Source organism: Cupressus sempervirens, chromosome 5 (genome assembly GCF_028749045.1).
Source record: "Cupressus sempervirens isolate cs-2001-9-10 chromosome 5, ASM2874904v1, whole genome shotgun sequence".
Lineage (NCBI taxonomy): Eukaryota > Viridiplantae > Streptophyta > Pinopsida > Cupressales > Cupressaceae > Cupressus > Cupressus sempervirens.
Genome location: NC_143122.1, coordinates 325,332,865 through 325,477,043, shown reverse-complemented (window position 1 = coordinate 325,477,043; position 144,179 = coordinate 325,332,865). Strand labels below are relative to the sequence as shown.

General features: G+C 32.9%; 1 pseudogene; it reads right to left on the bottom strand.

Moving 5' to 3' along the window:
* Window positions 1–54,064: 54,064 nt before the first annotated feature.
* LOC149555987 (ADP/ATP translocase 1, mitochondrial pseudogene) lies at window positions 54,065–105,339 on the bottom strand (annotated as a pseudogene).
* Window positions 105,340–144,179: the final 38,840 nt, after the last annotated feature.

The following is a 144,179-nucleotide window of genomic DNA, read 5'->3' as shown; positions in this document are numbered from 1 at the left end:
CGTGAATGTCATGTTCCCGCAAACATGCAAAATTAGAAAAAAAATAACATTTTTTTCTTTTTTTTTTTACTCTTTTGACTTCCATAATTGCAGGAGAATGATCTCCTACTATAAAATTAAAAAAATGTCAAAATGTGCTGCTCGGAGTAAGCTTTCCAATGATTATAATTGTAATACATATTTTAATCATTAAGACTTTCAAATATGAGTTTAACTCATTATAGATTCATTACCGATTGAACATCAACCGACTTTGACACCTTAGGAAAATTAGTAAATTAGGTGAATTTTTTTTTGAAAAATATGTAGGAACTAGCTTATTGAGATACCTTTTTATTAAAAAAAAAGGTTTATGATAAATTGACTTCAATTTATCTGTGTCAAATGGAACATATGTCTAAATTACCATTCATGTCACTTCAAAACTTCATAAACTATACAATATTCAACCAAAATAAATCAAACCAAATGCATCCTCTAGATATTGATGTTACAAATCTAATGCCAAAAGAATTACTTCATTATCATTTCTAGAAAAAAAGTTATGTGTGTCAAACAGATTGTCACTCTTTAAAATATTAAATTTTATTATGTACCACTTTTTGGAGGAGATAAAAAAATTTGACATAAATAATTTATTTTTTTAGATTAAAAAATATGATTACAAAGTAGGAACAAAGTGCTCAAAATCACTAGTTTATGTCATCTTGAAATTATTTATAGTTTTGGAGATATAGTCACTTGAACGTGATGTTTGTTGCAAAAATATTGATTTCAGTGTCAAAATTGGTCAAAAAGTGGAACCCATTGTTCTGGGATCACCCTTGTCTCATGTTGATTATTCTGATACTCTTTATCTTTGCCTTGTCATTCCTTCCCTTGTCTTCCTTGTTTCTATCTACTTTGTCTTTACTCCCCCTTTCACACTTTTCCATATAATTTTTATCTTCTCCTCAAAACTCAAAATTTAATTATCTCCATAATGTATTACCTCCCCCTTCTTGACACTTATGTCAAAGGGTTCTATTAATGAAATGAATACTTAGCCAAAAAAGATTTGTTTACCTCCACAATGACTTTCAGAGCAACATCCCAATTGTATAATGCAATTTCCAATGCTTTAAGTTGGATGGTTGTCTCTATTGCAAGGTGGACTAGGCCTTCCAGTGTAGAAATATTGGGATCTTTCTTCAAGACATTCTCTACATAGGCCATTTATTTGTGCAAAACTTCCATGTGAGGGGTTATTGCAGATTGGATTTGTACTAGTTTGGCCTTGGTGTTTGCCTCATATATTGTGAGTGCAACTAATTCCTTTTGTGTGTGAATTGTTGTAGCAAAATGCCACTCACTTTGAGTTGGATCCTTTGGTAGTTACATGCTAGATGGTTTAAGATTCCTCTCCAAGCTTAGTATCCTCTAGTTGGTCTCTTGTGTGAAGTATGAGGAATCACACAGTTTGGAGTACAGTGAGAATATATTCTCAAGTACTAGTTTTACCTTCTCTATCTTTTTTGCTAGCTCTACTTGAGAAAGTGTTATCTCACCAGATATTTTCTTATTTACCTTCATCTAGAATTTCTTTTCAGACCTTTCAAATAATTTGGTATTTGTGTCTAGGTCTTCATTCTGTAGCTAGTCCACTATGTTTGATAATTTCTCCATTATGGGCTCTATCTCATCGGGTATTTGCAAGCTAAATGCATCGAGAAAGATGTCCTTAATTTCTATCAATGCTTGTCTTTGCTTATACTCATTTATCAGTATCTCTTATTTCTTTTTCTTTTCTTGTGCCTCTTGCACTTCATTAATCTGATCAATATTCATAGTTCTATAGTAATATCTTGGAATGACTATCTCCTCATCAAGTACAGGGTCCCCATAGTTAAGTACCCTTACTACCTTGGTAGAGCTCGAGGCTAGTGCTAATATTTGCAATGGTACTACATCAATGCTTGACTATTATGTTGTTCTAGTGGGAGTCCCTATAGTGGGAAATTTTATCAATGTTTGAATTGCCACTTGTTCTTTTTCCTTAGGGCTCTCTTCCTTGTCCTCTTTAGTTCTGCCTTGATCAATTATAGTGATTTGAGGGAGTGTACCTTGACTTTTTTTTGTAGGAAAAAAGATATCCTTCTATCCTATTTCCTCCTATACTTTCTCCTCGATAGTTGAAGTCACTGTGACTATGGTGTCAACCCTAGATGATGCATCTTGTGCTATTTTCTCTTTTGGTTGTCCACTTGTAGTTGTTGGAGTATGTGAAGGTGGTTCTTGTAGATTCATCTTCTCCTTTGTAATATCAACTACTACATTTGTATTTCTTCCACCCTCACCAAGATTGGATTAGAACATAGCTATGATTGCAAAGTAGTTTGGTGAAGGATCTTTCTAAGATCCTCTATAGTCAATGGGTTGATAATCTGACCAGAGGTGCCAAGAATATCTTGTACAATTACTATCTTTGTAGGTGTAGGTGTTACATGTGGAGGGCTAGGTGGTGGAAATTATGTGTCTTTCACACTCTATTCCTATTGCTACTCCTTAGTAGTTTCCATGTCAACCTTTTGTTTGTCATTCTCCACCATAACATCTTCCTTATCTCGTTCTTCCTCCTTGTCATTTTCCTCTTCCTCATCATTGTTTCTTCCCTCAAAGGGACCTTCTTTTCCTTCCTTTATAGTTGTAAGCCCATAAATTACTTTCCACATGAGAGTGGACTTCTTCACAACATCTTCAATTTTATTTTGAAAAATACTGAATGCTCTATATTTGGGTGCAAATTTTCTCCCATGCTTCTTACTTGCCTTACTTATTTGACCTTTTGTGAGTTCAAGCATCACATGAGCCAATGTTGACTCTCTTATTTCTTTTTCCATGTTTAGGCAATAATGCCATTTATTTTCTATAATGGAATTTAACTCCTTAGGCATAGTATTATCAAGTTCAAGTGGATTATTCTTGAAATTTTCCATCATAGTGTATACTAATTCTTCCACTATGTTTTGTTCTTCTCTTGTCAACTTATTGAAAATCAATGCCTTTAAGGCCTAACAAGTCCGCATTGTCCCTAATGTTATCAAAAATTTTTTCCAAATGAGATTTAATGGTGTGACTTACCACTCTAAACTATCCATTATCATCAGACTTTGTCCTTTCTTCATCTGACTCTAGAGGTACCACATATTTTCTCCTTTGCTTCTTCTCTGTTGGTCCTCCTTGCTCTATGTCTTTCTTCTTCTTCTTCTTTTTCCACCTTTGTTGTAGCCCTTGTATCTACCCTTGTGGTAGGTTTTTCTAGTCTTGGTTTTTCTTTCTTCTTGCCTTTGGGTTGAGTAGTTGGTTTTTTTTGTGCTTTCCTCTTCTTTGCCTCTGCTTTAGGTGCTTCCTTGGTTTTCTCCTCCTCAACACCTACTTCTTTAGGATCTTCACCCATGCATTGGGTTAGTGCAAGTGGCTCCTATCCCTATTTCTCTTTATCTTCACCTTCCTCCCTATCATCTTCTTCTTCCTCTGCTTTTTTTGTGCCTTCTCCAAATTTATCCTTGAGCTTTTTGACTAATTTGTCCTTTTCCTTGAGTGTAGAAGCAGTCTTCAATTCCATATCTACTTTATATCTTACTACATTATATGTACCAAAATTTTGGAAACATTTATCTACTTCTTCTACAAGTAGAGTTGTTGTTGCTACAAATGCTTCATTAATATTTATCTCATACCCAAGTGGTCTAAGCCATCTTACCCTTGGTATGGTTTCTTGGATGTAAGTATAGTCAATATCAACAAGAAATAAAATTTCATTTATATGTTGTTCCACAAGTGAGACTAGAATCCTAAGTCTTTGTTTCATTGATTTCTTTGAATCTTCAAAATAGCTAGTTATTAGTGTCTCAAAATTGGCTACCATTTGTTCAATGTATTCATTCACTTGGGCTACAATGAACCTATTTGTCTTCTAGCTAACCTTTCCAAAAGAGAGGAATTCATTATGTACATAGAAGAATATACATATCAAAATTGGTCTGAATTTACATTGAGCTCCCTTGGTTCTCCTTATAGCTCCCAAATTCTCATTGATCTATTGTAGTTGCAGTTCAGTTAGATCATAGGCATGATCCTTTTTAACAAGTTTATAACCAAAATCCATTGCAATACAAGGAACATTATTGAGTTTTCTAGATTGGTAGAATTTGTGGGATATGACTCTGATAGAAAAATCAACAAGATGATCCTTAATGGTGTCAATGGTCATGCCTCTCTTGTTCCACTTAGCTCCATTATTCTTCTCAATAGCTTCTTTGGAGTCACTCCTTAGGGTTTTAGGATGATCTAGGGTTGGATAACCTATTACCCTATGAATAATCCTTTTTGATATTTTGATTGTTCCATCTTATAACCTTAAGATACCATCATGTATCCTACTGAGTACAAGTCTAATCCATTTGGTCTTAAAAATAGTAGGGACATCTAGGTCATGGGTTAAGCCCTTCTTCTCAACAATTTGAAACTTTTCTTTCAAGACCTCATTCTTGCACAACTTTTCATATGCCTCCCTAATTATTATGTCTCCAATAGCACATATTTTGTAGTTATAGTCTCTCCTAACATATTTGACCATTACAACCTTTGGAAGAATTATGGACAAGGCTCTGACAGGGTCATTTTTATAGGAAACTTTAGGAATAAGTCAAAATTTGGGTTGCTTAACTTCATTTGACACTAACTAAACTTCAAATGACTCTTTTTCTTGGGGTTTTCCTGAACTAGAGGCCATTTGTGCAATCTAGGGTTTCAACACAAAGACATTTTGAAATTGTGTAGCTCGAAACAAGTATAAATACCTTGAATCATTAAAAATATGTTGAATCTTAGTTGAAATCTACTCAAATGGTTGATTCTCTACTTCAAAATCCTTTCTATGCTCTTCTTGTCTATGCTTTGTGTTCACGACAGTGAAAAAATGATTCAAAATGAGATCAAATACCCTTGTTTCATAGCATTTAATGCTTACTACATTTACAGCCATCCACTTGGCTCCTTATGCATTTTTTCTTTACTCAACTTCTATTGTCTTTCTAACACTTGGCATATACTAGAGTTTCCCTTACTTGGCTTCAATACAAATTTTCCTTCACTTGACATCCACTACTAACTCAATTGCAACTAATCACTCAACATATACTAGGATTTTACTTAGAATTTGAGGACATTTTTTCTTACTTGGCAATTCTTGTGAAAATTTGAAGTTTTAATTTTGCATATTATTTCATGCTAATAGTACTTACTTGTCTTGGAATTGATGTATGGCAGAGCTTTGTATATTAGTTCCACATACATTCTTTTGCTTAGTTTGATGAAGTGTTACTAGTTGACCTTTTCAGTGAAGTGATTCCTCCATTGGATGTGTTACCTCCATCTTTCTTCTTCCAAGTTTGATTCATTTCTCCTCTAATGTGTTCAACATCTACCTTTCCTTTTCCCTTGTTGAACTTTGAGTTGGGTGCTTTTGACCTTGTTGGAAAATCCTTGCTGATGTGACTAGTCTTCAAACAACTAAAGCATGTAGTTTGGCTCAACCATCTATTGTAGCTTCCTCTAAAATGTGTTCTTATGCAATTTTCAAGGATGTTTCCATACTCTTGACAATAGTGATAGCTATGCCTAGTGTTTTAGTCCCAATTGTAATGATGTCCATGATTATTTGACCTTGCTAGTTGGTTAGGTGTCCACATAGATTTTAATTTGCACTCAAAAGCTCTATGTCCATACTTCTTGCAATTTTTGTAGTGGCCTTCAAATCTTAGTGTCTTGATGGTTCTAGTCCTACACTCATGTGCCTGATGACCTTTCTTGTTGCACTTGTGGTAGTGACCCATATTTTTAGGTTTTTCATGTTGGTTGGCATTCTTGCTCCATGCACATTAGCAGTATGTCCCTTCTTACCACAAAAATGACAAGTGGGTTTTGTGTTCTTACTTTTGTTATTTCTTTCTTCTACTATATTGGATGACTCTCCTTCTTCAGTGCTAGTGTATCCTAGTCCTAAAGTGTCATTACTAGATCTTGGTGATTTTAGTTGTTGTTCAAAGTACTTGATGGCTTCATTAGGTTTGTTGAAGCTCTTTGCAATCTATTTCTCTCTTCTCAAATTATTTTGTAGTTGTTCATTTTGCATCTTCAGTGTGGAGATCTCAATGTCTTTGATATTCAACTCATGATGTGCATTCATCATCTAGCTTAGGGTGTCTAGCTAAATATTGGAAATTCTTGCAAGCTCAATTGACTTTTCCTCCAATCTGTTAGCAAGGTTTCTCTTTTCATCTTCTATCATAGCCTTATCTTCAATGGCTCTTTTCTTCTATTTAGTCACTTCACAAAGCATCATGGCTTGAGATTCTTGTTCAATCTTGAGAGTTCTGATTTTTTCTACTTGAGCTCTATTATTCTCCATTAGGTCTACTATTGCTGCATCAAACTCCTTGGAATCTCCATTTGAAAACACTTTTGAGGTGTTAATCTCATTGTACTATGTATCATTCTCATCTATGGAAACCTTGCTTCTTCTCTTTAAGGATTTCCTCAATTCTTCCCTTGCTTCTTTGACGTAGTGCAAGGTAGAAGAATCCCCAAAGGAGATGTCCTAGCCCACTACTATAAAACCATGTAGTGGAAACACAAAAAACAAGAAGCAACAATGCAAGGTATGATACCAAATCATAATAATATATTCATAAAATATAACTGATTGCATGCAATGTGCCATGTTGTAAGGCCTTCCTAGTTAAGGCCAAATACAAAGCAAGTAATAGTTCTACAAGATCCCGTAAGATCCAATCCCAAACCCTAGCTAGTCCAGATCCACACTCTGGTAGAAACCCACAAGGGAGATCTCAACTTGTTCTTGCAATCCCACCAAGCTATCTCCTTATTTCCAAGCCATAGCTACTAGATTTGCTCCAACTTCATCCAAGTGTAGCCTACCTCACATTTGGCGCTCTGTTCACAAACCCAGGAAAATTTGCTCTTCATTTACTTCCCACACCTACTCCTCTTCTGAGTGAAATGAATAATGACTAAAGACTTCCCCACAACCTTTACTTATACAAATCTAAGACACAAGTTGGCCCAAAATACAAATTAAATGTAAATACATAAATTAAATGCCAAAGTTGGCCTCTTACAATAATTAAATTCCCAAAATTGATGTCTTTGTAAAATTACAATATCTCCTAGTTCTAAATGAATTATAACTCAATATTCAAATTGTAGGTAGAAGTCTAGGCCCTCTTTAATATCTTGAAGTTTAATCATTTAACTCATTGCAAAAAATTAGTTATATAGCTTGAAACAGACAAAAAATTCTCAGACCATGCCAAGCAACCAAAGACCATGCCGAGTTCCCAAGACCATGTTGAGATGCATAGGCCACGCCAAGATCCCTAGAGCATGCCAAGCTCTATAGACCATACTGAGATCCCAAGACCATGTCGAGCTACATAGACCATGCCGAGCTCCCTAGACAATGTTGAGCTCCATAGACCATGTTGAGCTCCCTAGACCATGCCAAGCTCCAAAGACCCTCCAAAGCAACTACTGAGCCTCCTCCCATGAACTCCAAAGTAATCACCAAGTAAATCTGAGATACTTCTGCATCATTCTTTCCAGAGAATGTAGAATGAGTTGTATCTCAATTTCCTTATTCTTTATGATCTTCCCAAGTTTGCAGAATTCCAATTCTAGATCTTTTTCTCCAAGTTGTAAGGCTTCTCCTTGTGAGAACTGGCTTGTATACCAATTTTTGTAATTTACAAGTAGAAAAATTTACTTTTGAGAGGGGGGTGAATCAGAATTGACAAACTTTAACCCCTAAAACTTTTAACTGAAATCAATCATATACATGTAACACATCTAATTTATATGAAAGTAAAGAAAGGCATGAAAATAGATAACACAAGATTTGATCATGCAAATACCCTCCAAAATGAGAATGTAAAACTGGGGTGAGGATGACACCCACAACTTATCACTGGATCAATATGTAACTGGTTAAGGTAACAAAGTTTGATCATGATCAATGGTCTGCCCTGTGAAAGGCCTGCCCTATTAAAAGCTTCACACCCTATTAAAAGTGACCAATCTAAAGGATTTACAAACATTCAATTTGAATGTCATCCTGTTAAAAGATTTACAGCATGGTTGTTCAACCAACCTATCATCATAGGATTTTCATTCTCCTAATACAATGGCTAGAAAGTATAATAGAATGTATTGATCTGATGACTTATAATCTTCAATTTCTGATTCTAGATCCTTGTTCTATTCAATCTAATATGATCATTCGTGATTTGATATATCTCTTTTTGAATTGTTGATACTTTGCTCTTGACCAACTAATTTTTCAATGATGTTCTTCCTCTAAGTCTTCTCACCCCTTCCAAAACATTACTAGCATTGACTCATGCATTCCTACATGACCTCTTACTCTGTTGAATTATGGGGTTTCAATCTCCTTAAAAAGGTTTTGAGACTTAGGGTTAGGTATGAATCTATGATTGAGATTCATCCATCTTTTCTCGCTCAATTTTTTCTATATTTCCTGATTGGTTGCATGCTGTCTCCATGTTTTTGATTGGTTGCATGTCGATTACATAGGGAATGTAATAGATTCAGTCTTATCTTTTAGATCCTTCGAGATTCATCTTGAGTCAGCTAAAAAATGGTCTATATCTGAGTTTATGAGGGCACAAGCTATTATGTTGATTTTGTGTTACTCGACACTTATTGATTTTTGATGCTCGGCACATATAGGAATTTTGTCTTGCTCAACATTTATACTTTTCTCGACATCAATTTATCACTCGACACTTGAAACTTTCTCGACACTTGAATAACTGGACACCTATTGACTTTCTAGCTTGGAACATACTATAGCTCGACATCTATATTATACTCAGCATCAACTTTAGAAATTTATTAAGTGTGTTGACATTCAATTGTCAGAACCAATTTAAGACCAACATGTCCTACATGTTTTTAATTTTCTAGTTTCAGCCAAGTTGCAATGCCTTGCATTGTTGAGGTCTTAGTGGGTATTGAGAATTTAGTAGATGTCAATTTTCTTGGTTGATGTTAAGTTTATAGTTGTTCCTATGTGTGTTTTGTTGCCAAGTGTTTAGATTTTGATTCATCCTTCAGATGTCGAGTTCATGTAGTTGCCAAGTTCGATTAGATGCCAAGTTTGTATGGTTGTCAAGATTGTTTGGATGTTGAGTTCATGTGGTTGCTGAGTTCATTTAGATGCCAAGCATCAATATTTCATGGAGCCTTCATTTGTCAAGTTGTCTTTGCAAAGTTTTTTGAGGCCAACCTTTGCATGTAATTTAGTGTTAGATATCTATTGTGAGCTGACTTATGGCTTACCATAGCATTTAATATGGGGTTTTATTTAGTTGTATTTTTAATAGGTCAACTTGTGGATGTGCATGTATTTAAGTGACCTTGGTTAGAATCTTAAGAGGGGGGACATATAGAGAAGAAGCAGAATGTGAAATTGGGTCATCAAAGATAGTAATTGAAATTGATAGATGGCCATAACCTAGAAGGCCTTGCAGATGGGCATGTAATTGATTTTTGGATTAATATATGCATGAAATCTTTTACTTCCTCTATTGCCTGAGTTGTTTTTTATTTGTTTTTATTTCCAATATGTTGACTCTAATGGTATGATTTTTCATAATGCAAAGATGTTTTAAAAATATGTGTGCAAAAGTCATGTAATTCTTTTGTCTTGCAGATTGGGGTTTCTCTTTTATAATTTCTCAAAATTTTGTGTTACCCTAGTCACACCCTAATCCTTATACTATTTAAATTTTATTAAATTCCCAAGGTTTTTCATCAACATAGTCATTAAAATGCCCTAAGTGTGTTAAAACCCTAGGTTATCTTCAAATTTTTGGAAGGGTTCGCAAAATGCCTAAGTTCCTCCCTTTTACGGTCTTATGGTGTTTGGGCTTCCCGTAAGAGAAAAGTTCTTTTTTTTCTTCTATCTCTATGGACATGTTCTTCTGATTGGTGTATGGGCATACAAGAATTCATGGTTTATAGGTATACAGTTGTGTATCTCGTAATAGTAGAGCGGTGCACTTTGGGGTTTTCCAATGATATGATTGATCCTCAAGCTAAGAAGTGTAAAGGCTTTTCATACTTTGTAAGTTTGTCTTATGGTTATACAATGATGAGTTAAACCTCATTAGTGAAAGTAATTCATTCAATTATTTCTTGTCATACATTTCCTTTTGAGTGTATGAGCGTAATATTGTTTTAAAAAGTGACCATGTCTGTTTTTTTTAGGGATATAATTAATGAATTGAGCGGACGAGCAGAAGGGTGGATCACTTTGGTTCATGCACTTATGTTTCATTTAATGTCATAAGAGTGTAAAGGCCTATGATGGCATAAAGTATGTCTCATGAGAAGACATAAAGTGGTTTTTATGGTTCTATGTGTAAGGGAGACTCGTAAGAGCAAAATAAGTTTTGATTTCTTCTATGAACCTTCATTGTTCTGACTTTCAAGCAACCATAAAGTGATGTCATATAGAGGGATGTGTTGTGTGGGACCTGATGAAGTGCTACTTAGGCCCTGAGAAGAATGAATCAAATGATGACATGTCAAAGATGAAAGATGGGCCCAATCTGCATGGAGAATAACTTAAATCTTTCATTTTGCATGTGCTTAAATCAACGATGATTTTTTTTCTAATATTTAATTAGGGTTGTTGATTTTCTAAGGGAAATGTTTTCCATTACTCTCTTATGATTACAAGGATACTGTGTGGATGAAGAGTTACTTCATCTCTTTCTCCTTGGATACAAGATTAGCTTAAGCATATGAGCGTAAAAGGTAAAATGCAAGATGAAATGAGTTATTTAAGATGCCATGAAGGGGCTAAAATGGAAGATTGAGAGGTAGATTGTTAAGGCTTCTCAATTCTATGAGAATGAGGTAACCCATGTGGGCATAAAGAAATATAAAGAAAAAGAAAAGGGCATTACAATGCTATGGGGAAAGCTCCAAGCATATGACTGAAGGATGGATTTGTGAAGTATTACGATGCTTGAAAAATTGTGGCATGCATGGGAGTGTAAAAGGTCAAATGAAAGTGTAACAAATGCTTTATGCCAATACGAGATGTGTTAAAGCATAAGATCAGAGAAGCATGTTGAGAGGGCTTGAGATTTTACGGTAAAAGCGGTTGTGTAAGAATGTAAAAGGAATTGCAAAGCCATGCTTAAAGAACTCTAACAATTTTATGGTTGGAGTTTTCTAAAGCATCACCAGACAGATGTAAAGGTTTTCTAGTTGTATCTTTGGGGTTATGAAGATTGAAGGGTTTTGACTTAGTGTATAAGTAGAAGACCAAATTTGAAAAACAAAGCAGTTGAGGTGTCATGCCAGTTAAGAAGAAAGGAAAAATTCACAATGGCCAAGTAAAATAAAACACAAAAAAGTACTGCAAGATTGAATTACATGGTTGGTATTCTTTGTTGATAGCCTACAAAGGTGGTATTAAAACTCATGCATGTAGAATTTATTGAAGCTGGTAGATTTCATGATTAAAGTATAAAAATTTGATTGAACGATTAGAGTATTTGCCATTTCAAAGAGCTTGTGTTTCTATTCTAAATTTTCAAAGGTGTTAGTAGCTTTATGATTTTCTATGCTTTTGTTGCAAGAGTTGAGTTGAAAGCTTGCAAAAAAAATGGTTGATATGGAGGTTGAAGAGGTTCCTATGGAAGAAGTAGAAGTTGAAGATGAAGGTGATGATTTCATAGAGGTTACAGCCAAAGGAAAGAAGAAGGGTGCAATAAAAATAGAGAAGAAGTTAAGGGTCTAAAAGTCTAACAAGCACACAGAGGACTGGTTAAAGATACTTCCAAGGTCATCCAATGCAATTAAAATGAATGACCATGTTTTCAAAGACCCTTACTTCCTATATAGGAATGCAAAATGCCCTAAGGTTGATGGTTTTAATTTGTTTTTGTATTTCTATCAAAAAAGGAAAAAAAATGTGCTAGTGTGCAATGCGTGGAACAAGAATATGGAAAAATTGATATTCCTTGAGGTATTTGTTTATGTGGAACTATTGAAGGCTTTGATAAATTCTTATAATCCAATCACAAGGTCATTCCACAGGCATGAAAGGAGTATTCTATGCACACTTGATAGTACTTGTTTCATAGAAGCTTTTGGTTTGGAAGGGCAGATGGATGTGCCTATTGATATTAGTGATTTACAGGGTAAATTTGGGAGGAATAAAACTTAATATTTGAACAATGTGATGTTACCCAAAACATCCCTTACAATGTCAAAAAGGTGTGGTAGATTCCAAAGAAAGTAGAGGATCACTTTCCATTGAGAAGATTTAAAAACTACTTTAAGAATATAGTGTATGGATTACATAAAGTTTTGGGAAGTGATGGGGCAGAGGATTGTGTATATGGTTCATTGTTTCTAATAGCATGTGACATAAAAGATCCTTTCCACAAAAAATAATATGATTATGTGGGATTTATCATGGATAGCATGCATCATCAAATTGTCAATGCCAAGAAAGGAGAGATGAAGGACTTCAAATTTCATCATTACTCATTGTTGATGCACCTAATCTTGTATAAGAACATTGGTTACATGAACTAGGATTTCATTGATCAAACTCTTGATGAATTTGGTGAGTTGCCTATGAAATTATGGAATTGCATTTGGGATAATAATTTTTATTATCCCAATGCAAATGTGTTTTTCAATTTATTTAGTTCTTTTATCATGACAATTGAGGTGATATATTTTTGTTTAAAGAATGTATATTGATGAAAGTTTATGCATGCCCATAGCCTCCCCATATATTACCTAAATATCATCCTCCTAGGTTATCCATTATTGAATTCTTTTGGTAATTCTTATTGATGAACAAAGAGATTATTCCCCCTTCCTTACACAAACTACATATGTGTGTAGAAGTTTTAGAGTAGGAGATTTTGTAATTGGGAAAAATGCTTATGAGGAACTCACTGAGTACCGAGGCTAGTATAAATTTTCTACTAGAACATAATGAGCTAGAAAACTATATAACCAATGAGGTCAAAGCTATTAGGGGTTACATTCTAACTCCTAGCAAACCAATCCCTATAGAATATTTAATTGCTAATAAAGTAGCAATAGGGGAGGCTGATTAGTTGCTAGGAAAGTATTGTGAAATTAGGAAAGTGAAGGATGCCTTGAAGAGGACTAACCTAGAATTCAAGGGTTTTTACACTAATATCCCTTATCCCAGAAATTTGAGGAAAATGGTTGAAAATTTTGATCATATCATGGCCCAAATGCCAAATGAGCTAGAGAGAGGAGGCAATAGTGACTAGAGAATCCCTTGAGCCTGATGTTCAATTAGAAGTTGATATTGAAGAGAAGGAACAACCATCAACTTCCAAATGGGTGCCCAAAGGAAACAAGAAGTGGAAAACAATGCATATCATAGAGAGGGTAGTGATCAGAGCCCTACAATTTATGCAAGGAAATGATTAGTATTTTTCTTATATTAGACAAAACTACTTGCAAGAAAGGGCTATATAGGTAGGAAGAGCCTCAAATGATTTTCAGATTGCAACTTCTAGATTGGATGATAGACTCATCCAATCTAAGAAATTCATGGAGGATGATGATTTTATTAAATCATCTAAATTTAAAATCTTTTGATATAAAATTAAGAAAAATAAGCTCACATTGAGCCTCATGCTAGGAGACGATCCTTAGAAGAATAAGGAATTGGTGGATAAACTATTAGCATATGATCCAGATAGTGAAACTATGACCCTTACAGAAGCCATGGAGTTGGTTCATAGGAGTTGCATGATTTTAGTGCCAAGATGGGATATAGAAAGAGCCTTTGTTCTTGACCAAATGAGAAGGCAAGATAAGGCAATTAGCTATGAAGCTAGCAGTAGTGAAGGTTTGAAGAGAAGGACAAGATTTAGTATAAATACAAAGACCCTCGTAGTATGGAGTGTTTCCCCTGACATAAAGAAACCTAGAATGATGGATATAAAGGAGATTGCTCAAGGAAACATGATTGTCTGGACACTAGAAAAAACCACTAGCAAAGAGATATTTAGCCTAGTTAAACACTTTGCACTCAAGAATGATGCAAAGTTGGATCAAATTGATGACAGGCTTGCAGCTACATATACTGAGTGTCTAGATGTTAGAAGGTTGTATGAGGAAGAGCTCAAAATGAGTTATGTCTAGAAATAGAGGATAGAATAGTTGGAGGAAAAGGTCCAGAGCCTAGAAGTAGAAGTTGCATCTCTAAAAGACCAACTCAAGACTGCAGCAAAGGTAGAGCATGCACAATGAAATGTGGAGGAGGTGAGGCACACTATGGAAGTAGAAGCCCAAATAGAAGATATACCCATAGGGGTAATAGTACCAGTGCCTATGGTAAGTGTGGAAGTAGAGGTGTCTCAGTCTAATAATGCACCAAAAAGGGGTGTAATGTTGAATAAGCAAAGTCACAGAATAAGCATCTTGAAGAGGATATCTCAAGATGCATATAATGCATTCACCAATCTACAAGCTGCTTAACAAATATGTAAGGAAACTATAGGTTGGCTTGACCCTATTTTCTAGCAATGGGGACCTTATATGCAATCTTTTGATAGATTAATACCTCTATTAGCTAAGAAGCCAAACCTTCCTAATTAGGTCATTGCTATAAAGGAGGGTATGGAAAAAGTAAATTATTTGCAACAATTATTTATAGGCAAATTAACAATTATTTAGAATCAGATGAAAGTATTGGTCAATGGGTCTTATTCTTTAATTCTTTCAGTCCTTAATTCTAATGGCCAAGTGAAAGATTGGAATGAGTGGTCTAGTTCTTTTGTCCATGTTGTAAATTTTCCACAAGTGATATCCATTTTTGAAGGTGACACTGATGAATTTGTTTTTAATGAACTCATTGATACTTTTTTCAAACTTGAAAATGAAATGAATAAATTCATAAGAGAAGGGAAAGTAGTTACAGATGCTAGGTGGCAAGAGTCTGTTGGTAAGTTGAAAACAACCAAAGCATGTGAGTAGCCAACAACGAGAGAAGTTATTGTATGGGAGGCTATCACAGAGATAAAGGCTTTACCAATAGGGGACAGTTGAAGAAAAAGACAAAAGTGAAGATTTGATGCTCCAACTGTCCTAAACAACTATTTTTATCTTTTCTCTATTTGTGTTATGATTCAAATATATTTTGAAAAAGTCTACTGAATTTCTTGTTGTAAAATGACACCTGTCAGTCATAATTTCCCGTTGCTTGTTGCAACCCATGCTTATATAAATGAGTTTTCAAGGCATTGTGAGGGGCCAAATGTCTTACAAAATTTTGGTTTCTCTCAAGAAAAGTACAATCAGTCCAATAGTATGTAGTTGTTTTGAGTTTACTTTCAATGGTGTACTTTCTGATACTATATAGAAATGCCAAAAATCAACAAGATATTCTAGGATTTTCATTGAGTTTCTATTGGTCATTGTATTAGTCATCTAAAAGAATAATACAAAGGGGTATTTGCATCAGATCTATGTCACCAATTTCTATCTCAATTTTATGATTTTGTTTACATTGAAGTCATTTGAATAAGGTTTAATTGATTGAATACAGTCTAGATGGGTTGTATATTGGTTCTGTTGTTGCTTTTAATTCAAGGAATTAAGTAAATGCTTCAATAGATCAATAGAGTTTATAAGTTTATTAAATGGATAGTTCATAAGAATGGAAATGGGTAATTACAATTGATAGATTCATTTAAAGTTATTTGAATTAGATCTCCCACCAATATCAATCTTTTTCCCAATGGATAAGGCATTGGTCACATAAGTTAGAAGTGAGAGAGAGTAAATTCTACCATTACATATCAAATCAATTATAAAATCAAAATCATTTTCATTCCATTTTCTTCAAAGTTATAAAGGTTGGTCACCACTCATTTATATCAAGCTTCTAAGTCTTAGGTAGCTGCTATTTTTAGAAATATTTGTAAACCCTAGGAGAATTATGACTAGATCTACTTATGAGGGATGTATATAAACCTATAAACATTAAAGAATTTGATAAATTGCATATGTGTTTGAAGATAGAATATGAGAATCAGAATGAAATTAAGATAATTTTCATAAAATAGTTTGTATTTGAATCATCCCTTAGGTATACCCACCTTGGTTTTTTAGAGCCTAAAGAGTAAAAAACAATCCTTGGTTTTGTTGAAGTTGGGTCCAAGTGGTTAACATATGTAATTGTTAGTAGGAAGTGGCTAATCCTTAGATTATGTGAGTATTATCACTTTGGTATTGAGAATTTTTTTGTTTAGTGGTTTTAAACACCATCAAAATGGAAATTCTATTGGGGACATAACACTTTATGTTGTCATAAACCAATGTATCATCTAAGATCTGTGTTTCCCTTGGGTAGAGTTTGAGATAGGCATTTTCATGTGAAATTTTTTGTGGTTTTGAGGGTTATTTGCATTTTTTCTGAGATCATTAGTGAAGTAATTGTGATCTATTCAGAAATTATTCCCATTTTGATAGGGTCAGTGGTGACTCAAAAGGTTTTAAAAAATGTCAATATTTAGAAGTTTGTTGTCTCAAATCATGGAGAATAAGAAGAACACATGGGCAAATGTGAAGAAAAACCTAGGAATTAAATTACAAACTGATCTTCCTCCTAAGGGAAGATAGAATTGGGCTATGAAAAGGTCTCAAATGCATAGAGAACACCATCCTCATGAGAAACTAATAAGGGGAGAGAATACTCATTTTTTTGATGTGGAAAGGGAATCATCTTGCCAAATTTCTAAATCCCATCTTGGACTATTTGGTGATGACTTTTTTTAGCACACCCAAAGTAATATGTCAAGAAATTGTAGGGCTTCACAATACACCCATTTTAGACAAAAGAAATAGCAATAATCTTTTTCAAAAAAGTACAAAAACCTTTCCTATCTAATTATTCTCAAGAATAAGTAGTACCAAAACACTTAGATCTTGAGAGTTTTAATGATGAAAAAACCACTAGTTCTGAGTTTACTATCCCTGATACTGATGAGATTGAGGTCCTGAGAATGCAGCTTGTTGAGCAAGAAACCATAAATAATAAATTACAAAAGGAGAGGGAAGAAAGGATTACAAAAGCTTTTGAAGAAAAGAAGAAATTACTAAGGCAAATTGCTTCCCTAAAGAAGAAAAATGAAATAGCAACCAATGTTTGGCAACCAGAGATTATAGGTCAAGTTGAATAGTTTAAGATACAAGAAAAAAATTTGTTGGAAACTCAGAATATGAACCTAGAAGGACTTGTAATAAAACAGATTAAGAACTATAGTGCTCTACAAACTAACAACAATAAATCAAAAGATGTAAGGTATGTTGTTGATGCTAAAGATAAAGGAAAATAGAAGGAGATTGGTGTTAAGATTAAGGAACTAGCAAAGATTGTTTAGATTCATGATTTTGTATCATCTTCTAATATTGACTTGGAGAGAAAAAGGAAATAAAAGGATACTTTGGTTAAGAGATTGGAAATTTTAGAAAATGAAGCATCTATAGCCGAAATCAACAATAAAATTAAGTTCTTGGAAAGTGCCAAGAGGCAGTCTACAATTATGCCTAAAGATGATAGTGGATCTAATGATGAAAATCAAAATGCTACTAAGGTACCTGTTTCTTTCTTATCTTCATTTTCACATAAAGTAAATCTTAACAAATTTGTTGGTGATGCTAGCACTAATAATACTATGGATAATACTAAGAGAGATATTGCCCATTATCCTAAGATTGATTTACAAAGGAGACTTGTCCAGTTAGAGGGTTATAGGAAAATATATTTTGATGGAATCCCTAGTTACCCTAACCTCATCCCATAAGAAATAAGGAAAAGGTTGCAAAATTTTTTTGGGAACAATGCTATCAGTTGTGAGGACCATTTGAGGATTTTTCTTAATATGGTGAGTGATTATGAGGTGGAGGTTGAAGATGTTATTATGAAGTTGTTTGTTTAGTCATCAACTGAAGATACTAGAAAGCGGTTCAAGAGATTTCTTGAATTGTCCATTGTTGATTGGAAAGATATTGAGCATTGTTTCAAAGAGAAATATGGTGACAAGGAAAATCAACGCTATATCCTAAGTGAATTTAGTAACATTAACAGGCTAACTAATGAGTCTCTCACTAAATTCAATAATAGATTTCAAAAAAGGATATATGAGCTCATGCAAGCCATGCGAGTTGATGATAAGATATGTCTGATTAACTACTTAAATTATTTTGATGGAAAAATTGCATTCCGGCTTAGGGATAAAGAACTAGGACTTTAAGAGATGCTCTTAGAATTGCTATAAATGTAGAGAATAATTTGAGAATCTCAAGGAGATTAGAAAGTAAAAGAGATGACCCTAGGTTGTTTGGGAATAAGGGAAATAGAAAGGAAGATCACAAAGGAGTAGGTGGAAAAAAGAAAGAGCCTAGTGAGATAAGTCAAGTTCTAAATGCTATAAAGAATATAAATCTTCCTCAGGTAAAGAATGATAAGAATCCCACTGAAAATAGGGTCCCTTACCAATCAAATTTCAATAGACAGAATACATTGCAAAATTTCCCCTATAACACCAGTTGGAAAGATGGTTAGCCTAATGTCCCTTCCCCCAAGAATACAAACAACAAGGTCACCCTTGATCCCTTATCCAAAAACTTTGTAAATTTGGTGGATGATCCTAAATTCACTGCTAAACCTATGTGGTGCTTTCTGTGTCAATTACGCCATGACCCTAAATCTTGTGTAGTAGCCTTGAAATTCCCTAGAAATTAGAATGTAGTAGAAAAATGTCAAGAACATGAAGAAAAAAATGATGATGTAGGGTGTAATATGTTTGAGTCACATTATGATTATTTTGATTATGATAGAGATGAAAATGAGCAAAGGCAACTTTAGAATGAAATACAACAGCAAGTCTTTTGTAATGAGAGTGATGTTGAAGACAATCTGTGCAGCATAGTAAATACTAAAGGAGAAGTGACATTAAGAAAAATTCTAGGGAAGAGATTGATCAAATTACTACCAACATGATAGCTCAAGTGCTGACTAGAAACATGGCTTAGAAAGAGGATAATAAAAAGGTGGTTATTATGTTAATAAAAGGAGTTAATCTTTTAAAAAGGAGAAGTCATGAAGCTTAAAGAAATCCCTACTAAGAAGGTTAATATTACTAGTAAAAAAATGGGAACCAAAAAATGTAGATAGTCCCAAGGTTTGTGAGTTCCCAAATAATGCTCCCAAGAAGTTAGATGAGAAGATACCAAAAGCAATCACTATAAGTAACAAAAATCACCAAGGTATTGTGAAAATTTTGGATAAACATCATGACAAAAGGAACATGGTTATTGATGGCCCATCTAATTCTTCTATAGATATGACCACTATGTTATAACAAATCATCTTCAAAGTCCCTTTGTCCAAATTATTAAGAATCCTTGAACATAGAAATAAAGCCATAGCATGGTTGGGACATATTGATATAAAGATAAGACATGATTGTGATGAAAATAAAAATCCCAAAGAAAGCAGTCAAGAGAAGCTGAAAGAAAAAGAAACTAAAGTAGTTGTGTCTCAGATTCCTCAGATGTTTTTCGATAACTCTATAACTCAATGTTTGGGAAATGTTGACCCATTTTTCTTAAGCATTTAATTAAATAGTAAAACATTAAAAAAATTGCATCATTGACTCTAGTGCTTCCAATACTATGATGCCTTTTGAAATAATGAAGGAACTAGGCCTAAAGGTAGAGACTACTCAGGGAAGATGTTGTGCTATGGATAAAAGAGAAGTGATAGTCATAGGTACTATTAATTCTTTACCATATAGATTGACAGCTTGTCTTGACAAACAAATTACTATGGTTGTGTTCGTTGTTGATATTCCACCTTAGTATGGCATGTTGTTATCTAGAAAGTGGAGTGCTACCATGGGAGGGAATCTACTATGTGATTTATCATTTGCTACTTTCAACATTGAGGGGAATATGAAAAAAGTAAGCAAGAAGCCTAAAAGTATATATATGATAGAAGAAGAGATAGGGGATGATATGAAAAACTTTGTAGATATAGATTTCAATGCATTCTGAGCTAAGCTTCTCACTTTAAAGAAAGGTAAGCATAAATCTCAAATGAAAGTAGAAGTTGACACAAAAATAGACAAAGGTAATCTATGGACGATGTTCTTTTAATGGTACTTGTTGCAATGATGGATTTGGTGTAGGTATTTTGTTGATATCTATAGTAGGGTTAACATACAATTAATTTTTACTTTGAGTTTCCCTTGTACCAACAATATAGCAGAATATGAGGCTTTATTATTAGGACTTAGATTATCTCAAAAGCATGGGACAAAATGTTTGCATGTTATAGGAGATTCTAAATTAGTTGTATCCCAAGTAAGAAATGCTTATGTGTAAAAAAACAAAAGATTAAAACAATATAGGAATGTTGTATGGGATATGATTGAATATTTTGATGTATTTGGGATAGTTTGGAAAGATAGGACTAATAACAAGATGGTAGACTTACTAGAAAATATAGCAATAAAACCTGATGACATTACATTTCCTAGTATATCTAAAATTGAGACTTAAACTAGGCCCTCTATTCCTGATAATGTCTAGAATTGGCAAGTATTTGAAGATGATAAGGATATTCTGAGATTTTTGAATTGTGAGAATATGCTGTTAGGAAAAGAAATTGATTGTGCAGCCTATGTAGAGAATATAAATGGAAAATATACTATTTTTGGGTAGGAAGTTGTGCAATTGAAGAAAAACAAAATCCCAAAGGGTTTATTTAGTTTAGAAACTATTTTTGATAACCAAGAAAGATCACAAGTTGATGCCAGTAAGTATGATGCTAAAGATCTAGAGGAGGTAAATTTAGGAACTAAGGAAACACCTAAGAAGGTATATATTGGAAAAAAATTGCCTCCTAAAATTAGGCAAGACTTGATAGATTTGTTAAGGAAGTATATACATCTGTTTGCATGGTCATATGATGACCTAAAGGCTTATAGAGAAGATATCTTTCAGCATGAAATCCCTTTGAAACCAGATGCTAAACCTTTTAGGCAGAAACAAAGACCAATAAATCTAACTTTGGCTCCCAAAATGCAAGAGGAATTGATCAAGTTAAGAGATGCAAGGATCATAAAGCCTATTCGACATTCCTCTTGGGTGTCTAATTTAGTCCCTGTAAGGAAGGAAAATGGAGACATAAGGTTATGTGTTGATTTTAGAAATATTAATATATCTTCATTAATGGATAATTATGGATTGCCAAATATGAAAGCCATGCTGCAAAGTGTCACTAGTTTTGAACTTATGTCTATGATGGATGGATTTTCATGTTATGATCAAATGGTTGTTGAGGAATTAGAAAAATTTAAGACTGCCTTTACTATTCCATGGGGTACTTATGTGTATGTCAAGATGCCTTTTGGGCTTAGTAATGTTGGGGCTACTTTTCAAAGGGTTATGGATGTGGATTTTGCTGATATTATTGATAAATTTTTGGTTTTATATTAGGATGATCTAATTGCTTATTCCAAGGATGAGAATGATCCTTGCATACATCTAGAAAAGGTGTTTATCAAAGCCCTTAAGTACCGTATCTCTTTAAATCCAAGGAAATGTAATTTTGGTGTTATTGAAGGAAAGTTGTTAGGGCATCTAGTTAGTAAGCATGGAGTGAGGATTGACCCTAAAAGGGTAGAAGCAATAGGCAAAATTTAGAGGCCTAAAACTGTTAAGGGAATTCAGTCATTTTTTGGGCAGATTAACTTTCTCAAAATATTTGTGACTAATTTTGCAGAGATTAGTAGACCTATTTGAAGAATGTTAAAAAAGGGATCTAAGATAAAATGGGATGGTAAACCTAGTATTGCATTCCATAAGATCAAGCGGGCTATTAAGGATGCTCCTATTCTTAGGGCACCTAATTATGATAAGCTAATGCATGTATTTTATTTTTCTTCATTTCACACTATTGTTGCAATACTGTTACAAAAAAAATGAGGAGGCTTATGAGCAACCCATTGTACTTTTTAGCAAATCTTTGTAGGAAGCAAAACTCAAGTATGATATAAATGAAAAATAGGCATATGCATTGGTGAAAGGGGTAAAATATTTTAGGTTTTATCTAATGGGAGCCATTGTTATTGCATTTGTCCCTACTGCTATTGTGAAGGACATCTTTTCAGAGAGAAAGAGGTATCTGGAAGAAGATGTAGGTGAATTAATAGAAAAAAGAATTTAACATTGATATTCAGATCACCAAACTACTAGGGGTCAAGGTTTGGCCAAATTGATGACAGAAGCCAATTTAGAGGCAAACCAAATTAATCAACTTGATGATAGTTGCAAGAGTGATGTTTGTGATATGGGTACTTTTGACTAGTATAAAGATGTGATTTATTATTTGTAGAATAGGAAGTCCCCACCAGGCTTAACGGACAATCAGAAAAGATCCCTAAAGTTGTAGGTTATAAGATATATTATAGTGCAAGGGCGGTTGTGGTTGAGAGATATGGAAGGGATACTCTTCAAGTGCATAGATGAAATTAAGTCTGAATTTTTTTTAGGAGATAAGCATGAAGGTGTGTGTGGAGGTCATTACGTGGCTAAGACCATAGCTCACAAGGTCCTTAGGGCTGGTTTTTGTGGTCAACACTTTTCAAAGATGCTCATGAGTTTATGAAAATACATGATGCTTGACAAAGGTTCAGTTGAAAGTTAATTTTTTTTGGGAATTTACCATTAAGACCTATTGAAGTGCAATCACCATTCCAACAATGGGGAATTGATTTCATAGGTGAGATCTCTAACAAATCTAGTGGTGGACATTCTTGGATCCCTACAGCTACTGATTATTTCATTAAATGGGTTGAAGCAATTCCTACTAAGAATGCAACAAATAAAGTAGTGATTAATTTTATTCTAAATAATATTGTGACTAGGTTTGGATGCCCATAGAAGATTGTAACTAATAATCCTATGTGTTTTAGATTTGAGGAATATAATTTTTATTGTAAGAAATACAACATTACAAAATGTACCTCATCACCTTATCATCCCCAAGGGAATGGTCAGACAGAATCAAGTAATAAAAGTATATTGAAAATCATCAAGAGGATTTTAGGAGAGAACAAGAAGGCCCGAGATTCAAAACTACCATTAGCTTTGTGGGCTAACAGGGTTACTGTAAAAAAGGCCATTGGATGTGCTCCTTTTGATTTTCTCTATGGCATACAAGCTAGACTTCCATAGAATAATCTAAAAGAAATGTATAAATTTGTTCATCTTTATGAATATGATATCATTGATGAGATGTAGCTCAAGATGGATGATATTTTGTAATTGGAAGAAGCAAGAAAAGATTTTTCTATTCAAAATGTCAAGTTACAATCACAGATGAAGCATTTATATGACAAGAGGGCCATTGAGAGGAAATTTGAAATAGGTGATATGGTATTGATGTGGAATGCTAGAATGGAAGACAAAGGAACGCATGGTAAATTTGATCCCATCTAGCTTGGCTCATACAACATTTTTGATACAAGTGGTGAAGATTCATATTTTCTGAGGGATCTAAATAGAGATATTCTTGAATTTCTAGTTCATGTAAAATTCTTGAAGAGGTACTTTTCCTAAAAGTATCTGTGTTCCATGAATAATAGTTTTAAGTTTTCTTGTGTCTTTGTACATTATGTATATTTTTTAAATCCCTATAAATTTCCTTATACAATCTAGTTCCCTATTTCTATTGTTTTGTTTCTATGCTCTCTAAGGAAGTTGTCAGTTCCTATATCAAGTATGTGGTCTACTCTACCATAGATTTTGAATTCTTTCATAGACTTGGGTAGTCTATCATCCCCAGACAGAGCCACTAATGGTCTATTTTTTCACAATGCAAAGAAGTTTCAAAAATATATGTGAAAAAGTCATGTAATCCTTGTGTCTTATAGATTAGGGATTCTCTTTTATAATTTCTCAAAATTTTGTATTACCCTAGTCACACCCTGATCCTTATACTATTTGAATTTTATTAAATTCTCAAGGTTTATCATCAACACAATCATTAAAACTCCCTAAGTGTGTTAAAATCCTAGGTTATCTTCAAATTTTTGAAAGGGTTTGGAAAATGCTTAAGTTCCTCACTTTTACAGTCTTACAGTGTTTGGGCTTTCCGTAAGAGAAAAGTTCTTTTTTGCTTCTATCTCCATGGATACATTCTTCTAATTGGCATAAGGGCATAAAGGAATTCATGATTTATGGATATACAGTTGTGTATCTCGTAATAGTGGAGCAGTCCACTTTGGGGTTTTCTGATCATACAATTGATCCTTGGGCAAAGAAGTGTAAAGGCTTTTCATACTTTATAAGTTTGTCTTATAGTTCTACGATGATGAGTTAAACCGTATCAGTGAAAGCAATTCATTCAGGTATTTTTGGTCATACATTTCCTTTTGAGCATATGAGTGTAATATGTTTTTAAAAGTGAAGCATAAGAATGGAGAGGCATGTTGAGAAGGCTTAAGATTTTATGGTAAAAGGGGTCATGTAAGAACATAAAAGGAATTGCAAATTCATGCTTAAAGAACTCTAACGCTTCTATTCTTGGAGTTTTATGAAGCATCACCAGACAGATGTAAAGGTTTTCTAGTTGTATCTCTAGAGTTATGAAGATTGAAGGGTTTTGACTCAACGTATAAGCGAAAAACCAAATTTGAAAAAGAGAGCGGTTGAGGTGTCATGCCAATTTAGAAGAAAGGACAAATTCACCATGGCCAAGTAAAATAAAACACAAAAATGTACCCTAAGATCGAATTACATGGTTGATATTCTTTTTTGACAACCTACAAAGGTGGTATTAAAACTTATGCATGTAGAATTTATTGAAGCTGGTAGATTTCATGATTAAACTATAAAGATTTGATTGAACAATCAGAGTATTTTCCATTTTGAAGAGCTTATGTTTCTATTCTAAATTTTCAAAGGTGTCCCTAGCTTTATGATTTTCTATGCTTTTGATGCAAGAGTTGAGTTGTAAGTTTACAGAAAAAATGGTTGACATAGAGGTTGAAGAAGTTCCTACAAAAGAAGTAGAAGTTGAAGATGAAGGTGATGATGTCATAGAGGTTAAAGCTAGAGGAAAGAAGAAGGGTGTGGTAAAAACATAAAAGAAGTCAAGGGTCCAACAGTTGAACAAGCATGTAGAGGACTGGTTGAAGATACTTCCAAGATCATCGAAGGCTATTTTAGTAAATGACCATGTTTTCAAAGACCCTTACTTCCTCTGCAGGGATGCAAAATGCCCTAAGGTTGATGGTTTTAATCTATTTTTGTATTTCTATCAGAATAGAATAGAAAATGTGCTAGTGTGCAACCCATGGAATATGAATATGGAAAAATTGATATTCCCTGAGGTATTAGTTGACATGGGCCTATCGAAGGCTTTGATAAATTCTTATAATCTAGTCACAAGGCCATTCCATAGGCATAATAGGAGTATTCTATGCACACTTAACATGACTTCTTTCATAGAAGCTTTTGGTTTGAAGGGTAGATGGATGTGCTTATTGATATTGGTGATTTATAGGGTAAATTTGGGAGAAATAGAACTTTTTATCTGAATAATATGATGTTGCCCCACATCCCTTACAATGTCAAAAAGGTGGGGCAGATTCCAAAGAAAGTAGAGGATCACTTGCCAATGAGCAGATTTAAAAACTACTTTAAGAATATAGTGTATGGATTACATAAAGTTCTTGGAAGTGATGGTGTAGAGGATTGTGTATATGGTTCACTGTTCCTAATAGCATTTGACATACAAGACCCTTTCCACAACAAAGAATATGATTATGTGGGATTTATCATAGATATCATGCATCATCAAATTGTCAATGCCAAGAAACGAGAGATGAAGGACTTCAAATTTCATCATTACCCATTGCTGATGCACTTGATCCTATATAAGAACATTGGTTACATCAACTAGGATTTTATTGATCAAACTTTTGATGAATTTGGTGAGTTGCCTATGCAATTATGGACTTGAACTTGGGATAAGAATTTTCATTATTCAAATGCAAATGTGTTTTTCAATTTGTTTAGTTTTGTTATCATGAGAATGGTAGATCATACCTTCTTTAGCGCCCCCAATGTTCTGAAAACATTACTTAGACCTTCCTTTTTGGATGAGAAAATGAAATTAGACCACAATTGGGGTGATATTTTTTTTTTTAAAGAATGTACATTGATGAGGGTTTATGCATGCCCACAACCTTCCCATTTATTACCTAAATATCTTCCTCCTAGGTTAGGCATTATTGAATTCTTTTGGCAATTCTTATTGATGAACAAAGAGGTGATTCCTCGTTCCTTGCATAAACCTACATTTGTGTGTAGAATTTTTAAAGTAGGAGATTTTTTAATTGGGAAAAATGATTATAAGGAGCTCATTGAGTACCTAGGCCACTATAAATTTGCTACTAGACCATATAGAATGTATGCCATAAAAAACTATACAACTAAGGACATCAAAGCTATTAGGGGTTACATTCTACCTCGTAGAAAACCAATCCCTATAGAAGATTTAATTGCTAATATAGTAGCAATAGGGGAGGCTGATGAGTTGCTAGGAAAGTATTGTGAGATCAAGAAAGTGGAGGATTCCTTAAAGAGGACTAACCCAGATATCAAGGGGTTTTTACACTGATATCCCTTATCCTGGAAATTTGAGGAAAATGGTTGAAAGCTTTCATCATATCATGGCCCAAATGTAAAATGAACCAAAGGGACATGAGGCAATAGTGAATAGAGAATCCCCTGAGCTTGATGTTCAATTAGAAGTTGATATTGAAGAGGAGGAGCAACCATCAACTTCCACATGTGTGGCCAAAGGAAACAAGAGGTAAAGAAAAATGCATATCCCTAGAGAGGGTAGTTAGCAAAGCCTTGCAAGTTATACCAAGAAACGATCAGTATTTTGCTGATATCAAACAAAACTACTTGCAAGAAAGGGCTATAGAGGTAGGAAGAGCCTTAAATGATTTGCAAATTGCAACTTCTAGATTGGATGATAGACTCATCCAATCTGAGAAATTCATGGAGGATGATGATTTGATTAAATCATCTAAATTTAAAAGCTTTTTATATAAAATTAAGAACAATAAGCTCACATTGAGCCTCATGCTAGGAGAGGATCCTTAAAATAATAAGGAATTGGTGGATAAACTACTAGCATATGATCCAAACAGTGAAACTATGACTCGTGTAGAAGCCATGGAGTTGGTTCATAGGAGTTGCATGATTTTAGTGGTAGGATGGGATATAGAAAGAGCCTTTGTTCTTGACCAAATGAGAAGGAAAGATAAGGCAATCAGCTATGAAGCCAACAATAGTGAAGGTCTGAAGAGAGGGGCGAGATTCAGTATAAATACAAAGACCCTAGTAGTATGGAGTGTTTCCCCTGACACCAAGAAACCCAAAATGAAGGATATAAAGGAGAATAATCATGGAAACATGATTGTCTAGACACTAGACAACACCACTAGCAAAGAGATATCTAGCCTAGTTAAACACTTTACACTAATGAATAGGGTAAAGGTGGATCGAATTGAGGATAGGCTTGTAGCTACATATAATGAGTCTCTAGATGTTAGCAGGATGAATGAGGAAGAGCTGAAAATGAGCTATGTGTAGAAATAGAGGATAAAAGAGTTGGAGGAAAAAGTCTAGAGCCTAGAAGCAGAAGTTGCATCCCTGAAACACTAAATCAAAACTGTAGTAGAGGCAAAGCATGCACAAAGAAATGTGGAGCAAGTAAAGCACACTATGGAAGTAGAAGACCAAAAAAAAGATATACCCATAGGGGTGACAGTACCATTGCTTGTGGTAAATGTGGAAGCAAAGGTGTCTTAGTCTGATAATGCACCAAAAATGGGTGTAATGTTGAATATGCTAAGTCACAGAATAAGCATCTTGAAGAGGATATCTCAAGATGCATATAATGCATTCACCAATCTACAAGCTACTAAGCAAATATGTAAGGAAGCTATAGGTTGGCTTGACCCTATTTTCCAACAATGTGGACCTTATATGCAATTTTTTGATAGATTAATACCTTTGTTAGCTAAGAAGCCAGACCTTCCTGATAAGGTCATTATTGTCAAGGAGGGTATGGACAAAGTAAAGGATTTTCTACAATTCTTCACAGATAAATTAACAATGATTCAGAATTAGATGAAAGTGTTGGTCAATGGGTTTTATTCTTTAATTCTTTCAATCCTTAATTCTTGTGGCCAAGTGAGAGATTGGAATGAGTGGTCTAGTTCTTTTTACCATGTTGTAAATTTTTCATGGGCGATATCCATTTTTGAAGGTAACACTGATGTGTTTTTTTTTATTGAACTCATTGATACTTTTTTCAAAGTTGAAAATGAAATAAATAAATTCATAATAGAAAGGAAAGTAGTTATAGATGCTAGGTGGAAAAAGTCTATTGGTGAGTTGACAACAACCAAAGCATGCAAGTGGCCAACAAAGAGAGAAGTTATTGTATGGGAGGCCATCACAAAGATAAAGGCTCTACAAATAGGGGATAGTTGAAGAAAAAGACAAAAGTGAAGATTTGATGCTCCAGCTGTCTTGAGAAATTGTGTTTACCTTTTTCTATTTATGTTATGATTCAAAGATATTTTGAAAAAGTTTGTTGTATTTCTTATTGTAAAAGGACACTTGTTAGTCACAATTTCCCTTTGCTTGTTGCAACTCATGCTTATATAAATGAGTTTTCAAGGCATTGTGAGGGGCCCAAATGGCTTATAATAAAAAAATTCTCTCAAGAAAAGTACAGTCAGTCCAATAGTATGTAGTTTTTTTGAGTTTACTTTCAATGGTGTACTTTCTGATACTATATAGAAATACCAAAATCAAAAAGATATTCTAGGCTTTTCTTTGAGTTTCTATTGGTTATTGTATTAGTTATCTAAAAGTTTAATATAAAGGGGTATTTGCATTAGATCTTTGTCACCAATTTCTATCTCCATTTTCTGAATTAATTTACTTTTAAGTCATTTGAATAAGGTTTAATTGATTGAATGTAGTCTAGATGGGTTGTATACTGGTTCTATTGTTGCTTTTAATTCAAGCAATTAAGTAAATGCTTTAGTAGATTACTAGAGTTTATAAGTTTATGTAATGGATAGTTCATAAGAATGGAGATGGGTGATTATAATTGATAGATTCATTTACAAGTTATTTTAATTAGATCTCCCACCAATAGTCAATCTTTTGCCCAATTGATAGGGCACTGGTCACATAAGTTAGAAGTAAGAGGGACTAAATTCTACCATTACATATGAAATCAATTATAAAATCAAAATAACTTTCATTCCACTTTGTTCAAAGTTATAAATGTTGATCACCAATCATTTATATCAAGTTTCTATGTCTTAGGCAGCTACTATTTCCAAAAATATTTGTAAACCCTAGGAGAATTATGACTAGATCTACTTATGAGGGATGTATATAAGCCTATAAACATTAAATAATTTGATAAACTATGTATGTGTTTGAAGATAGAAGATGAGGATCAAAATGAAAATAAGATAATTTTCATACAACTATTTGCATTTGAATCATCCCATAGGTATACCCACCATGGTTTTGCAAAGCGTAAAGATTAGAAAACCATCCTTGGTTTTATTGAAGTTGGATCCAAGTGTTTAACACATGTAATTTTTATTAGTAAGTGGCTAATCCTTAGATTATGTGAGTATTATCACTTTGGTATTGAACATTTTGTTGTTCAGTAGTTTTAAACACCAACAAACTCTATGTCTAGGTAGTTTGAATAGTTAGGTGTGCCTTTGGCCCTAGTTCTTCATACCTCCCTACATCACATATGTAAGATGATTTTATAAAGAAAATTTATTTTATAACACTTAAAATCAAATATGTAAGCAAATTAGAAAGACTAAAATATCATCGGGTGAATATTTGAGTACCTAGCATGCTCATTTCATAGTATAAGAGAATCACATTATTAGAAGAAACTATTGTATAAACTTCTCCTCTATAGTGTTTGTAAATTATAGCTACAAGAGATAAATTTACAATTTGTAAGATTATTTTATAAAGAAAATTTATTTTATAAAAATTACAATCGAATATGTAAAATGATTTTATAAAGAAAAAGTATTTTATAACACTTACAATCAAATATGTAAGCTAATTTTAAAGACTAAAATATCATCGGATATTTAAGATGATTTTATAAAGAAAAATTATTTTATAACACTTACAATCAAATATGTAAGCTAATTTTAAGGACTAAAATATCATCAGGTGAATATTTGAGTACCTAGCTTGCTCATTTCATAGTATAAGAGAACAACATTATTAGAAGAAAAAATTGTATAAATTTCTCCTCTATAGTGTTTGTAAATTGCATTACAAGTGATAAAGTTACATATCCTTTTTTTTTAGTGCTCAAACAATGGATGTAAGAAATTGATAGATATCTATACAAAAGATCAATTTCATTAAAAGATAAATCAAGGAAGTTTGAAATGCATAATATAGAGATGTAAATATCAATAATTAGTAGAAAATATACCTTTAATTGATAAGGTTCCATGGAAATGGAGTTGTCAAGATGAAGAGCATGTAAGAAGATTTACAAAATCAAGTTTGGATTAATCTTACACGCTATCAATTAAGATTACACAATCCTTTTTAAAATAGAATATTCTAAAATAATCTTTTTCTTCTTCTACACGTATCATACCTATGTAAACAAAATGAGTAAAAATTGAAGTGAAACGCTATATTGTTCCTCCCAAAATTCACATGGCTAGAGTGTGATAGAAATGTTTAAACTCATTGTATACTAAAATAATATCTCTTGTGCACAAAATTGCACATATAGGCTTGAGTCTGAATTGAAAATCACACCCTTGGAGGAAAATTGTGCAATATAATGCATAAATGAGATATTAGAAAAAAAGAGGATGTATATGTAAGAATCATAGCTGAAATTGATGCAAAAAGTTGAATCCATAATAAAGAGATGTAAAATATCAATAATGAGAAACATACTTTGAACTAATAAGGTTCTATGGAAAATGATCTATCAAAGTGAAGACTAGGTAAGAATATATACAAAATGATGTTTGGAATAATATTTCATTATAGAAATAAAGATTACATAATCCTTTTTTAAAATGGAACATTCTCAAATGTTGTTTTCATTCTTCTACAAGAACCATACTGATGTGAATAGAATCAATAAATAAGTGATGTGGAACCCTAAATTTTTCCTCCCAAAATCCACATGGCCAGAGTGTGACAACAATTTTTAAAATTGTTGTAAGATTTCAAAAACAATTGTCATGTGTAAAATTACACATAGTGACTTGAGGGCATTAAAATCACACCCTTGGAGGAAAATCATGCAATAGAACACATAAAAGAGAGATTAGAAAGAAAGAGGATGTATATGTAGAATCGTAGCTAAAATTAATACAGTGAGTAGAATGCATAAATAATACACAACTATTCTCTACTTAACAAGGCCAACCACATGAAAAATATCAAACTTGAGACATGCAAAAGAGAAATATCAATCTTGAAAAATATGCATATAAATATAATTAATTTTTAAACTTTAATTTGATAAACTTACAAAGAGAACTATTGGATTAGAAGAAAATATTATAGTTTGTAGTGTTTACAAATTATAGTTACAAGTTGTAGTTACATGGAAATAAAAACATGATTCAAGGGTCTTGGATAGGTTAGATTTACCTTTGAGAAAACTAGGAAGAAAATTGAATGAAAATTGAATCCATTATTTGATGAAATTATAAGTTAGAAATTCAAATTTTTGAATTCTAACAGTTAATAGGATTTTGGATGGAAAGTTGTTTTAGGCCTTTAAACACATTTTTAATACCCTCAAATTTATTTGGATCAATTGAGGAAGTTGGTTAACATAATTTTGTAGAAAGTATAGGAAACATTTGTTGGTGATCACCATTTTGTTAATTGAAAATGACACTAATTAATGGATAAGGAAGAGTAGTAAAAAATCTATTCATTAAAGGTCATATTTTTATGTTTGAAAACTTAGTATATGTTGAGTGCATGGTGAAATGACTTTTTTTGTTAGGATTGTGAATAGAAGGCCTAGATTGAACATGCCCTAGTTTAGAGGATTTCATAGGAGTGATTTGGGGATTTTATAACTAGAAGTGACATTTTAACACTCTATCCAAAGTGACAAGGCTTGGGGAGGAGAATCCATAGGGGTTCCTTTTATATATGCACCTAATTTTGGGCTTTAAAAGGGGATTTTTTCCAAAACAATAAGGGGAGATGTTTTAGTTTATCATATGGAATCAAAATTGGTATATGGATCAAAAAATTATTTTAAGAGTACTTTGGAAGTAATTGATAGAAAAATTAGTTACACTTTTTAGAGGCCTAATTAGGGCTATTACGCCTAATAGGGATGTAAGTGCAAGAAGTTGGGTCTCACTTTTGGGTAAAAAGTGGAATTTTTTTCCTATTTTAAATTTTTTTTGTCAATTGTTGTAAAAATTTGAGGCATTAGAATATTGAATATTAAAAAACTTCAAAACTAAAAATTGTAGTGTTTGGGATCTAGTTTTTGAATACATAATTTATTTGTGTACCCATATGATAGATTTTGTTTCTGGTCTAGATCTTTAAAAACCACTTTTAAAAATGCCTATTTCAGGACCATACCACACTCATGTATGAACACCATAATTTGACACAAATAAATGAACTTTCATAAATCCTTTTAAAGGGAGTTACCTCATACACCTAAGATTGATGACAATATTTTTCCTTAATTTTTTATTGAATAATTTTATCATTATTAATTATTAATTGGCTATAAAGGTAAATTTTAAAACCTCTCATGTATGGACACCATAATTTGATCAAAATTTCACTTTTTTCAAAAATTCTTTTCTTAACTTGAAAAGAATTCTATGTAGATTGATGACATATAAATTAATTCAATAAAAAATATAAAATAGAAAAGTTATTAAAGTTTTAGTGAACTTCACTAATTTTACATTTAGGTAGAACCTTTCATTAACAAATAATGCAAAAATAGTAAATAAAATCATAGCACTATAAAATTTATATTTTTGAAATTAGGACAGTGAGAGCTCTAATGGGTTTTTGTTTCATAAAAAAATTTGATTGGAAAGACCCTCTAAAAATGATGGCAACGCATGAATTTGTCAGTTCAATGCCTTAGCCAAATCTTGAGAGGTCAAGGCATAGGCTTGGTCTCACCAAGCCTATACCAAACCAAAATCCAAGGTGGGAGAAAAAAATCTGACCCCATGTTGTAAGAAACGGGTACTCGTTATTTGAAATTCAAAAAATGGGCACTCGTTTTGAAAATATCAAATTGACATACAAAATCCCCCCAAAAAACAAAATTTTAAATTTTTAGAAATAGGTACTCATTTTTTAAAAGTGAAAAAATGGGTACTCATTTCTAAAAAATACAACTTTTTTATGTTTTCAAAATGGGTACCTATTTTTTGAAATAAAAAATGAGTACCTGATGTTTAAAAAAAAGGGTGCCTATTTTTTAAATCTAGGATCAGGTGCCTAAGCCTAAAATGGGTACCCATTTCTGTACAATCTCAATCCATATACTTCCGTAGAATTGAGACCCAACTCCTTGCTTCTACCCAAGCAAGGTTATTTAGTTTTTCCATGGGAATAGGTAGTTGAGGCTTTGTAGAGTGACTATTTGGGTATATTTGGTGGATTCAAGACCATTTAATTCACAACATGTTGCTATAAAGATTACACATTTTAATTGGGTTACTTAAATATTGAGTTTGTTTTGGGAAACTTGTTGGTAAGCACACCTTTTTTAGCACTTTTTCCTTAAAACTTAGAAAGTCCCATATTTATCTGCATCAAGTGGTATTAGAGAATACTAAAATCCTGTGGGAGAAGGAGAAGGCATACATGTAAGAATTGGAGAAGGCATACATGCTATTAAAATAAAGGATTACAAAGGGAAGTCTGAAGGTAAGTGATTCATGGAGAGTACTTGATCCTAAGGTGGAGTTTGGCCATTTATAAAGGACTCTTTTATTTCAAGGATTTTTGGTACAATCATAGTTTGAGAAGATGACTATGTATCAAGATTCTCTTTGTTTCAAAAATATTTTACTATTCTCTACTTATATTGGTCAACCACATGAAGGTAGAGGCTCAATTTCCCTCACCTCACCCCTCGTGCAACATAACTCTAAATTCCCCATCCACATCTAAAATTTACTCCTATATATTCAATCAGAAAAAAAGTGATGGATAGAATATGGACATTAACTGGACCACCTAAAATACCATAATCAAGGCAAGAAGGCTAAAGATTATACAAATAAATTTGTCAAAAAAAAACATGTCCATATTTTAGTCAATAACATAAAAGAGTATAAAATATAAATCATTCCTAACTTTTTATCAATTAAATATTTTATTTTTGCTTACTGCTTCAATAGATTTTGCTATAACAACATCATAATTCTCCTCATCAAAGCTCTCCTCAAAGATTGGCATAGGTTCCTTTCCTTTTCCCTAACTATTTGTCTATGGAAACATTGTTATTAACACTATCAAACTTAATCCAATACACTAAAGAATAGAACATAATAAAATAAGATCTTTATTCTATCTAATTTGAATAATTAAAATGAGGTTTGCTTTCCAAAAGTAAGAGTTGGGAGTATCAATGTCCTTATCTATGCCATGCACCTACTTCATTTCTATTGGATGTAATGTGTTTTGAAGGCTCTTTATATCCTTATGTAATCTAAAGTAAGGATTTAAATTTCTAAAAGAATAAAAAGGGTGAACAAGATACCTTTGCAATAGAAGACCTTCAAAGATCATCAAGGTTCTATAGTTCAATTCTAAAGCAAAATAATCTCAAATATTTTAAAATATACCTCACCACCATATAAAAGTGAAATTTTTCATAAAGTAAACTATTTCATCAGCTAAGCTAGCAAGAAGTAAGATGTTTCACAAAGTAAAAATATTTATCTTTTAATTTTGCTTCTAGATTAGAACATGTCTTAGTTTCTTTATTAACATTTTAATCACCTTATGTGATCTACCTCCAGAACGTAGAAAGATAGCCTAGTTTTAAATCAATGTTTCATCTATCATTCTGATAATAGACCAGAGTTAATATCTTTTGAAACTTGGATTAAAATATAAATTAATAATCTAAGAAATAACATCGAATTTATTCATGTTTTCAAATAATAAATATAACATCATTAACCTTAGATAAACTATGTTCTATAAAAAATCTATAATAAAACAAACATATTTGTGAATTATATTATTATAATTGTAGAAATATAAGTAGCACCAAAAAAGTTTCTTGATGTGATAAAATGAGAGGCAACTATTGAGAGTTGATATTGACACAATTTTTAGATGATCATATTAAATGAAATGGTTGTGTGAGTACAAAGAAACTACAAAGACATTGTGTAAAAATGAAGTTATGAAATGGAATTACTACTATTAACTATTATTCTTAAAATTTGGAACTACTCCTCTACAATAATAATTATTTAGCAATTATGAAAAGATAAAACAAGAGGAAACTATTGAGAGCTTATATTGATACAATTTTTAGATGATTAGTTTAAATGAAATGGTTGTGTGAGTAAAAATAAACTAAAAAGACACTATATACAAATGAAGGTATGAAATTAGCATTGAGTATGCACTTATTGATCATCATTAATATCAAATGGGTATGGGAGATTTAGACATAGTGAATAATAAAGGAGGGAATTGAACATAGATGGATGTCTAAAGGCTCACACTTATTGAGGTCCACTTTAGGAATGACCCTTCCTATGAAAATCTTATTTAGAACCTTTATTATGAGAAAATAGTTTATGATCTCTTCATTAGTACCATTGAAGCCTAAAGATGAATACAAATGAATCCTATTACCATTCTTAAATGGATTAACTCAGCCTAGTGTGATACATATGTAAGAAAAGCATCACCATAGACATACTTGTTTGGCATTGGAGGAGTATGTATATATAATATTATCATTAAAGGAGTTAGAGGGGAGGTTTTAGTTTGTCAATGGTAAAAGGGATTCTAAAAGATCCTCTTATGATGCATGTCAAAACCCTAAGAAAGAGAATCATATTTGTGAATATGTGTGTTGTCAAAAATGGTAGGAAGTAAGTGAATGCAAGATAAGGTCATAGGAACATAAAGGATTTTATGAGGATATAAATAAGATCAATAAAGGATTATTTGGATTTGGTCAAGCATGATCATACAATGGGAATTAACAGGCCTAGTCTTATCTACAATTTATTACCATAGTCAAGGAATTGCATTGTAAATGCATGCTCATTCATGAATATTTATATTCTTACCCACTTTGGAAAATTCCCAGTTATTTTTTATCAAATCCCACCTAGATTATAATTCAAAACTACATGAACTAGAATTACAATGAATATATAAATGTCATGAAAATGGGTACGTTGTATAGTAGGGTGCAAGGGTTCACATTTTTTTGGAACTTAGTGTTTATAGGAAGCCATCCCAAAAATATTGCTGCCAAAAATTGTGTTTCTCAAATGTGACAAGGATTATAGTGTTCTTAGGATGCACTAGAAAGTGCTTTTGTACATATTTTTAGCAATTTCAAGTACTTCCATTTTCAAATAATATTAGGTTTCAAGCTAAGAAATTTCATTTCTCAAATCACATTAATCAAGTTCAAGTTAATTTCCTTTTCAAATCACATAAATTAGGTTTCAAGAAATTTCATTTTAAAATCACATAAATTTGTTTAGCAATACATGTCCTTCCCTAGGTAATGTTCATGATATCTAGGCTTGCAGTGTTGAGTTAATCACATGGAAACTTGGCTCTCAAATCACATGTTGGAAAAATTTTCCTTTCATGCATGGTCAACTATAAAAATGTTTTTTTTCCTTTTCTTTCCTTTTTAATATTACCGCATGACCATTGGAATTCTAACAACCTCAAAATAGGTATTTGGGATTTTGACACTATCAAGGAGAATTTTATTTTTTTAAACACTAATTTCACAAAATGTGCCCCATAATCAGAAAATGACATAACAAATAGGGTCAAATGTAGTAGTGTTAGGGTACATATAGGATAGGGTTTTCACTCCTAGAAAGTCTAAAAAAGGAAATACTCCTTAATTTGGGTGTTATGGGAAAATCGATTAAATTGAATTTATTTTTCCTAGGGGTGAAATTGAATGAATCTATGATATCCAACTAGACTCAAGAAAAATGCTGATTGCACCTTTATAGACCCCCAAGGTAATTTTATCAACTTGACCTAGTGGGGAGACCTAATTGAGTTAGGTCAACCTACTCAAGTTTTAGACCTTAATTATGAAAAATCAAAACAACCTTCCAAAAAATATATATATTAAAACTCCTATATGGTAGATTCAAATGTTTGCGTAGGTTTGAGGTCCTATCCCTTTGACCATCACCCTAAACCTTAGGAGGGTTAATTTGGACCAATTAGGCCAAATATGGGGCTATAATGCTACAAATATTTAAAAATACATTAGAACAATTGCAAAAATTAATAGGAATATAAGGAATTAATAAGAAGAAATGCAATGGAAAGACAATTTTAATAGAAGAAACAACCACCATATTAATATAAATATATTTGTGTGAGGAAAAAGATAAGGGAAACTAAAATGTCACTACTAGGTAACCTAGTTAACATAATAAATGGCTAGTATGAAACATAATGTGGCTATACTAGTTAGGACCTTACTTATCTTTCACAATTTGATTATGTGACTAAAAATGACTTGTAGAATTTTGGCAAATAAATGACTACATGACTAAAAATTTTAGTCACAAGACTAAAAAATTTAGTCACGTGACTAAAAGTGATGAAATTCTAGTAATTGTTTAAAATTTATAAGTGACTAAATAAATGATTAATTTGGTTAGTGGGTAAAATCAAAAGCCTAGACAAAGATAAGTGACTAAATAAATGATCAAATAAATGGTTATTAATACTTAGTCACCAAAACAAAGGACTAAATGAATGATCAATAATTTTTTTATCCTATTAATAAATTCTTTTAACTTTTTTATAACTTTTATTACTTACTAATGAAGTTTTTTTCCTATCAATATATCATTATCAATCTTCCTCAAATGTCATCTCAATTGATATTAAACTAGAAATAAACTCAAAATCACCTCAATATGCACTCTAACTCCTCAAAATCTATCTATATACTGATGAAGAAAATAAAGACCCTCCATACACTCAAAAGAAAACTTCAAGTCTATCTATACAAAACAAAAAGATTAATTATCAAATAAGTAGTTTATAATCTAAAGATATAATCTATATTAATCGCATTAACATCATGTAATAACCATCTTTATAAAATATAACATTATTTTTAAATTATTACATTTAAATATTTTAGTAATCAGTAAATAGTGAGAACCATAGTTAATACATATTAAACCATGAAATAAAATGATTTAATAAAAATAAATTATGATATAAATCATATTTATTATCAATAATCAAGCTAATAGATTTTTAATTGTGGGAACCACAATTGTCAAAAAAGTGTTGGATGTGAGAAAAGAGTCAAATATGAGAAAAAAGTTGTACTTTTTTTTGTCAGTATTCTTTTACCAACAATTAAGAGAACATAAATGAATCATGGAACATTAAATACATGAAGGTAATCCTTAAAAGTAGTTAATTATAGTCAACCCATCAATCATTGACAAAAAACTATCTGGTAAAATGTTTAATACTAGAAAAACATACATGTAGATTTTTCCATTAAATTTTTTGTTAGCTTAACAAAAAACTCTTTGCTAACCCCTCTTTTTAAATTTTATATTTGTAGTCCTTTCTAGTCTTCTCTCAATGGAAGGATTGTTAATGCAATTCAAAATATTGAGTAAAAAAAATCTAACATGATCTGTCCCAAAACCTTTTTTTTCAAATAAAACATATGTCAATAGTAGAAATTTGTGTTGAATGGTGGATGGGACGTAGAGTTTCCAATATTTTTGAAATTGTTTAATTACTTTAATTTATTTTCTTCCTTTTGGGATTAGTAGTGCCCCATGGGGGTAAATCTAAGGCCCCACTAACACCCTGTATAGATGAAACAAGGTTATTTTACACATTTTAATTGCACATATTGTGTTCTAAGTATTTTTTCAATTTGGAGACTTCTACACCAACATCAAAGATCCATAAATAAGTGCACTAAATAAACAATTCCACTCCTTTATTCTTATAGCATTCGATAATTAAACTCATTAATTAATTAAAATATCTACATCTTTTATGCTTATAACATTTGATAATTAAATCCAGTAATTAAAAACAATATTTCAAACAAAGAGATTGCTCCATATAGGAAATTTCCCCTATAGGTATGACACAAACATTGCATCTTTAATCTATGTTAACTTTTAGTTTTTCTCTATATAGAATTTTCTTTTTCTTTCCTTCTTAAATTTTGTTTGCTTCTTGGTAGAAGACAAAGTAAGAGAACAAGTTCAAAGCTTAGAAAGAGATTTTTGTAAATAACTTTGAGATCTAATGAAGAGTGAAATCATTTCATAAAATCCTTGTCCACTTCACCATCATATTCCTAGCTTTTTATAGAGTGTGGTTGTAGCTCAATTGGTAATCTTGTTCAACTAACAAATATTGTATTGCATAGTTTTTTCTCCATTGATTTGCAAAACTTTCGTGCCCATGAAAAAATTAAGGTTCAATTAGCCGCTATAAAAAATTCTATGTTCTTCAACCTTTTTTTAATATTTTAATTTAATTTGTATATAATAAAATGACCTATTATTTTATATTTTTAATATACATTTCCTTAATATATATTTGTATTCTTATTTTTTAAAATTATTTTTTCATTGATATTTAAATAACACCATATACTTAACTCATTTTATATAAATAAAAATATATAATTTTCTTCAAATAAATTAATATTAAAGTAATAAAAATAGAAATGACAAATATGTTTGTAGACTTTAAAACAAAGATATTTCCAATCTTAATTTGGAAAGCCTAAATCTTTATCAACTATAAAAAAATTTAATGGTTTGTGCAAAATAAAATGTGAAATTGAAATCCCCATCAATGTTGTTGCATACTATATTTGTGAGGAGGATTTGGGATTGCATGACTCTAATCGTAAATCTAGGAATTAAAAAAAAATTGTACAATGCCTATAATCTTTAGTCGATAGGCTTTTTTCACTAAGCCCATCGGCCACCAATTTCATCTCACATTGCCGGCCAATATCTCATTTAATGGCCCTAGTCTCCCTACCTTTGGTTATATTTGACCTAATCAAATTGGTAGTTGCATTTCCGGCCTCTACAGAATGAAAGCATGCTCGAGTGCATTGGTGCTGCTAGAGAAGTGCTCCCCACTATCGAGCTATCAATTGTGGGATCTAGTTGCCTTCCTCCTGCAAACCATGGTGTTCAGAGGAGCTTTCCATGGTGTTCACATGGACATACCCATTTGTATTTGATGATCTACACCGGTACTTAAGAAGTGCTTGCATAGGTTTGTTCCTCATTTCTTCTATACTGACTTTGAATCTATTTTCTCTTCTCTCTTCGCAGGTTTTTTCAGAGGTCTCTCTCATAAAGCCCTATCTATATAAGGGATATGTCTAATCCCTGGTTAAGGCAATTGAGATTGATAGCCATATAGAAGGATGATTTCTGCATATAATGGGGAATACACTCATTTCTTATGCACCATTCCTTAGAGAAAGAGTCCAAAAGGGGATGTTATGGATGAGATTCTCAGTTCCTCTATATCAATTATTCTTTCCATTACACTGTTCTCACCTAAGAAAGGGCTTTTTAATTCCAAATGTGTTGTCCATCTTCCCTCTTTTGATTTTCTACAAGATTTACATAAGCAAGAATGGTAATATAAATGTTAACATTACATAATATGAACTATTTAATAACACTTGTGAATAAAAACTTGTCCTCACATGAACTATCAAGATTGTAAGATAGTAATCATTGTCATCAAAACAATCAACATTAGCATTTGACTAGTTTCAACTCAAGAAATTGTTAATCAAGTGTGATTGGCATGTGTAAAGCCAAATTCCCCAACGTTTTCAGCATCCTCCTTGCCTATGCCAAATTAAGAGCTCTGAAATAGAGATGGACATCCATAAGAGCTATGGAATAGAGTATGGACATTGACCAGAGCATAAGGGAAGGGGGATTTTTAATAGACACTACAATTGTAATTATCTTGGTAGATATGAATTCTAAATGTGGAAGCATAGATGCACTATGTAAACTGTTTGACATAATGCATCAAAGAGATGTCTCATAATAAATTTGTTGATAAAACTTTAGAAATTTTTAACTAGGTGTAATAGGCAAGAATAAAACCAAACTCCAAGGTAAGATACTACAGCTAAAATATGATGATTAGTAAACCAATATCTAGGAGTTTCCTTATTTATTCTCTTTCCTGACCGAAGTTATAGTGGGGCCAAAAAAGTTACTATGACATTAGTTTTGACCAAGATGATAATGGCAAAGCTCAGTCTAGGCATGGCATTGGCAATATGCATATTCATGTAGCCCTTCCTTCTTCTTCTGCTCCAACTTCTCACTATACTTGCCCTACAAATTATGCAGCACATCATAACAATGGGTATTCTATGGCTTCCTTAGGTTATGTTCCACCATCATCATCTTATACAAGTGTGCACCCTACTATAGCTCTTCATTAGCCAAAAATGATGAGCGATGACTACACTCCATTACTGTTGTCACTTAGGTTTGCACCCTTGTCCAAGGCCTATGCACGAGGACAACCTAGTGAAACATGGAAACAACCTCCAAGCTGTGGGACTTGAACTGCGAGGTTGAGTCTCCAAAGAAGGCCGGATTCCTCTTACTATTAGGGCGCACCTATCTAATCTTGGAGAAGAAAAGGGAGAAGAAGAGTACAAAAGAAAATCTACCTAGTCTAATCTAAGGAGGTGATGCACCAAAATAGAGTGTTCAGACTCATTTCTGCCCATATATGCACTACAAAACCAAGATAACATTCGAAGGACATACACACCCAGACTTATATCAATCAATAACCACATACAGATCAGGAAACCAAACTAAATAACACAAGGAGAAGGATTTCACTTATATATTATCCAATAGGTCGAGAATAGATACAGTATGCAAACCACTGATCTCAACAATACACCAATGAGAGGCAAGATAGATGCACATACACATTGATGGCCGAAGGATATGATACAGAATGTTATATAGCTTAGAGACAAAGGGAATTTTACACTGCAGACCTGTGAGTAGTAGCAAAGAAATCAAAAAAGGAGTCTCTCTAGAAAAGATTACAAAATTGCCTTTATAGTTCAGGCATAACTGAGGATTTTGCATTGCATTTACTTCTCAACTACTGACATTAACTTCTCACCCTGAAAATCCAATCAAAGATCTGGTGGTCTTGAGTTCCAAAATCTAATATTCCTTTGAGAAAGAGCCTGGAGAAGATAGAACAACACCATAACTGTGCTCTGACCAAGTAGATGGATTGACTGAGACGGTGGAGTATCTCCCTCTGTTTTGCATTCATTTCTGGTAGATCGGGATTGATCATGAAGATCAGATCACAAGATAAAATCGATCACCTTTGCCCCCTAGGTTCATGAATCAACAGGGGTCAGAGAGTCAACCTAGTTCCATAAGCCAAGTGGGCCACGCGGGCCAATTTCTTCTTTTCGTTCTGCCACCTGGGAAGTCATCGTTGACCTTTCGTTATTGAACTAACCGTGCCACCCTCAAACTATTATCTTTAACTACGATGATCACACCAACCATCAGTCATTAACTACCAACCCTAGCCGAACTAGTCAGACACGTGTCAACAAGGCACTGTGTCACCATGGTATCCACCGTGCAACTTCGAAAGGCGAGATAGCACCGACCGTCGATCTGCCTTAAATCTGACAATCGTGGAGACTCGTCGTACCACTATACTATTCTTACCTTGGGCCCATCATATTTGGTGCCACCTCAGCAACCACTCTACACCGAAATGACACCTGGCAATATCTAACCGAAGTACCCTATTGCAACCCAGCCCCGTAGACACATGGCGAAAGGGCGCCATGTCGCTATGGTAAAGATCACGCCACTTCACCATGGTGACATGGAACCTTCCATTGATTTTCCTTGATCTAACGGTAAGCAAGATAAATACTGTCCCCTGCCCCTCAGTGTATTAGTTAATTGGAATCAGCCACGTGCCAACCATCTGTATTTTTTGTGCCTCCAAACTTGGACCCACCAGACATGTGTCATCAGGGTGCCATCTCACTAACGTAAATCTCGTGCGGCTTATTCATAGCGCAATGGTGCCTGTTGTTGATCTCTATAGATCTAACAGTGGAGATCTTAACCTTTGACTACACTGGCGACGTTGACTATATTCTGACCTGGCATATGTGGTTGCTCCCCATTGGCCTAACAAAGCACCACCCTAGCAGATTCTAGTACTGCTTAATCCTGACCATGCCATGTGTCAACCAAGCGCTATGTCGCTAACAAAAAACTCATGAGTTTTCTATTAGCGCCATGGCGCCTTGCCACTTTTTGAAATTTTATAGTCTGTGAAGCTGACTGCCCACTGCGAAACTTTTCGGTGATGCAACCTGCCTGCCGTCAGACCTTTCCGTTGGGCACTATGTCGCTATGCAGATTTTTCAGCCAACACACGATAGCAACATACTGCCCATGGTGCCGTGAAACTTTTCTGACCTGCCAAACTTGTTGCCTGGCTTGATGGACCCGTTGTACATGTGGCAAAAGGATGCCATGTTGCAAACATAAATCTTGTGCAGCATCTGATGGTGAGATAGCACCAACCGTAGATCTGACTTAGATCTGACGACAGAGAACTTGTGGGTTGTGGAAACTTTTACAAGGTTTGATCATTTAGATTTTTTGATGTCTCTTAGGCATTAAAATAATATTAATTCTGGGACTAGCCATTGGATGGGCTGGACATTTAAAATTTGAATCTTTGGTGGGTGAACAAAAGATAACATTTCTGGAAACACACAGGGGACACAAGCCTACTATGTGTATGACCAGTGGCCTCATGTATCCATTGGGCTATGGAGTCAAAAAAAAAGAGGTCTGTGCATATTGTGAAACCCTAACCTGTCTTGTGAGAGATTAAAACATGAAAACCCTAGCTCTGCAACTGCAACTAGAAACAAAAACAAAACTTCCTCTGCAACTTGAGACACCTCAAAATCTACTACCTCACAGAGAGACGACTGTGCCAGCACACTTCTTGAAAAGTAGGAAACAATAGAAAAGAAAATAAACTACCTATATACAGGAACTCAAATTTTTAGAAATAGGGCTTTAGATAGATCCCATTGACTGGAATGGGCAAAATTTCACCATTTGGCCTACTCAACTGAAATGCATTAACCTGCTTGCAACTGGCAACTAGATAGGGGCCACTCCATAGTGCATCAATTTGGAATGTCTTCCTGATTTTTCCCTATCTAGATCCCACTTTAGAACTAAATATCCCTCTCTGAAGGTTCTGACCCTAGTTTTCTTATCAAAATTCCTCTTCATCTACTATTGATGTGTCTCTAGGGTTTGCATAGCCTTGTTTCTCTTTTCTTCTAGTTCAATCAACTCTGCCATTCTTACTGACATGGCACTATCCTCCATCAATTCCAGCTGATGAGCCAATTCCAAGGATGGGAATTCCAATGAAATTGGGAGTCTAGCCTCCCTACCATATACCAACACAAAAGGTGAATTCCCAATAGATCTCTTGGGTGTTATCCTATCATCCCACATAGCAGTTCTTAATTTCTTATGCCAGACCCTCTTATTGTCTTCTATTGTCCTCTTCATGATTATGATCAGATTCTTGTTGGAAGACTCAGCCAAACCATTACCCTGGGGATAATAATTTGATGATGTGCTTAGGTAGATATTGTGATTCATTGCCCATGCACAAATCTGGGTTCCAACAAAAGACTTAACATTGTCTGAGATAATAGTAGAAGGAGCACCAAACCTAGATACAATCCCATCAAGGAACTCAACAACTGATGGTTCTGTGGCATCCTTCAAGGCAACTGCCTCTATCCACCTAGTGAAATAATTAGTAGCAAGCAAGATCCATTTATGACTTGCACTATATGGAGGATTAATGGGGCCTATAAAATCCAACCCCCACTGGCTAAAGGGTTGATCCATCTGAATAGGATGAAGGGGGAGAGTTGCAAGCCTTTGTTTGCCTGAAAAGAAATCACACTTCTCACATTTTCTCACATATCCATAACAATCATGGAATAGAGATGGCCAATAATAACCAGCCCCCATGATCTTCATGGTAGTTGTTCTTGCAGAGAAATGGCCACCATCAGGGCCATCATGAAGTTCCTTAATCATCCTTTCAGCCTGATTCTCTTCAATGCATCTCAATAGGATCCCATTAAAATCTCTCCTAAATAGGATACCATCAATTACAACATACGGAATGGACTGCAGTCTATATTGTCTTCTTTTAGTTTTGCCCAATCCCTGAGGGTATCCATCCCCTGATAAGAAACTCTTCATATCATTTATCCAGCTCCTTGGATCACTAACATTTCCTTCCTCTTACTGCTCTGTTACTACCATAGCAGCCTCTTCATAAAAATCTTGGCCTGATAACATTTCTTTGCACAACCCCTTCCCTCTTACCAACTTGGTAATCCGAATATCAACATCATACTCCATTACCCTAGTGATCCATCCAGCTCTCTTTTCATTGATATCCTTGCTTAACAGGAAGTCCTTTACGCTGGCATGGGGCACCAACAGATGGATCCTATTGAGGGATAAGAGGTGCTTGAATTTCTTCAAGGCTCTGATGACTGCAAGGGCTTGCTTCTCTACATAACAATACTTATCTTCATATTCCTTGAGCCCTTCACTAAACAAGGCTATGGGCTGCTGCTCATCCTTGTCATTTGTTTGAGTCAAGATAGCAGAGATACTTGATTCACCACCTAGAGTGTAGAGGATGAAATATTTCTCAAAATTTGGGTTCATGAGAGTAGGGGTTGAGGCTATGGCTGTCTTGATCTCTTCAAAACTCTCCTTCCCTTCCTTGGTCCATGAGAAGACCATACCTTTCTTCAGCATAGCTATAAGAGGTTTCACCATGGTAGCAAGATTAGGAATAAACCTTCTTACAAAATTTATTCTACCAAGGAAACTTTGCAGCCCTTCTTGTGTTTAGGAAGAGGAAGGGCAAGTATTGCCTTTGTTCTTTCTGGATCAATGGTCAACCCATCCTCAGATACAATGTGTCCCAATAGTTTTACTTGGCTTGTAGCAAAGACACACTTGGCTGGGTTAAGGGAAACCCCAAACTATCTACATCTTAGAAATACCTATCTTAGATGATCAAAATGATCTTCTGCATTCTTTGAATATACAGTTATATCATCAAGGTATACTAAGACAAATTTGCCAATTAATTTTTTGAAGGCCATCTCCATTGCCTTCTCAAATGTGGAACCTACATTTGTTAGTCCAAATGGCATCTTGCAATAAGCATATGTGCCCCATTTATTATTAAATGCTATCTTATATCTATCAGATTCTTTAACCAACACTTGGTTATATCCAGAAAACTCATCAAGAAAAGAGAATCTCCTCGACCCACTGACCTTGGAAAGAATTTTCTCCATGGAAGGGAGAGGATGGTGATCTTTAAGAGAAGCCTGATTGAGGTCTCTAAAGTCCACACATAGTCTGATTTCTCCATTTTTCTTCCTTACAGGGACAAGGTTAGCTACCCATGATGAGTGTTTGATAGGAAATATTATATTAGCCTCAATCAACTTGGATAGCTCTTTTCTCATTAGAGGCTCAATCTTAGGATTCACTGGCCTCTATTTTTGCCTTACTGGTTTGGCCTTATCAATTAAATCTATGGTATGCTGAAACAAACTAGGGTCAAACCCTTTTAAATCATCATATGTCCAAGAAAATACATCATTAAATTCTTGACATAGATGGATGAAGTTTTCTTGCTCAGTTTTAGAACATACCTTCCCCATATTCAAAAATTTTCCATCAGCAATTGTAACTGGGGCATAATCGTCCTTTTCTATAGCTAGATTCATTCCTTTGCCTCTTGTTTGATCATCAAGATTAAAGACACTCTCCAAGGTAATGAGACCCTCGGGCAACTTGTTAGAACTGAGATGAATGATCTGATCACCATACTGACCTTGCAGTCTTGACTAGTTTCTATCTGAGAATTCTATATCATTCTACAAGAAACTCATAATTTGCTCATCAGAATCAAACACCTGCCAATGAGTGTTGTTGTCAGGGATGGTAGGCCTCACTACCACCTTTATTTTTTGCTTCTTTTCCTCCTCAAGATTCCCTGGTACATCATAAGCTGCACCCACTATTGCAAGTCTATCAGCATGTCTATTTTCTTTCCTAGGAATGCTCTGAATATTAAATGCATTGAAACCCATAAGAAAATCCCAGACTCTATGTTTGTAAGACTTGAGTAGTCTATTTTTGGTGATATACTGATTTCTCACTTGGTTAACTACCAACTCATTATCCCCATATACTCTCAAGGCTTGAATTCCTCTCTTTTGGGCAAGTAAGAGACCTTGAATCAAAGATTCATACTCGGCCACATTATTGGTGCAACTAAATTGGAGTCTAAAGGAGAAGTAGTATCTTATTTGTGCAGGAGAGATCAGCATAACACCAGCACCTACTCTATTTCTATTCCTTAAGCCATCAAAGTACATACTCCATGTTCCATTTATATCATTATTAATCCCAACAAGGTCAGGAACTTGAGCATCTTTCTCTATTATGCAATATGTGCTAAGACTTGTCTCAAAAGTTTCTGACATAGGCTCAAATTGATATGCATTTGCCCACTCATCCAAGAAGAAATCGGGAATCTCTGCTATGGAAGTGGCAGGCTCATTTACTATGTCATTTTCATCCATCTCTAGAATAGGGCAATTCATGTTGATGGAATTGGGGGTGTAAGATTCAGTGTGATGAAGGGCTTGAGGTTCTGCTCTGATTGAGGCATTGGCTCCATATCTGGTCTTAAATGACATATATGACCAATCAGAAGATATGAATCCACCAATTTGAGTAGTGAAGTCTCTTGAAAGACAAATAGAAAAATAGGTCTTGACTTTAGCAATAGATATGTCTTGAATCACAGTGCAACTAGGGCATGCATGTAGGGCCATCTCCACATTCCTAAGGATACCTACAATTTTGATAGTACTACCATCTAATTGTAACATCTCCCTAATAATGGGTTCATATTTCATTCCTAAAGCATCAGCAACACACTTAGGCATTACTAAGCTACTAGCCCCTAAATCTATCATGCAATTGTGGACTAATTTGCCCCCTATAATTAGAGAAACATAGAATGGAGGAGGTCTAACCTTTTTACTTGTCTCCACATCCCCTGCTAGTTGTACTAGACTTGTGGTGCTCTCCATGGTAGATGGTTGATCCTTGGGTTCAATCTTCTCTAATTCTTGCTGCAGCATCCTCTTCTGCATTGGTATGGTAGCAACAACATCCCACATAGAAATGTTCACATTGGTCTTCTTCATTTGCTCTACCACTCTAAAAGGTGTATTAGGAACTTTGGTAGAAACTTTGGGAGCTGCACTTATAAGAGGTTGAGATGGAACAACATAAGGATCACTTGCATCTTTCTTTCTGGAATCTTTCTTTTGCTGTTGTGAAGTACTTGTCTACTCATTTGCTACATGTGCATGAGGTGCAACACTTGAAGTTGAAGCCTGCTTAGGAGAAGGAGGGGCAGCATGTTCCGTAGCTCTCTTCTTACTTCTTGTATTATGAGCAATGAAATCCTGGTTTACATTACAATGCTCCCCAATCTGATGATTCATGAAAGAGCAATCATCACGTTCTTGAATATATGAGGCATCCTTGGGATGATCTTCCTTGTATGGTTGCTTTGCTACAGGTTCTTGGTCAGTTAGGACCAAATAAGATTCTGCCTTCTGGCACATGCAATAGACATAAGGATAGTTGCAAGAAGGACAAAAATCTTGATCTTGGGCCAAGTTATTTTGAGGGACTATAGCTCTATTCTGATTTGAGCTTGAAGCAGAAGCATGACTACTTTTCCTACCCTGATCAAAAGAGCTATTCCACTGATTGGGAGACCTACCACCACTTGGAGCTTGAGATTGCAATTGGGGAGGCTTGCCACTTTGAGCTTGCTTCATTTCTAAGGCCACCACCTTGTTACTCATTTTTTTTATTATAGAAAAACTATCATGTAGTCTCTTCCCTTGGTCTTTCAACTCCCTCCCTTGCTCTTGCAATTTTTTATCCAGGGTCTTCTCTCTCTTATCTGTATTCAACACTAGACCTTGGAGCATCTCTTTGAGTTCATCCATCCCATTTGATGATGTGGAAGCTTGGGGAACTGGAGTAAGGGCTTGTAATGTAGAAGTTGTAGGAAGAGGGGCCATTGCTGGTTGGTGGTTGGGAACATCAGGAAAAAAAGGCATACGGGGCCTTGGAGCCAACTTTCCTCCTTGTATCAGGATGTTCTTAGCTTTTATGGCTATCTCATAGGCATTAGGCAAGGTATCTCCTCCCGTAGTTTGGATTGTAGTGGCAATATCACTGTTAAAAGATCTAAGGTAATGCAAGAAGGCATTACTATAGTAGGTATTCTATCCCATGTCTTTTGAAATCTATAGTTAAAATTAGTCATACACTCATGGGGGGCTCTTTTTATAGTAGTCAACTGCTCTAAAAGTGACAGATGGTCACTTCTATCCTCAAAATGTTTGCATAACCCTACTCCTAGTCCATCCCAATCAGTTATAGAACCATGAGCTAAGCCTCTATACCACTGTAATGCTTTTCCTTTTAAAGATGAGGCTAGAAGTCTAACAACAACATCATCCTCTGTAATACCATGAATATTACAGACATTTGCTACTTCTTGGATATGCTCTAAAGGGGAGATGGAAGTTTCACTAGTAAAATCAGGTATACTTTTTAGTGCAGATATTGGTATATCATGTCTTTGGGCTAACAATAGAGGACTTCCACCATTAGAGGTGGCAAAAGCATGAACTCTTGGCTGTGCCATGTAAACAAGTGTTCTATTGATGAGTGTTGATGGCAATCTAGGTTGAGTTCGAATAATAGGAGGAGTAGAGAAAGATCTTATAGGTATATTAACTGTTATTACACCCCTAACTGGTGATAATGAAGTTCTAGTCCTCCTTCTTCTAGTATTTGAAAGAGAAAGCTCTTGATATTGAAATTTACCTCTAGAAGATTCTCTTGTTTCAGCTCTGGGCATGAATCACTGCAACTTTGGCCTGGAACCAGATTTGTTGATGTTCAGACTCACCAAGTACTTTGAAGAATCAGCCTCTTGAAGGCTCGAATACTGAAGCCAGCACTACCTCTTCAGCATTAATCTCTAAAACTCTTTCTTCTTGACACTAGTAGACTTTAAATTGCTTGAAAAGTGTCCCATTGGGTGTGCCAAAAACTATTGTCACTTAGGTTTGCACCCTTCTCCAAGGCCTATGCACGAGGACAACCTAGTGAAACATGGAAACAACCTCCAAGCTATGGGACTTGAACTGCGAGGTTGAGTCTCCGGAGAAGGCCGGCTTCCTCTTACTATCAAGGTGCACCTATCTACTCTTGGAGAGGAAAAGGGAGAAGAAGAGCACAAAAGAAAATCTACCTAGTCTAATCTAAGGAGGTGATGCACCAAAATAGAGTGTTCAGACTCATTTCTGCCCATATATGCACTACAAAACCAAGATAACATTCGAAGGACATACACACCCAGACTTATATCAATCAATAGCCACATACAAATTAGGAAACCAAACTGAATAACATAAGGAGAAGGATTTTACTTATATATTGTCCAATAGGTTGAGAATAGATACAGTATGCAAGCCAGTGATCTCAACAATACACCAATGAGAGGCAAGATAGATGCACATACACATTGATGGCTGAAGGAGATGATACAGAATGTTATATAGCTCAGAGACAAAGGGAATTTTACACTGCGGACCAGTGAGCAGTAGCAAAGAAATTAGAAAATGAGTCTCTCTAGAAAAGATTACAAAATTGCCTTTATAGTTCAGGCATAACTGAGGATTTTTCATTGCATTTACTTCTCAACTATTGGCATTAACTTCTCACCCTGAAAATCCAATCAAAGATCTAGTGGTCTTGAGTACCAAAATATTATATTCCTCTGAGAAAGAGCCTGGAGAAGATAGAACGATGCCATAATCGCACTCTGACTAGGTAGATGGATCGACTAAGATGGTGGAGTGTCTCCCTATGTTTTGCATTCATTTCTGGTAGATCAGGATTGATCATGAAGATCAGATCGCAAGATAAAATCGATCACCTTCGCCTCCTAGGTTCATGAATCAGTGGGGGTTAGTGAGTCAACCTAGTTCCACAGGCCAACTGGGCCACGCAGGCCAATCGCTTCTTTTCATTCTGCCACCTGGGAAGTCCTCCGTGGTTGACCTTTTGTTATTGAACTAATCGTGCCACCCTTGAACTGTTATCTTTAACTATGGCAATCACACCAATCATCATCCATTAATCACCAACCCTAGCTAAGCCAGCAAGACACGTGTCAACAAGGCACTGTGTCATCATGGTATCCACCGTGCAACTTCAAAGGGCGAGACAGCGTCGACCGTCGATCTTCCTTAAATATGATGATCGTGGAGACTCGTCGTACCACTATACTATTCTTACCCTGGGCCCATCATATCTGGTACCACCTTAGCAACTACTCTACGCCCAAATGACACTGGCAATATCTGACCGAAGTACCCTGTTGCAACTCGGCCTCGTCGACATGTGACGAAAGGGCACCATGTCGCAATGGTAAAGATCGTGCCACTTCACCATGGTGAGATGGCACCTTCCGTCAATTTTCCTTGATCTGATAGCAAGCAAGATAGATATTGTCCCCTGCCCCTTAGTGTATTAGTCAATGGGAATCGGCAATGTGCCAACCATCTATATTTTTTGCGCCTCCAAACTTGGACCCACCGGACATGTGTCATCAAGGTGCCATCTCGCTAACGTAAATCTCATGTAGCTTATTCATAGCGCGATGGTGCCTTCCTTTGATCTCTGCAAATCTGATGGTGGAGATCTTAACCTTTGACTACACTGGTGATGCTGACTATATTCTAACCTAGCATACATGGTTGCTCCCCATTAGCCTAACAAAGCACCACCCTGGCAGATTCTGGTACTGCTTAATCCTGACCATGCCACGCATCAACCAAGTGTTGTGTCGCTAACGGAAAACTCATGAGTTTTCTATTGGTGCCATGGCGCCTTGCCAATTTTTGAAATTTTTTGGTCCGTGAAGCTGACCGCCTACCGCAAAAATTTTCGATGACGCAACCTGCCTGCCGTCAAAACTTTCTGTCGGGTGCTATGTCGCTATGTAGATTTTTTGGCCAACACACGATAGTAACATAGTGCCCATGGTGTCGTGAAACTTTTTTGACCTGCCCAACTTGTTGCTTGGCCTGATGGACCCACCGGACACGTGGCGAAAGGGTGCCATGTCGCGAATGTAAATCTCGCACAGCTTCTGATGGCGAGATAGCGCCAACCGTAGATCTAACTTAGACTTGACGACAGAGAACCTATGGGCCGTGGAAACTTTTACAAGGTTTGATTTTTTAGATTTTGTCGATGTCTCTTAGGCATTAAAATAATATTAATTCTGGGACTAGCCATTGGACGGGCTAGACATTTAAAATTTGAATCTTTGGCGGGTGAAGAAAAGATAACAATTACCACTAAATGGGTCCCTACCCAATTTGCCAGATTCTTTTCTCAATTCTAATCTCGTGTCATTTCCCACTCCAGCTAATGGTCATTGTCATGTATACCACATGGAATCATGCCTTGATGAGAAGTAGGGGGTTTTTAAGGGCAAAGTTGGAGAAAAGATAGAATTTGATTACTGAATTCAACTATTGTACATGTTTTTTTGGTTTCTTGATTATTTTTCAAGAGATACAATATTTTTTCCTCTTTTTGTTGCTAGTTATCATCATTAGAAATATCATGTATCTATATTGACTAGTTTTTCCACTCCAGCGAGAGCAGGTCTATGGAGAGTTTGATTGTAGAGACATTATTTTTTTAGGAGAGTTTGACAACAAATATTGAAGTAAGCATTACTTTTGTTTTCCCCTTAATTAAAGGTTTCAATCCCCTCTTGTATGTTTGGTTTTATATCAAATTCTAGTCTAGCCCTATCATGACACTAGATGTCATTAAACACTTGTTTTAGAATTCCCCGGACAGTTTCAAAAGCACCAGAGGATTCACCTTTGTTGTAGTAGTTCCCTCTTGTATGTTTGGTTTTATATCAAATTCTAGTCTTGGCCTATCATGAAAAACCACTAGATGTCATCAAACACTTGTTTTAGAATCCCCGAGATGGTTTCAAAAGCACCAGAAGTTTCACCTTTGCTGCAATAGTTTTGTTCATCTTGTAGACAAACTTGAGATTTCTTTGCAATTGACCACTACTAGGATATTTCAAACTTTTTTTTTTTTGGCAAAATAAAAGGAATAATTTGTCATCACTATCATAATATTAGCCTCCATCTAAGTCATACTTCTTTCTGGTCATATCCAGCCAAGACTCTAACACTAGCAACAGCTTGTAGGATGTTTACACCATCACCCTTGAATAGAGACTTGGCACCTTTCTTCTTAAAAATCTATTGAAAAGCATCCAAAGAACTCTTGTATTTCACCACCTCACCAGATGTCATCATCATTCTTCTACGTATAGTGTTAATAGGATATGAACCAAGAGCAACACCAATTGTAATACCCCAAACAAGAAGAGAACTTGCAAGGAAGTTATTCTGAAGATCCTCAACCAAAACAGCCAGATTTAGGGAATCATACATTCCAAAGTAGAGACCATGGTACACAATAATCTCCACACATGAGATGTTGAATCCATCATAAAGACCAAAAACACCGTCTATCTTTAGAGTTTTAAGGTATATGTCAACAAGTCAATTGAATTGTCTCTCTCCACCTTTCTTTTCAGCCATTAACTAGCCTTGTTTGAGCATAGTCCAAAGAATAAACAAAAAGAAGAGATGATGCACCAGCCACACCACTAGAAGAAATATTTCTAGCAAATTATTTCCAGTAACCATCCTTATCCTTCATAAAATTTAACTTGTTCTTAAAGTAATCCTTTAAGGAAAAGTTGAGTGCCTGAGTGGGGAAATAATGAATGACATTGGTAGTATTTTGCCTCCATAAAGGAATGATACCTTCATCCTTGAATATTGTTGGACCAAAAAAATCTCCAATGCCTTTGTATAGCCCAGAGAGATGACCAGACTTCCACATTTCATCCTAATTCTTAATCAATAGCTTGACTCATTCAATGGGGGTAGCTACCATTTTGGATACAACAATAGAGACACACATCAAAAAAATCAATCATGAAACCTTTCACACCTTTCTCTGAAGGTGTTGAAACATAAATGGGTGAAAGATTTGGAGTTTCCACAGTCAGATTTCTCCATTTAGATGCATGCAAAAATGCACTATGTGAACCACCATAACCTTGCAAAGGGGTTGATAGCTATCCCTCAGGACAAAGTAAGGAATTTTGGCTAACCTGCCAGTTTGGTGAAGGTCTTGAACCAAGGAATGTTTGACTAGATAACTTTTACACAACTGATAAAAACTGGTCCGCTCTAACATTGTGGCTTGAAAAACATAAAAAAATTGATTTACAAATTTTTTATTAATTGTAGTATGGTTTTCACATAAGTAAGATACTAGCCACAAAATAGATGAGTGGAAATTTTGAAAAATGTAGGAGATTGTAATAACTTTTATAACTCTTGTACTCACACATGCAATTTCCTAACCTATTAAAGAGTTTGAAAGATTATGATGTCTTAAAACTTTGATGCAAGTTCAAATATACTATTTACAAAAGAATAGTGGAAATTTTGAAAAATACAAGAGGATTGCAATCATGTTTACAAGTCTCTTAGCACTCACTCTAAAATTTCTTGACTTGTTAAAGAGTTTGATAGATTATAATACCAAAAACTTTGATTCATGTTCAAATATACTATTTGTAAAATAGATAGATTCTTTTGATAGTCAAGATAGTCATATCATTAAACAATGTACATGCAGAAACAATTGGAGAAAAGAGAATGATTTTGGCTACATCCAAAAGGCACGTAGACACTTGGAGTGGACTCTAAGGTATCTGTTTGTATGATGGTGTAGTGGGTTTTAGTTGGAGCATATTTTTCCATATGATTTTTCTTGTATTGCTAAGGCTTGTCTGTATGCAAAGCAATATTTTTGGCCATGATTGGGTGCATTTTAAACTAGTCTTGCCTTATAAAGTTTCTATATTTTTTGGTCTCTCTTGACTGGATAAAAGTAACTCCCTAAATCTAAGTTTCCTTCAATGGATTCAGATCTATCCTATTGGATATTGTCCTCATCATATTTTTGAGCTCCTTATGAAGATAATGATTTATCTAGAGCTTGGTTTGAGATGGAGCATAGACAAAGTTATAGAGAATATACTTAATGTACATAGAGTTTGGACATTTATGCAATGCTACCCTTGTGCCACTACTCCTTTTTTTTATGATCCAGAGCTTCAAAATCTCTTTAAAAAAATTAAAATTGCAATTTGTTTGGACTCGAATATTTCTTTTCTGTACTATGTTTCAATTTTCCTACGTAATTTGACAATTCATAATGCCTCTAAGCTTTAAATATACCTTTACAAGAAAGACAATTCTATTTCTATCTCAAAGATGGTCATGTCATTGGATTGGGAAGAACAAATTAATGCATCAAATGGTGAAGAGAATGATCTATCCAATCATTCACAAGCACTGATGGAAAGGCTCTTAAATGGGCTGCTCTTTAAAACTCCCTACTTATGATAGTCTCAAGAAGAGTGTTCTTAGTGAAGTTGCTGTAACTAAAATTTCAAATACAAGAATTTTTAAGTCACAACACTTTTCACTAAAATGCAGAGAAGATTCATTTATAGAGTGCTACAGGTTGCTAAAGTTGATAGTAAGCACTTTCTTTCCAAATTCAGAGAAAGATTAGAGAGGTAAAATTACAACTCAAATCTTTTTGCAATAATGACATTCAAAATAGAAAAGGGTGATAATAATAAAAATGGGTACAAATAGAGTGGGGATTGAGTTACCAAGTATAGAGGTTTGGTTCAATCACTAAAATATTTTCTTCTTTGTCCACCTAGCTATGGGAAAACTGCATTGCTAATAGCTTTGGCTAGAAGACCTTATTGCTGTCTCAGGGTAGGTTGAAGCTCTACTTGTTTTATACTGCATTGAGACTCTACTTGTTGTTTAGAGAAGCTCTGCTCATTCAGACCTATTCAAATGTTTGTATACCCTTTTTGTCTTCATTTGGTCCCATATTAATGCTAAGTTGATGTTGGTGATGGCAACAACTTGTATCTTTTTATCTATTTCTCACAGAGAAAGCAATTGTATGATTTTCTACATATCCCAGAACTGTGAGCTACAAGGGACACTTGTTAATAAATTTTTCACCTCAAAGAATATCTACTTACATTAGCCTAGGAGATCTGGATAATGTGGAAATGACTGCAAGGGAAACATTAGATTTCTCTAGATAATGTCAAGGATTCAAGTCAAGATATGGTGGGTTTTTGTGCATGCATTTTTTTTCTCTCAATCTTGTAAGCATATTCCATACTAATATTTTTGTTTCTTGTATACTTACTACAAGAATTTTTGAGACATGAGAAGGAAGTAGGCATCAAACCAGATCCATTTATAGATGTATTTATGAAGGCAAGTGCTTCTCCCAAAGCATGGACTTTATGAAATGTTGCTCATTGAATTGTTTTCTTTATGGTTTCAGCCACTTATTACACATTGAAAGTTTAACAATGGCTATAGGAAGCAACAATTGAAGGCTAAAAGACTAGCTTTGTCACAGACTATCTATTGAGGGTTTCTCTTAAAAATTCTATATCAAGAGGTACAAATTCTTGCAATGTTTTGAATTTTAGATTATTCATCTAGTTAATCGTACCCTTGTAGCTTCTGGGACTAAATATTTGTGTTAACACAATGATATGAAATCAATTTTTTTCCTTTGATTTTTATGGAATCTGGAAAGAAAGCATTTAAAAAGAAATTGATTTTGGATAATATTGTGACAACTTCCAAATGATTCCTTATGCTGAAATCAAGTTTTTCCCCAAATTTACTTTTTAAAATTCATTCTAATGTGGAATAGATGAGTTAGGAAAAAGGCTTGCAAATCATAAAACGATCATACTTCAGGCAAAAGTGCAATAGCTTATTTCATTCATTTTCATGGAACTAATTGTAAATAATATAAATTATTGTCTCTTCACACTAGTTTGATTGGTGGTTATTCACAAGCCTATATATTGCTGAAATTATTGTGCTAGGATACATTATATCACATCTGCCAAATTTTGCAGAATTTATATTGACTAATTTCTTGAAGTTGTATATCATGGCTTTATACCAAGTACTTCATTTACTATATGAAAGCCATTAATTTTTTATATATTAGCCTATTAAATCTGAATACTTATTTTGTAGTGAGGGAATTCTATTTAAAATCAAACTATAGATGTTTAAACAATGCAAGAAGACATTATCCAAAAACATTAAATCTTTTGTCTAGTGGTTTGACATATCCAAATCAAAAGTCTAGTTTTTGATTTCATAAGTGATTTAGTTCTAGAAGTTTGAATGTTCTTTAATTAAAAGATTTTCATGTAATTTTAGTATTTTTCAAGAATGTTTAATTGAGTTAAAATTGAAACATTCTAAATACAATTCTATTTGAAAATTAGAAACTATAGATTAAAAAATAATAATTTAGGATGAAATAACCAAAAAAGGTTAAGTAGTTTTAAAATTGAGTTTTTAATTTTATAATTAAAACATATTTGTAAACATAAAAAATTATTTTTAAAAATAATAAAAATATGAGTTTTTTAATTTTAAATATCACATTTTTCCATAATAATTTAGTTATTTAGTAACTAATTTTGAACCTCAATAGGAAGAACAACACCGCTTAATATATAATTTTAAAAAGATATAATAGATACTTGTCTTGATAATTAAAAATAAATGAATAAAAATAGTAATAAAAGAAGAAGTTTACCTATGTAACAACATAATTGAAAATATAAAATTAGAAAGAGTGGTTTTTCATTTTTTTTAGTACATAAATAATCATTTAGAATATCTATTGTATGATTTAGATAGAATTACAAAATAAATAGGAATATTATATGATAGTAGATCTAATGTTGGGAAGACAACTTCATCACTTTTTTGCATTATTCTTTAAAGGGTACTAGCTCAATGGAAGAGCACCTACTTTATAAGTAGGAGGATGGTGGTTCAATTCCATCGTGCCCTAATATGACTAAATTAATGATTAAATAAACTACCAAATATATTACCAAATACTACCAATTATACTACCATATATACTACCAAATCAACTACTAAATATAATACCAATTCAACTACCAAATAGACTACCATATATACTACTCAAAAAACTATCAAATATACTACCAAATAAACTATCAAATAAATTACCAAAATTACCAAATAAACTACCATATAAATTACCAAGTAAAAATAAAAAATGACCAAATCAATGACCTAATCAATGAATAAAATAGTTTAGTCATAAATTTGGTTGGGAGATAAATGTCTAGCAATAAACTACCATTGGTTATGTGATCAAAATTAGTCACATATCCACAATTTTTATTAATTTATTTAGTAATATATTGTTGTTTTTGTACTAGTGATAAGTGAAACTAAAATGTCACTACTAGGTAACCTAGTTAACATAATAAATGGCTAATATGAAACATAATGTGGCTATACCAGTTAGGACCTTACTTATCTTTCACAATTTGATTAAGATCATACTAGTTTTTTTTTACAAAACTTTAGTTATATGAGTATTGTTACTTCAAATTTAGGTTATTCCAAATATATGAGTTGCCTTGTCTTGTCTCTCCTTTTCTTCCTCAACAATCAATGGATCTGGAAGTGCATAGAATGTACTTTGAGGGGATAGAAGATTGCATTTTTTTCTCTTATATTTCTTTTTGTTGGAACTTCTTTAGTGGCCTCACATCCCAATAAGCATAATGGCATCTATGTGATAACTTTCCCTATATATTTTTTTACATGGTTTCAACCTCTAACCAAAAGGATTGGAATTTATTTTTACATAAAACACCACATTACATACATACCCCTTTACATGAAAATTCATGTCTCTACTTGGTGTCATCATTTCTCTATTGTATAATAGCTCGTTACTAAATATGTTGGGGAGAGGTACCATAACTTGAGTGAGTTCAAACTGAAACTACCCCTTTTACCTATATTCATTGTAAAAATTTAAGCTAATAAACAATAAAAAATTACACCTCCAATTTATATAGGATCATAATAAGAAAATATGATGCTACACAATAAAAAATAATCATTTCCCTTTTACATATATAAAAAAAAAAGATACTGCATAATAAATTGATAATCATCTTCCTTTTATCCATGTACATTATTATAAAATATCTACCTTTTTAAATATATAATGAATTTAAGAAAATACCCCCTTTTGTACAAGCTAATTCAAAAAAATCAAGATATTTAACAATCTCTCTTCTAGATATATACTTTTGAAGCATTAGTTTGTAGCCATAAAAAGATGGGGGGCTAACTCCAAAGAACAAAGAGGTTGAAGAATCAGTCAGAGGTTGCCTCCTAGTCATCTACCCTATGCTAACTTTAAACTTCTAAAAATAAGATATGTCCATAGTATAATTAATGGTATTATTATTCCTTAACCTAATATGCAAAAAAGCATGTAAAAAAGACCAGCAACACCTAAACAAATTGCTTCTATTAATTGACATAAGCATAAATTATAACACCCCATAGGGTACCAAGTTCATATTTATGAGCGTAAAAACAAAACAAGAAAACACCAAAATGAGGGTTAGCTTCCCTCTTCCTACCCATGCTTTTCCTCCTTCTTTTCCTCAAGAATTTCCTTATCTGCATCCTCCCCCTCCACCTTAACTAGTTTTTCCAAGATGGTCTTTAGCTAGTCTTCTACCAAAAACCCATAAATGGATCAAGTTATCTTGGTAGCTTTTCACAGGTCCTTCTCCTCCTTATTGACCTACAAGAAGCATAGGGTTGTGTCCATAGAGTGCATGACCTTGCTGGAAAACTCAACAAAAGTTTCAAATCTCTAGTAGATACCAATTTGAATGTAAGTAAGATCCTTCATAGACTGCTCTAGCCTTCCCATTGTTGCCTTACTATGGCTATGTTTTCCTTTCTTCCCTAAATCTTTGGTGGTTTATTTCCTTGGTCATGTGATATCTTGCCCCCCCCCGGCCCCTGCGCTTGTAGCTGGGGTAGCCTATAGATTGTCAGAGATGTGGGAAGGGCTATGAGGGTTGTGGGGAGGCTTGGTGTCCTAAGGTAGTGTCCTAAGGGACTTAAATTTTTTCAACTAAAGACATTCATAGGTTCTCATGGTACTCTACGTACTCTTCCTAATATCTAAATCCAACTCTATGAGGCTGATTTTGACCTTAAGATCAAATTTGACATCATGGCTAGGGATTTTCTTGAATTCCTTGTGGCTAGAGCTAGGGCTAGGGTCCAAGGAGACTTGGGGTTGATAGAGGTCAGAGGGTTAACCAAGAGTAGTAGGTTTTGTGCTAGATGTTGGATATATAGTTTGTTCATAAGCCCCTAGTGGATAAGGTAGAAAGTTTTTCCCTCCTCATGTTTACCCTTGGCCTTATAAATATAATCTTCCAATGAATGCAATATTCTATATATTATTAATCATATATGCTCCCAATAAAAAAAAATAGATATCATTAATTCATAAAAATCAAAATTTAATTCTCTTGTAACTTGAATTATTTAGATAATAATGAACAATCTAATATAGCTAAATGGTAGTCTTGAGTAAAAATTCTATATTATAAAAAAAAAAAAAATTATTGTATTACAAGAAGTACATGATATTATCAAAGCCAAAAATATAAAAATTCTTATAATCTAATAATATTAAACATATTTCAATTATCTAATTATTTGATATGTCTAAATCATAGTAGATTATTTATTTTAAAAAGTTCAAGTGAGAAATGTCCATTCGCAAGAGAGAAAGAGATTAACAACAATATTTGAGTCCTTCATCATAGTCTTCAATGTTCTAGCATATATAAATAAAACCAATAGCATCATGAAAACCACCATCTATCTAATAGGGGAAAAAATCATAGGGATCATTACATCATTATCTTTTTTCCTCATCACAGTCACCAACTACTCAATTGTTTCTGAACATTCATTTTTCCTTAGACCTACCTACCAGTGCATAGAGCTATAGTGGGTAGGTATATAACGTATATAATGACTTGAAAATTATTGATGCATAAGAATTCTAGCCTCATATTCAAAGTATTGTCAATCCCTATGAGCTCATATCTAAGAATTCTATCCTTAGGAGAGTGCATCACTCTGCACCAGTACACACAAACACACAACTTTCACATACATTCATATTGAAACAATTTAGACCTACAAAAGCTTTCTTTTAATGAATTAATTTCACAATTTTCTCATCTATGTGCCCAAGTTTGTAGTGCCATAGTGTTGTTTCAAAATCTACAACAACTATTTGTTCTTCCTACTCAACTACAACAATTATTCCTAATCATTTATTTTTCCCTTAATAATCAACACTTTCTAAAGAAAGAAGAGAATAATTCTTGTTGAATCTATTACTTACCACATTTTCCCTCCTTTTCCCCTTCTTTTTTATCTCATTTATTCTTCTTTTGAATCCAACAATATTTACTTTATGCCCAGGTTTTGTACAATACCAACAAACTCTTTGTCATATTGATCGAGACCTCTTCCCCTTTGATTTTCTTCTTTGTCTCTCATGATTTCCATAATTTTTTACTCTCTTATTTGTTTTACCTCTTCTTTATTCAATCAAAACACTTTCCGATGTATATCCACTTGAGCTTTCCTAGGAGTTTCCTCACTTAGAATAACACCAATCACATCATCAAGTTTTAGAGTATTAGATCTAGAAACAAAATTACTCACAATGATTACCAAGTGATACAAACTTTCAGTCAAGGAACATAAAATAAAGAGAGCCCTATTTTATTCATCAAAATTAACATTTATAGAAGGCAATTGACTAGAAATCATATCAATTTAATTTGAATAATCTGCAACAATTCTACCTTGTTCCATCCCCGCATTAAATAAATGCTTCATGAGAAATACCTTATTTAAAGTGGAGGGTTTTTTCCTACAACTCCAGTAGGATTTGCATCAACTCTTCGATTATCTTATCTTTCATAATATTAAATGTCACTAACTAGGCTAGGTATAAATGAATAATTCCAAGTACCTTTGTATCCAAAATATCCTAGTCCTCATTTGTCATAGTTGTCTGCTTCTTTGATTTTCCTTGAAATGACCACCATAAATGCTTCTGATAAAGATAGTCCTTCATTTGCATTTTTCATAATTGAAATTTATATTGATTAAAATTATCAGCCTTTAACATAACCTCATCTTCCATAGCTCTCACTCAACCCTGTGACTTTTGTGCAAAGGATCACTGAAACAAGTGGGCTTTGATACCACTTGTTAGGATTAATGAGATAGAAATAACAATTACATGAAAATATATAATATTGAAAACTAATAATGTACATAGAAAACACAAATATTTAATATGGTTGACCCAATTCATGGGCTACATCCACCAAACAAGGAGTCCAATATTTTATTATCTAATGATTACAATCTGTAATCCCTTGTAGGTCAATACCACTACAAGAAGACTCTTTCTAATCACACACTATGAAATGCCTAACCCTAAGCTATTTTATATAAGATTGTTACCACTTAAAAAATTATGAATAGAATAATTACAACATGTCATCCCAAAAAAATATAGTTGATAAAATATCTCCAAACTTTGCCAAGGAAATACAATGAGTGTATAGTAGTTCCATGACTAGTCACCAAAAACTAATTTTGATATCATTTTTGCAAATAGTTTTAGTGGTTTTAAGTAATTTAATTTTCAAAATAAAATTAGGTTTCAAGCTAGGAAATTTTTGTTCAAATCACATCAATCAAGTTTACATCATTTTCATTTTCAAATCACATAAATAAGGTTTCAAGCAATTTCATTTTAAAATGACATAAACTTGAAACAATACATGTCCTTACCCAAGCAGTATCAATGATATGTGGGATTGTAGCATTGAGTGACTCTCATGGAAATTTTGTGCTCAAACCTCATGCTAGACGAATCATGCCTTTCATGCACAATCAGCTATGAAAATGATTTTGTCTTTATCTTTTAAAAAACAAAAATTATTAGTGCATGACTTTTGGTATTTTGATGAGCTCAAAATAGATAGTTGGGATTTTCATGATATCAATGGGAAATTGAAAAGACACTAATTTCACATAATTTTCCACACAATTTGAATAAGTACACCCAAAATCAGGGCCAAATATAGTAGTTTTAACATACATATATGATAGGGTGTCCAATCCTATCAATTCTTGAAGAAAACAATACTCCTTAATTTGGATATTTAGGGAAAATCCATCAAATTGACTTTATTTTTCCTAGCCTTGGTAAAATTGATTTAATTTATCATATCCAACTAAACTAAATACAACTACTAAGTGCACTTTTACAGACCCACAAGGTAATTTTATCAACTTGACATAGTGGGGAGACCTTATTGAGTTAGGTCAACCTACTCAAGTTTGAGGCCTTAATTATGAAAAAAGTCCAAAAAATATTCCAAAACAAATTATAAATTAAAACATCTATTCGGTAGATTCAAATTATTGCATAGGGGGTAGCTCCTATCCATTTTACCATCACCCTAAACATTAGGAGGGTTAATTTGAACAAATTAGGCCAAATATGGGGCTATAAGGCAACAAATCGTTAAAATAAATTAGACCCTTTGTGGAATTTATTGAGGAGGATTTATTTGGATTATTACAGACTTATACAATAATTATATCATTAAAATTCACCCTTGTACTCACCTCAATATGTTTTTTCTACACTGTCACGGGCTAGATATGGGAGGAAACCCGACTAGGGTTTGATAGAATTTTTTCTAATAGAGTCTCTTAGAAAAATTCCTTTTGGAGCATAATATTAACTTCTTCTACCTCCTCATGTGCAAAGGTTGTGGAATTATAAGGGTATGAATATAAGTTAAAGGCATTTGTTTATGAAACCCTATGAATTCATAATCTAGACTAGTTTGTGATATTTTAATTCAATATGCAACTGCCTTTGCCAAACTAAATATAATCAACTCTATAAAAACTTTAAACATCATATAATACTCTCCAAATAGTGTCAAGTCAAGTTCAATCCACCATACAAAGTTACAACAAGAAAATCATGGAACTTATAGAAAAAACTAATTTTATTATTCCTTGTGATGTACCAAGATAAATTCCAAATGACAACACAATTTAAACTTGATCCAAATAAACATAAATAGGTAGGCTAAAATATTTGAGTTTTCCATTTATAAAACTGCTTGCACCTTTATGAAATACAAAAAGATTTACCATTTGACAACTTGTCTATTTTAACTTTTCTGAAATACTGATAATAGGATCCTAAGACATGGTTTTCTCATGGTAAATTTTTTTGTGAAGTTTCTCTCCAAATCAAACCCAAGACCCCAAACAGGCTTAAATCAACTAGAAATAACCTGAGATTCCTTGAAAACATCAAGATTCCTAAATAAACCCAATTTTTACCCTTGACCAGCTTTGAGCATGGTATTATATGTGCCACCACATAGAAAAATGGTCTTACAAAATGGGGCTTATTATCGTCAAATGGTCCAATGGACCCAACCACCTCATAGTTACACCATTTAGTCTCTTTGGAATTCCACCTACGTTGATTATTGTTGAGGTACCCTGCACCAATGTGACTTGATATCCATAATGCATCGAATAAGACTTATAGGAATGGCCTCCATCTATGTGCTTATTTTCCATTGCTTGATTAAATGGCATTTCATTGCATGGAAAGATACATTCTCGAATGCATAGTAAAAACTCTTGCAAATATATAGTTGCTCTGTCCAAGCTTTTGCATTAGCTGTACGATAACTCAGATATTGTCATAGAGATAACTCAGATATCTGGGCGTAATGATAACTTTGTGTGTAACATTCATTGTTAACTCGTGTTCATCCCAACGTTGAGTCATCGTGAATGGTAGGAAATGAAATATGATGCTCGTGAGACCGTCATGTGTACAACTTAATTGTCATTGATTTCTTATGTTACAATGGTAACCATTCCACTCTGAAAAATGGCTTTGAGGTTGGAGGCCTCGAACCAGTAGGTACAATAGCAAGCAATGAATTGTTCTGTTATAATGGAGAATGGGCATTAATGAGAGGGACAGACTAATTTTCAGATAAAATGCACTAAAAGCAAAATAATGTCAAAACTTCTTTTTTTTCAGATTCACTAAAATTAGTAATTTTTTTCTAAATTTTTTGTTGTTTTCAATTACAAACTATGTCGATCATGAAGATCAATGCTAAAATTTTCAGAAAAAATTATAATATTTTCAATTTTTTTGAAAATTAATCAACTACACAATTTGTAAGGAGGATAGCCCGTCCTTAACTACACAACAGATGTGAATCATACAAACAGAAACTATTCATACGGAGCAGAAAACAAACAATTGGTGACTGAAGATTTGAGAAATCTCATATCAGGAATTCTCGTACCAATTTGTGATGCGTACTTTGAGTACAATGTAAATACCATGCCATGCCGCAAATTTCTCAACCATATATTCTCACGGCATGTAAAAATGAACCTTCATTAAATCTCCTTCCAAGTTCACACCCAACCTTTGTACGTTACTTAAAGATACAACTGGAAGGAGGCACTTGATTGAAATTTAGAACTTGATCTATCAAGAAACTTAAATAATCTTTTCCTTGAAAAAATCCGTTGATAAATCACTGATCGGTTATTGAGATATCTTCTTTTAAATTGGAATTAAACCAAAATGCACTAATTCAGAATTCTCAAACAATGATTAACCTCATAATCAAAAGTGAAGAGTGAATCTGTGGGCGGTTATTTATTTCTGTATAATCATCCAGTTCTTATTTTTCTATAAGCGTATATAAATTCGTGAGGATTAGAAGAACAAAAGTAGCCAATTCTTATATTCATTTCTGGTCAGATTATACACTATGTTGTTATGAGAGAATCAACACGACAACCTATTTTTTTAATATTTTGTTCCAAGCAGATGAATGTGAAATCTTGCTTATATAACAATCACTATTTAAGTGGTTCATATGTTTTGCTTATGTATAAAATGTGTGGTTGTTTCATCAATAAAGTACTCTTCAATTCAGATTAAAAGGTCATTGCCTATAAGGACTGCCCCTGCAATACAAATGTCACATCAGCAATTTTCATAATATGTGGAAAAATCAACGAGAGTCAAAGTCTTTTGAATATTGATTAGTCAATTTTAGTTGATTAACTATCATTAATGTTAATAGAAATGATACATATACATAAATACTCAAATTTAAAAGAAACTATAAATTCGTTACCAGATTACTAATATCAAATACTAGGTGTCATAACCATGATGACCAAGTTCAAAAGAGCTCTAGAACCTGTCTAAGAACACAAGGGCAAGAATATTGTAAGAGTGCTTTACCACCCTACCATGAAGCTGTTAAGCTTCCCTGAAATTTTTCCTGACATGAAAGATACCCAGCCCAGCAACGAGAGAGTCTAAACAAGTAAAACTTAGAAGAGTAATGGAATTGTGCTACATAAATAATGTCAAAGCATTCATCAGACAGAAAGATAACCAGGCAACATTTTCTTAGTTATCACTTTATCATTACAATCCCATCTCCATCATTTATAAAAATAAAACATAAAATGGTTTATCCAACCTTGAGTTTCATATACTCTTCAACATACAAGAAATACCAACAATTCTCTATTGACACATGTTATAAATATCCTTATATTAAGCCAATAACATAGCTAACAATAGAACTCCTTTTGCATCAATTAATATGCCTAGCATGTTATCCCCAAAAATGGACAAGATTGGATTGTTGATATCCACAATTATATCAAGTAAATCACTTATGCATTACATAGTTTTATCCAAACACTCAAGCTTAATTATAACATGAAAGTGAAACAAATACAGCGTATTCATTACCCTTTACATACAACACCCTTCTACACAATGTTAGGACATAATTTTGAAAGATGTTAATGCAAGTAAATCTTCCCTTGAGCAGTTTCATATAAAAACAGATCTAACTCCTCTAATAAAATTATCTCATCTAATCATTCTTCACAATGAAATAGTAATTTTAGAAAATTACAATGCCAATCAAATTTAGAAAGGCACAATTTAACCTACTAATGTGAATGGCAATTAAATACTATAATGAAAGCAAATAAAGCTATATCAGACTTTTCAGTCACATCCAATGCACCAAGACATTTAAAAAAAAGTTAAATTTGCAAGTGAGACAACTCCTTAAATCACACAGTTAAATTCTAATAGCAATATCACAATTTGACTTGCTGTGGAAATTATCTCCTACTTATCAACTCCTTAACAAGTAGGAGATGATTTCTACAGCTAGTCAAATTGTGATGTGAATATCAGGATTTAACTGTGTGATTTTGAGTCAAACTCGATGACCCATGTTTCATGAGTAGTGATTCAACATGAATCCATCTCTCATGAGAATAAATGGAACACTTAGCACTCATTGGATCTAGGTGATGCTCACAGGGGTGAAGCACCGGGACTTCCCGGGAGGTCACCCATCCTAGTACTACTCCAGCCTGAGCGCGCTTAACTACGAAGTTTCCTCCACAGTTAAACCCAAAGCTTGCAACCCCATTTAACTGTGGAGGAAACTCCGTAGTTAAGCGCGCTCAGGCTGGAGTAGTACTGGGATGGGTGACCTCCCGGGAAGTCCCGGTGCTTCACCCCTGTGAGCATCACCTAGATCCAATGAGTGCTAAGTGTTCCATTTATTCTCATGAGAGATGGATTCATGTTGAATCACTACTCATGAAACATGGGTCATCGAGTTTGACTCAAAATCACACAGTTAAATCCTGATATTCACATCACAACTCCTTAACAGTTAAATTTGTAGATTCTGTTAAGGAAAGAAAAAGATTAGCTGGATCCATATGATTAATATGAAACTCATGCACAATTAGATCCAAAAAAAACTTCTTACAAATCTACAATTATAAAAACCTGATGGCATTAGATAAAAGTTAACCAACCAATGGCTTTTCCTTCAAAAGTTTAGTAAATACCTTCATCGTGGTACTAGAGTGGGGCCTTGCAATGGTTACAACAATGGATTCCTTCATCTCTCTCGTACTGATAGTGAGGTCTACAAAGAGGAGAACCACAGTCATTGCATGCTGAAAAGGGCTCACCATTTGCACCATTTCCAACAGTATCTTCACAAACTTGGTAGCATATCTCATAAATATTCATTTCAATTGTTAGGGTGGTTGGCTCAAATATGTATGGTCTAATTGATAATTGTTTGGTAAGCTTTAACCCTTAGAAAGTAAGCTATTACATTGTTTTCTTGAGGTCCCATTGAATAAGTAGAGTACCTATTTTATCGGATGTATCTTGTCTGAACTTTTGAAAAAGAACATTTTTTGTTACAGTCCAAAATGGTCTTATAATCTCCAGCTTTTGATATATGGGAAAGAATGTATTACAACACCTAAAATGTGACATTCTAATAAATATTCTATAATACAATGATTAGTATTGACACATCTTCTAACCAGGCATAACAAGGTTTTCAAGGGCTCCAGGTTTAGAAGCACTTAATATTGACAAAAATATGGGTGAAGCTTTTAGGCTATGGCACTCAATCTCACCCATTCATAAGGTATCTAAATCTTTTATTAGAACTATAGCTTATTATACAGTGGACTACCACAATTTGTAATAAGTTTCTAAGGCAATAGTAGACTATGATTGAGATATTATGGCTAGAAGATGTGTAACAACACCCTATTCCAAGTAATAGTATATAATGCACTTGAAGCAATACCCAAATTTTCAAACTTAAACATTTAAGCTATTAACAAAAGAACCTGACAAATTCGCTGGTAACTGAATTCTTCCTCTGTGCACTCCAGACTTCTTCCTTCTTCCAATGATGTCCCCAAGAATCCCTCTTTTGAGTGCTCTGACAGGCCCATCCCAATTTGCTAATCCAAACACCAATCTAATAGTTATTAAATATAGTATGATAGATTTCTTGATCCCTAATTTTCACGGGAATATTGATGCTTGGGGCAAGATTTTGGGGCACCGGACTCGGAGCCAAATCATCATTTGAACAAGCAATTTGAATTGCTACTACCCTCCTACATAACTAAATCGTTCCATTTATAACTTCCTATTTTGCTTTATGATCACATAACTGACCTAATTCGATATATCCAGAAAGACTGATAACCATTTCTAATATTTAATTATAATTATAATATTTGTTCATTTTTTTTCATCTACGTGGAAGTGTGATGCCAACTATTTAGTGGAAAAAAAAATTGGTTGTGACATCCTTCCCCACATAGACAATGCATCGTCCTGATGCAAATATGTAAAATTTCAAAATCATATCCAATTATATATATAAGGTAATGAATGTACATGATCAAGATCTAACTTCCATTTACACAATAACACGTGCATCTGCATTGAATTCTATAGAAAAATATTGTTCTTCAACTATTGTAATTAAAGTCAACTTTTCTTTTCCTTATATGATATCTACATTTCATTAACACATTAATTCTCATGGATCTATCTCTTCAAAGACAATATTAACACATAGTTGAAGTAATAAATAAAGAGAAATTAACACACATTTTTATATAAGCCCATGTATAAGTAATCATTTGAAGAACACTTTCTATGTGTGAGTGTGTGAATTCTATTACCATTCTATAGTTTTACAAGGTTAGAGTACCTCTCTTTGACAATATTTCCCCCTTTCTTGTGATGTGTTGTTCCCTCTGTTGCATTATAGGAACAACACTAAATTTCAGTCCATCATATATAAGAAATCAAATCAATTTTCCAATGAAATATAAAATCAAATATTCCTTATTTCAAGAAGTCTCAAAATTTGTAACATATTGACTTAAAATCACATGATATCACACACATACCTATGCACTTACCATACCCTAGCATAACCTATGGATTTTTCCTTGCTAGTAGGTACTTCTTAGCCACATCCTGCCATGCTAATTAGTATCTCAAGGAGATCAACTCAAATATTAGTAAAATTTTTTGTTCAACTTTATGACTTCTTAACTCATCTTATAATCACAAGCCATATGTACCACGCATACCATCTAACATGTTCTCGCTAAGTGAGTAATTGTCCACATCAATAGACCAATGTCCACGAAACATAATCAAGTAATGCAATCTCATTACATCTAAGTCATCCTCATTAGATCATCATAAAAAATAATGACATGCACATATAAAATCATTAATGTAATCATTAACATTAAATCATCATTATGCATCTTAATGTGTCATATAGCTCCAAATTAACAACATATATTTAACCAATACTATAGATAGATCAAGGATAGAACATCTCACAATCAAATCTCTCAAGTAACATTAATCCAAGTTCTACACCAATAGATGATTCAACCAAATCAGAAACACAAAAGTCAACCAAAGGGTCTAAGTTTATGTTGAACACCATATTGACTAGGAGTCAAATAGATATCTCAAGATAACTACATCGTTGATCATTATTCATTGACCAAATTGACTAAATAAAAGGTATTAACAACTTTCTATAAAGTAAAAGTCACATGCATGGTGGATCATCACATATACATAACACCAATGCAAAAATATTATCAAAATAGGTACATACCCATCTGCATCCTCATAGAAAGACCATATTTTCATACACTTGCCACATAGGCCAAAAAGTCAAATCAGGTTAGTCAAAAGTCATCTACAATTAGTCAACTAAATTGTTCCATTTATAACTTCCTATTTTGTTTTTTGATTGCATAACTGACCTAATTCGATATATCTAAAAAGAATGATAACCATTTCTAATCTTTAATTATAATTATAATATTTGTTCATTTTTTCATCTACGTGGAAATGTGATGCCAATTATTCAATGAAAATAAAATAAAATTGATGGTGACATTGCCTTATGGAAAACCTTGGACTTGAGTACCAATAGATGGTAATTCCTTAAACAATATTCCATTTTTTATAGAATACCATAACCATCAAATTGAAAGTAGGTTATGAGTGAAATTTTCTCTAATTTACATAGTTGTTCCAAAAGTAGACAAGTACATTCTTCTAATTGTATTATCATGATGAATATAAATGGGTACTTTTTTTTAACCATATTGATGGGTTAAAAGTAGATGAGTTCATGCTTGGAGATATTTTGAGATGTTATTACATGTTTATTGTCTTGAGTGTTTTATTAACTCTTTCATGGTTAGGGTGTAATGTGGCATTAAAAGGGAGGGTTTGAGATGGATACATTATGCCTTCTTTTTCTCTACTCACCAATTTTCTTAGAATGAATTCAATATGTTTTGTTTATTCTATCAACTAGATCTAGCTATGAAAGTTCTTTGGCTATATCCATTTAAAAAATTATTGTGTATGTGTAGATATGTTGCCAATTCATTGTACTGCATATGAGTAGATATGCTTTCCTTTATTCATTGCATATGAGTAGGTGGGTTTTTATTTCTCATTTTGCTGCATATGTGCAGATATGCTTTTATTTCATTTTTTTGCATATGTGTATTATGTTGTTATTTATTATATTGCATATGTGATAGTATATTTTAAATCTACACAAATATCCAGTCCTCTTGTTCCAAGTTACTAGGCTTTTTGTGCCAAGTTCGGGGCATTCTTTATTTCAAGAAGGACCTTGAGGGAGCTAAACACTCCATGGTTGGCGTGGTAAAAGTGTTTGGGCTACATTCCCATATCAGATAACAAATGGATGGTGTTTGGTGGCTTTAGAGACCGAGAATCATAGATGGACACTTGTTTGAGGTGTCATGTATAATTATTCTATTGATGTAATTTAAGAAATCATCTTATGATGTAAATATGTCTAATAGATAATGTATCTATAATGGTCTTGATGTGTTGGTTTTATCATGCATATTGATGGATGGATGATGTTTCCATTAGCATCCTAGATATTGCAAAGAAAATTATATTTTGTTAAGGTAAAGAAATTGTTAATGCTTGATTATGGTGAATAGAAGGGTTATTGACGTTTAAAACTAGGGTTTTACTTTTATATTTTCTACATTTTTAGCAATTGTATGATGTGGAAATTTTAAGTAGGACATGGTCCTTACATATTATATCAGGGCTAGGTTTAAACCCTAGGGACTTGGGCTACTATGCTAATGTGTACAAAATTTTATAGGTCCAGGTGTTTAATTTGTCATCGTGAGCACTAGAGCTCTTTGTCCCGCACTAGGGCCTTCAGTTCACTATCCTTAGTTTTGACCCTAGGTTTGCAACTGAAAATCAACTAAGCCTAGTCTCTATGTAGAGGTATAGACTCCTGGTTAAATTATTGTCTCCCTAATTTACGATTAATTCCAACAAGAAAGGGATAATATGCTTCTTAAGTATGTTGTGATATTGTGTTGAACTTGCAATCTTTTAAAGATTGTCAAAATGAAACTTTCGTTAGTGAGTAGTAAGTTGAGTACCTCATATGGGTAGGATTAAATGAATTTTATGTTTGCACAATGTGCATTTTAGATTATAAAAATAAAGTATTTGGTTCATGCATGTTTGAGGCAAGAAGGGTGTAAATAGATATTATCCATTGATGTAGTATATTGATGGTTAGGAATGACTAAGGCTTTGTACTTGACTTTTGATAACAATGGAAATTAAGTCCTATAATGTGTAAGAGGCACATGTTGCATAGGCGGTGCAAGAAATTTTATGTTAAGTTGATGAGATTCTTGGAATAACCTAGTGTGATATGAAAGAAGAGCAAGTGATTTTTGTTTGTAAAGATATAATTGCATGTTGCATTTTGCATTTAGGATCAATGCATGAAATTATAAAAGAAAATATTTAATTAACAATATTTGATGCATGTTTTAGAAGTTTGTTCATGTTCTTAGCACTCCTTAGACACAAGGTGTCATGACAAATCTACTCCTTGTGGTGAATGATGAGAGTCACTGTGTTTTATGTAAACTATTTTTTATTTAATTATGAAAACTTTTACTTTTATGAACTTTAAAGTGATGAAGGGCTAGCTTGGAATTTTATATCTTCCTTGTGACCACCTAGCAACATATTTTCTTGGTAATCTATATTTTGAATCTTGTTCATTTTTTATTTTATTTGGTTTTGTTGCTCTCTTTTGAACTTTGAATTGAAAAATGTGAATCTTGATTTCAAGATTTCTTTGATCTTCATGTGGCTAGGGTGTGTGTATTTTATGATGCTAGTCCTATGTTTTGAGGTGATGTCATCTATCATGTTTAGTATGGAACATTGATAGGATGTTTAAGGAAGTAGATTGTGAAGAACATATCATTCTTCATTTTGCATTATTTTATTTTATTTTGGAAAGCTTAACTTCCGGTGTGGGTTCCAAATGTGGATAGACAAGGAGGGGTAGAAGTGATGCTTTCCTTTTTCACTCTAACTGCCAGTGTGACACTAGTACTAAAAATGCTTTGGCCAAAGCTATATGCATATATTTATTTGATATGCTTTCCCATATTTCATCTCCCTACCACATCCATGATTATGGATACTTGGAGATATGTGGGAAGTAGTATGTTTTATGGCTACACCAGATACCTATTTCCATTTGCACTATTTGGGCATTATTGAGTTGGGAATTCTACGTGTTGCATAGGATCCCAAAAAAAGTACCTTTTGTATTGTTTGGGAATTCTATGTGTTAGGTAAGAGATCAAAAGAAATTTATTTTTATATTATTTGTGCATTGCAAGGTTGGCTATTCTATGTGTTAGGTAGGATTCCAAGGAAGTGTAAGGATTTATGGTTGGGTAGGAAAGCAACTCAACCATATTTTATGTGATGATTGAATGGTGAGTAGGTTATACATCATGACATGTTCTTATACATGTTGGTTAAGAATTCTTACTTAAATGAAACTACGAATATTAATGTTAATATAGAACATTTTTTTTACTTAAAATTTCATTGAAATATTGTGGTGACGAGATGGGCTTGAGGGCCTAGGTCACACAAAAGATAAAGTGGGTCTACTAATATTTACGTATGACTAGTGGGCATACCTAGATGATTTACTAAATTTGAGCAGATCATATTGCATACTGTACTTGTATGATGTACTTATTGTTCAATGTGTGACATGTAGGTCGACATTTTCTATGATGCTCATTAAGATATGATACTTTAATATTGTACTTGACATGTAGGTCAACTTCTTGAGTGTATTCATTTGTCATAGTCTTGAGATGACATGCTATGTTTGACATTTTGATACATACTTGACATATGAAACACAATCATTGTGGTATCTATAAATTTGACATGTAGGTGGAAAACCAGTTTAAAGATACATAATTAATTGAAAGATATTTTAACTATTGGTTGAGTTGACTATGTGTAGTCAAGATTTGACTTAACTTGACTTTTTTCCTAGGTGGCATGTGTATAGAAATATGGTTTTTCCCATAGTTATACTCTAAAGAGAAGTTAATATTGTCACTCCTAGTTGATAGTAAGTCATCTACACAATTGACTTAGTCAACTTAGTCGATGAACATCGACTAATGAGTTGGTCATCTTGAGTTGTCTATTTTGGATTCTTAGTCTATATGTTATTTGACATAGATTTGGTCATTATGTATTCGACTTAGACAATTGATCAATGGGCGTAGTTGGGATTTGATTTTATTGTCTATTGGATGTAGAACTCTAGGTCAATGTTGCTTGATACATTTGACTTTGTGTCTTTCTATCGTTCATCTTCTTATTATATTATTAAATATATGTTCCTAATTTTGAACTAAATGATGCATTTGGATGTAAAATGTCAACTTTTGCAAACATTTTAGATGCATAATGATGATTAAATGTTAATGAGTACATCAGTGATGTTATATGTAGATGTTGTTATATTTTATGATGATTTAAATGATGATGAGTTACATGTAGTGTGAATGCATTACTTGATTTTGTTTCATGGATATTGTGCTAATGTTGTATATGCTTACTCACTTAGCAAGAATGACATGCTATATGGAAGTGGATACAAATTATCTACTAGCATGATCAAATCTATGTGATGCCAAGGTATGGCAAGTAAACATAGGTATATGTGTGATATCATATGATTTTAAGGTAATATGTTACTTAAATTTTATAATCCTTGAGATAATAAAATGTCGATTTGATAATTCAAGTCATATATTTTATTTTATTTATAGTATATGATGGATGGATATATATAATCATGTTTCTATGAGCATCGACCTATCAATGTGGTTTTACATCTGTCTGAGTGGTTGCATGGCAAAGGTGAGAGTGTGGTTGAGGTAGAGAAGGCTAGCTCCTTGGAAGGGGAAGGATGGATTGTTTGGTATCCTACACACACTAGATAAAAGCATAAACCCATGTCACCCTTTTGTGAAAGAAAAGGATAACAAAAGTATAACTATTCACCTTCAATGATATAAAACTAGTATTATTATTTAGAATTTGAAAATGAAGTGAACTAATGAAATGTGTAGAAATTGATCAAGTTTAGGATTATATATTTTAACAATAGTTTAGAATAGAAATTGATATATTTTCATATTTTTATACATGATTTTTTAGTTGCTAAAAAATATTAAAAATTAGGGGTCCAGTTCCCAACCCAAAACTATATGAAAATAAACGTATTTCCCTTTGATCTCAAACTATGTTATACATAACATATATATCTAGAACATTAAAAAAAAAAAATGGCTTTAGACCTATATTTTCCCTTTTATAATGATTCAAATTTCAACACACTTGAATGATAGTTTTCATCTCCCACCACATTTTTCAAAACAAATTTATTCAAAACAGAATAAAAACTATGCATTGTAGAAGATGACCGTCTCCTCTAGAATGACATGTATTTTTTATATTTTTTTGATATGATTAAATATTTTTTTCATTCTCAAAATTGACATATTTACGAGTGTTAAAATATGTTCTTGTAAAAAATTTTAATTACAATATACTATATCTAATTAAAACACTATAAAATCTATATGAGAATATTCTTGACTTTGAGCTCTATAAAATGGTGTTTATAAGTTATTAAAAAATTATCATAAAAAATAGTAAGAGTTATTGAAATGTCATTTTTCTAAAATAATTATATTTCTTTAGTAATTGGATACAAACTAGTATAGAACATGCATTTAGTAGACATTTCCAATTGAAAAACTATGAGGTTGTATATAACTTAGCTATAATGAATTTATCTAGATCATATGTTTAAACAAAATTGATTTTTATATAAAAATACTCAAATTTAGTCATTCTGATAAGTCAGCCTGAAAGGTGACACAACTTTGTACTTTTACCCCACCACATAGTTATTATTTTTGTTGGCTTACTAACCTTTGTTTCTCCCTTATCTCAATTCAACTTTGAGTTTTGTTTCTACTTAAGCTCTTGTGATGGAAACACAAAATGGTAGATATTAAATCACTATATTGTATGCATTGTGAAATATGTATATGAATGATAAATTACATTACCTTAATGTAGTTGAGTAGGTACCATTGATGTATGTTATATTAAAATGCACTCAATTAGGAATTAAATTCTTTTAACGAAATAAGTATAGCATATGACTTAATATGAGTAATGAAATTGATTTTCTTAACTATTTATAGATGTGATTGTAATATATATATATATATATGGGAGGGAGGATGTAACAACCCAATTCTCAACAACCCGAACAAAAAGGACAAATTAGTGATTGTAGGTTAACTAACTAAATTTATAACCTTATTCTTTCATTAAAGAAACAATTAGTTAAGATATCAATTGTTAAATTTTATCTTGATCGGTTAAAAGAAAGGATGCAACAGCGAATTGGGGCGGTTACACATGATAGCGGTAGTTAATTGAGCCTGAGAAATATTCCTTGGGGATCACCATTGGGAGAAGACGGGGGGAAGGAGGAACTAGCAGTGGTTGGAGGTTCGACGAGGATTACATCATTGGAAAGAATTTGGATAAGAATAGGCTTTTACAGGTTCCTATTCTTGTTTATAAAAAATGCTAAATTCTATGTTATCCTTAGCAGAATGTAAAGGCACAATGTGATATGAATGGTATAATTTATCCTACTAAAAGTGGAAGTTGTGTTGTAAATTTGAGTAAATGATTATTTTGATTTGACCAATCTCTCCTTAATACTAAGCACATTCCCTTCTGCAATCTTGGTGCGGAGTTGATTAACAAGAAAACCACATCAGTTGCTTTCTACATCATTTTACTTCCGTCATATTATGACAGCTGAACTAAAATGGGGTTGAGATGATAATAGAATGCTTCTTTTCCTTAAGCTATGATGCATATCTCTTATAGGTTTGGCCTCCATCTATGTTCTTATTTTCCATTGCTTGAGTAAATGATATTTCATTGCATGACAAGATATATTCTCGAATGCATAGTAAAAACTCTTGGAAACATAGTTGCTCTGTCCAAGCTTTTGCATTAATTGTACGATGTATATATATCCTATTTTCATTTGCAATAAATGACTAGTTCTCAATATATTCATAGACATATCTTAGATATCTGGGCATAATGATATCACTGTGTGTAACATTCATTGTTAACTCATGTTCATCCCAATGCTAAGTCATTGTGAATGGTAGGAAATGAAATATGATGCTTTGTTAATTATTGTTAGTTGGATAGCTGTTATTTCTGATCCGAAAATAGCAACACTATTTATGGGTAGCTTGGACAGTTGTTCGTCCTTATCTATTAATAGCGGTTGTATTTATGGGTGGTTTGGACAGCTGTTTGTCCACTTGCCAAAAATTAGAAAATTCTTATTATTTACTAATTTTAGAGATTCCCTTTTGGACACCTTGCAACCAATTCTATTATTGGCTGTTGAGTTGTCTTAATCTCAGCCATTGGTTTGATTTAATCTCAGTCGTTGGTTTACCAATGAGAGTAGTATAGAAAGGGGTCATTGGGTCATTTGGATGTGGAGAAGCTTTGGTGAAGCAGTTTGCAGTGTTAGCAAACAGTCTTGCAGTGTTAGCAAGGGCACAGGGAGAAGCTTTGGTGAAGCAGTTTCCAGTGTTAGCAAGGGCACGACAAGAAGAAGCTTTCGTGAAGCAGTTTGCAGTGTTAGCAAATAGTCTTGCAGTGTTAGCAAGGGCACGGTGAAGAAGCTTTTGGAGAAGTAGTTTGCAGTGTTAGCAAACAGTCTTGCAGTGTTAGCAAGGAAGCTTTTGTGAAGCAGTTTGCAGTGTTAGCAAACAGTCTTGCAGTGTTAGCAAGGGCACAGGGAGAAGCTTTGGTGAAGCAGTTTGCAGTGTTAGCAAACAGTCTTGCAGTGTTAGCAAGGGCACAGGGAGAAGCTTTGGTGAAGCAGTTTGCAGTGTTAGCAAACAGGCTTGCAGTGTTAGCAAGGGCACAGGGAGAAGCTTTGGTGAAGCAGTTTGCAGTGTTAGCAAACAGTCTTGCAGTGTTAGCAAGGGCATAGGGAGAAGCTTTGGTGAAGCAGTTTGCAGTGTTAGCAAACAGTCTTGCAGTGTTAGCAAGGGCACAGGGAGAACCTTTGGTGAAGCAATTTGCAGTGTTAGCAAACAGTCTTGCAGTGGTAGCAAGGGCACAGGAAGAAGCTTTGGTGAAGCAGTTTGCAGTGTTAGCAAATAGTCTTGCAGTGTTAGCAAGGGCACAGTAGAAGAAGCTTTGGGAAAAACGTTTGCAGTGTTAGCAAATAGTCTTGCAGTGTTAGCAAGGGCGCAATGTTAGTGCAGGGATAGCAGTGAGGAATATCAGCAGGAGAAATTAGGAGGTTGTCAGAGTTCTGCCAGTGAGAGGCAAGGAATTTTGTATCTCTTGATTTGCTGAAGTTTAATATAATTTCTCATCTGTAGAATTGGTTTTCCCTTAGGGGTTTTTCCAGGGACAATTTGTCCGAAAATATTGTGTTCATTGTGTTGCACATTTCTTTCCGTATTTTATAAGTGAAGTTGCAGTTGTGTTATTCTTCGATATTAGCTGAGAATTTATTTTCAGCAGTTTAATAATCATTTGTGATAGGAGATTAATAATCAGTGACTGCAATAGTTTGATTTTTCACATGGTATCAGAGCATTGTTAAGGGTAGAAGAGTTTTGCCCTAGGAAAGAAATTTTGATCTCTTTAGATTTATTATTGCTTTAAACCCTTGAGATGGCTTCAGCTAGTTTGAGAGATCAGGATAGATTGGATGGTGCCTCAAATTTTGGTGTCTGGAAGGCCAGAATTTCTTTATTGTTGGAAGAGAATGGTATCAAGGATTATGCTACCAGTGGTGTACCTGTACCAACGGATGCAACACAGCTTGCAGCATATAGGAAGGATGATGCCAAAGCGAGGAGGATTATCCTTGATGGTGTCAAGGATCATATTGTTCCACATATCTCAGAGCTAGATACAGCAAAGAAGATGTGGGACGCCATTCTAAATCTGTACCAGAATGCTACCACTAACAGGAAGTTGATTCTTAGAGAGAAGATAAAGAATACCTGAATGAATCAAGGAGAAGATGTCACAAGTTACCTCACCAGGCTCAGACTTGTCAAGGATGAGTTAGCAGCTGTTGGAGATAGCCCTAGTGATGATGAGCTAGTGAGAATAGCCCTAAATGGGTTTACTAAACAATGGAGTGTCTTTGTTCAAGTTGTCAGTGGACGAGATACTTTACCGAGTTGGGATCGACTATGGACTGATTTCACTCAGGAGGAGTTTAGACTAAGTCTTGTTAATGGGGCCAACAAGAGTCAGAAAAATGAGGTGGAACAAGAGAACGTTGCCCTAGCAGGTAAAGGGAAAGCAAAGAAGGGATCTAGCAAAGGATCAAATTCACAGAGTGAAAAGAAGAAGAAGGACCTTTCTAAGGTCAAGTGCTTTGGATGTCACGAGTTTGGCCACTATGTCAGTGATTGCCCAGAGAGGAAAAAGGGTAAGAAGCAGGTAGCAGCTTCAGCAAGTGCAGAAGAACTCTCCAGCAGAATGGAAGATGAGTTTGCACTCATAGCTTGTATGGTTAGCTCAACCTCACAGTGTGTTTGGTATATAGATAGTGGGGCGTCATTTCATATGACAGGAGTTAGAGAGTACTTCTCCAGTTACAAGGAGGAGGACACCAACATCCAAATTTCTATGGGAAACTTGTCCAAACTCAACCCTGTTGGGAAAGGGACTGTTCAGTTTCAGAGGGAGAATGGAAAGATAATTCCTCTTCATGATGTGTTATATGTGTCGGGCTTAGGTATGAATTTGATTTCTGTATCTGTTCTTCAGGATAGGGGGTATAATGTACTCGTTAGAGGGACACATGTGTTGATTAAGCGCAAGGATTGGAAATCACCCATAACTATTGGAGTTAGGAGTGGTCACCTTTATAGATTGCAGTTTGATACTCCTAAGGCACTTATGAGCAACAATAATCGTAGAGATCTTGGAGAGCTATGGCATAGGAGGATGGGCCATATCCATCATGTAGCACTTAGATTGCTTCGTGAGACAGTGACAGGTGTTCCGGAGGTGAGCACAGAGCATGACGATGTATCTAAGAAGGATGTAGATCCCACTTTATGTAGATAGGTGATTGGTTCGCTTATGTATTTGGTCAACACTAGACCAGATATAGCATTTGCAATAAACTCTCTTATTCAGTTCATGGTTGAACCAAAGATAATACATTGGATAGCGGCTAAGCATGTGCTATGTTACTTGCATGGTACAATCGAGTATGGGATCATATGTGTTTGAGGTGAAGGTATCAGGTTGATAGGCTATACTGACGCAGATTAGGTAGGAAGTACAACAGACAAAAGGAGCACTTCAGGGTGTTGTTTCAGCTTGGGATCAGGAGTTGTATCTTGGTTCAGCAGGAAGCAAAAGTCTGTGGCTCTAAGTTCAGCAGAAGCAGAATACATAGCAGTTAGCATGGTGACATGTGAAGCTATATGGCTTCGGAAGTTGTTAGTAGCCTTGTTTGGTCAGAAGGTTGAGACTACTGCGATACATTGTGACAATCAGAGTTGCATCAAGTTGTCTAAACATTCAGTGTTTCATGATAGGTCTAAACATATAGATATCAAATATCACTTCATCAGAGATTGTGTACAAAGGGGAGTTGTTCGACTACAATACATACCTACAGATGAGCAGGTAGCAGACATTCTGATGAAGGCTTTGGGAAAGGCCAAATTTATCTTCTTCAGAGATAAGATGGGTGTCATGCAGAACAGCTTCCTCGCTAAGATGGAGTGTTAATTATTGTTAGTTGGACAGCTGTTATTTCTGACCCAGAAATAGCAACACTATTTATGGATAGCTTGGACAGTTGTTTGTCCTTATCTATGAATAGCGGTTGTATTTATGGGTGGTTTGGACATCAGTTTGTCCACTTGCCAAAAATTAGTAAATGGTTATTATTTACTAATTTTAGAGATTCCCTTTTGGACACCTTGCAACCAATTCTATTATTGGCTGTTGAGTTGTCTTAATCTCAGCCGTTGGTTTGATTTAATCTCAGTCGTTGGTTTACTAATGAGAGTAGTATAGAAAGGGGTCATTGGGTCATTTGGATGTGGAGAAGCTTTGGTGAAGCAGTTTGCAGTGTTAGCAAACAGTCTTGCAGTGTTAGCAAGGGCACAGGGAGAAGCTTTGGTGAAGCAGTTTGCAATGTTAGCAAACAATCTTGCAGTGTTAGCAAGGGCACGACAAGAAGAAGCTTTTGTGAAGCAGTTTGCAGTGTTAGCAAACACTCTTGTAGTGTTAGCAAGGGCACGGTGAAGAAGGTTTTGGAGAAGCAGTTTGCAGTGTTAGCAAACAGTCTTGCAGTGTTAGCAAGGAAGCTTTTGTGAAGCAGTTTGCAGTGTTAGCAAACAGTCTTGCAGTGTTAGCAAGGGCACAGGGAGAAGCTTTGGTGAAGCAGTTTGCAGTGTTAGCAAACAGTCTTGCAGTGTTAGCAAGGGCACAGGGAGAAGCTTTGGTGAAGCAGTTTGCAGTGTTAGCAAACAGTCTTGCAGTGTTAGCAAGGGCACATGGAGAAGCTTTGGTGAAGTAGTTTGCAGTGTTAGCAAACAATCTTGCAGTGTTAGCAAGGGCATAGGGAGAAGCTTTGGTGAAGCAGTTTGCAGTGTTAGCAAACAGTCTTGCAGTGTTAGCAAGGGCACAGGGAGAAGCTTTGGTGAAGCAATTTGCAGTGTTAGCAAACAGTCTTGTAGTGGTAGCAAGGGCACAGGAAGAAGCTTTGGTGAAGTAGTTTGCAGTGTTAGCAAATAGTCTTGCAGTGTTAGCAAGGGCACAGTAGAAGAAGCTTTGGGAAAAATGTTTGCAGTGTTAGCAAATAGTCTTGCAGTGTTAGCAAGGGTGCAGTGTTAGTGCAGGGATAGCAGTGAGGAATATCAGCGGGAGAAATTAGGAGGTTGTCGGAGTTCTGCGAGTGAGAGGCAAGGAATTTTGTATCTCTTGATTTGCTGAAGTTTAATATAATTTCTCATCTATAGAATTGGTTTTCCCTTAGGGGTTTTTCCAAGGACAATTTGTCCGAAAATATTGTGTTCATTGTGTTGTGCATTTCTTTCCGTATTTTATAAGTGAAGTTGCAGTTGTGTTATTCTTCGATATTAGCTGAGAATTTATTTTCAGCAGTTTAATAATCATTTGTGATAGGAGATTAATAATCAGTGACTGCAATAGTTTGATTTTTCACATGCTTATGAGACCATCCTATGTACAACTTAATTGTCATTGATTTCCAATATTTCTGTTGTATTTGATATGTTACAATGGTAACCATTCCACTCTGAAAAATGGCTTTGAAGTTGATTAACACTAATCTTGGAGGCCTCGAACTAGTAGGTAGAATAGGAAGCAATGAATTGTCCTGTTATAACAGAGAATGGGCATTAACGAGATGGGTGAAAATTTGACTACATAACAAGTGTAAATCATACAAACAAAAACTATTCATACCCAGCACTAGGAAGGCAGAAAATAAACAATTGGTCGCTTAAGATTTGAGAAATCTCATATCAAGAATTCTTGTTATCCATTGATAACAAGAGCTATGAGAATTGTGTGATGCGTACTTTGAGTATAATGTAAATTTCATACCATGCCACAAATTTCTCAACCATATATTCTCATTCCATGACTCATAAAATGTCGTCTCTTCATGGATGGATGAGTGCCATATAGTGGTGGCATTGGGTATGATAAAAATAAACCTTTTATAAATATCCTTACAAGTTGACACCCAAACTTCGTACGTTGCTTAAAGATACACCAGGGAAGAAGCCAGTGGCATTAACTCAAGAAGCACTTGATTGAAACTTACAACTTGATCTATCAAGAAACTTAAACAATCTTTCCCTTGAAACAATCTGTTGATAAATCACTGATCAGTCATGAACCTCATGTATTTAGATATCTTCTTCCAAATTGGAATTAAACCAAAAGGCCCTAAAGAATTTAGAATTCTCAAATGATGATTATCCTCATAATCAATAGTGAAGAATGAATCTATGGGCATTTATTTATTTCTGCATAATCATCCAGTTGTCTTTCTTCTATAAGCATATATAATTCGTGAGGGTTAGAAGAACATGGGCAGCCATTCTTATATTCATTTTCTGTTCAGATTATACACTATGTTGTAATGAGAAAATCAACACAATGACCTGATTTTTTAAAAATTTTGTTCCAAGAAGATCAATGTGTAATATTTCTTATATAATAATCATTATTTAAATGGTTCATATGTTTGGCTTACTGTATAAAATGTGTGGTTGTTTCATCAATAAAGTACTCTTAAATTCATATTAAAAGGTCATTGCCTGATGGAACATCTTAGACTTGAGTACCGATAGATGCTAATTCCTTAATAAGAATTCCATTTTGTAGATAATACAACCATGGAATCAAAAGTAGGGTACGAGTAAAATTTTCTCTTACTTACATAGTTGTTCTGATAGTAGATGACTGCATTCTTCTAATTGTATTGTCATGTTGAATGTAGATGAGTACTTTCTTTGAACCATATTGATGGGCTGAAAGTAGATGAGTTCATGCTTGGGGATATTTTGAGATGTTATTACATGTTAATTGTCTTGAGTGTTTTATTAAATCCTTCATGGTTGGGGTATAATGTGGCATAAAAAGGGAGGGTTAGAGATGGATACATTATGCTTTGTTTCTCTCTACCTGTCAATTTGGTTAGATTGAATTCAGTATGTTTTGTTTCTTCTATCGACTAATTCTAGTTATGAATGTTCTTTGGCTAGAGCCATTTAGAAATTTATTGCATGTGTAGATATGCCATTAATTCATTTTATTGCATATGAGTAGATAGGATTTCCTTTATCCATTGCATATAAGTAGGTGTATTTTTATTTCATTTTGATGCATGTCTAGATATCCTTTTGTTCCATTTTATTGCATGTTCTTCATATGTGAAAAATAGTATGTTTCACATTTGCACTGGATCCATTTGATCTTCTTGTTCCAAGTTGCTAGGCTTTCCGTGCCAAGGTCGAAGCATTCTTCATATTAGGAAGGACCCCAGGGGAGCTAAACACTCCATGGTTAGCATGGTAAAAGCACCTGGGCCACACTCCCATCTCTAATAGTAGATGGATGATGTTTTTTGGCTTTAGAGACTAGGAATTATAGATGGACACATATTTGAGGCATCATGTATAATTCTTCTATTGATGTAATGTAAACAATCATCTTATGATGTAATTGTGTACAACAAATAATGTATCTATAATGGTCTTGATGTATTGATTTTATCATGCATATTGATGGATGGATGACGAGTTTGTCAGCAATCCTTGATAATGCAAAGTAAATTACATTTTGTTAAGGTAAACAAATTGGCAATGCTTGATTATGGTAAATGGAGTGGTTATTGACTTTTCAAGCTAGGGTTTTTCTTGTATATTTTTTGCAATTCTATTAATTGTATGATGTTGTAATTGCTGATTAGGACATGATCCTTATACTAGATAATTGTTTTGGAACTTTCCACATTATTTTTTTCAAGGTATGTGATTGTTCATTTAAGAGTTTGATTACTTCATTTCAGACAAACCCAATACTTTTAGGTTAGGTGGGGTGGGGTGGGGTGGGGTGGGGTAAAATAGTATTTTATACAATTGTTTTTCTGATGAAAGAATTGATTACATATGTAATATGCATTTGAAATCTTTGGTCATTTTTCCAAATAGTTTCTCTCCTTTAGCTTTTTACAATACAATTAGAGCTTCTAACTAGACTCAAACATAATCATCTTTATACAATAGGGTTTTTAAGTTTTTGTTTTGTTTACTTTTTCTCTCTACACATCATCTGATTTTGATTTCTCTTGATGGGGTTTCCATTTCTAATATTTAATTGTGATTTAAAAAAAATAAAATTTGAAATTAGTGCTCTATTATTCTTAAGAGTATTTTTGGTTTATAAAAGAAATCTTCTTCAATTTTAATTTATACATTTTAATTTATTGTATTTGTTTTTTAACATTTTTAATATTTTTTAAATAGGAATAAATATTATATTTCTAATTTTTTCAAATTATTGTATTTGGAGGAACTAGATAATGATATTTTTTTCTAAAATCATTGCTTGTAAAAGTTTCAACATAAATAATAGCTACAATTTACAAAGGCTGCTAATTAATTCTTTTTTAACATTAAAATCTAGAAATTCACACTATTGTTATATCAAACTCAAGAAAGCACAGATCAATAAAGTAGTTGATGTATGCTTAGAGTTTAACAATCATGTTTAGGGGAAATTAGTTATGTGTTCCTAGAGGATCAATGAGAGAAAATATAATCCAAAAGAAGCATAATGGAAGCCTTAGTGGTCACTTTGGTTTAAACAAAATATTCTATTGTTAGCCTAAGATGCAAAGAGATATTAGAAAGTATGTTGAACAATGCATGATTTCTCATAAGGCCAAGGGCACTTCTTCAAATGTAGGATTGTACAAGTCCTTAGCCATTCCAAATAGGCCATGGGAATACAGCAACATAGACTTTATAGTCATCATAGCAAGGACAAAATCAGGCTAGGATAGTGTTTTTTTAGTTTTCGATAGATTTAGCAAGATGAGTCACTTCATAAATTACAAACCCACACATGATGCCAACAATATAGCTCATCTTTTATTTAAAGAGGTAGTTATAATACAAGTGTTACCAATTTGTATCATATTAGACAAGGATGTCAAATTCATTAGGAACTTTCGGAAGACATTATGGAGAAGATTGGGTACAAACTTGGCCCAGAGTTCACATACCATCCACAAATAGATTTCCAAACAAAGATAATCAATGGAGTACTTTAGAACTTGCCAAGATGGCTCACCAAGGAGTATGGTCAAGCATGGGATCAAGTCATTTCAAGTTGTTTATGGTTATCACCCAAGAGGAGTTTGTGAGCTAAGGAAATTAAATAATCAAGAGGATATTAGTGGACATGTAGATGATTTTTCCCATTCCATGAGAGAGGTACATGAGCAGGTCAAGAAGTCCTTGATAGAAGCTACTCAAAGGTTAAAGACTAAAGTAGATGAAAGGAGGAGAAGTTTGCAATTTGAAGTAGGGATTTGGTAATGGTATAATTTAACAAGGTTAGACTTTAGAAAGGTGTTCCAAGAAAGCCTCAAATGAGGAGGATAAGACCTTGTAAAGGTCTAGCTAAGTATGACCCAAACGCCCACAAGATTGAGTTACCAAAAGACCTAGTCATCTCTCTCATCTTTAACATTCAAAATTTGGTCAGATACAATGGTTATAATGTCATGGTAATAAAGTACTATCTTATTAATTAAATCATATTGATTTAATTATTAAGTCTCTTATTATCTCTAGTTTACTTAAACTAAAATTTGGGCATATGATAATTAATTCTTTTATTAATTATTATCATGCAACCTAGGTTTTACCTATTAGCATTTTGATCTCCTTTTATAAGGATTGATCTTTTTATAATTGATTGATTCACTTTTGATAATAGCAATCTCTCATTTTCTCATAAAGAATTTCTCATCCGTCGATCTGGGAATTCCAGCGTCTATAGCTTTTGCTTCTCTCTTTCTGTGATATGTGATTCTTGTGAGCTATGGGCTTGATCTTTCATCAACTTCAACATGGTATCAGAGCTCAAGATCTAGTTGCCCCTATTATGTTTATGAAAGGTTTGGTTTGGATTTCAAATCTATTCTTTTTCTTTCAAAGGGTTTCATTTTTCATAGGATTTTTTGTATTGGATCTATAGGGTCACTAATTTTTAGTGCACTTTGAGCCCAAACAAACATCACCGTTCAACTTAGAGTGCACAAAAACCCCTATTTTCATATAAAATTTGCTCAATTTGGACACAGTTGGAATTCGAGGCAAAAAAATATTACTCCCATATTTGACATGGTTATTGAGGTAGTGATTTTGTAATTTTTGAGAATTTCTAGGTAAAAAATTGAGATTTTTGGCATGAAAATTCAGATAGTTTTTGAAAATTGAGGTTTTTGGCACAAAAATCGAGAATTTTTTGGCACCCAAATTCAATTTTTTGGCACAAAAATAGAGATTTTTTGGTGTAAAAATTAAGATAATTTTGTACGAAATTGACATTATATTTTGGCATGCAGATCAAGATTTTTTGACACGCAAATCAATATTTTTTGGTATGCAAATAGAGATTTTTAGGTGAGGAAATCAAGATGATTTTGTACAAAACTTTACTTTAAGTATTAGTTTCAAGGTTTTTAGCCACTCCCTAAGTTTATCTTTAGGGGGGTTGTTGGAGTAATACAATATTTTCTTAATAATTAAGTCATATTGATTTAATTATTAAGTCACTTGTTGTCTCTAGTTTACTTAAGATGAACTTTGGGCATATAATAATTGATTTTTTAATTAATTATTATCATACAACCTAGGTTTTACCTATTAGGGCTTTGATCTCCTTTTATAAGCATTCATCTGTTTGTAATTGGTTGATTCAATTGATAATAACAATCTATCTTTTTTGTCATCAAGAATGTCTCATCTCTTGATCTAGGAATTCCAACCTCCATTGCTTTGCTTCTCTCTTTCTATGACAGGTGTTTGCATGCAGGTGAATCTAAGGAGCTATGGGGTTGATATTTCATCAAATTCAACAAGAAAAATACAACATAGAGGGGTAAAAGCACAAACCTGTGTTACCCTTTTATAAAGCAAAAGGCTAACAAAAGTATAATTGTTCATCTTCAATGACATAAAACTTGTAGTATTGTTTATAATTCGATAATGAAGTAAACTAATGAAATGTGTATAAATGGATGAAGTTTAGGATTATAATTTTTAATAATTATTTGGAATAATAATTGATATATTTCCCTAATTTTTAAAGATAATTTTTTACTTGCTAAAAATTGAAGGTCTAGTTCCCACAAGAAAACTATATGGAAATAAACTTATCTTCCTTCAATCTTAGATTATGTTATAGATAACTTATATAGCTAGAGTAATCAAAAATAAAAATTGGCTTTAGACTTATATTTTATCTTTTATAATTATTCAAATTTCAACTCACTTGAAATTGATAGTTTTCTTCTCCCAGAACATTTTTCAAAACAGATCTATTCTAACCAAAAGAAAAATTACACATTCTTGAAGAGGAATATCTCCTCTAGAACATCATGTTAGTTTTAAATTTTTTTGATATGATTTAATATTTTTTCATTTCTCAAAATTGACATCTTTTCAAGTGTTAAAATATGTACTTGCTGAATTTTTTAGTTACAATATACCATATCTAATTAAAATACTATAAACTCTATATGATAATATTATTGAATTTGAGCTCTATAAAATGGTGTTTATATGTTATTCAAAAAATATATTAAAAATAGTAAGAGTTATTGAAACATTAGTTTTCTAAAATAATTTTATTTCTTTAGTAATTGGATACAAACTAGTATAAAACATGTATTTAATAGACATTTCCAATTGAAAAGTACGAGGCCAGATATAACTTAGCTAGAATAAATTTGGCTAGATCATATGTTTGAATAAAATTGATTTTTATATAGAAATACTATAGTTAAGTCATTCTGATAAGTCAATTTGAAAGGTTACACAACTTTTTACTTCTACCCTTAGGTAGATAAATTGGTCCAGGAAATTAGTATACATATCCAAAGCAAGCCCCAAGCTGGAAAAGTTATAGATTCAAGAGTAAACAAGAAGACTACGCATGGAATTTACTTGAAGCGTCTAGTCAAATGGATGAAAAATCTTAAATTTGAAGCCACATGGATATCAAAAAATGATTTCAAGAAGAAGAGTATCAGTCAAGACCTCTTGAATACTGACCCACCTTGAGCTTTTTGTCACAAGGGGGGAATGGTGAAAGACCACCTAGGAAATTTGTCAAGTTTCCTACACAATTTTGGCTTGTGGTGGTCTTGGCCAAATCACATGAATAAGGGATATATTTTAAATCCCCAAGTGATTTATTTGTGTTTGTAAATAAATTTGTGTGGTGTTTGAGTCTTCAAGTTGTCACTATGATGGCAAAATTGCTTCAATTGCTTGTTAAAGCCTAGAGTGGTCAAATGTTAAACAACACCCTAGGAGGATGGGAAGCATGAAAAAGTGTGTTAAAATTTGTAATTCCATGGAAAGAGATTCATATAATCATTTTTGAGGTCATGGAGGCATTAGATGCATAATAGTGCAAAAGTTGTACTTGGCAACTTTGCAAAGCTGCTTGACAAAATTGGCAAAAATTACATAAACTTTGCAATGACTCCAAGACTTAGTTGGAAACCAATGGGATATTTTCATTCACATGGGTAAGAGGTATTTAATTTCAATCCAAGTCATTTTGGGGGGTTTGCATATGCATTGTACAAATTTGGTATTGGAGTGAATATCAAACTAAGATATTTTTATGACAATTTTCTAATTTCACCCTTCATCCACACCTTTAATGGATTTAGAGGGTTTTTCTTTTCACGTGGTTTGATAGAATTTTTAATTTAATTTCTTTAGTAAGGATAAGTAATTTTTTTTTATCAGTTTCATTACTAGTTTAAAAAATCTTTTTGAAGTTTCCAATTGGTTGTTCTGTACAAAGTAATCAACAAAGAAACCTCTATATCTTGATTTCCAATGGTGGAACCATGATGGCTGTTTGGAATCAAGTAATAGATTGTATAAGAAATGTAAATATGCATTTTAAAATTTCTTTTAGAGGCTTTCTATTTTTACCAAAAGGCCCTAGGTGAGTTTGCATACCTAGCTAGGCAATGAAGTCAATAGATAAAAGTTTGAAAGGAGCATTGAATGGGGTGTTGGGTGCAATCCATATTCATGGAAGGTAAGAGAAATTAGTGAAGGAAATTTATTCCCTACAAGAAGTCATTCAGATCCCATTTGAGTTGTGAAAGAACAAACCCTCTTGACTGTTGTCCATACAAACAAGAAACCCTTGTAAATAGCAATATTTTGAGGAATCACTTGTATGGATGACTTGGGTGTTGGAGACCTCAAAAAATTTCAAGGGAAGCCAAAAGGGTATCCTCATGATGACAGTTTTTGAGATTTCCTTAATGGTTTAGAGAAGATATAAGCCAAATATCAGTTTTGGTGGCCTAATTGGCTAAAGTCCTAGTAGTCCTCCTAACTATGCAATCAAAAAATTGATTAGAAACCAAATAATCCAATGCACTTAATGATACTAACAATATTTAATAAGAAAAAATAAAATACTTGGAAGTAATCTTGCCAAGAATGCCCTCCAAGAACCCAGTTATGAAGAATGGCACAATGAGAGCACTAGGAAGCCCCAAGGATGGAATAGAGATTTTAGTTGATTGGTGAGGATGGGTGTAATAGGGTAATAGAGATAAGATTCCCTTAGAGTAGGGTATAGGATAAGTACCCTAAGAGGCTAGGAGAAAACTTGGAAAGAGTTATAGTAGTCGAGGCTAAAAACATAAGTGAGATCACTTAAGTCTTTGGAGTTGGCCAATTGAGAATAGCATCTACCACCTTAATATCCATATTTATGGTATCCTTAGAGATTAAAAGTGCAAGATAAGGGAGCTCCTCTTTCATAAAAGTGTATTTTTCCAAGTTTATCATCGATTTCTGTTGACAAAGTCTCCTGAATACCTAATTCAGATGTTGTAAGTGTTGCTCCTCTAACCTACTAAATACAAGAATATAATCTAAATCTATGAAAACAAAATTTCCCCAAAAATCATGAAATATGTCATTCATTAGCCTCCTAAATATGTTTGGGAAATTGCTAAGGTTAAAAGGCATGGAAAGCTATTCACGTAGACCCTCTATCATTTTGAATTGTGATTTCCATCCATTTCCTAATCTTATCATGATTTATTGATAACCATATTTGAGATGTATCTTGGAAAAAATAGCATCCACTAGCCAAATGATCCAAAAGATCCCATTTTATAGGTGTTAGAAACCTGTACATGATTGAGATTTTATTGATTTTCCTAGAATAGGTGCATATTCTCCATTTTCCATCCTTCTTAGGGGATAGTACAATAGTTAATACAAAAGGTCTTAGGATATTTTATATTAACCTTCTATATAAAAACTCCTACATTTGTTTAAAAATCTTTTCATTTTGATCAAGTGTCATCTTGTTTGTTATCTTATTTGGTAAGGATTATCCAAGCATAATATCATTAAGGTGACTTATGTCTCTCAAGAGGTGGGAGGTTATTTAGAAAATATGTTCCAACTACCCCTTTATAACTATTCAACAAGTCCTCTACCTCTATAGGTATCTCCTTGGAAACTGAAACTGTGTATTGGGTGGGGGGCTTCATGAATAGGGAATAACGTGTGTATCCCACTTACTTTATGGTTTGGAAAATTTATTTTTCACCTTAGAGAGTTTCATATGATTCTTTCTCCACTTTCTAATTAGGTAATGCTTTTATTGTATATGTGATCTCATTTTCTCAATTTTGTATACATGTTCTTTTGACAATGAGTAACATTTCATACTACCAAGCTATTCCAAGGAGTAAGTGACATGTGTCCATTTTAACTAAATCACAAAATACATTGTCCTTATATTACACTATGAAAAATTCAACCCAATCATGTTCATTCACTAAATTATGTTGCCCCTTTGTTATCCATGACACATTATAGGAATAATGGTGAGGAATTCAGCCTATCTTTTACCATTTCCAAAGAAACTTATTATTCAATTGAACCATAATCCATTAGGATTTTATATACCTTGACATGGATCATGTAGTTAGTTTTGAATTGGTTTTAGTTAATGCATTCCAATTGTGCTCTATTCATTCCTCTAAATCTTCCTCTTCCATTAGGTCTTCTAGCTCTCAACTTACCTATAGAGCTTGATTCTCCTTTCTCATATTGGTTTTCTTCTCCTTTGGATTTATAGAAAAAAATTATTCCACCTTGTCCCCCTCTATCTTAGGAATTCTAATCGCCTTTACCTTTATTATTATGATATTTTTCTTTTTCTTTTTCAATATTTCTTAAACTATTAATTTCAATTGATAGAATCTATAATTTTTTCAAAGGATAATAGAGATCTTTCATCTTGGATAGTATACTTGATGCCATTCAATTACCTTTTCACAGTTTTTTATCACTTTTTTCTTTTTTATATCTCAAACAAATTTTATGGAATTCCTTTGCATTAGTATTGATGTGGACACATGTTTTTTTACCTAAGTTATTTCCTCTTATCTATAACCTATATTTTATAATCCTTTGGCATCTATTTTTTCTTTTTTCTTATAGACCATCATGTTCCATTTGGTCACAAGGTCTTCTCCATGTCCAATCCTCTCATCTTGTAAAAATTTCCACCAAGTCAAGGTGACACACCTTACTTTAGATTTGGCTATTTTCGCCTTTCAATTTACAAGGAGTTCCTCACATTAAAATTGACTTTGTAAGGAATTAATCCAGTCAATGGAAGCATATGGATACTATTTTCCAAAAAAATGTATATTCTACTCTACCATCTAAGTCCTATCTTCAAACTATCTTAATTAATTGTAGAAAGTATCTTAGATCAATACATAGTTATTCTTATCTTGGGGATCCTCTCGCCCCCCCTTCATCATTTAAAGATAAAAAAAAGTTCTCCTTGGAATTGCCTAGTTTTTCTTCTAAACCCCTTGATCTAGTGACTTCATATGCAAGATTTTGTTTAAGTTCCTCTATCTCCTAGAACTTTCTTGAAAATTCATAAGGTGTTCCCTTGGGAGGAATCTCTATGGCTAGTGTGCTATCTTCCTTTAATTCAAAATATGAAATATACCTTTCATAAAAAGTCTATTAAAATCCTTCTATATTACCACATTGATGTAGAGTGAATATGGAAATTAGATCTATAGGCTAATTGCACATAAAATGAATCTTTTTGCTTGGATTGATTAGTCTCTAGAATCCCTTTCCATCTTAGGCATAATAATTACATGAAAATATAACTAATATAATAAACAAATAAATAACACATAAGAGAACAAAATATACAAAAAATTAATATGGTTCACCCAATCCCAGGGCTACATCCACCAAACAACAAGTCCAATATTATTATCTAGTGATTTGAACTTGATTACAATATACAATCCCTCTCAACTAAATACCACTAAATCATTATACATCATAAAATCCCTAACCATAAGCCATTTTATACAATACTTATGTTACTTACATAATTAGGGATAGAATATTTCATCCAATAGAAAATTATCCTTGACACCTTTAAAATAGAAAATTCATTTTTGGCCTCATGGGAACTACGCCTCCATTCCAAGATCCCTCTTCAGGTGCTTCCCCTTCACCCTAACTATGGGGGAACTATTGCGAAACCCCCAAATTAAAAAAATAGGGGGAATCTACACCAAACAAAGAGGGAAAATTGAACAATCTTTGTAAGCCTTTAATCAGGCAGACCTTTCATAGGGTAGATCATACTTTATGATCAATTATTGTAACCTTCATTAGAAACACTTTACAACTGCAATAGGGAAGATTTGTGGGCGTCATCCCCACCCTAGTTTTACCTTCTCATTGGAGACTTTTCAAGTAACCAAATATCTTGTGTCATATGTGTAGAATGTTTATTTTCCTTCATGCTATGGATAAATATGTTTATTTTAGTATTTCAATGTATATGAAAATTGTGAGATGGATGTGTGGTGAATGTTTTAATGGTTAAAGTTTTGAAGTACTCATTCATCCTTTCCCCCACCCTCCCTGCCCCCCCCCCCCCCCCACTCAAAGTTTATTTTTTGAGTATTTCAGACACCCTCTTTAGGTGCTTCCCCTATAATTCACAAGAGGGGCTTCCCCTTCACTACAACTATTAGGTGCTTTCTCCAAACCCTGAAGTTAAAAAATAGGGGGAAGCTAGACCAAACAAAGAGGAAAAATTTAACATCTAATTCTGATTAGGTTCCACATAACAACATAGAGGACTCAAAATATTTTAGAATAATACATCAACCTTGTTTAATTTATAGTACTAGATTTTGCACCAATTTTTTATAGTAGTTTATCACTCCATTTGACATTAATTTTTGGAGAACATAATTTTCTTATCATCCTTGAAGTGTAGTGCCTACCCTCATTTATATTTTTCTAGATACATTTTTGCTATCATTGCCAAACTCTATTAGGCCAATCTTATGTTGATGGTTAGTAGGATTATTTTGAGACTATCAGATATTGCGCTATGGATTTAGTTGATATATGATGAGATTAGTTAGACTCTACATTTCATGTATGCATGATGATTATTACATTATTTTTTATTATTGATGATGATTAGTTAGATGGTTTATTATCACATGTATTTTCTTATGGATACTTACCCCATACTTGCATGTGTATGGTGTGCATGTTTGTTCTCTTATGTATGGTGTTTCTAATGTGGCTAAGGAAGGGAGTCGTAATCACCTGCTAGTTGGGATCTACACGATGCACCACTTCCTACCATTGCCTATTTAGGTTAGAATTTATATATATTGTATGTACATGCATGGATTTTATGTAGATTGCAGGTACTGGGCATCAACTTCCCTAAATTTCCAAGACGAGTGTACCCTATCGCACTATCTCAATGGTAAGAGAGGGGAGATAAATTCTCAAGTCCAAATCCTAAACACTTAAACCAATTATCTTAGAGAGGTAGGACATGTATCTGTGATGTTTTGCCCAACAAATTTGTCAGATGATGTAATTTGTAATTTTTAACCCCTTAGACTGATTTAGTGTGGATTGTTCTATGATGGGTTTTCATATTTTATCTTGGAGATCTATGGTGAATTTTCTATTAATTAAGTCTAAAATTAAAAGATTTAATTATTTTGGGAAAAATTAATATAATATCATGATCTTTAGATATTTTGATTTTAATTAATTAAATGGGAATTATTTGAGAAAAATTATTAAATAAAATTAATTAAAATTAATAATAATAATTAAATAATAAAAGAATAAAAATAAAAGTTATAAGTCTACCTAGGAATAAATGCACCCCTTGATTGCACATGTGTCTACAACATAGGAGTTAGCGCAAAAATTAAGCACATGGTGTCTACAAAATTGTGACTCATCTAGAAGGTTGGAAAAAGCTTGTGCTTAGTTGTCAACACTTATCTCATCTTCTGGTTGTTTCTAGAGACATTCTAGGTGCTTCCTGAGAGTTCTTTATATTCAAGCTCTCCTAAAAGCTCGAGGAGCGTGTTTGGGTGGATCCATGAATGTTGGAAAAGGAAGGAGCTTGCTCTACAAATTTTGAGGAGAAGCGAATTAGCATCAATGTCCAGGTAGACACTTGTGATTTTGCATATGTTATTTTCACTTCTTGCACTTCCTATCTTCTTCGTGTCTTCTGAATGTTTTTTGAGGATTCCATAATTATGTTAGATGCATTCTTGTCATGGATATATAAATTCCTTTACGAGAAAACCCCACACACGTAGATCTAAGGAATCTATGGGACTAGGATTTCAAATTCTTATGGACAAACCTATAGAAGGATTAATAGGTAAATCTAGAGAATGATCATTAGAGGGAAATTCTTAATTTATAGAATTGAAAAGCCCTTTTTGTTTAAAAAGTTATGTATATGTTTGCATGCATTATCGTTAATGTATTCTTTTAAAATATACATATACATTTACAGATCTGCATATATATACATATATAAAAAAAATTGAATCACTTTTGGAAAAACTTTTTTTTTTAAAAATGTTTATTAACAAAAATTATATAAATAAGGGAAGGGCAGGTTACACCCCCCCACCCCCCAAAACCCCATGCTCCCCTTGACAGGCTGACAACATTGTACCTACAGTCCCAGGTACTACGACTACTATCGGAGACCTTGCTATGGCAGGCAAAGCCATACAACCTACCTCATCAAGGTGGCAGCGTTTTAAAATAAATGCCATTTCAATTTAATTTATTTTTTGTTTATTTTAATTAATTTGTGATATAAAGTTTTTTTTTTTATTAATAATTATTAATAATTATTATCAATTTTATTTTAAATACTAATTATTGTATATTAATAATTTTTAATTAATAGTTTATAATTATTAACTATTATATAATTTGTTAATGATGTTTATTCAAGTATCAATTAATGATAGAGCTTATATTTAAAAGTTAATATAAATTAGATTAACTAAGGGTTATGGCAATTTTTTTAATTAGTTAATATTGTAAATTGAGTACTTTGAAAAAAAAATTTCTCCTAGAGTAATTTAGAGAAATTGATCTTTTTAAAAGGAGGGACCGTTTTCAATATAGTAATTAAGTAAAATATTCTTAAAACATTTTAGAAAGTTGAAATCTAGGAGTTGTGCGGAGAAACTTTCATCCATGAAAACAAATACTTGGGTTAGAGAAAAACATATAAATGTTCCCTCACTTGATATCTAAATCTGAAATGAAAACTAGAACCTCATACTTAATTCAAACTATGTGATTTTAATAAACCAAAACATGTGCTTGCATTTTGTGTTTTCTCTATGCTTCTTGTTTTGGGTTTTGGAGTTGACTAGATTGTTGACCAGTTATAGGACATCTACCAGAGGCTCAGGGGTTATGATTTGTGATGTCATGATGATGTCTTTGATCTTGATCTTTTAAAACCCAACCATGGTTATGAGATGGCATGCTCTATGGTGTGTGTGGTTTATTGATTGGTATTGTTTCCAGTCTTCTTGTGTAAGTTGTGATATATGTAACCTTTTATGAGTTATCAATCAGTTGTAATTCTTATGGATCCCTTGGCGAGGCATTACATTTGGTATCAAAGCCTGAGTTTCTACATTGGGAGCTCTGGGTATTTTGGAACAAAACAAGGTCTTTGAACTATCATGTGTATCTCTTTCAAACTAAAACTTGAAACTAGGTAAACTGAAAAAGAATCTAAAAACTGTTACTTGCATATGTTTCACATTGCAACACTTAGCTTTCAAAACTGAAAATTTTGCTTAAACATAAATGTAGGCAAAACTAAAATTGAACTTAGTCTATTTGCAAAACATGTGCCTTTTATGCTATACAGTGCCATGCATTATGGTTGTAATAGTATTTTATATCTTGGATATTGTTGGAGGATGGTATCTGGGATGAGGTCTTCTATTAGAGGCCATGGTAGAGGTTGTGGAAGAGTCTGTGGTCATGGTAGAGCTATCAATGTCCATGAGTCTGTCCACAGAGGCCCTACTCAAGAAGAAAGCGAGGGAGAGCACATTAGTGAGCAACATGAAGAGAACCTTAGAGGGGACCAAGCTAAGTCTGAGGAGGTTAATTTGAAATAGATGATGTAGACCATTCTTGATCACCTACCTCTTGTTTATGATCAACATAGAGCACATCAGTTAGAACATGAGCATAGATCCAGGTCTAAGAGCCCTCAGGAGGATCGACAAAGATCCATTGTATCTACTCAGATGAAGGACCTTTCGAGATCTAATGTCAAGCCCTTTAATGGGAAAGGTTCTAGATATGTGGCCAAAAAATGGCTTATTGCCCTTGACAGGATTTTTGTCATGCCGGACTTTGACAGCAATGTTAAGAAAAGATTCATCATTACCAACTTAGAGAATTTTGGGGCCACTTGGTGGACAATTGAGGAAAAGAAGTTGGGCATAGATATGAACAGTGTCACTTGGGAGCTATTCTTAGAGAGTTTTCACAAGCGATTCCCACCAAAGGAATGGAAGCAGCAAAGGGAAGATGAGTTCCACAATCTCAGGCAGTATTCTATGAGCTCATGTCCTTTTCAAGATTCAATAACAACTCGACTTAGTTGACATAACACTTTATTAGAGGTTTGAACAACTGTATACTTTGGGGTGTCAAGGTATTTGAGCCTAAAACCCTCAAGGATGTGGTATGATGAGCCATCCTTGTACAAAAAAGTGTCAACCTTGGTCAGGGAACTTTTGTGGGAGTGCCTACAACATCGGGATCTAAGGACAACCACAACTCAAGTGGAAATAAGAAGCCTCTTTTTTCTAAGGGGAAATAATATCAGCAGCAGTCTCAACAAACATAGCAGTAGAAGGGATCATACCCTCAGGTTCAAGGTGGTGATGGAGGTTCTAATTCTACAGTCAAATGCATCACCTATTTGGTTAGAATCTGGTAGAAGTATAGGATGTTTTACATTTGGGCAGGTTGGACATTTTGCAACTCACTGTCCACAGCGAGCACCTCAGTATTCAGGCCTTAGGCCAATAGCATCAGAGCCTATGGTTGGAGATGCAAGTAGAGCTCATAGAGTGTTTGAAATGGTAGATCAACATCAGAAAGACCATTAGGGAATAGCGGTTGAAACCATACGAGCTATTCGAGGTACACCTCTTTCAATGTTGTTTGATTTAGGAGCTATAGATTCATTTATTTATCCATCTCTAGTTGCTAAGTGTAAGCTAGATGCGGTGAAGCAAGATCATGGTTGGCAAGTGGAACTAGCCTTAGGCATTAAGGTCTCCATAGATTTTGTAGTTCATAAGTGTGGGTTTAGCATAGGAGGATTTGTTACTACAGTTGACCTTTGGGTTATACCTCTTGGATCTTATGATGTGGTTTTAGGTATGGACTTGCTTGGCTCTCATAGAGCTAGTATAGACTATAGGAAGAAGATTATCATGTGTCAAAATGACCAAGGGAAGGATGTGAAGATTATTGGAAAACCAAGGCCTATATTTGTTGTTATGGTAAATGAACTTGATGAGGAAAATCCTATGAGGAAGACTTTAGATCACCCGATTCTACATGAGTATGTAGATTTTTTTCCAAGTGAGATTCTAGGCATGCCTCCAAAGAGGGACATTGATTTCAGCATTGATCTTATTCTAGGAGTAGAGCCTATCTTTAAAGCTCCTTATCGTATGACTACATAGGAATTGGGTGAGTTATGTCTTCAGCTAGAGGAACTTTTCGCTAAAGGGAGCATTCGACCTAGTGTATCGCCATGGGGAGCTCCAATGCTCTTTGTGAAAAAGAAAGATGGTTCTTTGCACCTTTGTATTGATTACAAATAGCTAAATAAGGTGACACTAAAGAATAGGTATCCTCTACCAAGGATCGATGACTTATTTGATCTGATCAAGGGAGCTACAGTATTCTCCAAGATTGACCTTAAGTCAGGATACCATCAACTTCGCATAAAGGAAGCTGACATTCACAAGACCACCTTTTGAAATCCCTATAGGCACTATGAGTTCACAATGGTACCTTTTGGGCTGACAAATGCTCCATTAGTTTTCATGAGCTTGATGAATGGAGTGTTTTGATCTTATCTTGAAAGGTTTGTACTTGTCTTCCTTGATGATATATTGATATATTCTAAGTCTTAGAAGGAGCATGAGTAACACTTGCGATTGGTTTTACAGTGCTTGAGAGACAATCAACTTTATGCCAATGCAGCTAAGTGTGAATTCTTTAAATTAGAGATTTAGTATTTAGGGCATGTCATTTCAGGTGATGGTATTTTTGTAGACCTTGCAAAGATTCAGGCAATAGTAGATTGGCCTACACCAACTAATGTGTCAGAGATTCATAGTTTCATGGGTCTAGCTAGTTATTATCGTAGATTTGTCCAAAACTTCTCCAGAATAGCGTATCCTATCACTTCCCTTCAGAGGAAAGGAAAGAAGTTTATATAGATAGAGAAATGCAAGGAAGCATTTTGAAAGCTCAAGGAGCTTTTGATGAGTGCACTGATCTTAGTAGTACCTGATCTGAAAGGTGATTTTATGGTATGTATAGATGCTTCCCTTAAAGGGATTGGAGCGATTTTGATGCAAAATGGACAGGTGATTTCATATGAACCATGCAAGCTCAAGGATCACAAGCTAAATTATCCTAAACATGATCTTGAGTTAGTAACAGTAGTTCATGCTTTGCCAAGGTGGAGACATTTCTTATTGGGGCACAGATTCGAGCTACATAGTGATCATCGCAGTCTTCAATACATTTTCACTCAGCCTAATTTGAATGCTCGCCGAGGTGATGGATGGAATTTCTATGTGAGTATGACTTCAAGGTAAAGTACATTCATAGAAAAGAGAATGTGTTGGTAGATGCCTTGAGTCAGAGGAGACATGTGATATCATTTATGACTCTTATTGTTAATTTGAGGAGTCAAATTCTTCAGGCACTTTATACAGATTCTTGGTACCAGGAGGTGTGTAGAGAAATAGATTTAGGAAGTCCTTTGGAGGGTAAGCTTTTAGGCTATGTCCTAGAGTCAAATGGTCTTTTGAGACACTCTGTAAGGATATATGTGCCACTACTGGATGAGCTTTGCACTTTGATCCTAGAAGAAGCCCATTGTGCACCTTACGTGGCACATCCAGGTCTCAAGAAGATGCATGCTGATTTGTGACATTTATTCTTTTGGTTCAGGATGAAGCGTGACATTTTTGATTATGTGGATAGGTGTCTTGAGTGTCAGAGAGTCAAGGCAGAACACCAGCATTTGGCAGGACTCTTGCAATCAAATCTCATTCCTTCATGGAAGTGGGACATCATCTCTATGGAGTTCATAGTAGGATTACCTATGATTGCTCATCATCATGATTCTATCATGGTAACTATTGATCAGTTGACTAAGGTGGCACATTTTCCACCAATCGAGTCTTCCTACATGACAACTGCTATAGCTAATATCTTCATGTGTGATATTGTGAGATTACATGGTATTCCCCAAAAGATCATTTTAAATAGGGATCCTATATTCACATCTGCATTCAAGACATCATTGTAGCATGAGCTTGGAGCACAATTGAATTTTAGTTTGGCATATCACCCAGAGATAGATGGTTAGATAGAGAGAGTGAACTAGGTTCTGGAAGATATGTTAAGGATGTATGTGATGGATAGGCAGACACATTGGGAGGACTATCTCTACCTAGTGGAGTTTGCTTACAACAATGGGTATCATAGTTCTATTGGCATGGCACCATTCCATGCTTTATATGGACATCTTTGTTGTACACCCTTAAGTTGGGACAGTCTTGAGGATTGCATCCTATTGGGTCCTGAGATGCTTTGTGATATGGAGCAATAGGTAGTGCGTATCCACGAGCACTTGACTATGACATAGGATAGGCAAAAAAAGTATGCTAATGCACATAGGATAGATAAGTGGTTTGCTATGAGAGACAAGGTATTCTTGATAGTGCATCTGCAAAAGAGTTTGATGCAATACAAAAAGGGTTCAAAGCTAGCACCTCGCTTTGCAGGACCATTCAAGATTCTTGAGAGGATCAGCCCAGTTGCTTATTGCCTTGCTTTACCACCCAGCCTAGCTCACATTCATGATGTTTTCATGTTTCAGTACGTAGGCGGTATATCCCTGATGTTGTACATGTTCTTGATTGGAATGCATTGCATGTAGAGGATGGGCAACTGGCTTTGGAGCCGATTCCTATTCTGGAGAAGCAAGAGTTGACCCTCAGAGGTTGAACCATAGAGCAGGTAAGGGTCTAATGGGACCCTACTAATGACTTTTCAGCTACATGGGAGGATGCAACTAGATTACGAGATTTATATCTCTACTTGTTTGTAGGCTTCCGGGAGTAAGCGTAATCCTTGGGGGGTTGGATGTAGTGCCTACCCATTTTTCTAGATACATTGTTGCTATCATTGCCAAACTCTATTAGGCTAGTCTTATGTTGATGGTTAGTAGCATTGTTTTGAGAATATCAAGTATTGTGCTATGGATTCAGTTGATATATGATGATATTACTTAGACTCTGCATTTCATTTATGCGTGATGATTATTACATTATTTTTGGTTATTGATGATTATTAATTAGATGGTTTATTATCACATCTGTTTTCTTATGGATACTTACCCCATACTTGCATGTGTATGCTGTTCATATTTGTTTTCTTATGTATGGCATTTCTGATGTGGCTAAGGAAGGGAGTCATAGTCACCCACTACTCGAGATCTACACAATGCACCACTTCTTATAATTGCCTGTTTAGCTTAGCATTTTTATATATTGTATGTACATGCATGGATTTTATGCAAGTTGCAGGTATCAGGTATCGAATTTCTTGAATTGCCAGGATGAGCGTACCCTATCGCACTATCTCAATGGTAAGAGAGGGGAGGCAAATTCTCAAGTTCAAATCCTAAACTCTTAAACCAATTGTCCTAGAGAGGTAGGACAAGTATTTGAGATGTTTTACCCACCAAATTTGTTGGATGATGTAGTTCATGATTTTTAACCCGTTAGACTGATTTTGTGTGGATTGTTCTATGATGGGTTTTCATATTTTATCTTGGAGGTCTATGATGAATTTTCTATTAATTAAGTCTAAAATTAAAAGATTTAATTAATGATTTAATTATTTTGGGGAAAATTAATATAATATCATGATCTTTAGATATTTTGATTTTAATTAATTAAAGGAGAATTAATTGAGGAAAAGAATTAAGTAAAAAAAAATTAAAATCAATAATAATAATAAATAATAAATAAATATTAATAAAATAATTAAAGAATTAAAATAAAACTTATAAGTCTACCTAGGAGTAAGCACACCCCTTGATTGCACATATGTCTACAACACAGGAGTTAGTGCACAAATTAAGCACATGGTGTCTACAAGCTTGTGACTCATCTAGAAGGTTGGAAAAAGCTTGTGCTTAGTTGTCAATGCTTATCACATCTTTTAGTTGTTTCCAGAGACATTCTAGGTGCTTCCTGAGAGTTCTTTATATTCAACACTCCTAGAAGCTCGGGGAGTGTATTTGGGTGGATCCACGAATGTTGGAGAAGGAAGGAGCTTGCTCTGTAGATTCTGAGGAGAAGTGAATTAGCATCAGTGTCCAGGTAGACACTTGCGATTTTGCATATGTTATTTTCACTTCTTGCACTTTCTATCTTCTTTGTGTCTTCTGAATGTTTTCTAAAGATTTCATAATTCAGTGAGATGCATTCTTGTCATGGATATATAAATTCTTGTATGAGAAAATCCCACACATGTAGATTTCAGGAATCTATGGGACTAGGATTTTAGATGCTTATGGACAAACCTATTAGAAGGATTAATAGGTAAATCTAGAGAATGATCATTAGAGGGAGATTCTTAATTTATAGAATTGGAAAGTCCTTTTTAAAAAAAAAGTTATGTATATGTTCACATGCATTATTGTAAATGTATTGTTTTAAAATATACATATACGTTTACAAATCTGCATATATATATATGTATGTATGTATGTATGTATGTATGTATATATGTATGTATATATATATTATATATATATATATGTATGTATGTATATGTATATATATATATATATGTATGTATGTGTATATATGTATATATATACATATGTATGTGTATATATGTATATATATACATATGTGTGTGTGTGTATATATATACATATGTATACACACACATACATATGTATATATATACATATATACATATACATATATATACATATACATCACAGTCGAGAAACATTTATATAAAATTCGAATCACTTTTGGAAAAGTATTTTTTTTTAAAATGTTTATGAAATTTTTTTTACATAAATATGGGAAGGGCGGGTTACACCCCCCCCCCCCCAATACCCCATGTTCTTGACAGGCCAACGGCACTGTACCTGCAGTTATAGGTACTGCGATAGCTGTCACAAGCCCTGCTACAGTAGGCAGAGCCACACGACTTGCTTCATAAAGGTGTCGGCCTTTTAAAATAAACGCCATTTGAATTTAATTTAATTTTTATTTTTTAAATTAATTTGTGATATAAAGTTATTTTTTTTATTAATAATAATTATTAATTATTATCAATTTTTTTTAACTACTAATTATTTTATATTAATATTTTTTAATTAATAGTTTATAATTATTAACTATTATATAATTTGTTAATGATATTTATTCAAGTATCAATTAATGATAGAGTTTATATTCAAAAGTTAATATAAATTAGGTTAACTAAGGGTTATGGAAATGTTTTTAGTTAGTTAATATTGTAAATTGAGTTATTTGCAAACAATAATTTCTCCTAGATTAATTTAGAGAAATTGATCTTTTTAAAAGGAGTGATCATTTTCAATATAGTGATTAAGTAAAATATTCTTAAAACATTTTAGAAAATTGAAATCTAGGAGTTGTGGGGAGAAACTTTCATCCATCAAAAAAAATACTTCGGTTAGAGAAAAAAGTATAAATGTTCCCTCACTTGATATCTAAATCCGAAATAAAAACTAGAACCTCATACTTAATTCAAACTATGTGATTTTAACAAACCAAAACATGTTCTTGCATTTTGTGTTTTCTCTATGCTTCTTGTTTTGGGTTTTGGGGTTGACTAGATTGTTGACCAGTTATAGGACATCTACCAGAGGCTTGAGGGTTATGATTTGTGATGTCATGATGATGTCTTTGATCTCGATCTTTTTAGACCCAACCATGGTTATGAGATGGCATGCTCTATGGTGTTTGTGGTTTACTGATTGATATTGTTTCCAGTCTTCTTGTGTAAGCTATGATATATGTAACCTTTTACGAGTTATTAATCTGTTGTATTTGGATTACTTTCCAGTCACCTTGATGGGACCAAAGTGTTTATCTAATCTTGATGATGTCATGTGACATGTTCTGACTTGACCATTTTGGATTCTTCGATCAGTATTACATTGAGATACTTTTTGGTTGCTTGTTGTGAACCAATGGATATTGTGATTATCATTGATACCTTCAGTTGCCAATAGAGAATTTTTGTGGTCATGATTATCAATGGATGCTTTGCAGTTGCTCATGGAGATTTTATGCTCTTACTGTGGATTATCTTTTGGTATTTTTCCAATCGCTTGTATAGGAATATGGTGATTTTTTGATATATGATTCCATGAGCCTAGGGTAGGTTATCTACTTGTAGTGTCAAGAAGTGGCTAGCAATGTGGGCCAGGGCCTTAAGTGGCTGCCAGGGTAACTCATTATAAGTTGTTTAATAAGTGAAAACATTACACCTAATACTTACTTAAATGAACCTAATAAGATAAAAAAAAAATCTCGCCCATGCCTTGAGTGCTAGTACATACTAAGATGGGAGTAGAGAGAAGGCTTGGTTGCAAACTTGCATACCATAGTATGCCTTGTCAGTATGAGAGGATAGTAGTGGTTGCATAGGGATCACTAGGGAGTCGAGGTCTATAGAGAGACTACCAAGGTAACACTAGCATGATCCGTGTGATGACACTTTCCCACTTACATAGTAGGTTTCCTACATGTCTTTGTTGTGCCTCTAGGATTAGATGTTGATTTGTGTTGGAACCTTTGAGTTACTATACTTTTAGGATTCTTGGACTTAGAGAGTTTTTTGTGCTATGTGATTTGATATCCTATTTGGGATTTGTGATTATCTCCTCAGCGTAGTGGGAGTGGGCCATTTAGGTTCCACGTAGTTGAGTGGTAGTGCTTTTTCCACTCTTACCATTTGAGATCTGTCTGAGACACCATGGCTGATGCATTCTTTGTTGACATCTATCTTCATTCTATTCTTGGATTATGATGGAGGAAACGTATCCTGATATTGATGATTAGCATATGTTAGAGGATGTTATTTAATTATCTCATGCTTTGTTTTCCATCATTAGATTTATTATGCATATGTTGTAGCATGTTAAATTTCTTTTTGCATATGATGTAGTATTTTTTAGGAGTGACATTCCTACTATGATAATATCAATGATCTCTTTGGTAACTTGGGATGTTATGCACGGAGGGATGGCTAGGGCCCACGATGGTCTAATGATGCTATTTACAGTTGGGAGGAATTGTGCACTTAGATAATTATGTGTATGATTTATGGTTATCTTTTACGATGGATGTTTAGATCTTCCATAATGATGTATCATGTATGGTATATGGTTTATTTACTTTACTGCACTTGCATCATGGATTAGAATAGGATGATGTACTTTATTTTCACACATGTATATTCTTTTAAGCCTTTCATACCCTGTGACATGTATAGTGGATGATTGAGCATTTTGAAATGTAATTTACTATGGGACAATTGGAACAAAGTACATTGTTTTAGGAATGTAGGACTTTTCACTATTATTTCTTGTGGATGTGATTTTAGATGGAATTAATACTAGTTAATTAAATATGAAAGAACGTTAAGGGATCCTTAAGGAATGTAACCTGTTATGTATGTTTATGTATACTTTCAATGGAATGTTGTTATTGCTTCTGCAACTGTGTATGTTGTGAAAGGTTTAACTTTCTTATCGATAAAAAAAAAAAATGCTACCAAACTAAGTGAAATTTTAGGTTAATTCTTCTGGATCCCTTGGCGGGGTGTTACATGAAGTGGAATCAATTTTATTTATGGGGACTAAAGTTGTTAGACACCCGATACTAATTTCTATCAGTAGACTATGAGGAAGTCAAATCCATAAGATTAACTTGGTCGATGAAAGACTGACAATGTTGTTGTCTGGGGTATATCATTCTCATTAAAACATCCATTGGAAGGCATCAATATTCTAAAAACATGTAGTTGAAGTTAGGATGATGATATCGTCAATTGTATTATGTCATCATCTGAATATACATTAAATAAATCTTCATCATTATCACAATTCTAACAAATTGTGGCTAGTATAATTATGTCATGCAAATGATTTGGGAATGACAATCTTCATGTTTATAGTAGTATAGTATTATGCCTCCATAAATAAATTTTTTACGGTTTGACTTAAAACCTATAGAAATTCTCTAAATTAATATGTGAATGATTAGATGAGGAGTATTGATTTTAATAGTACCATATATCTAGTTTAAAGTCACAAATTAGAATGATAATCAACTTAAAGAAATTTACACAAGAGATTGTGTTAGTGTTTTATGTAAATGTCTTTAAGTTTATTCTCCTTCAAATAATGTGACTATGAGATGGATATTTTTCACCTATACAATAAACATTACTCATCTAATTATTTTCGCATAATTTTAGAATAGTTATGTAGTTTTTTAGTCAAACCTTAAAAAATCAATTTATGGTAGGAGAATACTATACCACTACTAACTTAAAGATTGTAAATTCCCAAATATTTATCCTGACACAATTATACTATGCGTAGGTCATTAGACTTTCAACAAAGAGCACCCACATGATCTACAAGTTCAAAGAATATTTAATAAAAATAAATATGAAAGAAAGTTATTGATTTATTAATATTTTCATCAAAGAAACAGAGTTCCATATTAATGATGTTACTTTTATACCAAAGGGGTATTGCTATTATTGTTATGCCAAGGGTAGGTTGATGCTTCAATCAGACATACACACATGTACATTATATCACCAACTACAATAGGTATGTAAATGGTTTGGTGAAAGAGACATGATGCAATATCTAGTTAGTTACAAAAAGTTTCAAAAAACCCTTGAAACAAGTCTTTATTGTGGGCTTAAAATATACTACTCATCAAAGTTTCTATAATTGTGCTAAAATAATACATTATGAAAATTCCCTTAGTAAGTGCTATGAGAGTTTTAGAACATGGAATAGAAATTAGTTTGTAGAAAAAGACTAAGCTTGGGTTAGTGGGGAAGAATTTATATTGTACTCTAATGTATCTTCTCACTAGTAGACTTTTAAAAATATTTTCCCTATAAAAAGCCAATCTAGAGTCTAAACTATACATAGTAAATTTACCCGTGGAAGTTTTTCTCCACAATAGATTTCTAACATAAACATAATGTTAATAATTTTAGCTTCATGGAGATTGAAGAAAAATAACATATATGATTTTTATATTTGATGATGAATCAGTATATTAAAATCTCATTACACACACACACACACACACACACACACACACACATGGGTAAAAGTAAAAAGTTGTGTCACTTTTCAAGATGACTTATCAAAATGACTAAATTTGAGATTTCTATCAAAAAGTAATTTTTTTCCAAGCATATGATCTAGATAAATTCATTCTAGCTAAGTGATATATGGTCTCACACTTTTCCGATTAGAAATATCTATTAAAGGCATGTTTTGTACTAGTTTGTATCCAATTACTAAAGAACTACAATTATTTCAAAAAATTGGTGTTTCAATAACTCTTACTATTTTTTAAGATTTTTTTAAATAACATATAAATGTCATTTTGTAGAGCTCAGAGTCAAGAATATTCTCATATAGAGTTTATAGTATTTTAATTAGATATAGTATATTATAAATAAAAAATTCTACAAGCATGTATTTTAGCACTTGGAAAGATGTCAATTTTGAGAAAGAAAAAAATATTAAATCATCTCAATTTTTTTTTAAAATTATATGGTGTTCTAGAGGAGAGAGTGCTCTTTTAGAATGTATAATTTTTCTCCTAGTTAGAATAAATTTATTTTGAAAAATGTGGTGGGAGATGAAACTTATCAATTTTAGGTGAGTTAAAATTTGAATCATTATAAAAGAGAAAATATAGGTCTAAATCTGATGTTTATTTTTTATTGTTCTAGATATATATTTTATCTATAACATAGTTTGAGATCAAAGGGAAATAAATTTATTTCCATCTAGGTTTGTAGTGGGAACTAGACCCCTAATTTTCTGCATTTTTCAGCAGCTAAAAAATTATCTATAAAATTTAGGAAAATATATCAATTCTTATTCCAAATAATTATTAAAATTTATAATCTTAAAATTCATCCATTTTTACACATTTCATTAGTTTACTTCATTTTCAAATTCAAAATAATATTACCAATTTTATGTCATTGAAGGTGAACAGTTATACTTTTGTTAGCTTTTTCCTTTACAAAAGGGTGACACAGGTTTGTGCTTTTACCCATATATATATATATATATATATATATATATATATATATATATATATATATATATATATATATATATATATATATATATATATATTATTACCTATGTATTCATATTCAAACACACACACACACACATGCACACACACATCATAACATTATAATTCTAAATGCCTATCAAGTTAAATATTTGTCTTATCTATTTACTAGTATCAAATTCTAAGTATGTATCGATATAATGATTAGATGCAAGCCTTAGTTAAGGTTGAGGATTATATTTAGTGAATAAGTAGAACTTGATCAGTAGTTATTAAGAATATTAATTATGTATTGATGTATAGTTACATAGGGTCATACCCCTACATAAACATATCTCAATGCCTATATATATTATATGCATTTATTAATTCTGAACTAGAATACATAACAAAGGCATTACAATCTTAGTCATATTTAGATTTTCATATTCTATATATAATTGAATTAAATTAGAAAAAAAATATTAAAAGGAAGATTTTTAATCATCATATAAGAATCATTAGTTTCAATTCTAGTCTCCACCAATAAATGATCATTCAAATTTACATGGTATTAGAGCCTAATTGGTAGAGATACTTCCAGATTTAAATTCTTGAAACAAAAGTGACAACATGTCAAACAATGTTAGTAGAGGATAGGCTTGAAAGAGTAGAAAATTTCTTGTCATGGAAAATTCAAATTATAACAATTCTCAAAGAATTAGAACTGGAATTATTCATTGAATCAGATATTTGAATATCTGATGATGAGAGAAAAAAGGCCACTTGGAAAAGAAAAAATAATAAAGCTTGCAAAATCATTGTTGATTCAGTAAAAGATCATACTCTGCCATCCATCTTAAATCTGAAAAAAGAATTTGAGTTATTCAAGACAATTAAGGATACACTTAAAAGCAACAACTCAAGTAGATTGATTACATTAACAAATCAACTCATGAATTCAAAAATGAATAAAGGAGAGTCAATTTTGTCCTACTTTGGAAAAAAATCCAAAATATAGAATCATAGATCTTCTATTGGAAGAAAAGTAGAAAACCACTTGAATGATCCATATTAACACTTTGAGGATTACCTATTCTAATAATAGACTGATTTTTAGAGAAATCATTACAAATCAAGAGGGAGAAAATCAAGCTCTTTTCTTAGTCTCTAACAAAAAAGGGAAGAAGAATAAATTCAAAGGAAAGAAATATGATAAAAGGAAAGGAAATAATAATTACAAAAGAAATGACTTCTCCAAAGTATAGAAGATGAACCCATCACAGATATGGATGAAAATCTACAAACTTAAATTCAGAAGGAGAACATATTAGAAGAGAATGAATCATTATCAGATACATAAAATAGAGACATCTCTAATATAAAAAAAGGCCATTATGGGAAAGGAAAATGATATAAGAAAATAATGTTGAGCCAGATGAAATTTCTAGGGAAAGCAAGAAAACCTGAAAAGAATCTTGTTACATTTCTCTAATAACTAGTCTTACTAAATCTAAACCATCAACTATTGAAGAAGCCCTAACTTGTCAACCTTGGAAAGATGTTTCCGTTGAAGAATATTAATCCATATTACAAAATGATGTTTGGGATATTATGCCTAGACCAAAAAAAAAATCAATTGTTTCATTAATGTAGTTATACAACATCAAATATACTTTAGATGATAGTATTGAAAAAAATAAAGCAAGGCTTATTGCTTGAGGTTTTTCTCATATGACAGGTATTAATTATGAAGAAACCTTTTCTCCAACTACTCAATACACTTTGGTAAGAACAATTACAACATCCAAAGGATGAAAGATCCTTCAAATAGATATCAAGACTTCATTCTTAAATGGTTTCATTAATGAAGAAGTATATATTGAACAACCTAGAGGTTTTTTCTACAAAAAGTAAGAATCGATATGTATTTAAACTCAAGAAATCTCTCTATGACCTCAAAAAAGTACCTCAAGCTTGGTATGAAAGGATAGATAGCTACATCACCAAACTAAGATACTTAAAGAATGAAGTTTATCCTAGCATATACTTTAAAATTTCTAATGATGACATGTTAATACTTCTTTTATATGTTGATGATCTATTGATAAATGGTAATGACCAGTTAATTGAAAGATGCAAAAATGATCTTATAAATGAATTTGAAATGAAGGATCTAGGCCTACTACAATATTTTTTGTGCCTAGAGGTCTATCAAAAGAAAGATCATATTTTTCTAAATCAAGGGAAGTAAACACACACACACACACACACACACACACACACACACATACATATATATACATATACATAATTCTATATATACATATTATATAACTATATATACACATATACATGTACATACATACATACATACATATGTACGTACGTATGTATGTATGTATGTATGTGTGTGTGTGTGTGTATATAGATATGCATATATGTATATATGTGTGTATATACATGTGTGTGTGTGTGTATACACACACAAATACACACACACACACGCACACACATACACACACAAATACATGTGCACATATGCGCGTACACACACACACACACACACATCATAACCTTAGAATCTTGAATGTGTATCAAGTTATATCTATATGATCCATTTACTAGTAGTGCTTTCTAAGTATACATAAAGATACCATGATCAGATGCAAGCCTTAGTTAAGGTTGGGGATTATTTCTAAGTGAATCAGTAGCACTTGATTGATGGTTATTAAGGATATTAATTTTGTATTGATGTATGGTTATGTAGGGTCATATCCCTACATAAATATATCTCAACACATATATACATTATATCCATTTGTGAATTCTGAAATATAATCAATAATAAAGGCATTACAATCTTAGTCATATTGAGATCTGCATATTATATATATACTTGAATCAAATTAGATCAAAGATATTAAAAGTAAGATCTATAATCATCATATAAGAATCATTATTTTTAGTTCTAGTCTCTACCAATAAATGATCATTCAAATTTACAAAGGTGATATTCTCAAAGTAGTATATTTCCATTAAATTTCAATGTTATTATCTTATGCAATACAACTATTTTATTTCCAACACTATGTCAAGTTAAGAAACATATGTAAGATGATTTTATTAAAAAAATCATTTTATAACACTTACAGTTGAATATGTAAGCTAGTTTTAAAGACTACAATATCATTGGACAAACATTTGAGTGCCTAGCTTGCTCATTTCATAGTCATCCATACAAAAGCCCAATTTCATTAAAAGATAAACCAAGAAAGTTTGAAATGCACAATATAGAGATGTAAAATATCAAAAATGAGGAGAGAAATGTACCTTAAATTGATAAGGTTCCATGGCAATGGAGTTTTCAAGACGAAGAGCATGTAAGAAGATATACAAAATCAAGTTTGGTTAATCTTACATGCTATCAATCAAGATTACACAATTCTTTTTAAAATGGACTATTCTAAAATGATATAAAGAAAATGAGTAAACAACTCGTGTGGAACCCTATATTGTTCCTCCCAAAATTCATATGGATAGAGTGTGATAGAAATGTTTAAACTCATTGTACACTAGAAATATATCTCTTGTGCACAAAATTACATATATGGGCTTGAGACCAAAGTGAAAATCTCACCCTTGGAGGAAAATTGTGCAATATAATGCATAAATGAGAGATTAGAAACAAAGAGGATGTATACGTAAGAATCATAGCTGAAATCAATGTAACAAGTTGAATCTATTATAAAGAGATGTAAAATATCATTAATGAAGAGAGAAACATGCCTTAAACTAATAAAGTTCTATGAAAAATGAGTTGTAGAAATGAAGACTAGGTAAGAACATATGCAAAATGAAGTTTGGAATAATATCTCATCATAACAATAAAGATTACATAATCCTTTTTAAAAATGGAATATTCTCAAATGTTGGTTTTCTTCTTCTACAAAAACCAAAATGATGTAAATAGAATTAGTAAATAAATTTTCCTCCCAAAATCTATATGGCCAAAGTCTAACAATAATTTTTAAAATCATTATAATATAAAAACAAGCTCTATCATGCATAAAATTGCACATAGTGGCTTGAGGCCAAATTGAAAATCACACCCTTGGAGGAAAATCGTGCAATATAATGCATAAATGAGAGATTAGAAAGAAAGAGGATGTATGTGTAAGAATCATAGCTGAAATTGATGCAATGAGGAGAATACATAAATAATACGCAACTATCCTCTACATAACAAGGCCAACCACATGAAAAATAACAAATCAATCTTGAAAAATATTTACATAAGCATAATTAATTTTTAAACTTTATTTTGATAAACTATGAAAGAAAACCATTAGATTAGAAAAAAATATTATGGTTTTTAGTGTTTACAAATTATAGTTACAAGTTGTAGTTACATGGGAATAAAATTATGGTCTAAGGGTTTTTGATAGGTTAGATTTACCTTTAAGAACACTAGGAAGAAAGTTGAATCCATTATTTCATGAAATTATAAGTTCGAAATTCAAAATTTTGAATTCTAATAGATAATAGGATTTTGGATGGAAAGTTGGTTTAGGCCTTCAAACGCATTTTTAATACACTCAAATTTATTTGGATCAACTGGAGAAGTTGGGGAACATAATTTTGCGAAAAGTATAGGAAACATTTATTGGTGATCACCATTTTTTTACTTGAAAATGACATTGATTAATGGATAAGGAATAGTAGTAAAAAATGTATCCATTAGAGGTCATATTTTTATGTTTGAAAAACTTAGTATATGTTGAGTGGTTGGTGAAATGACTTTTTTTGTTAGGATTGTGAATAAAAAGCCTAGATTGAACATGCTCTATTTTAGAGGGTTTCATAGGAGTGGTTTGGGGATTTTATAACTAGAAGTGATATTTTAACACTCCATCCAATGTGACAAGGTTTGGGGAGGAGAATCTATAGGGGTTCCTATTGTATATGCACCTAATTTTGGGCTTTAAAAGGGGTTTTGTCCAAAACAACAATGGGAGATGTTTTTATGTCATATGTAATCAAAATTGGTATTAGGATAAGAAATTTATTTTATGAGTACTTTGGAAGTAATTTCATATAAGAATTAAAATTACACTTGCGGGAGGCCTAATTAGGGCTATTAGGACTAATAGGCAAGGCTATTTAGATCTTCCATGGGAATAGGCACTCAAGACATCATAGATTGACTATTTGGGTACATTTGGTGGATTCAAAACCATTTAATTCATAGGAGGTCACTATAAAGATTAAAAACTTTATTTGAGTTATGTAAACCTTGAGTTTGTATTGGGAATCTTGTGGGGTGACCTCCAAGGTAATTTTATCAACTTGACCTTGTTGAGAGACCTAATATAGTTAGGTCATACTACTCAAGTTTAAGACATTAATTATGAAAAAATCCAAGCAACCTTCCAAAAAACTATATATTAAAACTCCTATATGGTAGATTCAAATGACTATGTAGGTTTGAGGTCCTAACCCATTGACCACCACCCTAAACCTTAGAGGGGTTAATTTGAATGAACTAGGTCAAATATGGGGCTATAATGCAACAAATCCTCAAAAATACAATAGAACCATTGTGAAAATTAATTAGGAGGATCTATTGGAATTATTACACACTAAAAAAAAAGTCATTTCATTTAAATTCACCCTTGCACTCACCTTAATATGACTAATATTATGGGATAATAATTTTATATTATATAATGGATATTTTCCCTTTGAACTATGTGCTCAGTATAGAAAAATGAAATTTTTTTCATGTTTCACTTCCACCTTTTCCTTAGGGAATCTTCTATGTTATTTCAATTATATATAAAATAAAAATCTCTTTACATTAAATATAAACAATCAAAATGAAGAAATACAATGGAAAGGGAATGTTAATAGAAGATACAACCACCATATTAATATCAATATATTTGTGTGAGAAAAAAGATAAGAGAAACTAAAATGTCACTACTATTACCATAATGAATGTATAATATGAAATGTAATGTGGTTATACCATTTATGACCTTACTTATCTTTCAAAATTTTAAATATGAGTATAAGATGGAAAAATAAAATAAACCAAATACTAAAAAAGATTAAGATCATAATAGTTTTTTTTACATGTCTTTCATTTTCCCCCCATTCCAAATATACAAAACTTGAGTTATGATTATTGTCACTTGAAATTTAGGTTATTCCAAATGCATGAGTTGTCTTGTCTTGTCTCTCCTCATCTTCCTCCACAATCAATGGATTTAGAATTGCATAAAAAGTACTTGAAGGGGATAAAATATTCCATTTTTCTCGTATATTTTCATTTGTTGGAACTTCTTTGGTGCCCTCACATCCCAATAAGAATATTGGCATCTATGTGATAAATTTCCCTATATTTTTGTGTAAATTATTTCCACCTCTATACAAAAGGGTTGAAATTTATTTTTAGATAAAGAGCCACATTACATACATACCCCTTTACATGAAAATTCATGCCTCTACTTGGTGTCATCATTTATCTATTGTATTATAGCTTGTTGCTAGATATGGCAAGGAGAGGTACCATAAGTTGAGTGACATCAAACTAACACTACCCCTTTTATCTATATTCATTGTAAAGAATTAAATATAATAAAAAATAAAAAAATACACCTCCAATTTATCTTAGATCATTATAAGAAAATAGGATGCTACACAATAAAAAAATATTCATTTCCATTTTATATAAAAAAATAAGATACTACATAATATATTGATAATCATCTTCCTTTTATCCATGGAAATTCTTATAAAATAACTATGTTTTTAAATATATAATCAATTTAGAAAATTACCCCATTCTATACAAGCTAATTTTAAAAAATCAAGATATGACTTGTAATAAAGTAACAATCTCTCTTCTATATATTTATTAATCATATATCCTCATAATAAAAAATACATATATCATAAATTCATAACAATCAAAATTTAATTCTCTTGTAACTTAAATGATTCATACAATAATGAACAATCTAATATAGGTAAATGATAATCTTGCATAAAAAATCTATATAATAAATAAGCAAAAAAAAATTGTATTACAAGAAGTACATGATATTATCAAAGCCAAAAATATAAAAATTCTTATAATCTAATAATATGAAACATATATCAATTATCTAATTATTTGATATGTCTAAATTATTATCAAGTGGTTGTTAGATTCTCTGCATTCTATTGATTTTTTTATGATGCAAGAAGTCAAGGCTATGGGATTCGCTTTTGATTCCAATCTCAACTTTATATGGAGGGATGCTATCAAGTTTTATTCTAACCATGAGAGAGGTAGAGGTGGTGTTGCTTTGCTTATTAACTGCAAGTGGGGTAACTATATCACCAATCAAGGATGTTCTTCTTCTCAGAGAGCTAAATGGGTGACTCTGTAGCATGATAATAAACCCTTTGGAGTTTGTGCTATTTATGCTTCAAATGACCCTAAGGAAAGAATTGAACTTTGGAATTGGCTTTTAGGCCTCCCTGATATGCCTTGGCTTTTCAGTGGTGATTTCAACATGGTTGAATCCCAGGATGACAAGTCAAGGGGCTCTCCTTTTCATTGGAAAGATAATGAGAAATTTTTTTGGTATAAAATTATAAATTCTAAGAATCTTTTTGATCCTATTACTGGGAATAGGAGTTCTAATCCTGGGTTATGGCACACTTGGTGTAATTTTTAGTAGGGCAATGCCATGATTTACTCTAGGCTTGACCGTTTCTATGCCAATAGGTCTTCTTTCTCTTTCCCCACTGACAGTGCTAGGAATATTATCCATGTCATTGCTACTACTCTTTCCGATCATCACCCTATTTTGACTAAACTCAATTTTAACAATAGCCCCCTTCAACACAAGTCTACCAGCAATAAGTTCATTTTAAACACCAGCCTCCTCTTGGATGAGGATTTTCTTGCTACTATGCAGATTATTAGAGGTCTTAATAAACTTAATCTTCAGCACATGTCCCATCTGGATAGATGGAACACTAACTTGTCTACCTAGAGGGTTTTTCTAGAAACCATTGGTCAAAAATAGGCTAAGGACTATAGGTTTGTTGAAAAACAATTATCTTATGATCTACAAATTGCTAAGAACAACATCCAAAATAATCCCTCTAATATGGATCTTCTCGCCTAGGTTATAGCTACTAAGGATGCTCGTAGGAAGCACTAGCAGGTTAGGATTCAATGAGCCAAGATCAGATCTAGAGCCCACTAGCTTCAATATGGGGACATGGGCTCTAAGTTTTTCTTTAACCTTCTTAAACATAACCATCTTAAAGAGTCTGTTGATAGACTTTCGATTGATAATCATGATATTACTGATCCTGAGGTTATTATTCAGACTTTTTCCAACTATTATAAGGGCCTTTTCACCTCTGAAGACTCTTCTAAGGCTGAGTCTATAAGAGATAAATGAAAAGTTCTCATTCCTAAAAAGTTGGACTCAGAAGATATTGCTATCCTTGCTAAAGATATCTCTATTGAGGAGATTGAGGGAGCTATCAAGGCCCTCAATAATGATAAAGCCCTGGGCCCTGATAGTTTCCCAATTGAGTTCTATAAATCCAATATTAGTTGGATATGTAAGGATCTCAAGGACATTTACTCTAAAGCTTTGACTAAGGGTTCCTTGGGTCAAGATGTCAATAAAGGTATTATTAAGCTCCTGCCTAAAGATGGTGATAAGACCTTCATTAGGAAATGGAGGCTGATTACCCTTCTTAATGTTTCTTATAAGATTTTGGCTAAAATCATGGCTCTTAGGTTTTTCAATATTCTTCCTAAGTTTATCAATTCCACTCAAACTGGTTTCATCAAGGGTAGGTACATTCTGGAGAATCTCATAACTAGCTAGGAAGTCATGGATTGGTCTAAATCCTCGCATCAAAGCTGTGCCATTCTTCTTCTTGACTTTGAGAAGGCATATGATAGGGTTGAGTGGAGATTTCTTCTCATGATGTTAGATGCCTTCGAATTCCCTCCCTTCTTTTGTAAAATTGTGCAGATGCTTCTTAATGATGCCTCTGCTCAGGTTGAAGTCAATGGTGTTCTCTCTGCTCCTTTTTCTCTTGGTAGATCAATTAGATAGGGGTATCCTCTAGCACCTTCTCTTTTTGTGATTTCCTCAGAGGCTCTCTTCTATATCCTCAGAGATAATTCCATCTCTCTTCAGGTTAGAGGTATTTACCTACCTAATAATGAAGAGCTCATCAATTGTCAATTAGCGGATGATATCACACTTTTCTTTGAGCTATCAAAAAGTAAATTTAATGCTTTTCTGGATAAACTTAGTCTCTTCTATACTATATCTAGGGGTAAGATCTCCCAAGCTAAATCTATCTGCTTAGGGTGGAAGGAGCAACCCTTGGATTGGCTTTCCCAATTCAACTTTCAATGGGGAGGTCCTAATAAGATCACTAGATATCTTGGGATCCCCTTTTCGGTGGAGCCTGCCCTCAAAGACATGTGGTCCTGGGTTAAAGTGAAGATTGATAAGAAGCTTGGAAAATGGAATAATAGGGCCCTTTCTCTAGCAGGTAGAATTCAAGTTTACCAGAAAATGTTGTCCTCTTACACCATTTATTACTCTTCCGCCTAGTTATTTAATAACTATCAGATTGCTGAAATTCAGAAGTCCATTCAAAACTTTCTTTGGTATGATGGCAATGAAAATAATAAAATTCATTCTGTTAAGTGGGCTTGGTGCAGCACTAAAAAAACCCTTGGGGGGCTTGGGTTGAAAGACTTAAGAACTCAGGGCATAGCCTTGTCTGCCAAGTGGATTTTTCAGTCCACGAAGGGTGATTCTCCTTGGAAAGTGCTGGTTAGAAACAACATTGGGAGGGGTGTTCCTATGAAAGCTAAATCTTGGACTAACCTCCCCTTTTTTGATCTCCTTCTTGGCAACTTTCCTATTATGGTCCAAGGCTCCATGGTTTTCAGGTCTATCTGGAAGGCTTGGGATCATGTTAGGAAATTCATCACTCATAAAGAGTCTCACTCTAGCAATCAACTCCATGGCGAAAGGTCCATTTGGTGGAATCTTCACCTAAATGGTAAACCTTTGGCCCTTACCCAAGGGTGTTCTGCCAAAATTTGGGCTAAGAAAGGTATTAAGCAATTCATGGACCTTTATGAGAAAAATCATATTCTACCTTGGAATGAGTTTAAGAATAAATATGGTATCCCAGACTCTCATAGAAGAACTTATAACATGATTGTGCAAGCTGCTATTGGTCTTCCTATTATTTGCAGTGTTGATTCTCACAAGTATATAAAGTGTAAATGGCTCGATGGTGTTGTCAGTAACCTTCTTAAGGCTAAGAACATTTATAAAATTCTTGCTTGTAACACTGATATTATTGATCATGTTAATACCATTTGGTACTCTTCTTTTGATGCTGATGATTGGAAAAAGTATTTTGAAATTTTATGGAAGAATTCTATTGAACCTAAAATTAGATGCTTCAAATGGTTAGTCTTATTGGACAGGCTGCCTATTAAGATAGATTTTTCTAATTCTGATACTTGTAATTTTGTAGGGTTCCTGAAACTGGTAGACATATCCTTCTTGACTATATTTTTGCTAAAGAACTATGGAATATGTTTGGCATTGTCTATCCTATTGATGTTACTATTCTTGATATTATTTCTAGGCATATTGATGGTCTTCCTAATGATACCAATTTATTTTGGAATATTTTGTCGTCTACCATTCTTTGGCAGATTTGGAAATGTAGGAACGAGGAAAGGTACCAAGGTAAGCAAAGGGGTCTTACTGAGTTTTTTTGAAAACTCACTTATTTTAAAATCTACTTGTAGGTGTAGGCTACCATGTTGATTGAGTAGGAGAAATTGAGAAGGTTCCTACATGATGGGTACCAATGGCATAGAACTTTGGATGACTTGCAAGTATTCGCACATGGTTGTAATAGGCTAACCAAGGAGATCAAAGAGAAACGGCATGCCAGAAAAGAGGAATTATTCATGCTGATGCACATTCAAGAGCACAAAAGAATTGTTTGGATGGAGGGCCCCTTAGGGTGGACAGCATTGGTGGATACACCCTATGATATTCTTGGCTAGATTATTCCTCTACTCTTCTGTTATTCTTCTGACTTAATGTACAGTGGTTTCTGATTCTCTGTGGTGAGGCTTGGCCTCCTTGTTTTCTCTCATGGTGACCTTTTTGATTCTCCTCCTTTTTGTATCTCTTATTTCAAATAGAAAGAAAAAAACTAGATTATTTATTTTCAAAAGTCCAAGTGAGAAATGTCCATTTGCAAGAGAGAAAGAGATTAACAACAATATCTGAGTCCATCATCACAGTCTTGAATATTGTAGCATATATAAATAAAACCACTATCATCATGAAAACCACCATCTATCTCATTACGAGAAAAATCATAGGGATCATTACATCAATATCTTTTTTCCTTATCATAGTGAGCAACTAAACAATTGTTCTTGAAAATTCATTTGGCCTTGAACTTACCTACCAGCCCATAGAGTTATAGGGGTTAGGTATATAACATATATAATAACTTTGAAATTACTGATGTAGAAGGATTCTAGCCTCATATTCAAAGTACTTCCAATCCCTACGAGGTGATAACTAAGAACTCTCTCCTTGGGAGAGTGCATCACTTTACACTTGTACATACACACACACACACACACACACACACACACACACACACACACACACACACACACACACACACACACACACACATACACACACAACTTTCACAGACATCCATATTGACACAGTTCATACCTAGTAAAGCTTTCTTTGAATGAAGTAATTTCACAATTTTGTCACTCATGTTCCCAAGTTTCTTGAACCATAGTGTTGTTTCAGAATCTACAACAACTATTTGTTTTTCCTAATCAACTACAACAATTATTCTTGAACATTCATTTTTCTCTTAATCGTCAATACTTTCTAAAGAAAGAAGAAAAAAGTCCTCTTTGGATATATTACTTACCACATTTTTCTTCGTTTGTTCCCTTCTTTATTTTCTCCTTTATTATTCTTTTGAATCCAACCATATTTATTTTTATGCCTAGGTTTTGCACAATACCAACAAACTCTTAGTCATATTGATTGAGACCTATTCCCCTTTGATTTTCCTCTTGATTTTTCATGTTTTCAAGAATTTTTTCCTCTCTTATTTGTTCTACCTCTTCCTTTTTCATTCAAAACACTTCATGATGTAGATCCACTTGAGCTTTCCTACAAGTTTCCTCACTTAGAATAACACCAATCACATCATCAAGTTTTAGGTTGTTATATCCATAAAAAAAATTACACACAACGATTACCAAGCCATTTCAACTTTTAGTCAAAGAACATAAAATCAAGAGAGACCTATTTTATTCATCAACACTAACATTTATAGAAGGTAATTGACTAGAAACTATATTAAATTCATATAAACATTTAGAAACAATTCCACCTTGTACTATCTTCATATTAAATAAATGCTTCATGAGAAAGGGTTTTTTCATACAACTTTGCTAGGGTTTGCATCAACTCTTCCATCATCTTATCTTTCATAATATTAAATATCACTGATTGGGCTAGGTACAAATGAATACTTCCAAGTACCTTTGTATCCAAAATATCCTAGTCCTCACATGTCATAGTTGTCTGTTTGTTGGATTTTCGCTGCAATGAACACCATCAATCCTTCTGATAAAGATAGTCCTTCATTTTCATTTTCCATAATTTAAATTTTTGCCTATTAAAATTCTCAACCTTCAACTTACCCTTGTGTTCCATAGCTCCCACTCAGTTGGGAGACTCCCACTCAACCCTATGACTTTCATGTAGAGGATCACTAAAACAACTAGGCTTTGATACCACTTGTTATGATTAATGAGACATAAATAAAAATTACCTGAAAATACATAATATCAAAAAAAAATGCACATAGAACATAGTAAAAAATAGAAAAAATTAATATGGTTCACCCAATCTGTGGGCTACATCCACCAAACAAGGAGTCCATTATTTTATTATTTAATGATTATATCATGATTATAATCTATAATCCATTGTAGCTCAATACCACTAGAAGAAGCTTCCATCTAATCACACACTACAAAATACCTAACCCTAAGCTATTGTTATACAATATTTTTACCACTTACAAAATTATGGATAGAATAATTACAACATTTAATCCGACAAAAGTTCATGAAATAATCCTAAAATTTTCCAAGGAAATACGGTGAGTGTACAATATTTCCCTAACCAGTCACCACAAACTAATTTTGATATCATTTTTGAAAAAAAAAATAGTGGTTTGAAGTGATTTCATTTTCAAATAAAATTAGGTTTCAAGCTAGGAAATTTCATGTTCAAATCACATCAATCAATTTTCAATCATTTTCATTTTCAAATCATATAAATCATGTTTCAAGAAATTTCATTTTAAAATCACATAAACTTGAAGTAGTATCAATGATATGTGAGATTGCAGCATTAAGAAAGGGTAAGCGCAAGAAGTTGGGTTTCACTTTTGGGCAAAAAGTGAAAGTGTTTTTTCTATTTTTGAAATTTCTTGTAAATTGATGTCAAAATTTGAGGCATTTAGAGATTGAATATAAAGAAACTTGAGAAATAAAAATTTTAGCGTTCAGATTCTAGTTTTTGAATATGTAATTTATTTGTGTACTTATATGATTTTTTTTTTTTTTTGTATGGATCTTTAAGAATGACTTTTTCAAAAGGTTTGTCTTAGGACCATACCACACTCATGTACGAACATCATAATTTGACACAAATAAATGAATTTTCATAAATCCTTTTATAGGTAGTTACTTAGTACACCTAAGATTGATGATAATATTTTTCCTTAATTTTTTATTGAATAATTTTTATTTATTTATTATTAATTGGCTATAAATGTAAATTTTAAAACCTCTCATGTACAGACACCATAATTTGATCAAAATTTTACTTTTTTCAAAAAAAAAAAATTAACCTCAAAAGAATTGTATGGAGATTGATGACATATAAATTAATTTAAGAAAAATTATAACATAAAAAATTTATTAAAGTTTTAGTGAACTTCACTATTTTACATTTAGGTACCACCCTCATTAAAAAATAATGCTAAAATAGTAAATAAAATTATAACACTATAAAATTTATATTTCTCAAATCAGGATAGTGAGAACCCTAATGAGATTTTGTTTCATAAAAAAAATTGATCGGGAAGACCCTCTAAACATTATGGCAAGGTGTGTATTTGTCAGGTCAATGCCTTAGCCAAATTTTGAGAGGTCAAGGCATAGGCTTAGTCTCACCAAGCCTATCCTGAACCAAAATCTAAGGTAGGAGAAAAAAATCCCACCCCATGTTGTAAGAAATGGGCACCCATTTTGAAAAAGTCAAATTGACATAAAAAATCCTTCCCAAAAAACAAAATTTTGAATTTTCAGAAAAGGGTACCTATTTTTGAAAAAAATGGGTACCCCTTTTTTACTTCTCAAAAATGGGTACCCATTTCTAAAAAATACATTTTCTTTAAGTTTTCAAAAATGGGTACCCATTTTTTGAAAATAAAAATGAGTACCCAATTTTTTTAAAATAGGTACCCATTTTTTAAATTTTGGATTAAGTGCCCGAGCCTAAAATGAGTACCCATTTCTAAAAGAGCATGATCTTAATCCATGGACTTCCGCAGAAATGAGACCCAACTCCTTGCTTCTACACAAAACTCACATGGATATTTCATGCTCAAACCTCATGATAGATGAATCATGCCTTCCATGCTTGGTCAACTATAAAATGAATTTGTCTTTGTATTTTCTTAAAAAAATGTTAGTGTGTGACTTTTGGTATTTTGATGACCTCAAAATAGATAGTTTGGATTTTGATGATATCAGTGGAAAATTGAAAAAGCACTAATTTCACAAAATGTTCCTCACAATTAGAAAAATGACATTAGAAATTGGGGCCAAAATATAGTAGTTTTAGCATACATATGTGATAGGGTGTCCAATCCTGTCAATTCTTGAAAAAAACAATACTACTTAATTTGGGTATTCAGGGAAAATCCATGAAATTGATTTTACTTTTCCTATGGGTAAAATTGAATTAATTTATCGTATACAACTAGACTAAACACAACTAGTAAGTGCACTTTTATAGACCCACAAGGCAATTTCATCAAATTTATCTAGTATGAGACCTAATTGACTTATGTTAGCCTACTTAGGTTTGAGACCATAATTATGAAAAATCTCCAAAGAACATTCAACAAGAAATTATAAATTAAAACATCTATTTGGTAGATTCAAATTATTGCATAGGTTGTAGGTCCTATTAATTTTACCATCACCCTAAACCTTAGGAGGGTTGATTTGGACAAATTAGGCCAAATATGGGGCTATAATGCGACAAATCCTTATAATATATTAGACCCTTTGTGGAATTTATTTGGAGTATTACACACTAATACAATAAATATATCATTTAAGTTCACTCATGGACACATCTTCATATGTGTTATCTAGATGATCACATGCTAGACATGGGAGGAAACCTGACTAGGGTTTGATAGAATTTCTTTTCTAATAGAGTTTCTTTGAAAAATTCCTTTTGGAACATAATATTAACTTCTACTTTCTTATGTGAAAAGGTTGTGGAATTATAAGGGTTAGAATATAAGTTATAGAAATTTCTTTATGAAACCCAATGAATTCATAATTTAGACTAGTTTGTGATGTTTTAATTCCATATGCAACTGCCTTCACCAAATTGAATATAATCAGCTCTATAAAAACTTTAAACATCATATAATACTCTCTAAATAGTGTCAAGTCGAGTTCAATCCACCATACAATGATACAACAAGAAAATAATGTAACTTAAAAAGAAAACTAATTTTATTATTGCTCGTGATATACCAAGATAAATTCCAAACCATGATACAATTTAAACTTGATCCAAATAAACATAAATAGGTATTAACTAACTATTCCAATAAAAAAATGAAATATAGTAACCATTTTCAAGCTCTAGGAGGCCAAAATATCCAAGTTTTCTATTTTGCAAACTATTTGCACCTTTATGAAATACAAAAGGACTTAACATTTTACAACTTCTCTATTTTCAATTTTGTGAAATACTGACAATAGGATACTAAGACATAGTTGTCTCATGGTAATGGCCAACCATGGAAAATTTTGTAAAATTTCTCTCCAAGTCAAACCCAAGACCCAAATTAGGCCTAAATCAACTAGAAATAATGTAAGATTCCTTGAAAGCATCAAGATTCCTAAATAAACCCAATTTTTACCCTTGACCAACTTTGACCATGGTCTTATAAGTGTTACCACATAGAAAAATGGTCTTACAAGATTGGGCTTATTATAGTCAAATGGTCCAATGGACCCAACCACCTAAGGACCTCATAGTTACACCATTTAGTCTCTTTGGCATTCCACCTATGTTGATTATTGTCTATATTCTCATAGACCAATGTGTCTTGATATCCATAATGCATCAAATAAGACTTGTCAACTTTATTACTGATATTATGGGACAATAATTATTTATTATAGAATGTATATTCTCCCTTTGTACTATGTCCTCAATATAAAAGAAAAATTAATGTTTTTTCAAATTTCACTTCCACCTTTTCCTTGGGGAAATCTACTAAGTTATTCCAATCACATATAACATAAAAAAAAATCTATAGATTAAATATAAGGCATCAAAATGAAGAAATACAATGGAAAGGGAATTTTTATAGAAGATACAACCACCATATTTATATCAATATATCTCTATGAAAAAAAAGGATAAGAGAAACTAAAATGTCACTACTAGGTAAGATAGTTACCATAATGAATAGATAATATGAAACATAATGTGGCTATACCAATTAGAACCATACTTATCTTTCACAATTTAAAACATGAGCATAAGATGTAAAAACAAAATAAACAAAAGGGTAAACAAGATTAAGATCACAATAGTTTTATTACTTGTCTTTCATGTTCCTCCCCTCCCAAAAGTACAAAACTTGAGTTATGAGTATTGTCACTTCAAATTTAGGTTATTTCAAGTATATGTGTTTCTTCTTCTTATTTCTCCTTGTCTTCCTCCACAATCAATGAATTTGGAAGTGCATACAAAGTACTTTGAGGGGATACAAGATTCCATGTTGTCCCACATCTTCAGCGGCCTCACATCCTAATGAGAATGTTGGCATCTATGTTATAACTTTTCCTATTAGTTTTTGCAACTAATTTCCACCTCTAACCAAAAGCGTTGTAATTTACTTCTAGATAGAGAGCCACATTTTGTGCATACCCCTTCATATGATAGTTCATGTCTTTTATTGGTGTCATCATTTCTCAATTGTATAAGAGTTTCTAACTAGGGCTAGGAGAGGAAGATAAGGTGATAGTACCCTTTTATCTATATTCCTTGTTAAAAAATTAAGATAATAAATAATAATAAAATACCACCTAGAATTTATCTATAATCATTATAAGAAAACATGAAGCTACACAATAAAAATAACTGTTTCCCTTTTATATATTACAAATAAGATAATAGATAATAAAAGGATAATCATCTCAATTTTATCCATGTACATTCTTATAAAATGAGATGCTAAGATAACTATATTTTTAAAATATATTATCAATTTAAGAAAACAAAATATTTGATTAGCTCCTTTTATCCAAGCTAATCCGCCAATAGTGGCATGTTGTGATGGTTAAGTTGTTGAGTTGTTATCATTGCCACCAAGGTCCAAATCTAATGGGGATGAGGTGCCCCGTTTGTGGCCTCACTGGTTCGTAGCTCTAGGTCAAAGCGTCTACCCCTAAAAAAAAAGCTAATTCTAAAAAAAGTCAAGATATCACTTACAAAAATATAACAAATTTTCTATTTATTAATCATATATACTCACAATAAAAAAAATACAAATATAAGATATCAAAAATTCATAACAATCAAAATTTCATTGCCTTCTAACCTAAATAATTCAAACAATAATAAAGAATCTAATATAGATGAATGATATTATGAATAGACCAAACTTTATTATATTACAACAAATATATGACATTATCACAGCTAAAAATATACAAAAAGTCTTATAATCTAATTATATATAATTGTTTAATATGTCTTTAATCATATATACTCACACTAAAAAAAAATTACAGATATAAAGATATCACAAATTCATAGCAATCAAAATTTCATTCCCTTCTAATCTAAAATAATTCAAACAATAATAAACAATCTAATATAGATGAATGATATTCTGAATAGACCAAACTTTATTGTATTACAACAAATATATGACATTATCACAGCTAAAAATATAAAAAAAGTCTTATAATCTAATAATATAAAACATATTTAAATTATATAATTGTTTAATATGTCTAAAGCACATAGTAGATTATTTATTTTGAAAAGTTCTTAGTGAGCAATATATGTCCCTTTGCAAGAGAGAGAGAGATCGACCAGCCTTAAACATCACACACTAAAGAAGAAATTAACCCTGAAAAAGTAAGTCAAACTTTTACTATTTAACACTTTTGCACTAAGGATGATGTTTAAACCGTTCCGATCAACAGCAATATCCTTTCCCCACACCACAGTCTCCGATGTAGCAGCAGATATAAGTAAAAGCTTCGTCAATGTGACAATCATCGTCTACCCAGCAGGGAAAAAAGTCGCAGGGATTAGAAGGCGGTGCAGAAGGCTCTCCACCAGCTTCTGCCATACCTGCCATGATTAACACCAAGCAAAATAATTTCATTGCCTTCGCCATTTTCTCTTCTTTTTCTTTGATGTTGTCAACAAGTTTCAATCCAATCCAATTTATAAAGTGGAGTCGCTACTGCGTGTTTGAATCAGCCATACCCAAACTTTCCTTCTGCGGTGATAATATTGAGAAATTTGTAATTATGAGCGATTATACCTTAAAACTTAAGAGGTCAGCCAGATGGTTTTCTACTATCATATTGAGAAATTTGTAATTATGAGCGATTATGTCAAGAAACTTAAAAGGTCAGCCAGCAAGGTCCACTATTATATTGAGAAGTTTGTAGAAGTTTGTAGTTGTGAGCGATTGTATCTAAAAACTTACAAGGCCAGCTAGAAGATTACTTCTGTGGAGATTATATTGAGGAATTTGTAATTATGAGCGATTCTATCTAAGAACTTTGTTGAAATTATATTAAGAAATTTGTAATTGTCAGTGATTATATCGACAAATTTAATACTAAGAATTTTTTTTTATTGTTGGAAGACCTGATCAAGAAATCTGTATGAAAATTAATAAATATAAAAATTAATATTTTCATTTCTTATTGGAGGTAACATTTTTTTGGCGTGAAGCTCAATTTGCTGATAACGTTCTTACTGGCTGAAGCAAATTATTGATAAACCTTAATAATTAAGTAGCAATGGGTGGAAGAGACGGAATATTAATAAATAATCTGTCCAAATCAACGATTTTTTATTAAATTTGTCAAACATAATAAAATCTATGCATGGAGATCTAGATCTCATGATGATTTTTAGGTAATATAAATTCTAATTGTAACAATTTTTAAAAATATGTACAAAACTTATGATGACCTATATAACCTGATTAAGGTAATTATAAAAATATAAACAAGAGTTGCAGCCCAACATAGTTCCTGCCAATTGTTGGCATGAAAGTTCTGGATGATAGGAGAGGTTGAAGGAGAAGTTAGAAATGAGGATGGATGGCATCCATTCTTGCAAAAAAATAATTTGCTGAGCAATATCTTAATAAAATAAAAACAAGTAATTTAATTAAACTAATGTTAATCAAGTGGCTAACGATAACATCAATTTTGAGGTTATCAGCAATGCGGAAGAGGTAAAGAATTTGATGAAGCATGTGCCAACAATTGAAATCAAGAATAGGAACTTAGATCAGTTAGAAAAAGATCTTCAAAAAAGGATGGATGGTTTGAATACTAGAGTGGGTAAGATGGAGAAAAAAGTCAAGAAATTGGTAGATCAAAGCTGCATTATTTTGAAGACTATGGTTGACAACTTCAACACCCTGCTGAACAAGTTGGAGTAGAACAAAGGCTAAGACTCCCATGTTGTGAATGAGGACCAGGGCTCAAGCAAGCGCACAAGGGTTCAAGTAGTGGAAGAAAAAGAATTGGATGACATGAAAGCTTCTATAAAAAATATAAACATCTTCGTAGACCAAGCAGCAAACCTTTTGAAGACTCTGTAGTTGTCTGGGGTTTTTTTTTTTGGCTTTTCTTTTGCTATCTTTTTTGCATAGTTGTATTGTCACCTCTTGTTTTTTGGTTTTTTCTATCTTATCTCTTTTGGCATACTTTGTTAAAGGTTTTGGGTCCTTTAAAACCTATTTTTACTTAATCAAAATTGTTAGATTTCTTAGGATCTGCTACAAATGTAATAGCACTTCCTTCTTCGGTGTGTATTTTCCAAATGCATTGATCTCTTTGTATGAGGAATAAATCAAAAAGAGACATGTCCCTTCATGGGACATGAATAGAGGGACATGTCTATTCATTAATATAATTAATATAATAGCAAACTTAAGTGTGTGTGTGTGTGTGTGTGTGTGTGTCATTTTAATTATATTAACTTGACCTCATATGTTTATCCTACTAAAGCTACCAAAACATCAACACTCCCTCTTAGTTAGGGAGGATAAACATACGATGATATATTAACTCAATGTAATATATGAATAACTTTGATAAGAAGATATTCAACATTTTGATATCTCATTTGATATCATGAGTCTTGGTCTCCCAGAATATCAATGATATTCACCAAATACTCTAAGTAATGGTCTTCAGAGTATCAATACTTGAAACTCACCATGTACTCAATAAGGTAATGGTCTACAGAATATCAACGATATTTACCAAATACTCTAAGTAATGGTCTTCAGAGTATCAGCACTTGAAACTCACCATGTACTCAATAAGGTAATCGTCTACAGAATATCGACGATATTTACCAAATACTCTGAGTAATGGTCTTCAGAGTATCAACACTTGAAACTCACCATGTACTCAATAAGGTAATGGTCTACATAATATCAACATATGATATTCACCATTTTCATATCATATTTGAGTATTGGTCTATAGAATATTAACATAATATATTCACCAAATACTCTTTGAGTAGTGGTCTCCAAAATGAGATGCAAGATATTCACCAAGTACTATGAGTAATGGCCTCTAGAATATCAAGTCGTATGATATTCATCATGTACTCTATGTAATGGCCTCTAGAACATCAAATTCGCATAACATTTACCATATACTCAAAATGTTTATAAGGTATGTGCACACACATTCTCATAATGCTTACCATATAAACATCCACAATGAAAATTTATAATCTATTATGATCTACATAGATATCGTAAGATATCCATCATAATAGAAAAATTAAGTTATTTTAAGATCGTCATCTTTCAATAACTTTTACAAATACAAGTGATAATCATTTGGAAGTCATCACTTCCTCATGATGTATGCAGGAGGTAGGCCCATTAAAATCACATAGTGATGGGGACACAACCCAAGAACAGAATGGACACAACAAAAGAAGGGAAATTGTATTAACTGAAAACTAAGCTAGTATATTCAGTACAAAGAAAATAAACTTCAAAACATGCCTTAAGGGCTTACAATAGCATAAATGTGGAGATAATTTCTCCTATCAGTACCTCCTCTCAAACTCCACTCTGAACTGCCTTTTACAATGCTAGGAATCTCCTTAAATAGACCTCGGAGGGTTAAGGACTAGGAATACATTCTAGAAGGTGCTATTAGGCATCCACCAACCAAATAGAAGGCTCCAGAAGCTGGGTCAGAAGTCGGCGCAAATCTATAAGAATCTACAAATGGTAACCGAACTTTCAAGAGGCATAACTTTTGAACCGTAGCTCTGATTGATGAACCGTTTACATTTAATGCCCCTAACTTGACTTTGAAGCATTCTTAGGAGGTCTCCAAAACCCAAAAAACTATAATAACTTTCAAATTGTGGGGCCTTTGGGGCCTTTTGACCTGATTCTTTTTCTGGAATATTTTAAATCACAATTACATTCATCTGGCCAATTCACACCTTCTAGTTTACCAAAATGATGGCTCAATTACATGCTCCTATTTTTTCGAGATTTTTTAGCACACTGATAGTGGAACTGTGAGAGTTGGAACCTTTATTTGACCCAAATGGGTATCCAAAAATGAAAACACATGAAATAGAAACTAAGTCTAAGTATATTTTTTTGGGTGACATAGGATTTCCCTTATACCTCTGGATGCTCCTGCATCACATAGTCACGAGGTATATTCATTAATCACATTCCTCTTGGCTACTACAATTTATTGTCACTGGAGAATCCATCTCAACATGGTTTACTCCCACCAAATCAATAAGACCAAGATCACCTAAGGTTAGCTCAATCACATCCTCTATCTACTCCCTCTCTTTCAAGATTGTCTCTAATGAAATGTCAGGCTCCCTTTGAATCTCAGTCTCCTTCTTTTTCCTACAAGAACATTCTCAGAGGAAAAATCAAGGTATATAACTCATAGAAATATAAATAAGAAAGAGACTACTGTAATACTCATCTGCACATCCTTCATACAAGTTGTCCATTTATTCGTTTCTTATGTGATGAGACTCCTCATGGGTATCATCCTTTGATTATATGTCCAAAAACATTACCCCTGGTGCAAATATCAAAAATGAATATAGGACTTCTCAAAGTAACAAAGTCCAATAATCTCATCCCTACTACAAATGAATGTATGCCGATGTAAACTCTTTTCCATGTAATTTGTAGTAGATAATGTCAATGCATCACACTCCTTCACCCTATATAGGTTGGTGGGCTTGTCACCTAGCTATCATCCATTTTTTATGATTTATAAGAGTTTTCATAAGGGGTCAAGCCTATTAAGTAGCTGCCCTCTTATTTTATTGCCTTTTAATAAATTATTTTCCCTAATCTTTGCTAGTCGAAATTCCTTTTCCACGTGATATTAATTTCATTACCAATCACTCTCATCTTTAGGAAAAGACTCTTCTTTATCAATTCCTATCTTTATGAAGTGTTGGTATTTAATTACTTGCTTCTTTTACTCTTTATATATCTACTGCCTTATTACTATTTTTATCCCCCTTTATTATATGAAATCTTGTATAGTAATACTAATAATATTATTTATGTTAGCAAGGCCTTTTCCCTTGACAACATTAAATAAGTTTGTATGTACTATATGTTCTTCAATGCACTAAGGCCTTCTCCATTGGCGCATATATCTAGCCTTTTTATTCTCTATCCAAATTTGAGGCTCGAACCCACAGATCTAACAAGAACATTAGATACCATACAATGTTTTGTCCACTTGGTGAATGCCAATTATATTGGATGTGAAGAATGTTTAGAATAATTAAACTTCCATTGTATATGGCGAATATTATATTTTAACAAATTGTCTCCTTTGTCTCTATAGAATATGCACAATAATCTTTGTATTCAATCATCAACCACAATAACATCTGATAACTATCACGTAACTTGAGAACCCACAAACAACACTAATGGAAATATGAATAGGGTAAAGGTTGTAAACCATTGTTATCTGAAAAAATTTATAAAAGAAGATATATCTGCATGAAACAAACCCTTCATGTCCTTGTGAAATGTGTAATGCCCCACCAAGGGATCCAAAGAATTTCACTAAGTTTGCCAAACAAATTTTTTTTTAAAAACATGAAAGATAAACCATTCACAACTTATACATAGTAATGGAAGCAATAGAAACAATTCAAATAAAAGTAAACATAAAATACATAATAGGTTACATTCTTTAAAGATCCCTTAACATTGAATCACATCTAAATTAACTATTCATCTAACATTACATCCTTAGCAATGATACATCCAATGTTCTTAAACAATATACAAGTTTCCTTTAAGTAATTACATTTCAAATTGCTCAATCATCCACTATACATGTCACAGGATATGAAAGGCTTAAAAGAATAAACATCTGTGTAAATAAAGTACATCATCATCCAATATTAATCCATGATGCAATTAAAGTAAATGAAACCACATATCATACATGATACATCATCACAAAAGATATAAACGTTCACCATAAAAGATAGCAATAATCATAAAACACATCTAATTCTAAATGCATGGTTCCTCCCAATAGTAAATAGCATCATTAGACCATCGTGGATCCTAGCCATCCCTCTATGTGTAACATCCCAAGTCACTGAAGAGATCATCGGTATTAACATAGTAGGAATGTCACTCTTAAAACATACTACATCATATACAGAAAGTAGTCTAACATGCAAAGTAAAGCATAAGATAACATCATCTAACATATGCAAATCATCAATGTGAGGAAACATACTAGTAAATAAATCTATCATAGGGTATATCATCTATCATAATGATCCAAGAACATAATAAAGATAAATACCAACCAAGGATGCTCGAGCCACGATGTCTCGGACGTATCTCAAATGACAAGAGTGAAAATACACTACCACCCGATCACGTGGAACCTAAGTGGTCCACTCCCACCGTGCTGAGGAGATAATCTCAAGTTCCAAATAGGATATCAAATCACAAAGCATAAATACTCTCTAAGTCTAAGAACTCTAAAAGTATACTAACTCAAAAGTTCCAATCACAAAACCAACATCTAATCCTAGAGGCACACAATGACATGTAGGAAACCTACTATGCAAGCGGGAAAGTGTCATCACATATATCACGTAGAAGTTACCCTGGTAGTTAGCTAAACTCCATGGGTCCCTACTGATCCTCATGCGGCCACTAGTATCCTCTCATACTGACAAGGCATACTATGGAATGCAAGGTCGCAACCATGCGTTCTCTCTACTCCCATCCAAGTCTGTACTAGCACTCGAGGCATGGGTGAGAACCAAAACAATTATTTTTTTTAGATTTATTTAATCCCCATTTAGTGTGTAAATGTTATCACTTATTAACCAAACTTACAATGAGTTACCCTGGCAGCCACTTAGGGCCCCGACCCCCATTGCAAGCCACTTCCTGACACTACAAGTAGATAACCTACCCTAAGCTCATGGAATCATAAAATCACCCCAGTCCTATACAAGTGACTAGAAAGAAAATGCCAAAAGATAATCCACAATAAGAATCATCAAATATCCACAATAGAAGCATCAAATCTCCATGAGCATCCGGAAAGCATCCATATAGAATCATGACCAAAACAGTTCTCTATTGGCAATTGAAGGTATCACTGATAATCAAAAGTATCCATTGGTTTTCAATAACCAAAATATATCTCAAAATCATACTGATTAAACACTCCAAAATGGTTGAGTCAAAACATGTCACAACATGATATCATAAATCAACATTTTAGTCCCATCATGGCAACTAAAAAATAACCCAAGGATAACTGATCGATGACTCAAAAATGGTTAAGTCAAGTGTCTCAGATACATATAAACTTAGCTTCACCCAAGAAGACTGAGAAGCAATAACAATCAATAAATACAAACACCTCATAGAGAAAACCATCACATTACCATGGTTGGGTTTAGAAAGATCGAGACCAAATAAGATCAACATGCCATCACATCTCATAACTCTCAAGCCTCTGGTAACAATCTAAGATTGGTCAACACTAGTCAACCCAAAAACCCAAAACAAGAAGCATATAGAATACACCATGCAAGCACATGTTTTGGTTTACTAGAATCACATGGATGAATTAAGTGTAGAGGTTTTCTGTTTTCTATTTCAAGTATACTAAGAGTAATCATTTGACGTACAAGTCAACCCGTTTGTTTCTCCGATAGCATTATCCTTTTCATTATTTAAAATAATATTCTAAGAATAGCTTAAGGGTAAATACTTTACTCATTAAACTGATCATCATTGGCCTTTAATTAAATTGTTTTCTTTATTTAACTAAGACCCATATTCTAATTGATTAACTCTTCTTTAATGTTACTTCAACTTTTTAACATAATCAAAGGATCATTATTCGTTTCAAATTATAAGAAAGCCAGTTACTAGTCTTCGAATAAGAAGATTATAACTTTATTAAAATGATCAATTAAATCAATCATAGCTACACACTCCATGACCTTTTAACATTCTAATAGTTCTAAGTCTCCACCATTAAAATATCTAAGGTTATTATGAGAGTACGACTTGTCAACTTCGATGTAGATACTTCACAACTTCGCTAGAGGAATTGATATTAGCATATCAATTAAAACTTTATTACATAACTTAATTATTAATTAAATCTAATTACCTCTAATTAATTAATAATTACTTAACCATATCATCGACCCAAATAATAACTAGTCATAATTTGTAAGCTAAGGGCCAACCATAATCTAATATTAATAATGACTTGATAATATTTAATAACAAGTTATAATAAATCCCCAATACCAAATATTATCATCTCGAATAAATTTCCCCTATGTACATTGATTTATAATTCAATTAATTAATAACTATTTCAACCATTTATACCATTATTTATTAATAGTTTGTTAGACCCAACAAACATTAATAAATAATAAACTCATCAAAACTATAAATAATCGATTTAGAGAACCTTTCATAAACCTCATTAGTGAATATTTAACTAACTCTTAACACCATTAAGGTATATCAATAATTTATTTAATAATACATAACATATTCAAATCGTAGCAATGTTGTTATAATGTACCAATGACTCTTTGTCAATTAGATCTTAATCCCATATCATTAAATTCTCTTAATTTAAAATCATCTTCATTAAACAACTATTATTAACGTAATATAAAATTACCATCTCTTAGTTATTTAATATATATTAAATAGTATTTAATATACATTAAATGAATATTAAAAGTCCACTATATAAACTATATTAAAATCTCTTCTCTACTAATAATAATTAACAAATTATTATTAATCATTTATCATTTATCATTTTCAATAAGTTGATTGAGAACCTTAAAATAATAGATAACTGAAATATTTAAAACTCATTCTATTATCACTTATCAGAAATCTTCTTGACTTGATTAATTACTTAAACTAAATAACTATTTAACAACTCTAATATTATTCAAAATAATGCTCTAGAATTTCCACAAATTCATCTTATCTCTATTAAATCAATTTCACATTAATCTCAAAAACTTAATCATATTAACTAAGTTGATTAATAATGTACATAGTTTTGCAATCCATCCTTGTCATTTTAATATTACTTAATTAAATTTTAGTAAAGTTTAAATCATTATAATAATTATTTATTATAAATTAAATCTTCACTAACAACTATTACAATATCTAAAATTATTTATTAACATTTATAAATCATCATTTCTTATAAATATTTTACTATATTTTAAATAATGTTTGATATATATTAAATAGTATTTAATATATATTAAACAGTACTTAATATAAAATTTACACTAAATAATATACACACAATTTAAATATTATACATTACAAAAAAGAGCAAGCGATTACAATCGATGCGGCTCATATGAATATACATAGTCACTAGCTTAATAAGCTGTGCAGCCTCTACAACATTTTTCGTCATTGTGCACTGCATACGTAGTACAAGTGTGAATAAAATATGCCATTATAATGTACGCAGCCAACAGTTATTAGTACTAGTCACCGCCAGAGGTAATAAGGCAGGTGGGGTGCAGTGGGTGGTATCCCGCCACCCAAAATATATGTTCATTTTATTTTTTAATAAATGTTTTCAAATAACATTTTATCATATGCGATTCGTATTCCGCATTTACACTGTCGTGTGTGTGTGTGTGTGTGTGTGTGTGTGTGTGTGTGTGTGTGTGTGTGTGTGTGTGCAGATTTAATATGTTTAAAAAGAGATCATATATAACTTTCAAATAAGAAACCCTTTAAATTAAGAATTTTTCCTTTAAAATAATTGATCTCTAACTTTACCCAAAATTCCACCTAATAGGTTTGACCATAAATTTTGAAACCATTTTTAAATCTATTTTTCAATTCGATTCTAATTCAAACCCAAACCCGGTTTAGATCTAATTTCTTTCTTAAATTGAAAACTAGGGTTTCCTAATGTTTTCTTCTCAATCAATTTAAAATTAACATGCATATCTAGATTCCAATTCTAAGATTAAAGATTCATTCTCAGAGAATATTCAGACACATATAACAGTCACGAAGAAGACATGAAGAGAAATAGTGCAAATAGATTATGTGAAAATCACGAGTGCACCTGAACACTGATGCTAATTTGCCATGCCTCAGAAGTCCGTAGAAAATCCCTTCCTTCTCCAACATTCGCAATTCTTCCAAGATCCAGGTGAACCAAAATTCCCACGTGACTAGAAGTGCTAGAAGAAACATAGAAGCATGTAGAAACATATGAGCATGTAGAAGCATATGAGCTTCTCAAATGCATGTAAGCTTTGAAGCTTGTTCAAACACATTAGAAGAGCCTCTGTTTAAAGGCCTCTAAGATGCATCTAGAATGTCTCTAGAAACAACTAGAAGATAAGTATGACATCTAAGCATGAGTCTTCTCCAACCTTCTAGATGAGTCATAAGGTTGTAGACACTATGTGCTCAAATAATATGCTAACTCCTAAGTATAGACAACTTGTGCATACTTAGAGTGAAAACTCTTGTGTTGTCTATATGACAATTCTCGAGAATTTGCAAACTCCTATGTGAACAAATATTAAAATAATGCACAATAATTAATATAATATTTACTTTAATTTTTTCAATTTAATTAATTAATTTATTAAATCTCATGCACTAACTTTAATAATTTCACTTATTTAATCTTAATATATTAATATTTTATTCACATGAAATCTAGAATCTTTTAATAATTTTAATATCTTTTCCACTTTTACATTTATTTTCGAAACTTTAATTGCTAAAATATTTATTAACTTAAATAAATATTATCACATTCCAACTTTAAAATTATAACTTTTATCTTCAAATTTAATGATTTTATTTAATTAATTTTCCAATTAATTAAATAAAATAAATATTAAAATATCATATTCATTTTTCATTAAATTAAACCATTAATTAAACCTTTTTAATTAGGCTTAATTAATAGAAAATACACCAAAGACTCATAAAATAAAATATGAAAACTCATCATAGCCAAAATACATACAAAATCAAACCAAGGGTTAATATCATGAATTACGTCATCCAACGTATTCAGAGGGTACTCAACTCAGATACTTGTCCTAATTTCCAATTAGGACAAATGGCTTAAAGGGTTGGGATTTGGACTTGAGAATTTATCTCGCCTCTCTTATCATTGAGATAATGTGATAGGGTACGCTCATCCTGGTAATTCAGGGAAGTCGATACCCGGTACCTGCAACTTGCATAAAAACCATGCATGTACATACAATATATATATTCTAAGCTAAATAGGCAATGGCAAGAAATGGTGCATCGTGTAGATCCTGACTAGCAGGTGACTACGACTCCCTTCTTTAACCACATCAGACATGCCATATATAAGAGAAAACACGCACACCATACACATGCAAGTATGGCGTAAGTATCCATAACAAAACATATATGATAATAAACTATCTAACTAATCATCATCAATAATTGAAATCACTTGAATAATCATTTTACATACATGAAATGTAAAGTACTAAGTAATCTCATCACATATCAGCTGAATCCATAACACAATATTTGATAGTCTCAAAACAATGCTACTAACCATCAACATAAAACTAGCCCCAAAAGAGTTTGACAATGTTAGCAAAAATGCGAACTAGGGGCAGGCACTACATCCACCCCCCGTAGAATCAGGCTTACTTCTGGAAGCTTGCAAGAATGAAAAACTAAGATACTTACTATGTGGGTCCCATTGAACCCTTTCCCCCTGTAAGAGAATATGATTCCACTAAGAACACTACAACACACATAGAGCAATATGATTATTGTTTAATAGTAAATCGAAAACCACATTGTTCCAACATTCGTGCTTTAACAACTACTAAAATAGATCCCCTAATACATTCTAAACAAGAGCAACTTAATGCTTGCAAAGATAATCAAGGGCATACTACCTTGCAACATAGATAAAAGATACATGTTTTGCAACTAGAATGAGTTTCAATTTTCAGTTTTGAAACCTAAGTGTTGACGTATGAAAAATATGCAAGTAACAATTTTAAGTTCTGTTTCAGTTCACCTAGTTTTCAAGTTTTCAATTTGAAAAATATACACATGATAGTTCAAAGTTTTCGTTTTGTTCAACTAGTGGCATTCCATAATACCCAGAGCTCCCAATGTTGAAACTCGGGCTCTGATAAAATGTGTAGACACCACGAGATGCAGATATATGTAGCACATCATTGATAAAGTTGAATTCAATAATTTTCTATTGGAGAACTAACTTAAAGGAAAGCCTAGTGATTTCAGCTCACATAGCTGAAGGGATTTGTTGTCTCAAAATCCCATTTGGAGAGGAAAGAGCACAACTTTGAAATCCATCTTTCCCAGCGATACATCTCTAATACAAATCTAGTACAATTACGATTTCCCATTTTTCTTGAACAAAATAATAACTAAGTCATCTTATCCATTAGGTCATGGTCACTCGGATGAATGATATATGAGTTTGTGTTGCATGTGTAGTCACGACCAACACAGTTACGTGAATATCTTAAACCTCACAGGTCTAGGAGGTAATCAAACATTACTTCTGCTCTGTATTTTCTTCTTTTCCAAATTTTGTTTGCTTATTCCTCAACCATAATTGCATTTTAGTTTTCCTTTGATACATTTGCAACCTTGCTCTGATACCATGTTAGATTTCTCAAGATCTACTACAAATGTAATAGCACTGCCTTCTTCGGTATGTATTTTCCAAATGTATTGATCTCTTTGTATGAGGAATAAATCAAGAAGAGACATGTCCCTTCATGGGACATGAATAGAGGGACATGTCTATTCATTAAGATAATTAATATAATAGCAAACTTGTGTGTGTGTGTGTGTGTGTGTGTGTGTGTGATTTTAATTATATTAACTTGATCTCATAGGTTTATCCTACTAAAGCTACCAAAACATCAACAAAAATAATAACACCAATTATCTTAATCAAAAGAATAGCAATAGGCCTAGAATAAACTTCAACCAAGAAAGAGCAATTCTAATTATGTTTTTTTTATAAATGTGTAATCTCATGGAATTCTAATTCATTGTCGCTCAATATAGAATAGAGGATAAATAGAGGAAAATGCAGTACCATGTCAAGCTTTGTAGCTAGGAAAGACTTTGGAAGACTTAAAATAAGAACAAGAGGAAGGTACCATAATTTGTTGTGACAATATTTCTTATGTACATTGAGATTAGGTATCATTTTATTAGAGAGATGGTTGATAATGAAAAAATTAAACTAGAGTTTTGAAGCTCTAAGAAGTAGTTTTTTTTTTTTTTTTTTTTTTTTTGAGAATGTGATCCCCAAGTAGCTCTTTACATAATGGAATTTGAGAAATCCTAATACTCAATAAATTAATACAAAAAAAAATTTATTTTTTTCATTCTAAAATTAAGCCAGTTCTTTTTGTGTAAAGAAGAAAGAAAGCCTTCATATTTTATTATCTTTGTGATTTTAGATAATTTTATGTCAAAAATATTGTAATTTTCTTGTTAAGATATGATTTTTCCAAGAATTTTGTGCAAGCCCTAGGTAGTTTGTATGCATCCTTATATTGCTACATGTTTTATTTATAATCATAGTAGAATTTATTAGTTTTATTTTTGAGTTTTTACTTTCCATTTTTAGATTTGTAAATGTTATTTTCAAACTTAATAGAAAGAAATGAAGAATCTTATATTTCTCCACTTATTTGTCATTGTCTCCATTAGTTTATTAATTATCTATATTGTTTTTATACAAAAAATGCTAAATTAGTTTAAACAACTATCTTTTAAATATTGAATCACCATGCATGATCTATTTGTTTTGTTTATTCTTAATAATTTCATGTGATTGAACATGAAAGAAGTTTTTTTAGAAGTGATTTGTTAATCTTTTCATCTCCAATACCTTTTACTGCACAAAAGTTAAAATATTATATCTATGTCATTAGATTTGTAAAAGTTATTTTCAAATTTAATAGAAAGTAAGAAGAATCTTACATTTCTACATTCATTTGTCATTGTTTCCATTTGATCTTTATTCCTCTCTGCATGGTGGATTTGGGAAAATTAGACTTGCAAGTCTTTATGTATTTTTCTACATTTGGGAATATAGTTTCTTTTACAGTTTATTAATTATCTATATTGTTTTGCCACATTATGTTATATAGCAAAAGAAATGATAAATAAGTTTAAACAACTTTATCTTTTAAATTCTGAATCACCATTAATGATCTATTTGTTTTGTTTATTTTTAATAATTTCATGTGATTAACATGGAAGAAGTTTTTGAGAAATAATTTGATAATCTTTTCATCTCCAATACACTTTATGACACAAAAGTTAAATATCTTTATTTTCCTAATCACAAAACATCAAATATTTTTCAAAAAATAATTAATATTTCAACTTAAGATCTTGTCTTTCATTTTATGAAATAAATTAAAGGCTTATGTAATTAGTGAAACTTGACATAATTTTATTATATTATTTGACTTCATTTAAAGTTCATGTGGAGTATGTGGAGTATAATTTTGTCTATAGAATACTGATCATGGTGTTCAAGAAATATACATAGAACTGATACGCCTAGCCTTATAGAATTGAATAAAGAGATTTTGATAATAATAATAAATATTACAAGAGATTTTGAATGATGTTTTTTATATGTACTCTTCAATCTATCACTGAGACAAGGAAAATAAAACAATATTCTTTAATTAGTTAAAAAGTTATATTTAACAAGTATAATACTCTGATTAGATATAAAGTAGGATAGGGTTCCGAAATCCATACAATGAAACAAAAAGGATGATCGTTAGGGTCCATTTGGTTGCAAATAGGAATAGGAAATTAGGAATATGTTTTGTATTCTCACTTTGGTGTATCAGGTCAGAATAGGAATAAGAATACATATTCCCATATTGTCCTAATCATTTTATTGCAAAAGTCATACAGATTCTAAAACTTCTTGAGACTCAATGAATTGAACTACACCAAATCATCACGATTCCAGAGGTTATGGGTTGAATCCATACCTCAGCTATGTTGCCCGGTTATAAAATTGTTCCAATTTTATAAGCCATGATTAATTTTTGAAAACTTGCCGGGTTTTAAGCTTTAAATTGGCCATTTTATTTTTTTTGATTTCTTGTGAGTTTCTAAATCTTTATGTCTCCGGCTCGTTCTTGGCTCCACACAACACTTCAAATTTTTAAAATCTGGCTTCTGAGCTCCAACTTATCATAGGTTAATAGAGATACACAAAATACGTGTTCTCAAATCTATCATTAACCATTAACCTCTCAAAAGGTTAATGATAAAGTCCAAAAACACATTTTTCTTAACCTCTTAAAAGGTTAATGATAGCCTGCAAAAACATGTTTTTCTTAACCTCT